Raw genomic sequence first — 144179 nt, forward strand, 5'->3', positions numbered from 1 at the left:
TTTTATGGTTGGTCTAAATATGTGAGAATTTTAAGATAATACTGTGCTTGCTGATTTTAAAATTAATACAACCCATGTCAAAATGACTTTCAGTAGCTTTATTTACAAAGAGGTGGAATGAGTGAAAGTGGAGAAATGTGAAAGAAGGTAGAATAAGAAGTCTAGCTTATCAATATAAATATTACTCTGGTCCCCGGCTCAACCCATGCAGGACTTGTTAACCTCTTAGCTGGATGACTTGGTGGTGAATTAATAAAGGGTTCAACCCACATGGCCTCCTTCAAGAAGGGGAAGCCTCTCTGGAACAAGTCTCTCCAGAAGCCAGGAAAAGCTCAGCTTTTCACTCATCAGGAGAAGATCCAAAGGAAGAAAATCCAGGAGCAGTCTTACCAGAAGTAGTCCAAGAGTCCTAGTCCCAGTCCAAGCTCCTTCAACCTGTAAATTCAGGATGAAGACCTCTTACACAGGAAGTTCATCATCTTTTATAGTCCTTTTTTACATCTCTTCCTGTCCCTTCCTCCACTTTATGGGGACCAATTGCAGTCTTTAAATTTGCTTAGCAGTGCCCAGGTGGTTGTCAGTCGCTTCAGGAGTTGTTACCCACTTTAGTAAGTGGCTTGTGGACCTTCCCTACTTAGTGTTAAGTAGGGGTATCTACGCTTTGGGTTGATTAAATTAAAACTAGGCATGGGGAGAGTCAATCCCATCTTCACAGCTGGGAGTATGCAGAAAGATATATCATTGGGTGACTGGGGTGAGCTGGATTTAGTGAACTCTTACCAGTTAATTCAAATAACTTATTCAATTTTTACTCCTGTTCTAATTATGTATCAGTATATACTGTGTTTCATCCCCTTAAAATATTCTTTTCTCCTAGGTTTAATGGTAGCTTCAAGTTTCAAGTCATTTCTTAGTAAACCTAATTCTCATATTTTTTTTAGTTAAGGTGGAAAGAATCTCAGAAACTAGATTCCATCACTGAGAAGTTTTCTTTTAAAATATGGTAAGAGAACTTCCTCCATCAATGAGCCTCCAGATAGTACTCTCTCCCCGAGAATCTCAGTCAATTCTTAAATCCCTGTTAGGTTGTCATTTACTGAAAAAAAAATGTAATGGCAGAGGGAATGTACCCTGATGTACTAAGTAAGATTTAAGGGATACAAACTTGCCAAAACAATATCTGCATCCAGGATCCAAGGAGCCAATTATCCTGGATTGCCCATAGATATCTATTCTGGCCTTTTGTCAAAAATCATCCTTGGAGAAGGGAGTCATGTCCATAGGAGAATGAAGAAAGAAAATATGTTTATGAGATTGTTACAGAGAAATATTGAATTCTTGTTATTGTCTTGGAATTTCATGCAATGAAGGATATGAGAAGTATTCCGTTCATAGTATATTTAAATTTCAGTAATAGTTACAATGCTCTCCTAACCTTTTTAACACAAATACACACATACACACACACACACGACTAAACATAGTCTCTTGTAACTTTAAAAACTGTAAGCTAAATTCAAACAAAGTTTACAAAACTCCATTGAAAAGTCTGTTTGTGTTTTTGCATTTAAATAATGAAGTGAGTTGCTTGTTTATAATGACAAACTTGGCGAAAAGAAGAGATATGAGAAGGTACATCCTCCCTCCTCTTCTTTTGGAAAAGTAAAGGACTATGGGTATGAAATCCTGTACATACTGGCCTATAAACCACTTATGAGATTATAGAACTAGAACTGAAAATGACCTCAAGAATCACCTAATCCAAATCCTGCATTTTATAGCTGAAGAATTAGAGGTTTAGAGTCCTGCAGGCCATAAATAACACATTTGAACCCAGGTCCTCGGATTTCAGAGTCATGGTGCTTTCTAGTATCCCATATTGTCTTTCAAGGGCTCTTTAACTAATTCTATATTTGCTATGGATATATGTGTCGATCCTATCTATCTATCTATCTATCTATCTATCTATCTATCTATCTATCTATCTGTCTATCTATGTATCTATCCACCCAATAACCTGCCCTCCTGTCTATCCATCAATCCATCCATCCATCCATCCATCCATCCATCCATCCATCCATCCATCCATCCATCCATCCATCCATCCATCTTCCCATCTCTCTCTCTCTTTCTCTCTCTGTCTCTGTCTCTCTTTCTCTGTCTGCCTGTCTGTCTGTCTGTCTGTCTTTCTCTCCTACTCTGCTACATACAGTATCTACATAAGTAGCCAGGTGGCTCAGTGGATAGAGTGCTGTGTCTAGAGTCAGGAAGACCTGAATTCAAATTCAACCTCAAATACTTATTAGCTGTGTGATCTTGGGCAAATCACTTATCTCTGTTTGCCTTCATCTACTGGAGAAGGAAATAGAAAATCCTTTTGGTATCTTTGCCAAGAAAACTCCACAGACAATATTGGCATGCTTTGCTCCATTGGATTATAAAGATTCAGACATGATCAAACTACTGAACAAAAATCTATACTATATTATAGCAGTGATGGCAAACCTTTTAGAGATGAAGTGCTGGACCCTGCTCCCACTCCACCCCGGAGACAGAGTGCCATGCCTACTCCCCCAGAGACCAAGTACCTTGCCATGTCCCCTCCTCCCCCCACCCCGGCACCATCCCTTACTTCAGACAGGGGAGGGAGGAAGTGCTCCCATTGGGCTGGTGGGCAAGGGGGGATGTAAAGTGAGAGATGTCCTCAGGCACCTGGAGAGGAGAAGGGAACAGCTCTGCCTTGAGTCACTCTGGCTTTCTAGTAACAAAATCTGGCTGGCAATTGCAGATGTGCCCACAGAAAGGACTCTGTGTGCTATTTTGGCATGTGTGCCATAGGTTCACCGTTATTGTATTATACTATACTATACTATACTACACTACACTACACTATACTATACTAAACTATACTGTGCTATACTGTCCTAAACTATATTCTATTACTCTGTACTATATTGTAGTATATTACATACTATACTAGTCTATATTATACCATATAACTTTTAAAAAATTCTATTTTCAAAGATGCAGCAAAGTATAGAGAATTTTTTTCTAGTTTCTGGCAACAAGTGGCAAAGAACAATAAAATAGAGAGGAAGCGGGGTGGAGTGAGTTAGAAACTTACTGACAGGGGAATCCCTCCCTGGGAATCATGGAGAAATCATGTTCCAGACGCAAGTTAGTTTTGTATCTTCTTTTTGGGAGTACTGAGTCTGTTATTCTCAAGGCAGAGAGTAACTGAAGCTGAGGACACAGTTTTTAGGAAATGGATATATAGTTTTTTCTTAGAAAAATGAAAAAAAAGGTTTTCCCCGTATGAGAAGATAGTTCTAAAGGAATTGCTCAAGTCTTTAAAAGGAAGGGTGCTCATCAACAAACTGATCTGGATACTGGGACATCAGTACCCATTGCTGTGTATTCTCATTTATCCTCTGCTATAATGTCCTCCTGCCCCTTTCTTATCATGCAGAACATACTCTTTCTCAGTTAGGCTCCCTATTATCTATATATTACATTACATGATCATATCATATCATATTATATTATATCACATTATGTTATATTATATATTTGTTTATTTATTTATTTATTTTTGCTTTAGTCCAATGATGCAGGCATTCTGTTTGATCAAAATGGAAATGGGATTTCTTACTTGGGGGAGCCCTAGTCACATTCTTGGAAAAGACTTTAACCTGTGATATAGTCCATCTATGTGGTAATTGGTCTGGAATGGACCACTGCTTTATTATCATGTGTGCCTTGACCTGTCTGGTCCTATTGACAACTGCTGATAAGTTTTGGAGCTTGAAGTATAATGGCTTGATGTTTTCTTCCCACCCATCCCCCCTTACAGTCTTCCAAGGGAGCCAGGGCGCCTTTCTGCAGGAAGGTCCGCACAGGATCTGATACCGGTCGGTGGGGCATCCTTCATTCAGAATTCATTATTTACAGATCATGCGTATCTAAGCATGGATAGAAGACATTCACTAGATTAAGGTAATGAGGTCTGTAACCCAGCTTTTACTGTTTGCTCCAAGAGAGGAAACAGATGTTCTCAGTTTGAGGATGAAATGCTCCTGTTGGTAGTAGTGGTAAGGGATGTGACAGTGAGAGGAAAAGGCTTTGCCAGGGTCATGTCACCCATCCCAGCCTCCAGTCAAAGAGAGTGTGGTAGGCAAAAGGAGTTTTGATTCTTTTCAGGGAAATCCATAGATTCTTATGATTCAATTAGATTTGGCTAAATTTAGCAGATATTTAGTCAATGCCTACCGTGTGCCAGATACCACGGGTTAAGTGCCAGAGATACAGGGACGAAGAATGACACACCTCCTTCCCTAAAGGGAGTTTACATTGGAAGGCATCTCAGGGATCATCTGATCAAACCTGTGCCGGAGCAGAAAAGGCTTCTATGCCTCTGAACTGAATTCAAGTATTTATTAAACAGGGCCAGTGAAGTGGTGCAATGGATAGAGCACCAGGCCTGGAATCGGGAAGACTCATCTTTCTGAGTTCAGATCTAGCTTCAGACAATTACTAGCTATGTGATTCTGGGCAAGTCACTTTACCCTGTTTGTCTTAGTTTTCTCATCTGTGAAATGAGTTGGAGTAGGACACGGCAAACCATTCCAGTATCTTTGTCAAGAAATCCTCACATGGGGTCACAAAAAGTCAGACAGGACTGAAAAATGATTGAACAACAACAATTTATTGTGAATAAAAAGAAAATGGTCCTTTCCCCCCAAAAGCTTATATCTTAAAAAAACAAAACAAAACAAAAAAGCTTACCTTCCATCTTAGAATCAATACTGTGTATTGGCTCCAAGGCAGAAGAGTGATAAGGGCTAGACAATGGAGATCAAGAGACTTGCCCAGGGTCACACAGCTGGGAAGTGTCTGAGGCCAGATTTGAACTTTGGACCTTCCATCTCCAGGCCTGGCTCTCAATTCACCGAGCCACCCACCTGCCCCCTATGCATTTTAGTCTTGGAGGACCACTTGTACAAAAGGTACAAAGGAAGCGAGAGCTGAAAGAGCTTTAGTAAGATAATCCATTACCCTCTATTTAAAGGCTTCCAGGGACTGGGAACCAATACCCTCCTGAGGGGGCCTGAGCCCCTTTTGGGGCAGCCCTCATTTCTAGGAAACTTCTTTATATCAGATGGGAAGGGCTTTAGACTTAGCATTAGATTGCCTCGGTTCAAACCTCAGGTCAGTCTATCACCTCCTGGAGATCCTCCTGTTTCATCCCACCCCAGTCAAATCTTTCATCTATTCAGTGTGGATACATATTGTTCTGTGCTTATGTGTATGGTAGTTTGGAATGGTTTTCCCTCTCCTTCATGTCTGCATGCACTTCGCCTCTACAACAAAGTTGTATGTTACTGGAGGGCAGAGATAGGACCTTAAAATGGTAATAATAATAGTGAATAGGATGGGTTAGCATTTTGGTCAAAGAAAGAAAACCATTGGAATTTCTGAAGGAAAGCTGGCAGAATCCATCCTTTTCAGTAAATATCCAGCAGAAAGAGAACTCTTTTGGATTGCAGCATTCACCTGCTAAAGAGAGGATGCCCCTCTCCCAAGGACACCCCACCACCTCATATCTCAATCACGGGCATGAAGAAAACCTGCTGCTTCTGTTTTCTTTGTCCCAGCATCATCATCATTACCAGCAATGCCAGCCAAAACATCCAACCATCCATCAAGGTAAGCAACAGTTAGCATATTTGCCAGCTGCTAAAGGTTCTTGAACTGATAGGGGTCCTCGTCACGATCTGGGAACAGAGGAGAAAGAGAGCAGTCTGTAGTTCAGGTAACGATCATCGTTGAGTAGAACGAAAGCTTCCCATCTCATTCTTCTCAGTGTAACACATCTGTTTTGTGTAACTAAAATATGTCATGATTGTTTCATAGCCACGAGGCATTACATGTCTAGTAACTGAATCTTGGAAAAGCTTTTTAAATACAAATCTTTATGTATATTTATATATTCATGTGTAGATGTCTTCATTTTGGACTATTTATGAAGTTATAGTTGGCAGATGAATGAAGGGCTGTGAGTGGGGAAAAGAAAAAAATGAAAGAGTAAAAGATACACAACATAATGTTTTATGGAAAATAGGCATTTGTGTCATATTCACCAATAAAACCATGTGACTGATTTTTTATCTTTCAGAAACAAAATGCTTTGAATAAGCTTTTTGGTGTTTGAAGTCTGGTGTTATTCTGAGAGTTCTCCCTGACTCTTTCAGACCTGAGAAATATCTAATTATTTTGTACCCTAAGGATAATTAGCTTAGATTGTAGACTAATGACGAAAAACATAATAATAATAGATAATAGAATGACAAATAAAATAGAATCATAATAGATAATAGAATGACAAATAAAAATAGAATAATAATAGATAATAGAATGACAAATAAAATAGAATAATGGATAATAGAATGACAAATAAAAATAGAGCAATAATAGATCATAGAATAACAAATAATAATAGAATAATAATAGAATAACAAATAAAATAGAATAATAATAGATAATAGAATGACAAATAAAATAGAATAATAATAGATAATAGAATGACAAATAAAATAGAATAATAATAGATAATAGAATGACAAATAAAATAGAATAATAATAGATAATAGAATGATAAATAAAATAGAGCAATAATAGATAATAGAATGACAAATAGAATAATAATGGATAATAGAATGACAAATAGAATAATAATAGATAATAGAATGACACATAAAAATAGAACAATAATAGATAATAGAATGAAAAATAAAACCCCCAGCCCCTAGCCTCATTTAGCCTCTGGGCTAAGGCTTTCCTTATTTCTCCACTAGCCTAAATGAAGGTGAATATACTAATGGCACCCTCAGCATTAGTTGGCATCCATCTGGAGGCAGTCTGAAACAAATATCAGAAGACCTGGGGGCTTTAAACATCACTGATGGGAAAGGAAGAACAAATTGGAATCTCTGATCTATGTTAAAGGAATACCAATGATCTGGGATTTCTGTCAGTTGAATTTTTGTGTCCTCTGCAGCTCGTGGGAATCTTCATCCTGTGGAGCTTTGATTGAAGTGGATATAAATCATATTTCACATGTCTAGTAAATCTAAAATCTTATCAAGGGCTAACATTTGTAAAAATGGAAATGCTGCTCAGATCAAGTAGAGAAGATAAAGGCAAGCAAGATCGATGGAAAAAGGAGTTGCAAGCTTATTTCCTTTTCATTCTCAAGGTTTTTTTTTCCTGTAGATGGTCTCTGTTATGCTCTGGGCCCCTACATGTGGTAGTCCCTGGCATATATGAAACGCTTAATAAATGTTGATTAAATTGAACTTGTCTTCATTTGATGGACCCCAGCTGCCACTGAATAAGCAAGCTTTCCTCTGTTCACTAGTAGTACTAGAAATGCTTCTAGTGACCACTGGAGGTCTCTGGAGATCCACAGATCAGTCTGAAGAAACCAGCTTCAGCATTGTCCCAAATTGGAACAATTTTAATGGGACGAATACCAGGAAGATCCCCTGCCACGATTCTTAAATTTCTAGATAGTTTTTTTTTTTAAGCCTTATGGCTTGCTTATGCAATTTGGTTAAGGTAATAATGCAGTCAGACTGATCAGAAAAAGAAATATAACTCTCAATAGGTTCTTGAAAAACCAACGTTAAATGGAGATCCTTGGCTAGACTTTATCCATGATGATTACTTAGAAGCAGCATTATATAGGACCAAAAGGAAGATATCCCACTTTTGGTCAAGGAACTGAAGAGTAGGAAGAAGGTAGGCTGGCTTGCCTCTGGTGAATTGTAAACCTCCTTACTGATCCTCAATTTCTCACTAAAGCAAAGGTTCATCTTCCTAATACCAGTATTAGATCAGTGCTGCTCTATGGCAGAAAACCTGGGTTGCCATAGTTGCTTATGTGGAAATGGAGATGACACAGAGGGAAATGAAGAGGCATGTAGGGATGCGATCAAACAACATGTCACCAGTAGAAAGAATGCTAAAAGATATTATCAAGGTGTGCAATAGGAATAAAGTTTGTATTTTTCACGTGGTGTGGGACTAAAGGTGAATCGATCAAGTGTTCTTCTACTGATAGCCTTATGATGCTAAGAGAAATTGAAGAAGGCCACCCATGCAGCGGGATAGATCTCTTGTGGCAAATTAGAAGGAGAGGGACAAGAATTATGTAGGATGGGCAGGCACAGATGGATTGCAATCTGAACAACTGGACAGAACTTCCAAATCAGTGGGATCACAGATCCACTTGAGCACAAAGAATATAATTTTCTTTTATTGGAGGGGTGGTGGGAATTTTATTTAATTAGTTAATTTAGAATATTTTTCCATGGTTACAAGATTCATGTTCTTTCCCTCCCCTCTCCCCAATTCCTTCCCATGGATCATGTGCGATTGGGTTTTTCATGTGTCATTGATCAAGACCTATTTCCATGTGGTTGGTATTTGCAGTAGGGTGTTCATTTAGAGTCTACATCCCCAACCATATCCCCTTCGACCCATGTATTCAATCAGTTGTTTTTCTTCTGTGTTTCTTCTCCCACAGTTCTTCTTCTGAATGTGCATAGTGTTCTTTCTCCTAAGTCCCTCAGAATTGTCCTGGATCATTGCCTTAATTCACTCTTGCTTTTTAAGGCTGCCAGGGATGTGGCTAATCCTTCAGTCAGTCAATGACTAATTGCTTTATAATTCTATTATCTTTGATTCAAGAATTTCTTTACTCCTCCTAAAAGAGTAAGAAACTGTAAGTACTTGTTCCATTTCATTCAAGACCTTAATACTTCATAGTTTCTGCCATTGGCCCTTTGACATTCTGTAATTCACAGGACAGTTATGTGGCATAGTAGATAAAGTGCTGACCCAGGAATGAGAAGGAACTGAGTTCAAATCTGGCCTCAGACTCTTGATAGTTGTTTGATCTAGGACAATTCACTTAACCCTGTTTGCCTCAGTTTCCCCATCTATAAAATGAGCTAGAGAAGGAAATAGCAAGCTACTCTAGTATCTTTGCCAAGAAAACCTCAAAAAAAGTCTTGAAGAGTTGTAAACAACTAGTTGATAAAATGATCACAACAACAATTTCATCAACACATATTTGAATATTACTTTACCCTAATATTTGCTAATATTGAGAAATCAACTGATTGGGGGTTCTCTAATCAACACCCTTACTCTATATTGTAAAGATTATAATTAATATCCAATAATTATTATATTGAAAAGTTATATTAATAATAACCAAAGTAAAAGAACTACTTAAATCCAGCCTGGTCACTAGAGAATAGAGAGGGGAGGAGTCACAGCAAATTTTTCATTCATTTATTTATTTTTTGACATTATTTGTTTTTATTTGGTCAATTTCAAACATTATTCCTTGGTTACAAACATCATATTCTATTCCTCCCTCCCCTCCCCCAACCCCTCCCATAGCTGATGCGCAGTTCCACTGGGGATTGCATGTGTCCTTGATCAGAACCTATTTCCATGTTGTTGATGATTGCACTAGGATGTTCATTTACAGTCTACATCCCCAATCATATCCTCCTCGACTCATGTAATCAAGGAGTTGTTTTTCTTCGGTGTTTTTACTCCCACAGTGTTTCCTCTGAATGTGGATAGTGGTTTTTGTCATAGATCCCTCCAGGATGTTCAGGCTCACTGCATTGCCACTAATGGAGAAGTCATTACATTCTATTGTACCACAGTGTGTCAGTCTCTGTGTACAATGTTCTCCTGGTTCTTCTCCTTTCGCTCTGCATCAGTTCCTGGAGGTTGTTCCAGTCTCCATGGAATTCCTCCACTTTATTATTCCTTTTAGCACAATAGTATTCCATCACCAACATATACCACAATTTGTTCAGCCATTCCCCAATTGAAGGGCATCCCCTCATTTTCTATTTCCATTCCACTTTTTTTTTTGCCACCACAAAGAGAGCAGCTATGAATATTCTTGTACATGTCTTTTTTCCTTATTAGCTCTTTGGGGTACAAACCCAGCAGTGCTATGCCTGGGTCAAAAGGGAGACAGTCTTTTATCGCTCTTTGGGCATAGTTTCAAATTGCCCTCCAGAATGGTTGGATCAATTCACAACTCTACCAGCAATGAGTTAATGTCCCAACTTTGCCACATCCCCTCCAGCATTCATTATTTTCCGTTGCTTTCATGTTAGCAAATCTGCTCGGTATGAAGTGATACCTCGGAGTTGTTTTGATTTGCATCTTTCTGATTATAAGAGATTAAGAACACTTTTTCATGTGCTTATTAATAGTTTTTATTTCTTTGACTGAAAATTGCCTATTCATGTCCCTTGCCCATTTATCAATTGGAGAGTGGCTTGATTTTTTGTACAATTAATTTAGCTCTTTGTAAATTTGAGTAATTAGACTTTTGTCAGAGGTTTTTGTTATGAAGATTGTTTCCCTATTTGTTATTTCCCTTCTAATTTTGGTTATATTGGTTTTGTTTCTACAAAACCTTTTTAATTTGATGTAATCAAAATTATTGATTTTATATTTTGTGACTCTTTCTAAGTCTTACTTGGTTTTAAAATCTTTCCCTTCCCAAAGGTCTGACATGTATGCTATTCTGTGTTCACCTAATTTACTTATAATTTCCTTCTTTATGTTCAAGTCATTCACCCATTCTGAGTTTAGCTTGGTGTAGGGTGTGAAATGTTGATTCAAGCCAAATATCTCCCATACTGTCTTCCAATTTACCCAGCAGTTTTTATCATATAGTGGATTTTGGTTCCAAAAGCTGAGATTTTGGGGCTTGTCATAGACTGTCTTGTTGAGGTCACTTACCCCAAGTCTATTCCACTAATCCTCCTTTCTGTCTCTTTACCAATACCAAATTGTTTTGATGACCACTGCTTTAGAGTATAGTTTGAGTTCTGGTACTGCAAGTCCTCCTTCCTTTGCATTTTTTTTTCATGATTTCCCTGGATATCCTCGATCCTTTGTTCTTCCAAATGAACTTTGTTATGCTTTTTTCTAATTCAGTAAGAAAGTTTTTTTTGGTAGTTCAATGGGTATGGCACTAAATAAGTAAATTAATTTGGGCAGGATTGTCATTTTTATTTTGTTAGCTCATCCTACCCATGAGCAGTTAATATTTTTCCAATTGCTCAGATCTAGTTTTAGTTGTGTGGAGAGAGTTTTGTAGTTGTGTCCATATAGTTGCTGTGTTTGTCTTGGCAGATAGATTCCTAAATGTTTTGTATTGTCTAGGGTGATTTTAAATGGAATTTCTAATTCATGCTGCTGAGATGTGTTGGAGATAAATAGAAATGCTGATGAGATATGTGGGTTTGTTTTGTATCCTGCAACTTTGCTAAAGTTGTTATTTCGACTAGCTTTTTAGTTGATTCTCTAGGATTCTTTAAGTAGACTATCTTGTCATCCTAAAAGAGTGACAGCTTGGTCTCTTAGTTGCCAATTTTAATACCTTCAATTTCTTTTTCTTCTCTAATTGCTACTGTTAGTGTTTCTAGTACAATGTTAAATAATAGAGGTGATAATGGACATCCTTGTTTCACTCCAAATCTTATTGAAAAGGCTTCTTGTTTATCCCTATTGCAGATGATGTTTGCTAATGGTTTTAGGTAAATACTGTTTATTATTTTTAGCAAAGACCCTCCTACTCATATACTTTCTAATGTTTTCAATAGGAATGAGTGTTGTATTTTGTCAAAGGCTTTTTCTGCGTCTATTGAGATATTTATGTGATTTTTGTTGGTTTGCTTGTTGATATGGTCAATGATGTGGATGGTTTTGCTGATATTGAACCATCCTTGCATTCCTGGTATAAATCCTACCTGATCATAATGAATAACCCTCGTGATCACTTCTTGGAGTCTTTTTGCTAATATCCTACTTAAGATTTTTACATCTATGTTCATTAAGGAGATTGGTCTGTAGTTTTCTTTCTCTGTTTTTGACCTGCCTGGTTTTGGAATCAGTACCATATTTGTGTCATAAAAGGAATTTGGTAGAACTCCTTCTTTGCTTATTATGTCAAATAGTTTGTATAGTATTGGGATTAGCTGTTCTTTGAATGTTTGATAGAATTCATTTGTGAATCCATCTGGAGCTGGGGATTTTTTTCTTAGGGAGTTCTTTGACGACCTGTTGGATTTCTTTTTCTGATATGGGATTATTTAAGAATTCTATTTCTTCTTCTGTTAATCTAGGCAATTTATATTTTTGTAAATATTCATTCACATCACCTAGATTGGCACATTTATTGCCATATAATTGGACAAAATAGTTTTTAATGATTTCCTTAATTTCCTCTTCATTAGAGGTGAGTTCTCCCTTTTCATCTATGATACTGTTATTTAGTTTTCTTCTTTCCTTTTTAAAATGAGATTGACCAGTACTTTGTCTATTTTGTTTGTTTTTCAAAATACCTGCTTCTAGTCTTATTTATTAGTTCAATAGTTCTATCACTTTTGGTTTTATTAATTTCTCCCTTAATTTTTAGGATCTCTAATTTGGTTTTCTTCTGGAATTTTTTAATTTGTTCGCTTTCAAGTTTTGATTTGCATGTCCAATTCATTGATCTCTGCCCTCCCTAATTTGTTAATATATGAACTCAAGTATATAAAATTTCCCCTGAGTACTGCTTTGGCTGTTTGAAAGAATATCTCATCATTGTCATTTTCTTCAATGAAATTATTAATTATTTCTATGATTTGTTCTCTAATTAACCAATTTCGGAGAATCCTATTATTTAATTTCCAATTAATTTTTGATTTGGCTCTCCATGTACCCTTACTGATCATTATTTTTATTGCCTTATGATATGGAAAGGTTGCATTTATTATTTCTGCTTTTCTGCATTTGTATGCCATGTTTTTTATGACCTAGTATATGGTCAATCTATGTGAATATACCATGTGCTGCTGAAAAGAAGGTGTATTCCTTTTTGTCCCTATTTATTTTTCTCCATATATCTATTAACTCTAATTTTTCTAAGATTTCATTCATATCTTTTACATCTTTCTTATTTATTTTTTGATTTGATTTATTTAAATTTGATAGTGGTAAGTTCAGGTCTCCCACTAGTATAGTTTTACTATCTATTTCTTCCTTCAATTCTATTAATTTCTCCATTAGAAATTGGGGTGCTATACCATTTGGTGCATACATATTGATTAGTGACATATCCTCATTGTCTATGCTCCCTTTTATCAGGATGTGTTTACCTTCCATATCCCTTTTAATCAGGCCTATTTTTACTTTGGCTTTGTCAGATATTAGGATTGCAACTCCTGCCTTCTTTTTGTCAGTTGAGGCCCAATAGGTCTTGCTCCAACCTTTAATTCTGACTTTGTGAGTATCTACCTGACTCAGGTGTGTTTCTTGTAGACAACATATGCTAGGATTTTGGATTCTAATCCACTTTCCTATTCGTCTACACTTTATGGGTGAGTTCATCCTATTTACGTTCAAAGTTATGATTGTCACTTGTGAATTCCCTAGCATTTTGATATCCTCTCCTAGTTCTGTCCTTTCCTCTTTTGCTATATCACTTTTAATCAATCCCCCTAATCCTCTCCCTTGATATGCTTCCCTTCCTGGTCCCTCCCTTTTTGTTCCCTTCTTGTTTTTTTTTAGGGTCTATTTAGTTCTCTCCCCCCTCTCCTTCCCTCCCTTTTTGTGCTCCCTCACCCCTCATGCTTCCCTTAGTTTCCCCTTCTCTGTTACCCTGTAGGATAAGATAGAATTCAAGATCCCAATGGATCTTGATGCTCTTCCCTCTCAGAGTTGATTTCACTGAGAGTAAGGTTTAAGTATTACGCATTAGCACTCTCTTCCTCTCCTTCTTATGAGAGTATTCTTCCCCCACCCCTTCCCATGTGTATATTCATGTGAAAAAGATTATTCTATTTATTTTATTTCTTCAAGTAGCTCTTGGTACCATCATTGATTCCCTCCTACCCTTTTTATTGTATTTTTTTTGCATATCATCTTATAGCCCTTAATGCCCCAATCTTTTCCTATGAGTGATTCTTTTAATTACCATAATATTGAATACAATTTTTGAGAGTTACAAATATAATTTCCCCATATATATATATATATATATAATTTGATCTAGTTGTAGCCCTGAAAGAAGAGAGTTTGAATAATTAAAAAAACATTTTTCTCCTTTTCCCTCTCTTTCATATTTGTCTTTTCATGTTTCTCTTGATTTTTTTGTTTGGATATCAAACTTTCCACTTAATTCTGATCTTTTCTTTACAAATACTTGGAAATTTTCTATTTTGTTGAATGCCCATACTTTCCCCTAGAAGGATATAGTCAGTTTTGATGGATAGGTGATTCTTGGTTGAAGACCCAGTTCTCTTGCCTTTCTGAATATCGTGTTCTAGGCCTTGAGGTCCTTTAGTGTGGAAGCTGCCAGGTCTTGTGTGATCCTGACTGGTGCTCCTTGGTATCTGAATTGTCTCTCTTTGGCTTTTGTAGAATTTTCTCCTTAACTTGAAGGCTCTGGAATTTGGCAATTACATTCCTGTGAGTTGTCTTTTGGGGATTTGGTGCAGAGGGTGTTCTATGAACTCTTTCAATGTCTATTTTGCCCCCTTATTCAAGAACATCAGGGAAGTTTTATTGAATGATTTCTTGTATTATGATGTCAAGATTTCTGTTCATTTCTGGCTTTTCAGGTAGAGCAATGATTCTCAAATTGTCTCTCCTTCCTCTGTTTTCCTGATCTGTCATCTTATCAGTGAGATATTTTATGTTTTCTTCTATTTTGTCAGTCTTTTGACTTTGCTTTATTAATTATTGCTGTTTTGCAAGATCATTGTCTTCCAGTTGCTTAATTCTGGTCCTTGAAGACTGGTTTTCCTTTTCAGTTTGGTCTACCCTGCTTTTTGTGGCTTCCAGCTGTTTCTCCAATTGGGAGTTCTTGTCCCTCAGACTGTTGTTCTCCCTTTGAATTATTTCCCACTTTTCTTGCCAGAAGGCTTCCATCTTTTTGATAAGTTTCAATTTGAATTCTTCCAGAGCTTGTGGACAATTTCCATTTTTTTGGGAAAGTTTTGACTTTGTTTGAATTTTCTCCTCTACTTTCTCTGTAGCCTAGGTTTTCCCTCCTTAAAAAATTTCCAGGGTCACTGCCTTCTTCTTGTTTTTCTTGGAGGGTGTTTGTTGGACCTGGGCACAATTATCCATCCTTATGGTGGTTTTTCCTTGCCTTGTTAGTCAGAAATCTGAGTGAAATGGGCAGGTTCTCTGTGGAGTTAAGGAGCAAGGTTTTTGCTTGAGGCAAGCTCTCAAATCTCCACAGTCTCTGCTGTTCTTGAGAGTACCCATGGTCTGTGCTCCCCAGTGTGCTGGGGGTTTTATGTGTAACTGCTTTCAGGGGTAGGTCCCTGGTGGTCCTAGTCAGCTCCCAAAGACCTAGAGGTGCCCCTTGCTCATTTGCTGGCTCTGACTCTGACTCTGTAGGTGGGGTGGGGAAGGGTAGATTGGCTCATGTTTGGGTGGGAGCTTTTTCACCCTCTTATAGTATGGAAATGCCCAAACTTCATGTACCTTCAATGCTGCGCCCTACTGTAGAGTTCCTCTGTTCTTTTGAAAATGGTTTTTATGGTCTTTTGAGGTAGTCTATTTCGGCGGGTGCTGGGGAGAGGAAGCGTCCTGTGTCTAGACTGCCGCCATTGTTACCCAGAAGTCTCAGTCATAGCAAATTCAAATACAATCACAGGACCACATAAATGTGAGGGTGAAGGAAAAGGGAATTTTGGGAAATACTAAGGGAGTTCTAGGGGATGAAGTCCAAAGTTTCAAAGTCTCCATTTATACTATACAATATATATATATATATATATATATATATATATATATATATATATTGTTTCCCCGGCTGAGTTGTAAGTTCCCTGAGGATAGACACTATTTTTGCTTTTGTTTTTATACATTGTTTTGTACTTCTAGTACCTGGCACATTGCCTGGTACTTAGTTGGGGTATAAAAAATGCTTGTTGTTTTGATTACATTAAATTAATTTTTGAATGTGCAGATAAAACTAACATGGTCAAAATTAAAAGCAAGCACAAAATAGAGGAAACTTTTAATAGACCACTTCTCATATAAAGGCCTCATATCTCAACCATATAGAGAATTTTTTCAAATTTATAAGTATTTGAGTCACTCCCCAATTGATAAATGGTTAAAGGATTAAAACAGGTAGTTTTTGGAAGAAGAAATAAAAAAATCATGAAAATGCTCTAACTCATTATTGATTAGAAAAATGCAAATTAAAACAACTTTGAGATGGTGTATTATACCTATCAGATTGGCTAAAATAAGAGGAGGGAAAAATGACAAATGCTGGACTGGATGCTGAAAAACTGGGACATGAATGTACTGTTGGTGGAACTATGAACTGATCCAATCATTTTGGAGAGCAATCTGGAATCATGTCCAAAGAGTTATAAAATGGTGTATTCCCCTTCATCCAGCAATGCCATTATTAGGGCTGTTTTCCAAGGCAATCAGGGAGAAAAGGAAAAAGAACTTGTGTTCTAAAATATTTCTAGCAGCTCTCTGAGTGGCAGCTAAGAACTGACAATTGAGGGGATGCCTATTAATTGGGGATGCCTGAATAAGTTTTGGCATATGATTGTGATGAACCACTACTGTGAAGTAAGAAATGATGAGTGGACTCAACCCCCATTGCCTTGCCCTTATCACTCTTCTGTCTTGGAACCAATCCACAATCTTAATTCTAAGGTGGAAGGCAAGGGTTAAAAAAAGGGAAATGATGAGTAGGCTGATTTTATAAAAACATCAAGAGACTTGAATGAAATATTGGAGAGCAAAATAAGAACCAAGAGAACATTGTGTACGGTAATAGCAATATTGCTCAAAGAATAATTATGAATGACTAAGCTATTCTGGGTAATTTGAATATTCAGATCAGCTACAAAGAAGCTATGAAGGAAGATGCTGTTCACCTTTGGAGAAAGAAGTGACATTTAAGACTAACATAAAAGTATGCATTGTATAGTTTCACATTCTGTGTCAAGTATTGGCCTTTTTTGTATAGCTTAGAACTCAAAATATAACAAAAAATAAATATTTAAAGGAAAAAAAAGTCTTGTTGATTGCACGAGTCATGGTCTTGTTTAGTCCTATGACATGTATAAAAGGAATGTGAGATAGTAAATACTGAGTACATTTCTCATGTTTTTGGTACACTAAGGGCAGCATGGTGGGAGCTGTCTGTCCTGGCATAGGCAATAAAGGGAGTGAATCGTCTGTAGAGAACTTAAAAACTAATAAAACCAACTAAAAGTTGGCCTGCTTTTTATTATCACAATGTGCTGGTAACTACAAACAATGTTAGTGATAAAAATACTCTTCAAAAAAATCTTTTGATGATCTAACTTCTAAGTAACTACTATGTCCCCACAGTTAGTCCCTGACACATAAGAATGCGACTACGTAAGTTCCATAAGTTGGTTTTGAAATGAAGTTTGTAATGGATTCATTTGAGCTTGCTTTGAGCTCATTTTCTGCCACCAGCCCTGGTGGAACTACCCATTCCTGCATTTGAACAATAGAATAGAAGTAAATAATGATAGCATTGAAAAAATGAAGAATCAAATTTGAGGAACTTCACTTCTGTCGGTTTATGGGACTACTTTGAGTTTTTATTTAAGATTTAAAATGACAAAATGATGAAAACTGGGAGGTATAATATTTTTATATGTGTACATTTTAGTTTTCATATGAAATATTTTAAAGAACTTGAAAAATATCTTCAAATTAAAATTTTATTCTTCTTTTGAAATTGTCATTTTTTAAAACTAATGAATGAATGAAAAAAGAAGGCATTGTACTAGTAGTATGATTTACTAATTGTCTAAATTATACCTTTTGAAGTCATTTTAGTTATATTAAAATTTACTTGTGAAATGGGGTTTTTAATGTATCTCTACCAAACTTAAGACTTTTCCAACCTGAAAATCTATTACTATTTCATATGAAAGAAACTTTTTGAAATTAAAATGAATAAAAGTGTTTTTGGATTAGCTCTGGGTGAAACCTGGCTATGCTGCTTATGGAGTATGAATATATGTCAAGAATGCTGTGCTGATGCATTGACAAATTGACAAAAGTTAAGGCTGAGAAATGGAAATGGTAATGTTACTATTCATTAAGGCAATATGCCAATATATAAATATATTTCCCCCTTTTAAAAATGTAACACTGACTTTCCCCCCTTTTTATATTATGGCATTTATTTTTAAATCTTTTCCTGACATGATTTTAAAGTACAAAGTTTAATAAAAGAAAAATTTCACCATATGCATTTCTTTCTTGACCATTATGATAATCTATTTCTTTTCTTGATTATTGCTGAAGATAATTGTTTCCATAGAGGCGTGGGGTTTTTAAAATGATTCATTCTGGTTGTTAAATATTCTAGGGATTAGAATTAGAATTAGACAGCATTGTGCGTGTGTGTGTGTGTGTGTGTGTGTGTGTGTGTGTGTGTGTGTAATCTGACAGTGGAGTAAGCTGGATTGAAAAGAGAAGAGGGTTGGTAGAAAAATCTTCTGAGAAACAATTGTTGAGGGTGGGTTGTGAGATTCTAAAATGGGATGATGGTAATGGGAATTGAAAAGAGGGATTAGGGGACAGCTAGGTAGCACAGTGAATAAAGGGTAAGTCCTGAAGTCAAGAAGACCTGTGTTCAAATCTGATATCATACACTTCCTAGCTGTATGATGTTGGGAAAAACACTTAACTTTCTTTGTCTAGCCCTTGCCTTTCTGTCTTAGAGTTGTTCCTAAGAGAAAAAGCAAGGGCTTATAAAAGAAGAAGAGGGATCAGATGTGAAAGATATTATGCCCATTTAATTAAATATTTATTAAACACCTGCCATATACAAGGCACCATGCCAATCCTGCCAAGGAGCCAGAGAGGAATAACAACTTAGTACTAGGTCTCAATGAACTTGCACTCTAGTAGACAGTATAAGACATACACAACAAATGGTGATTGGTTGGTTGGTTGTTGTCCTTCGTACTCAAAGAAGACCAAGATGACATTGCAATGCTGGGTTTAATGTATGGTGTGTCTGTGGCTGATCAGACCAATATAAACTCTGAAGACTCTACCACAGGTCGGGCATGAATAGCCCATCTGAAAAACAAATAAAGTAATGAATTCAGAGCAGAAATTAGAGTGGCATCATTTCTTGGTGGGGAAATCAGGGATGTCTTCATGGAGAAAATAATGCCTGATCTGGGCCTTGGAGGAAAAAAAAGGTTTAAAAAAGTTTATTATAAACTTAATAGCATACTTAGCAAAAAATAAAAAAGTTGAACAAATGAACAATAAATACAAGGCAATTTATATAACCAGTTCCCAGTTGTTGAATATAGACTTTGTTGCCAGAATTTAATGCTTGGAAGGAAAGTTGCAATGAATAATTTTGTGCACATAGGTCTTTTCCCATCCCTCTGTTATAATAAAATCCTTGAGCTATATTACTAGAATTGGTATTAATGGAGATAAAGAATACAATTATATTTTACAACTTGTCCAGAATAGGAAAAAAATATTTCAATTCACTTTTCTATCAGTAGTGTAATGCTTGTTTCTCTGTAGCTCCTCCATCACTGATTCTTAATGTTTTTAACTATCTCTGCCTGTTTTATAGACTCACAGTGGTAGCTTGAAGCTATTTTAATTTTCCTGTGCTATACCTGCTTCTGACTTTTTAAGATATTCTGCTTATCTGTGCTAACCTGATTATACTACTTATCTGGCCAATTGAGTTCCCTTTTCAGGTTAAAATTTCATACTGTTGTTGGTTCAACTCTTCAGTACCTGTTTTGGGGCTTACATGTCCTGGACTGATTTGCCATTTCCTTCTCTAGCTTATTTTACAGATGAGGCAACGGAGGTAAATATAGTTAAGTAATTTTCCCAGAGTCATTCAGCTAGTAAGTATCTGAGGCCAGATTTGAACTCAGGAAGATGAGTCTTCCTAACTCCTGCTGCCCAGGACTAAAAACAGCTTTTCCTTTGTACGATCACTCCTCCACTTGGCATCTGTAGGTGCCAGGTCTTATCTCTGCAGTATACAGGAAAGCTGCACCCTGTGTTTCCATTAAGTTCTTCTGTGGTCCAAACAGATGGTGTCCAGACTTTCTCTGCCTTCTGTCCCAATCAGCACAAGAGCACCACATCCTGAGAGCTGAAGTCCTCAGGGTCACTCTCTTTTTGGTAGCACGAATTGCACTTATTCAGAAAATGATTGACATTCTTGATACCATCATTGTTGACAGGAGAGCATCTCAACACTCCAATAGTCACAAAAAGGTATGTCATTATTTATAATGAACGACTGCTGAAAATTGTGAAAGAATAATGTTCTTTGTTAATATTTTGGATAGCTGGATCTAGGACATTTTTACTTTGATTTCTCTTTTTCAATGTATCATTATTATGTTTATTAATAAATCATCACACTAACAAATTATTAATGATGATAATAAATTGTTAGTAGTAATAAGAGTAAATCATTATATAGAGCTTTAAGGTTTGATTTATATGTTATCTCATTTGACTCACAACAAATTCATGAAGCAGGTGCTGTTATAAGTCTCATTTTGCAGATTGGGAAACCGAGACAGAAGTTAAATAACTTTCTAAGGTCAAACCAAGGCAAGATTTGAGTCTGAGACAAGATGTGAACTCAGATCTTCATGGCTACAAGACCATTTTATCAATTATGCTACTCAGTGTATATTTCCTGTTAATCACAAGCATTGTCAGTGCTATTTCCTGGTGCCTGCTAGTCTATGAATGTTAACATGATGACAAAAATACTCTCTGTGAAAGGAAAAACTCTTTTGCCTATTTTCACATATCCCACCATGAAGAGTAGGCTTCTTCTGTTGCACAGAGGAGCATCAGAAACTGTAGCTTCATGACTGTTTACTTTTAATCTGGTTGGACATTCATCAGTTTTCTTTCATGATGATATATGTGATGTTGACCTCTGGGTTATGGGCTTGAACCAAAACAGAGTGTATTAAAAAAGGATCTGTCTTTGTGCCACTTGGCTGTATTAGGTTTCTTACCAATGATCTTCAGAGCTGTTGAGTCTTCTTAAATAATTAGACAGGAGACTAATAGTCATGAGTACTTTCCATTTCTCTAGGGTCTCTTCTTGGGTGAAAGAAATATGTGAGTATCATTGCAACATATTCATTCTTCTTCCTGCTAATAGATCAGCAATACTATAAAAAATCCTCCCCCTCCCCCTCCATTTTTCATCATTCTAGAGGGAAATATGGAAAATATTTGACACGAGTCCTATTATTTCCAACAGAAATTCAGAAGAGTATTTGAGATTTAGAATTTGTCATCTCCCCAAACAGTGGAGTCAATAGATTCTCTCTCTATTTAGACAACTGTAAGTCTACAAATTCTGAAGAGGAGCTCATCTACATTGGTAGAGGAAGTTCCTTGTTGGGAACTCCTACATGGATGAAAACTCAGGTTCTAGTCTCAACCACAAACAAACAAAGATGAATTAGCATTAGTATATTTTATATCTGAGAGGCATCATGGTGCAATGGGTGGAGAGCTGGGCTTGGAGGCAAGAAGACCTGGATTCCAGCTCTCTCTCTGACAAATACAAGCTGTGTGACCATGGATAAGATCTTTAAACTCTCAGTGCATGAAGCAAACGCCAAAGTTTTAGAGAAAGTGCTGACCTGTATTGTGAGAGGAAGTTTCCTCATCCAGGAGTTCTAGCAGTAAGATCACAGGTATAGACCTTATCCCTATACTCTATATGCCATAATTGATAATAAGTCTCTATGTCATCCCTTATTGGGGAAAGTTTGATGATGTATGGGGTTCTATTGGGAATTAAGGGAGATGAACCTACTTAAAAAATTTAAATGTAATTAATTTAGAATATTTTTCCATAGTTACATGAATCCTGTTCTTTCCCTCCCCTCCTCCCTCCCCACCCCAAAAGCCGATGAGCAATTCTACTGGGTTTTACATGTGTTATTGATCAAGACCTATTTTCATATTATTAATATTTGCATTAGGATGATCCTTTAGAGTCTATACCCCCAATTATATCTCCATCAACCCATGTGATCAAGTAGTTGTTTTTCTTCTGTGTTTCTACTCCCACAGTTCTTCCTTTAGATATGGATAGTGTTCTTTCTCCCAAGTTCCTCTGGATTGTCCTGGATCACTGCATTGCTGCTAGTAGAGAAGTCCATTACATTTGATTGTGCCACAGTCTCTGCGTGCAATAGATGCATTATTGTTGCTTCTAATTTTTTCCAGAGATAAGAGCTGATAGAATCTTTTTTGTATTGTCTTTGGGTAGGTAGTCTGCATGTTGTTCAGCTTACACATAAACATAAATGCTGGCACTTTGAATGACACATACTTTTGCTGGCATGGAGGTGTGTTTTTTTCAAATGCTACCAATGCACACTTTAATGTGTCACAGGAGATAATTTACCAGGAATGGCCAGCCTTTTGGTGTTGTATCTCTCCTAACATAACTGTGTTGATTTGGCTTTGGATAAAGTCTAGCTTCAGGCTTATATTTGATTTTTTTTCCATCTGAGTAGGACCTTCCAGAGTTTAGGGGGCAGTTAGGTGGCATAATGGATAGAGTGCTGGGCCAGGGATCAAGAAGACCTGGTTTCAAATTTGACCTCAGGCACTTACTAGCTGTCTGGCTCAGTTCCCCCAACTCAGTGAGGATCCTAATACTATATATCTCCCAGGGTAAGGAGGATCAAATGAGGTACTATCTGTAAAGTATTTAGCACAGTGCCTGGCACACAATAGGCAATTAATAAATGCTTGTTTTCTTCCTCTCCCACTCTCTCTCTCTTTTGTTCTGCTGATTTAATCATGTAGATTCAGGACTTATTTACTTACAAAATGATGAGTTTTCAATGGAGACAATGTGGAACTGTGGCTAGAGAGCTTATAGAGAGGAAGACCTGAATTCAGATCCTGATTTAGATGCTAGCTCTGTGAAATTTGGGCAGTTCACGTGATATCTTAGGTCCTCAGTTTCTCTTTCTGTAAAAGAATACAACTTTATTGTATTTTTTATCCCTTTAAATATATGATCCTGGAGGTACCTAGTTGGAGATAGAGACACATACATACATACTTATAATTAACTAATCCATTTGCTATTTTAAATAAATGGAAACTTCTCCTGATGCCAGACCTATACATGAGAACAAGGATTTGGTTTTTAATTAAATAGATCCATCATGCTGTATTTTGTCAGCCCTGAAATACTTCCTGCCAACTCCTTTTTTGTTGAAAAAAAATTACCATTGAAAAATCACTCAGACCACAAAGTAAATTAAACCACAGAAGACATTAAATGATGCTTCCCCCATTCAACAGTGGGGGAAGAGGGTAAGGGTAAGTCAAACTGAAGTGTAGGGTATCATGTGAATTAAACCAGGAGTGACTGAGGAAATGTGGAGATGAGTGTCTAACTGACAAATGAGGAGGGAGAGCAGAAACCTGATTCCTAATATGTGCTTCATATTACTTTAGAAAACACTGAGGATTACATGTGTTGGGACACATACCCCTCTTATGGGAACAATAGCAAGGGGACTCCATGGATTCCCTCAGCAGGAAAATTGCATCAAGTGAGATGATCAGGAGTCTGTCCAAGTAAGTCCAGGATCTGCTGAGTTACCCCCTCTTCTCCTGAAGTCAACTGGGGAGAGTGGAATTTTGGGGTCTCTTCGTGTTAGAACTATTCGAGCAGTAATTAGGACCTTGGTGGGTTTATATTTCTACTTCTCTGCCATTCTGAATTTGGAGGATGAGCCCAGAATTGAGAGGATAAGAGATGGCTCCATAAAACTGACCACTAAAGGTAGTTCCAAACACTAAAGATAGTTTCAAAGCTTCACCGCCTCAATGTTGCCCAAATATAGCTGGAGAATTCATTGGTTTTTATTGCTTTCAGAGGACCAGAGCACCATTTCCCTCTCATTCTCTCCTAATCTCACTTTACATCAGTCATCTTTTACCCCTTCTTTATGTATTTCTGGGCTGCATATTTTGAATAACTTGGAGTCACAGTTGCCATGAGTTTTTCCTGATTAATGCCTGGGAACTATAATTACCTCTATGGCCCGTGGGCCTGATATCTACTCACCTGGCTATATCATAAAGTGATTTTTCCCTCCCCAGAGAAAGTGGATTCACAGACATGGAGGCTACTCAGGAGTAGCATCTCTGAAATGACTACTTTCAGATTTGTATGTTGTCATCTGGGAAACAAACTGATCACTTGAAAATGAAGAAAAGGCTATTCTGGAACTGTTCATTTCTAGTACAGAACCCATAATTCTGCTGTTATTTTGTTTCTTGTGTACAGTTAATTGAAACTATATACTCTCCTAATGCACTGTACACTAACTGGCTTGAGTCCTAGAAACCCTGTTGACTTTCTCTGATGATCCACCCTGGATGGAATAAGGTTAATTCATTAACTTGTGACTTTAACTGATTTGATAAGAGAATAAGAATAATTATAATGGTGCCCGGCTTTCTTTTTTTTTTAATCACAATAACTCAGTAGTCTTTAAAAATGTTATCTTTATTCAAATAGCTTGCTATTAAGTCATTTTTATCTCAAATATATCCCCCCCTTCAACTACAAAGAGAGCCATCCCTTGTAATAATAATTCAAGAAGAGAAAAGCAATTGGAGCAAATCAACCATCAAGAGTAAAAAATGAGGGGAGTAGAAAAATGAAGAATAAGAATTGAAACTCTGTCTATCTGCAAATCATTTTCTGCTTTCTTTGTTCTATGGTCTGTATCATCAGAGCTCACATATATAGAATTCTTTAAGACTTCCACTTTCCTCCCAATAGCCTAAAGAAAGCACAAATATACTTAAATGGAGACTCCGAAAGGTTTAGTAAATTGCCCATAGACATACAACTGATTAGTGGACAGAATCATAATATGAATCTAGATCTCCTCAGCTGAAGCACAAAGCATTGCCCAGCATATACCATGCTGCCTCTATTATTCTTAGAGTATTTGCATTACAGTCTAGTTCATCTTGATTCAGCTGTTCTACAAGGCATGCTGGGCATGGAGTCAGGAAGACCCATGTTGAGATCTAGCCTAGACACTAGCTGTATGATTATGGGCAAGTAATTTACTCTGTTTTCCTCAGTTTCCTCATCTGTAAAAGGAGGTTAAGAACATCTCCTTCCCAGAATTGTGCTGAAGATCAAATGAGATAATATTTCTAAAGAGTAGCTGGTACATAGCAGTTGCTATAAAAATGCAAGCTATGATGTTGATGATGATGATGACAGCTCAAAGAACTCTTAATATGATCTCAGGATGCAATAAGAAGTTTGGTGTCCAGGACTAGAGGTAATAGACCTGCCCTGGTTGGATTATATCTTACAAGAATAGTGAAGGGTCTCAAAGTTGAAAGATATTTGGTCTGGAAGAGGAGCCAGGGGAGGAATCTTGGGTAGCTGGTGGTGCAATGACCACTGGACTTGGAGTTAGGAAGACTCATTGTCCTCATCCTGAATTCAAATTTGGCCTCAAATACTTGCTAGCTATATGACTTTGGGCAAATCACTTAATCCTATTTTCCTCAGTTTCCTCATCTGTAGAAATGATCCAGAGTAGGAATTAATAAACCACTCCAGGATCTTGGCCAAGAAAACCCCAAATGGGGTCAAGAAGAGTTGAATACTATGGAAATAACTGAACAGGAAAAGGGAATGGCATGATAGTGACTTTGAAGTATTTAAAAGAAGGTCCTTTAGAAGAGGGATAACTAGTTCTGCTGGCCTCCAGAGGGCAGAAATAGAGGAGAAAGAAATTGTCTGAGAAGCAGATTTAAGCTTGATGTAAGGAAAATCTTCCTAACAATTAGAGCTATCTCAAAGAGGAATGAGCTCCCTGGGGCACCAACAGATTCACTCTCATTAGAGATCTTTAATCAAAGGATAGATGAACACTTGTTAGGGCTTTTGTAGAGGGTTTTTATTTAGCTAGATGTTAGATGAGGTGGCCTCTGGGGCTCTCTCCCAACTGAGAGGTTCTATGATGCTCTGATCAAAAACTCATGCCGAATACATACCCCCCAGCCCAATATGGACCCCAGCTTGGCTCTGGAGCCCTTTGGTACTTGTTGGGTTTGAGGTGCTGCTTGGGGTCAGCAGTTATCCATTCCTGTGTCTTCTCTTACACATGGACACAGGAAAAACATTTAATGAAAGAAAAAGGTAAATTGAGGGCAGGGGGTAGAACAGCCACCCTCTTCCCATCTCCCCTCCCCATGCCTGCTCCTGTGTTTTCTGACAGAGCCATTCTTAGCTCTCAGGGACACCTCTGTCTGCATTAGAGTAGGGACATCATCAGTCAAACCTCATGCAAGGCATTGGCACAGGAACAGGAAACCTGAGAGAGGACTGTGGCTCCCCTTAATATAGGGAACTTGGATGGTCTCCAGAGCTCAGGATGTTGTGGCGATGTGAATTATTGTCTTTTCCTGGCGAACCTCACCCATTCCCATCTTTGTTTTTGTTTTTGTTTATTTTTTTTTCCTTTCCTTTGGGTTGCTGATGTATGTAAGCATGGTGGTTAAGAGGAGGTAGAAGTCCTTGCTAGCTACGGGAAGAGAAGAGAATTTGTGTTTATGTTGAGCCTACTAAGCACTGTACAGCTGTTATCTCATTGCATCCTCAGAATAACCCTGTGAGGTAGGAGCTGCTGTTATCTCCATTTTGTGATGGAGGAAACTGAGGCAGACAGAAGTTAAATGACATGGCCAGGGACACACAGCTAGGAAGTGCCTGTGGTTGGATTTGAACCCAGATAGTCTTGATTCCAAAGCCAGCCTTCTTTCCACTTCACCACCTAGGTACCATCTCTATGGGAATCTTCGTGGAAGAGATGGTATTTGAGATGTTCTCAGTGGCCAATTGTCAACAAGCTTCATGAAGCACCGACCAGGTATTGAACTGCAGCAGTTAGGTGGCATGATGAATGACAATCGATGAACAAAAATACAAAAGGGCAGTTGGGGGGAAAGTGGATAGAACATTGGACCTACAGATACTTACTAACGGTGTGACCCTGGGCAAGTCACTTTACCCTATTTGCCTCAGTTTCCCTATCTACAAAATGAGTTGGAGAAAGAAATAGCAAAGCCCTCGAGGATCTCTGCCATGAAAATGAACACCAAACGGGGTCCCAGGCAGATACGACTGGAATGACTGAACAATCACTAAAGGTGATAAGGTACTACAGTCAGACAAAAATGAGCAAGTCCTTGTCCTCAAGAAGCTTATATTTTACTTGTAGAGAAAGAAAGGAGAGGGAAATACAGCATATAAGCCAATAGAGGGTATAGCACAAGATACATTTTAACCTTGTTTAGTTAGTTTGTGCGATGGTGAAAGGAATGGGAATAAATGTTCAGAGAAAAGATCACAGAAATGGAAGGCTTGGGGACTTATGACACTTCCCCTCCCCACCCCCCATCTGCTCTGACCATGACATTTTTATTTTTAGATTTTGGGTTCCACGGATTTTGGGGGGGAAAGGAAACATAAGGGGAAAAGGTTTGTTTCTGTATCAGGAATAGAAGCCCCGCCATCTTGCTGTGTATTTTGTGAAACTGGCTTCAGGTTTTTGAACAATCCGTGTGCAGTCACAGCAGCTGTTCAGAGCACATGTTCCCCCCTAAACATGTTCACTCAGAATTTACAACAACCACGTTGCATTTGAGACAGCCCTTTTTCCCTGCTAAAACAAAGAAAGCATGAGAGAAGTACGCATTCATTCTTCTCTGAATTACTACCTTTCCTGATTTCCAGGGTCTTTGGTGTGAATTTTTTTTTTCTAAACCCTACCTTTCATCTTAGAATAAATGCTATTTAATTTGAATGCAGAAGAGTCAGAAAGGCTTGGCAATGGGAGTTAAGTGACTTGCCCAGGCTCATACAGCTAGAAAGTGTCTGAGGTCATATTTGAACCCAGGACCTCCCATCTCCTGGTCTGGCTCTCTAGCCAGAGAGATGCTCCATTTTGGTGGCAATTTTGTATTAATTGTTGTTGTTGAGTCTTTGAGTCCCCTCCAGATCCTTAAGTGAGGCAATGCCCCTGGATGTCTTGCCTTGTTCCAGCCCTGCTCTTTCCTTGACTTCTTTAGTCCAAATCCTGTGCTCTATTCACGGTGCCATCTAGCTGCCCAATAATGACCATAACATTATTTAATCCATTTAATCTAAACACTGTAAGGTTGGTAAAGAGCTTTATAAATATTTTCTCCTTTTATTCTCATAAAAGCTTTGGGATGTGGGTGCTATTATTATCCTCCTTTCATAGATGAGGAAACTGAGGCAGAGAGTTAAGTGACTTGCCCAGGGTTACACAGCTAAGACGTATTTGAATCTGGATTTGAACTTGTCTTTCTGACTTCAGATTTAGTGTTCTAGTAAAATATATATACAGCATAAATGTAAAGTTTTTTTAAACATGGATATTTACATTCAAGGAAGTTTGTAAGGGAGGGCATTTGAGTTTGGGGGGATTAGGAAAGATTTCATGAAGACTTTGTGCAGGAAGAGATGGGTGCCAAAGGAAAGCAGAGAGTGTATCTTAGGCACATGAAATGGTCATCAAAAAGGCACAGAGGGAAGGAAAGGAGAGGGTTCACACAATCTGTGTTTAATAAAGCTAATTTAATTGAATTTGTAGTCTCCAAATGGGAATGAAAATTAGAGAGACAGACAGACAGAGATAGAGAGATACATAAAGACAGATGATCTCAGAGTGGGTTATTTCATTTATTTTTTATTTTTTTAAGCCATTTCCTTCTGTCTTAGAATCAATACTGTGTATTAGTTCCAAGGCAGAAGAGTGGTAAGGGCTAGGCAATGGGGGTCAAGTGACTTGCCCAGGGTCACACAGCTGGGAAGTGTCTGAAATCAGATCTGAACCAGGATCTCCCATCTCTGGATCTGACCCCAACCCGCTGAGCCACCCAGCCGCCCTGATTTATTTCATTCTTGTTCTTCATTGTACCTCCCTGTAGGTCCCATGAATTGTAGTGGGAGGAGCATTTGGGAAGCCTTAGAGAAATTCCTTTGCTGGGCTGGATTAGATAAATCTCTTTCCACTCTAAGTCTATGGGTTCATGAGTAAATGAAGTCTCCCTCCAAGCACGATCAAGGCATTAGCTGGTAAAGTCTGATGCTTCTAGGGAAAGAGCAAATTCCAAAGAATGAATGAATGAATGGCAGAATGGAGGCGGTGGGGCTGATTAATATTCAGCCAGCCCTTGAATGGCCCCAGGTAGGTAGGTACCTTCTTTATGAGTGTGATGAGAATGGAAAAGGATGCACTGATGTGGCCTCTGCTCAGAGGGAGTCGGGAAACTTTTCTCTAACAATTATTGCCTTGTTGTCCTAGACGAGCCTCTCCACCTTGAAAAGCAAACATTTGACTTATCTTAGCAGCAGGACTTCCGAACATCAATCATTCATTCCAAACCAAAACAAACCAAAAAACCTCAAACTTTTTTGAATGCTTCAGTAGCTCCATAGAATCTGATTCGGGGGGTTTTGTTCTGAAAGAGGCCCGGATGGGGAGGAAGCGCAGGAGTGGAAGCAAGGTACAAAAGCAGGCGTGATGGATGTCTATGGAAAGCTCTGTCAGTCTTGTCCTCTGTGTTGTTTGTCCAGAGATGCTTCTATGACAAAAGAAGTGTCAGCACCTGTGTGAAGCCTCATTCTTCGGGACTCTCCACTCTGCCAGAAGAGGAGGCCTTCGTGAAATGTTTGTCATGTTTAATTGGAAAAATCATTCTGCACAATGGAAGGGGCCTGACAAGTCCGTGTTAAAGGCCTGAATTAGGTTTGTTTGGCAAGGTTGATTTAGACACCGAAAGTGACTGGCCTTTGGTTTCTCCCAATTAAGCAGGCCACTGTCAGGAAAAGAAATAATTTGTCTTTTCAATCTCATATGATGTCATCAAGAACTGTCTTCTTTCCTTTTCTTGTTTCAGTCTTTTTCCTGGTTCTTTGTCCCCCCCCCCTTTTTTTTGTGAAGAGAGCTTTTTCCTCTCTTTTATTTTATTTTTCCTCAATTATATGTAAAAAGAAATTTAACATTCTTTAAAAAAAAAGTTGAGCTCTAAATTCTCTTCCTCCTTCCTTCCCCTTCCCTTCTTCAGAAGGTGAGCAATTTAGCATAGATTATATATACATAGTCATACAAAACACATTTATTTTTCTTTTTACAAAACACATTTCTATTTTAGCCACATTGCAAAAGAAAACCCATGATAAAAAACCCAGGAAAAAACGAAAGTTAAAAAAAGAATACTTTCATCTGCATTTCAGACTCTATTAGTTCTTTCTCTGCATCAGAAGCTCTTCAGAATTGTTTTGGATCACTGTGTCGCTGAGAAAAGCTCAATCATTCACACTCAATCATTGTGCAACATGGTTGTTACTGTATACAGTATTCTCATTCTGCTCGCTTCCCTTTGCACCCGTTCATTGAAGTCTTCCCAGGCTTTTCTGAAATCATCTTGCTCATCATTTAGAGTATTCCATCTCTATCATGCAACACAAGTTGTTCAGCCATTCCCCAGTTGAGGGGCATCTGCTCAATTTCCATTTTTTTTTTCTGGCACAAAAAGAGCTGCTATAAATGTTTGTACACAAATGCTTTTTTTCCTTTTCCTTTGATCTCTTAGGGATACAGACCTAGTTGTGCTATTGCTGGGTCAGAGGATATGCACAGTTTTATAGTCCTTTGGGAATAATTCCAAATTGTTCTCTAGAATAGTGGGACCAGTTCACAAATCCACCAACAGTGCATTTTATCCCATTTTTTTCACAACCCGTCTAACATTTGTCATTTTCCTTTTCTGTCACATTAGCCAATCAAATAGGTGTCTTTGCTCCCTTTTGCATCTTACCCTTTATTTATGAGTTTGTGAAATGGAGCCTTTGTCATTTTAATGACAGGGAATAGGATAGAAATTTCTTTTCCATGGGCCAAAAATAAAAGATGCACTTCCTAGATGTTTATGGCAATTTAATATGAGCGATAATATCTCTGAATAAAGCATCTCTCCCTCTAGCAAGAGGTTCTGAGAGTAGGATAGGAATGAATCCAACTCAAGTCCTGGTTTATGCCACTGATTAAGCAGCATGGCCAGTAGGAGTGTATTGCATAGATTGGCAGCTATGACCAATTTGGAGGAAACTGATGTCTTAATTCTAGTAGCAGCAGCATTGAATATAGAACCCTTTAATTCACGTGATTGCAAATTAGGCTCCTTGTTGATTTATCTTCTCAAATGCTTGCATTCAAGCCTCTCTCTGGCATCCATCTGGCTGAATCCTTGCATTTTACCAGGTGGCTCTATTAATTTTCAGATGACTAAGAACTGCTTTCTAGAATAATAGAAAATAAGAGTTGGAAGGATCTCAGTGTAGTTCATCTAGACCAACCACTGGCTTTTGAGCCCTTGGCTTCTATTTGTTTGTGGTGGTGGTGGTGGTGGTGGTGGTGTGTGTGTGTTTGTGTGTGTGTCTATGTGTATAATAAGCCTGTGCAAACACACATTCTATTCAGTCCTATACTTTTATTAGTGCTGTTTTAAAATATAAGTTCCTGTCCTTCTCTCTTACCCCCCTTCCCCTCCTCCCCCCTCTCAGAACCCCAGCTGTGCTGGGCTGTTATCTTAGGTAATTTTGGAGAAATGTGAAACCTAAACTCCTGATCTTGTTGTTTATATATAAGGGAATACGGATTTTTAGAGTTGCAAAGGACCTTAGTGTCCATTTAATGTAACTTACATTGGAAAAGAAAATCCCCTCCTCAACCTATTCAGTGAGAAGGCTGCCATCTTTGGCTTGACCATATCCACTAAGGATGAGTCTACCACCTTTTGGGACAGCCCATTTCATTTATGGACAGCTCTGCTTGTTAGGAAGTTTTTAGTGATGTGAAGTCTAAATTTGTCTCTGTGTAATTTCTACTCATTTGTTCTTGAAACAGGAAAGTTAAGTGGTGCAGTTGATAGAGTTCCTGGCTTGAAGTCAAGTAGACATCTTCCTAAGTTCGAAACTAGCCTCAAATACTAGCTCTGTGACCCTGGGCAAATCCCTGAACCCTATTTACCCCCGTTCCTCATCTGTAAAGATGAGCAGGAGAAGGAACTGGCAAGCCAAGAAAACCCAAAACGAGATCACAAAGAGTCAAACACATCAACTTTATGTGGTAACTTCCAAGATGGTAGGGAGTGTCCGACTTTAATTTGTGTGTGTTCCTCATGGGTGGGTGATGCTCTTCATATGTCTGTGTTTTTCTTCCCCTGTTCTGAATTCCTTTCAAAAGAAATAGCTTTCCATTTTGTGGAATAAACTCAGCTGAATGGGTTGATCTAACTAAAGATTCACAAAAGTTTAGTACAAGAAAAAAATAACTAGGACAACTCCCTAATTCCACCAAACGGGAAAACAAATAGCTTCTGCATCTTTATTCCTTTTGTTGCTACCTCCCCCTTGGTTTGCTTTTCAACTGGAGATACCACTCACTAGGAACAGAGCTTGGGGGCACTAATGTCATCATTCCTCCATTAAGTGTAATGGGAGGGAGGGAAATGAGTAACTTTGCAAAGGTATTCCTTGCGGAGGGCTTGGGGATCACTTATGGGATGGCTGTCTTGTATTTTCCACCTCCTCTTGGGGGAAAAAAGTGATCCTTGTGATTTAATGAACCAGAGAAGCCCAGGACTGTAAATTGGTGTTGTGTTACAGATTTTATGCCACTGAATTGTTATTGTTTCTTTGCCTTACATTAACATAATATGAATTCAGCAATTATTGTCTAATTTAAGAAGACCGTGGAATTACTTTCAGGGCAGCAGAAGACAAACTCATTTCTCTTGGCCCTGTAAGTGTTTTTTATCAGATTTCCTGATTAGATGCTACAGGGCTTTGCTACACTCAACCCTTTTTTATTGGGAGTGAAACCCATTCTGAGAGCTAGCCTCACCTTTCTTCCCCTCACCTTCTGACTGTTCAAACAACAGAGTCGGTAGAGGGCATCCTTAGCCCATCTTTTCAAATGGATAACAATGAGGAGACACCAGCCAAGAGTCAACTTGCTCATTGGTTTGGCTGAAGGGCCAGTTTCTAGCTTGCATATGGAAACACTTGGAATCTGGACGCTACCCTGCAAAATAAACAACCTCCCAACCCTAGGATATTAGAACCAGGACATTTACTACTGACTGGTCACATTCTTGAGTTCTTTGTGCTGTTATATTGGGACCAGAGCCTTTTTCTAAGCCACGGGTACTCGGTTGTCGAAGAGAAATGCGAAAAGCAGTTTGATAGCATGTTTTGTGGGAGTAAGTTTGCGCTGTCTTGTTGGGAAAAACAATCCAAAAATTAGGAAAGACCATTGTATTTTGCAAAACCTGGAGCTGAGAATTGAAGGCCAGATTTCAGAATGACGGGGAGAGAGATCCTTTGAGGGGCCCGGGGAAACCTCATTGCTACAAAATACCTCATCCACAAAAATGACCCAGTGTGTGAAATTTCATCATCAGAGATTTATGATTTGGGTTCTGTGATTGGAGAGGTGGTAAGATACAGTAAAAAAAAAAAATACATCAGCGTAGAAGACTTGAGTTTTACTAGCTGGGTGAGCTCTCCAGTCTCAGTTTCTCCAGCAGGAAGAATGGGAATATCACCTGCCTGTGTAATCTAGCTGCTGCTGTGAGGAAAGTGTTTTGCAAACCTTACTGAAGGAGTTTTTAAGCACAGATACTCCAGGGAAGAATACTCCTTTACACTAATTCACACTAAGCTTCTAGTGACTTCTTATTCTTCCCTCCTGACACAAGGCAGTTTGAAACACTGGGTGCCTGGAGGAGGAAGGGAACCAGGACCCCTGTCATACATACTCTTAGCCCAATTTCACTGAGAGTCAGACCTGTGTGTAACAGACAAAGGTTCCAAAACATTTGCACAGTAATTTGCTGGATCCGTCAGTTCAGAAATACTTTGGGGGCTGGCAGGGGCTGCTGTTGGGGGGATCATTTTAGGAATCTAATTACCGGATCAAAAATGCAATGGGGCTTTAGGGCTTGGGCCCACATTTGGGGAGCCCTGTGTTTGGGGGAAGATAGGTAATAGTTATAGTATTTTATTTATTAATTTTTTCTCAGTGAGCAAACATTCTTTTTTCTCCTCATCTGCAACCACAAAGAGGAAGAAAGAAAAAAGAAAAGGAAATAAGGAGGGAAGAAAGGAAGGAAAGATTAAAAGGGAAAAAGGAGGGAAATAAAGGAGCCCTGTATTACATAGAGTCAAGAAAAACATATTCCCACATGAATCACAGCCCCAAATGAATGTCTTATTTTAAATATTTATCCATTGTCTCTGTTATGAGGAGGGTGTGGTCTTCTCTATCTGTCGCCTGGAATCAATCTCTTAGTTCCTGATCAGTTCTTAAGTCTTTCAAAACTGCTGATTTTTATAGTAGTGTTATAGTGTAAATGACTTTCCTGCTTTTGCTCACGTCACCCCATATAGTCTTCTACTGTTTCTTTGAAATCATATTTTCCCTCATTTTTTACAGCATAATAATATTCCATTACATTTGTATGTCATAATTTATTCCACCATTGTTTTATAAGTACTACAGTACCAACCGAACATCAGAATTAGTTTGAAAAGAGGTAGAAAAAGGGCTTCATGGTTCTTCAAAAAAAAAGCTCATTTTCTTTCCTATTCTTTCTTTTCTCCTTCCCCCATTGTCTAATTTTATTTATTTATTTTTTAAAGTACTTTTGGAGCAATACTCTGGAGAAGTTCTCAGGGCAAACTGCAAAAGGTCTTTCAGCCTAGGGGAAGCATTGCTACCTTGCCTCTTATTTGCAAAGCTATTTCATTCTGATAGCTAGAAAAACCTGTCCCTTTGTGAAAGGTCATTTGTGAAAGCTCTTTCTCCTCCCCCTCTTCTCATTGTCCATGGCCCTGTCTTTGGGGATTCCAGATTGAGGAATAATATTCTGACCAATTTCTCTAGGTAGGAATGTTGCTGGTCTTTCCTGCCCTTTAAGCATCTCTTCTCTCCTATGTACAGATCTTGATTTCCAAGGTAATGAATGCCATTGTGGGTTAAGAGAATGGGCTACTTAGCAGGAGAGTATCAATTCTAAGATGTAAGTTAAGGGTTTAAAAAGAGAAAGAAAGAAAGAAAGAAAGAAAGAAAGAAAGAAAGAAAGAAAGAAAGAAAGAAAGAAAGAAAGAAAGAAAGAAAGAAAGAAAGAAAGAAAGAAAGAAAGAAAGAAGGAAGGAAGGAAAGAAAGAAAGAAAGAAAGAAAGAAAGAAAGAAAGAAAGAAAGAAAGAAAGAAAGAAAGAAAGAAAGGAAGGAAGGAAGGAAGGAAGGAAGGAAGGAAGGAAGAAAGAAAGAAAGGAAGAAAGAAAGAAGGAAAGAAAGAAAGGAAGAAAGAAAGGAAGGAAAGAAAGGAAGAAAGGAAGGAAAGAAGGAAAGAAAGGAAGAAGGAAAGGAAGAAGGAAAGAAAGGAAAGAAGACAGGAAGGAAGGAAAGAAGGAAAGAAAGGAAGGAAAGAAAGAAAGAAAGAAAGGAAGAAGGAAAGAAAGGAAGGAAGGAAGGAAGGAAGAAAAAGAGAATGGGCTAGTGTTTAATTGAAAGAAAAAGAAATGAAACTGAAATGAGGATGTAGACAATTAATGAGCTGGTTTAGTATCACTGAATAACCTAGAGAAGGTCTAGTTCTCTTATTAATCTTTTGATGTCTTAGATCTTCACAAGCTCTTTGGGTCAAACCTGCAGTTGGTGTAGATGGGCAAAGGAACTGAAGATTCAGGTTGCTCTTTATTAAGTTCCTTAAGAAGGGGAAGTTGAAAGCAAAGAAAGAGATGGCATAACTGAAATGTCTCTCTCTAAGGATTAATTTCTCACTGTTTTCAAATATACTAACTGCAGCCACAGCACCAGCCACTGTCCATACTCATTTGGAAAGGAAAAGCCAGGTGGATACTGTAGTTCATCGGTGGCCACATATGTGTGCGATTTATTGTCAGGGAGATTGTATTTGCCAGTTGTGTAGAAGAGATCGTTGACAGGTTGGAAAGCTGAGTCTCTGGGGGTGAAGAATAAGCAATAAAAGAAAGTGTATGTCTGTAAGGAGAAGGGAAGCTTGAAAATTGGGAGGAGGCACCAGAATATCAGTCTGCCTCTTTCTCAAAGTGGAGAGAATCAATTGAAAGGGTTTCTCAAGCCAGCTGAATTTACATTGAGATTTGTTCTGTTTTTGGTTGTCAGATCACTCTGATTTTATTGAACTCTACTCTTAAGATACCTTGTCTTTAGTGGAGTCAGAAGATATTCTCATAACTTTCCAACAGGGGACAATATAGTATGTTTGTCTCTGTGTGTGCTTGTGCCTAGTTGACATAGGGCCAATTTTTTTCAATCCTTTTGGATTTATTTTGCTCTAACTCATCTCATTCTCCTTCCTTTCTCCCTCAACAAACTTCCTACTCTCCCTTTTAAAATATCTACCAAAAAAGGAAAATTAAATGGAAATGGATAGTAATGACTTCATAATCTGCCCATATAATGTTAGAAAAAGAGTTACTAAATAAATAATTCAAATTATGTCTATTCTAGTGTTCTATTTTGTTTAGTTTGCTTCAGAGCCAAGTTCAAGTCTCACTTTATAAACATATTTACTCTGTGACACTGGGGAAATTACTTCACCCATCAATATATCAGACAATTTTCTAAGACTACCATTTGCAGAATAGGTGATAATCCAAATTAGTGGAGGAACTTTCTTACAGCAGGAGTGGCACATTTTGCCAAAATTACAGATGCTTTGTGTATATATTAGGGGACATAATTAAATGCTAGGTTGTGTGGAACAGCTCTAAATGCTGTAGAAATTTAGATAAGGGCTAGGCATGGTTACTTTCATAGGTCGGTATTTTGTGGAAAGAAGCATAAAAATAACTTTGATGGATAAAAAATTGATAAAATTAACATGTAGAAAGAAACAAAATTTTTCCTTCAAAATGTTAGGACAAACATATTTTTTAGAGAGAGTAGACAGAAGAATGAAAGGGCCTATTTGAGGCAGAAAAATGAGGCTACAGAGCATTGTGGTTCCCATTTATTTGCCTGTGATTTGCTTTTAGAGTTTGAAAGGTTAAATATTCACCATGTGGTAAATCAGGAGCAGGTAGGTGGCTCAATGGATAGAGAACCAGGTCTGGAGAAGGGAGGTCCTAGGTTTAAATCTGGCCTCAGACACTTCCTAGTGTGTGACCCAGAGCAAGTCATTTAACCTCAATTGTGTGTTAGGAAAAAAACAACCAACCAAGTGATAAATCACATATTATTTGGAGGCTGAATGAGAATTACTGATTTGACAAATTATAGAAAGTTGGATTTCATGAGTTTTACTTCAAAAGAGAAGGATGAATTACTAAACACCAGGAATAAATATCTCAGGAGGAAAAAGATAGAAAATAGTAGTTAAGACTGCCATGACAGGAAGAGGGAGAGGAACAAGCATTTACACAGCTCTCAGTGTGTGCCAAGAATTGTGATTTTGCAAATATGATCTCATTTGATCCTCACAACAGCCCTGTGAGACAGGCACTATGTTATCCTCTTTTTACACTTGAGGAAATTGAAGCAAACAGAAGTTAAATGTCTTATCCAGGGTCACACAGCTAGGAAGTGTCTTAGGTCATATTTGAACTTATGTCTTCCTGACTCTTGGTCTAACATTATCCAGTTTTCCCCCCTAGTTGCCCTATGGGACTTGGAGACTGTTGATTAGAAGTAATGCTTTGCTGATTGGCTGAAGGTAATAGTAGAAGCTTGTTGATTGGAGGAGAGTGGAACTTTTCTGCAGTTTCAGTTATTGCTCTTCCACACACCCTAGAGTTTGAGGTAGGTGAACCCTCTTTTAAGGGTTGAGACGGAATATATTTTTTAGTTTGTCGCCAGGGATTTAAATTCTAAATCCCAATGAAATACTCAAGTCAGAATGGAATTTTATGTTGGTATATTTACAATAAAAGGAAGAAAATTAAGAATGAGAGAACGAGAGAGGGAAAAGGGGAGGATAGCTGCCCTGGCTTGGTCTGAACCCACCAGGAGTTCAGAGGCCTCAGCCAAGGAAAGGGGAAGTAGTTAGCCTTAACACTCGCCACATGAACATCTCAGGGAAGCAGTCTGAGGTCTCACACTAGAGCTCCTCCTCCAAGCTCCCCTCATAGGAAGTGATGCGGAATATAAAGGCAGTTCTTTATGTCACTTTCTGTGTCTTACATATACCAATGGTGACTTAAACTTGGCTTTGGACTGTCCAGGGGTCAGTCAATTGTTTCTGATTTGTCAGTTGCTAGCACACACGGTTCATAGACTTTCCTCCCCTACACTAAATCTAAAATTCACACCTCTCAGAGATACTGAGTTCCCTGTTGCCTCTTCTGGTAGGAAAAGGAAAAGCAGAGGGGATGAGTTTTGCTGCCTCTTTACTGTAAAAACTCTTAGCTTCAGTCTTAGAATCATGAAGATATATGAGAGGATATCTTCTATTACCCCCTTTCCAGATGTGAGAGGTCCATGACTATGGAACAATGAATATATTTTCAGATTTTGTTTTGATATATTGATCAATTTTACTGATTTTTCTTTCTCTTTTAAAATTTATTTTCTTTAAAAATATTCTTGATTATAAGAGATGGATCTCAGAGAGAAGAATAGCTGGATCTGGAGTCAGAAAGACCTGAATTCAAATATGACCTCAAATACTAGCTCTGAGAACTTGGACAAATCACTTAACTTGCTTGTCTCAGTTCCTTTTCTGTAAAATAAGTTGGAGAAGGAAATGGCAAACTAGCTATGTAACCTTGGGCAAATCACTTAACTCTGTTTGCTTCAGTTTCCTTATCTGTAAAATGAGCTAGAGAAGGAACTGGCAAACTAGTTGGTGACTCTAGGTAAGTTATGTGAATTTTAGATTTTCTCTACTCTGATTAGTCTTTAAAATCCTAGCAACCAGGAATGTATACACCCTTACTTAAGGATTAAGTGTTGAGGAGGATGGCCTATGACAGATATGTGCTAGCAAGTGACAAATAAGAAACAACTGACAGACCCCCTGGGCTGTCCTAAGTCAATCTTAAGCTACCATTGGTACATGTGAGACACAGGAAGTGATATAAAGAACCGTCTATATATTTCACATCACTTCCTCTCTCTGGTCTCTCTCTTAGAGATGTTGGGCTCTTTCAGCATTGGGAGCTTGTGGCGGCATCCTTAGCATGCTTGGTGAGTGGTTTAGGTTGATTCCTTTTTTCCTTTACCTCCTAAAATGCTATCCTCCTATGAGGCCCCTCATCTCAGAGGAGGCCTTGTGTCTGGAAGCCAAGCTATATTGAGAAGGCCCCTTGGTCTAGGCCTCTGAACTCCTATCTGGCTTGCCAGAGCAGTACAAATTCCTTTCCTCTCTCTCTCTTCTTAATTTCTTCCCTCTATTGTAATTAAACCACCATAGAAATCCCAAACTGACTTGAGTATTTTATTGGGATTGAATTAATCCCTGGTGACCACTAGTATAATATATTCAGTCAATAACCCCTAACTTTATCCCTTATAGTCACTTAACTCTGTTTGCCTCAATTTTCTTTCTTTCTTTCTTTCTTTCTTTCTTTCTTTCTTTCTTTCTTTCTTTCTTTCTTTCTTTCTTTCTTTCTTTCTTTCTTTCTTTCTTTCTTTCTTTCTTTCTTTCTTTCTTTCTTTCTTTCTTTCTTTCTTTCTTTCTTTCTTTCTTTCTTTCTTTCTTTCTTTCTTTCTTTCTTTCTTTCTCCCTTACCTTCCATCTTGGAGTCAATACTATGTATTTGCTCCAAGGCAGAAGAGTGGTAAGGGCTAGGCAATGGGGGTCAAGTGACTTGCCCAGGGTCACACAGCTGGGAAGTGTGAGGGCAGATTTGAACCTAGGACCTCCCATCTCTAGGCCTGGATCTCAATCCACTGAGCTACCCAGCTTCCCCCTGCCTCAATTTTCTTATCTGTAAAATGAACTAGAGAAGGAAATGGCAAACCACTCCAGGATCTGTGCTAAATTTTTTTTTCAAAAAACCCTCTTCACAAAGAATCAAATATGACTGAAAATGACTAAACAGAGAACGAAGAAGGAATAGAAATATAAAGAAATGATTGAAAGCTTGAGGAAGACTTGTAAGTAGACTGTGGTGAAAGAACAGGAAGAGAACAGTCACCATAGTTGGAGCTGTATTTCAAATAGTGGAAAGCAATGGTGTGTTTTCACAGCAGACACAAATCCCTCCCCAAAGACAAGACAGCTCAAAAGTTTAATAAATTGTGCTCCAAATGGCATTGAACATACAGGAATTACTCATCATAATGCAGCCATAGTCATACAGGTGAGCATCAAATGTAACACGTCGAAATGTGCTGGCTAAGTGTTCTTGAAGGAAAATTTTTTCCCTAAGGCAGTGCTATTTGCTGATGAGATAAATCTAACCAGAATCCATTATATTTTCCTGCTAATAACATGCTGATGTTGTGCACGTGCTGCCTGCCTTCTCTTGGAGGTTACTGAATGAAGGAGTCTTTGGGTAGGTGACACCTCAATTTGTCCTCTCTACCTCTGAGGCAGTGTGTGCAAAAATAAATTCAGCCCGATCTTTTTCATGCCCCAAATGTGCCAGTGCTCCATGGAGTGACTCTATTCAAGAGCAGGCACTTTGAAATGGAGTTTTGGGCCCCCACAAACCCATATTTGCTCCAAGGGGTCAATGCTTTGGGTGGATTTGAGGCTTTAAGAATGAAAATCACAAAGAGACGTGGGTTTGAGGGTTTTGAGATCACAAAGCAGAAAGGGTAATACAAGGGTCTGGCAGTTTTTATCTCTGTTAGAGAGCCAAAGGGGCTGGCAAAGAAAAGAGATCTACAAGGACTTGAGGCTCATGGAAACAGGAGAGCTGTAACTTATGGTTTGGGGACAAAGAGGCCATTTTTAATTTGGGGGTCTTCATTTGGTTGGCTTAGTTGAAACTGGGAGTCAGGAATTTAACAAATACTGCAGAACTTCATTTAAGTAGCACCAGAATAAGTGTGGCCTCGCTCTGGTCTGAGGCCTTGGATCCAATCTTTAAAATTTTATTGTTCACATTATTCTACTTTGATTTGCCAAGCTTGAGTGAAAGCATTTTGCTGAGTCGAAAACTATGGAAATTTATTGTAATTGAAGGGGAGAAAGAATCACATGTATTCTCTTCCAAATCTTCTTCCAGTTTTTTTTTCCTCTTTTCAGTTCCAGATTTCATGGGAAAATTACCCAGCCTGGTTACGTAGGTCTTTGAATGATGCAACACTGCCCTGCCCATTTGTCTTTTTATTTCCTTGTTGCATTCAAATGACATTTTCCCACACGACTGATTTTTTTCTTTTTTCCAAATGAGCAGATATAACACTTTGATGGCTCTTTAGGGAACTCATTTTCTGAAGTATTCTCTTTGGACTGTCTTTTGTAGGGGGATGGATGATTCCCTGGACAGTTAGTACCTATGCCTGCCCCAGTCTGTGGTCATCCATCACCCTCATACTTCTTTAATTAGCAGCTGCAGGTGAATCACTAATTGGCTTCTTTGACTGGATCCATGAGTGAGGTTTACCGTTATAAATCTTAGTCATGCTTGATTAAAACACAGCAATGTTAGAATTCATCCCTCAGTCCTCAGTCACTTCATTAGGTATTTACAAAACATTAATGGTGGGTGGGATTTTGGTGGGCATACGTAGTTTTTTTCTTACTCAACAGTTTTAAATGTACGCCTTTTGTTTATGCATCACAACTTTTCCCAAAGAAATCTCTCTCCCCCTCCTCAGAAATCTCTCCTTTGTAACAAAAATGAAAAGAGAAATGGAAAGTGCAATTCTGAAAAATCACCGGGGAAATTGTCTAACCACACACATACATCTATTATCTCTATCTTTAGATGTGTGTATTTATCTATACATACATGTGTATGAATAAAAATATTACACATGCACAGTCTCTGACCTTTGTAATGAGTATGTTTTCTCAGAATCAAAGATTGATCATCATAATTACATGATGCTCAATTTCATTTCTTTTTTCCTTGTTTATATTACTAGTTCTGCTTATTCAACTCTTTATCAGTTCATAAAAATATTCCCAAGCTTCTCTGAAATCTTCATGTTTGTTGCTTCTAATAAATTATTATATATACACACAATAAAATATTCTAATAAATATATTCATGTACCATACTTTGTTTATCCATTTCCTGATTGATGGACATTGACTTTGTTTAGGTGGTGATGATTTTTTGAGGACAATAAAAGAAAAAGAAAAAAATGGAAAGATTAACTCACAACATACTCTCTGAGAGGACCAGAGGCAATAAGCACAACAGTGGTCAGTTCATCTAAAAACTAGCCTATGAGTGAGCTTCACAAAGTTTTCCCCTCTTCTGAATTTAAGGCAGGTAAATGGTGGCTGTAAGGAATTTTCTTATTTTGTTAAGTATGCTTTCTTGAAAATAGTTTAGAGGAAAAGGACCTGGAATGAAGTCAAGACCTGGGTTCTAGTTGTGACAGTAGTGTGATACTTGACAAGCAATTTGCTTTCTTTCTCTACTTTGTTTCTTCATCTTGTAAACTCCTGGAGGGCAAGGGACTTTTTTTCTTTTTATTTGTATCTCATTGCTTAGCACAGTAGAGATGACTCAGTGGATAGAGCTTGGAGCCAGGAAGCTGTGTGACCTTGGGCAAGTCATTTAACTTCTGTTTGCCTTAATACACTGGAGAAGGAAAGGGCAAATCATTAATGGGGGAGGGGTCACAAAGAGTTTGAACAAACCGAAATGAGTCACTGAGTGGCAAATAAAACTCATCAACACTTTGTTTCCAGAGTAGAAGCATTCTTGAGGATCACTCAACCAATCAGTCATCAAATGCCTACTCTGTGCTAACCACTGAATATATAAATAAAATGATTAAAAAACAATCCCTACTCTCTCTCTCTCCCTCCCTCCCTCCTCTCTCTCTCTCTCTCTCTCTCTCTCTCTCTCTCTCTCTCTCTCTCTCTCTCTGTCTGTTTGTCTGTCCCTCTGTCTCTCTGTCTGTCTCAATGAACATGCATAAATGTAGGTATGTATCTCATAATTAAGAAAGTACATAAAGTATTTTTTGAGGGGGGGGGACACTAGTTATTGAGTATGTCCAGAAAGTTTTCATGAAGATGAGTGTGCTTGACTTCATCTTAAAAGAAGAGAGGGGCTTTATGAAGCAGAGATAAGGAGTTATTCCAGGCAGGGGAGATGTCCATTGAAGAGTAATGGAAACAGGAGATGGAGCATAGTTTGTGGCTTGATTGGATGACAGATTTGGAGACGGAGAGCAGTGTTCAATGGGACTGGAAAGATAGGCTAGGGACAGATTATGAAGGGATTTAAATGGATGATAATAAATAAACATTTAATGGTTAATTCGCCAAATGCCTCCATAGAATTGTGTTTTTCATTTAATGTAAGAGAGGCTATGGTGAGCCTTTAATTTTAACTCAGGTTTGTAGACAGGCAAAGAAATACAATAGCAAAATCCTCAGGATAGAATTTTGCTGGCATTTATTTTTCTGAAAAGCAGAGAGCTGGGAATAGGGGTAGGTAAGGGAGTGAGATATCCTCAGGGAGGGAATCCATCATCATGAGAGGCTCTCAGCGATGGGCCTGGGGCAGGTGTTGCTCTTTTCCGGATCTTACCAAGCTTCACTGAGTCCATGGAGCTAGTTGGGTGTTGGTCTCAGTGGCAAAATAGAAAAAGTGCTATTGCCTTTGAGTTCTCAGGCATACATTGTTCCCTCCATAATTGGGTTATACTAAAGCTATAGCTTAAAACCTATTGGTTCTACTCCATTTAATGACCTGGTCTGGTCCCACTGGCCATATGGGATCAGCACCAGCAGATTTTGAGCTGTCTGGGGTTAAAGGGTCAGAGAATATTGGCAGGTGATGCGAGTTCCTCTCCTGCCAGGGTGGCATGATTCAGCCCTGAACTCCCTCTGGGGGGTGAAACCAATCACCCAGATCTGTCAGGACTCCCCACACCATCTCATCCATCTACTCAGCGAGGCATATCTGAGAGCAGGAAAACCAGGTCAGATCAACCTGAACATCAGCCCTCTCCTTTATCGGTTTAAGAAGAATATGGGTCAGGTCTTTTCCCAGGGTTGCCAAGCTCTGCCTTGTTCTGCATAGTTCTGCATAGCAGAACTCGGGAACAAGTCCATAGTCTCTTGCAGGCATAGAGATATTATAGGATCATAGATCTAAGGATGGAAGGGACCCAAGAGACCATTCAATCCAACTCTTTTCTTGTGTAGCTATAACTGAGATGGAGGAAGAGATGAAATGGTTTACCCAATGTCACATAGGAGATTTGAACTTGAGTTCTCAAACTCCATAGCCAGGGAGTGAGAGCACAAGTATGACAGAGAGGAAATGCTACTCATGGCCATCATTGGGAGCACTTAACATAAGCTGTTGATCTTCTTAAACTTGGAAATTCTAATCCTATAATTTGAGTGAGTGAGATGATATTCTTTCCCTAGTAGAATGTGAATAACTCAAGGGCAGGACTGTCTCATTTTTGTGTCCATGTCCTTAGCCCTTAGCTCAGTGACTGCCACACACACGAAATGCTTATAATTGTTTTCATTTATTCATTAATTTTTATCTTTGATAACAATAGTCCATGATGACATGTCTATGAAGATGAAGTCAGAAAAAACTAAACTCCAAAATGGTGCCTGCAATGATCCAAGAACAGTGTGGACTCAATGGTACCAATGATTCCCACCAGTTCTAGTTATGACCCTCAGCATTTTGGTCCCACAGGAGCAAAGGATAGAAACCTGTGGTCTACCGGATCATAAGCTCTTTGGAGGTAGCATTGTGTCATGTTTCACCTTTATAATTCTATCACCTAGGACTATGTATTGCACCTAGAAAACCCTTCATAAATGTTGTTTTGAAATGCTCTTTATCTAGTGTGAAATGGAAAGACTACTGGACAGGATCCTCCTACTGATTGTATGATAAATGAATAGCTTCACACAAAGTCAGGGTGATAGATGGAATGGAGATGGCTTATCATGTGAAGAGGTGCTGGGTGGGCCATGTGGTAAGGAAGACAGACAACAGATGGACTATTGTCTCACACAGAAACCTGATCCTAGAAGAGAGCAAAAGGCTAACTGGTAGAGCAAAGAATTTGTTGTTGTTGTTGTCCAGTGGTTCAGTCATGCCCGACTCTTTGTGACCCCTTGGACCATGGCATGCCAGTGATGTCTTTGGGGTTTTCTTGGCAAAGAAACTGGAGTAGTTGGCCATTTAATTCTTCAAAAGAGTTGATCAAATGAGTTAATTAGGTCAAGTTGCTTATATGGAGATGGAAATGCAAGTAGAAGATCAGCTGTGTGTCTTGGTATTTGGTGGATCTGTGTTTTTCTCTCATCCACAAAATTACAAATTAGAACAGAATAGAACAAAGGGCAGTGATGTAGCTCAGTGGATTGAAAATCAGACCTAGAGATTGGAGGCCCTGGGTTCAAATTTCACCTTAAACACTTCCTACCTGTGTAACCCTGGGCAAGTCACTTGATCCCTACTGCCTAGCCTCTACCATTCTTCTACCTTAGAACCAATACACAGTATTGATTCCAAGATGGAAGGTAAAGGTTGAAAAAAAAAAGACCAAAATAAAATAGAATATAACATATTGGAAAATAGAAATGACCTTACTCTGAAAAAGAAGGGAAATTATCTCAGACTTAATGTGATGTTTCCAAAGTAGAATAATGAACAAGAAAATGAGTGTCAAAAATTAGTGCTAAAGCTGTAAGTAGGAGAAAAGTGGACATAAAGAAAACACCACCAAGATAAATGTCAGAATGTTGTGATTGATTTGGTATCAAAGAACTCAGGTTAAAATTCTAGCTCTGAGATCTGCTACCTCTAAGATTAAGAACAAATCACCTAATTTCTCTGGGTCTTAGTTTTTTCATCTGTAAAATGAAAGGATTGGACAAGATGAACTCCAGGCTCCATTTTAGCTCTAAATTTATGATGTGATGGATGTCACTCCCTTGGACTGGCTCATTCCAGGATGCTGTACCTCTGCTGATGGGAAAGTTTGCTACTGTATGGAGCCAAGCAGTTTATTTGACTATTGTGTTAGCCCTTCCTCAGACAGAATGAATAGGGTCTATTGACCCTAGTGATTTCTGCTACTGACTAATTGTTGAGGGAACCCATGATGGTTCTTCTGGTCTTCATAAGCTCATAGATCATAACCTAGTCAGTTCTATCTCTGGATTATTTTTCATTCATCTAAGAATAGGGGAGAATAAACAGAAAAAGAACAGATGCATCAAGAATTCACTCACATATTATGCCCTCTACTATCTGTCAGATCAAAGTAACCTTCCTTACTTGGAAGATGCCAATGGAAAAGGGAGAGATGGTCCACTCAAGCCTTTTGTATGTACCTTCAGTTCTAGCTCCTTGGCCAATCCAAAGACTTTTTATTACCTTGGTTCTAGTCACTCATGACAGGAAATAAATCATCCAAATGTCCACCTGATTGATTAGAACCAGGCAGAGAAAATTGTACATGCTCTAAATAATCGGACAAAATGGAGCATGTTCTAAGGACTTCATTGGACATAAGGTTCCGTTGTAATAGCTGCCTGCAAGATGCAGACACAGGCCTCCTTCATGAGGCCTTTCCTTCCAGTTAGTGTTTCCACCTTCCAGAAATTACTTTGCATTTACTTTGTATATCCATCTATACACTGTAGGAGAGAAGAGGAAGAGAGAAATAGAGAAAGAAGAAGAGAGAGATGAGAGGAGAGGAAAGAGAAAGGGAGAGGGTGAAAGAGGCAGAAAAAGAGAGAGAGCACAAAATGGGCAACATGGCAGTTCCGGAAACATATGTTCCAGTTGGATATACTTGTCCATGTCAGTTCCTTGGCCACATGTGTTCCCTTATGTGTATGGTGATACATGATCATTTATGCATTCTTTTTGAGTCTCGGTCTCCCAATCTTTCCCAGGCTAAAAGTTCAGTGGACATTCACAGGCTCAGTCCCAATATTGATTATCATGGAAGCTTTAACCTGCTCTTTGAGTCTAACCTGGGTCAGTTTGTCCATTTTTAGGTAGCCTGGTGGTCCTCTGCTGCTGGGGAGCTTATTAAGTTGTTGCCAAGATTCCTGATTGGCTCTAGCCCCACTGCAGCTCAAAACTCCTGAACACAAGTGACCCATGAACCTCATCATCCTCAGAAATGTGCCCAGTTGATGTTGTGCATTTCCTTGTTTCCACTAAAAGTACATGTATCTGTGGGAGAAAAGACTCAAGGTTTTTGGGGAAGGCTGGAGGTAGAGTCTTCTGTTATTTTTATTATTGTGCTAAATCTAGTAAGTGACTTTTAAAAAACTAGATCTGTCTCCTTTTTGATAAATAAGAGCAAACCCATTGATGGAGAAGATGCTGAGTCCTAAAAAATGCTAGAACTGGGAAAGCCTTATGAAACACAGGGTGACCCATCAAAGTATTGGATAGTGAGGTCTGAGAAATTAAGTTATCAAGAATTTTTTTTTCCTACTAAGGTCAGAATGACTAAAAAAAAAATCAAGCTCACTGTTGGAATGGAGACTCACCAGAAGGAAATATATCTCTTTGTCAAAATACTGCTGAATAGCCATCAAATGCAGAAAAGCAACCATTCTACCCATTTTATACTATATTTGCAGAATGATTACCTGTTGTTTCCTTCTGAATGTATGCCAAATTATCCTTAGGTCAGCTTCAATTTTAGTTATTTTAATAGCTACTAGGGAAATGAGAGGTTTTTTTTAAAGACTACAAAAACTTAACAGCTTCAGAGTTTTGTTTTGTTCTGTTTTTTAAAATGCATTTTAGTCTCAAATAGGATCTCCAGATAGGCAGGCAATAAACCAGACATGATAATCATATCACGCGCATGACAGAAATTACACATATTCCCTTGTGAAACAAGACTACCCAAGACTCAGTGGAGACAGACAAATTTATCATTCAGAAACAGCTGGGTGGGTGATCCACTGGGTGGTAAACTATGTAAATATTAATGGAGATTCCAAACTCTACTGTCTGTAGGGTTTTTTATGTTGTGTTAGCAGCTGAGGGTCAAGGCAACACAAAGGAACTGTGAGAAAAAAATGGATGGTCTTGGAACTCCTCTAATGTTTGGAAAAGCTTTTTGTTTATTTTTTATCCTTTTGGTCTCTTCTGAGTTCAGGGGCAGATGCAAGTCTCCGCGTAGGGTTGGAGAACACTTTCCTTTGGAAAGTCACTGATGTTCTTGCCATGAGTTTGTGTGACCTCTTTCTTTAAAATGCTGGACTGTCTGCTTTGGAGAAGGGTAATTCTAAACAGATTTTCTTGCAAAGACTAAGTACCTTTCTTGTTGGAGCTACAAAGGAACACACTTGAATAGGGGACATAATGACAAGCAGAGTAAAACTCACAAACTACCGGGTCTCAAATTCTCAAGCACAGGTCATAATTTGTCTTCGTCTCCCCTTTCCCCTCCCTAGACCCCCCAATTCAGGAGGTCGAAGGTTAAAGTCCAGCAGCTGAGAAAACAATATTACTGGTCGAGGGTCATGTACTGAGTAGTTTTTGTTTTATGTAATTGTAGAAAAGAAATGGATGAAAACTTTTAAGATCTACGCTTGAATCTTGTAGAAGGCTCCAGTCTCTGTCCAGTGAGAGATGTGACTGTGGACTCAGGCCACATCTGGAACATTGCAGTCAGTTTGTGTACCACTATTTGGGAAGGACCTTGAGAAACTGGAACATATCCAGAATGCATCATGCCATAATGCCAGATACACAATAGCAGGGGCTGACATGTACTGGAAATCAGGGCAATCACTCAGCCTATGGGGAAGCAAAGGGCTGTGTCCAAAGTGGGATTATATACTGAAAGCTGGGCAGATTAGAAACAGAAGTTTCTTGGGAATGCAAAATCCAAGGGCTGAGAGGAGCAGAAAGCCAGGAGACAGGGGGAGGAGGGCTGAGGTTCAAATTAAGGATGGCGATCAGGAGGTACAGTACCAGGAGTGTCTAGTTGCCATTATATATCTCCTGAAAACCCTGCCCTTTTTCTCCTGTGATGAGAGTTTCTCCTTTCCACTTTGCCCTGAAGTGCAGCTCTCTGGGCTTGTTGGACTGTCATGATAGCACCCTTCTTTGCCCTACTGTTATGAGAAAAACGATGGGAAAAGACACATAAAAGAATTGGTTTCAGGAGAATGTTTGCCTTTGATACAAGAAGACTTAGAATGGGGTACAACAGCTTCATGTAAGCACACCAAGGACTGTCATGTGGAAGCTGGATTTGACTTATTCTGCTTGTCATTAAAGGGAGGAACTGGGAAAAAAAGATTCAGGGAGGTAGATTTTGACACTATCTAAGAACCATCGACACCTAGGACATGACCCAAAGTAGGACTGGCTACATTGGGAAATAGTGAATTCTGTCATTTCAAACCTGAGTCTGGATGACCATCCATTGGGAAGTTGTTCATCCTTTGTTTCAAAGGGTGATGTATTGACTTGCTCATCAATTGGACTGAAGTGAGACAGAGTTGCAGAAGGTCCTCAGTCTTATTTTCTCTTCTGTAGTCATCAAAGTCCAGGGGCAAGACAAAAGTGAGGACAATTGGTGATGACTGGGATGCAGTGAATGACTTCAGTGTGATCCATGTTGAAAAGTTTCACAGCACTTTCAAAGCCATTGGGAAAAATTATTCTCAGCCACCCATTCTGCTGGGAGAAGTCTTCACATGCTTGGGGTAGACACCCCCCTAAGTCGCCAGTGGGTTGGAGTACCTGTTGGGAAGTACTGTAAAGGAGGTTCTCAGGTAGGGTATGGATGAGTCAAGATGACCTGCTTCTGAGATGTTTTCTAGGTCTGAGTTTCTGAGTTGTTGTTCCAGGAAAAAATAAAATTCTAAATCAGATAGAGTGCTATATTATTATGCAGAAATAATAGGAGTGAAAGGAAAAAAATCCTAGATTGTTCAGGATTTAATAGGCTCTTAGTTATCTCTAAAATTGGAGGAATCTTAGATATCTTGTTCAGCGTTCCCATTTTTTGTTTGGGGAAACTGAAGCCCAGAGAAGAGAGTCTCATTACTCTAAGTATCAATTTTTTCATCTATAAAACAGAGTTGATTTTTTTTAAGCAAAGAAGCAAATTTGACTATGTTGTTAACAAAATAGAATTCAGAGAAAGTATACATAGGAGAATATATACTCCAAATAATACATAGTGAAGGGACTTGCCCATTGGGAGTTAGGTAACTTAGCTTGACTGAATGGTTCCTGTATATCTCCCAAGGGAAAGTTCCCCAAAGTCTCCAGTACAGCAAGCTTGGGTAGAGGCATAGCAGTGACTGCCCACTTCCCTCATGTTGGCTTCTTGAAGTTAGATGACTTCTAAGATTACAATATTATGGTAGTTTCACTGTTCATATTGTTTTTTGAGTGAGAATATTCCTTTATTCTAGGATTAGCTCTCAAGATGAATAAAGTGGTCATCTTCTTGTATGCTACCTAAAGACTCCTCTGTTCCTTTCAGGGTGGCACAATACTAGTAAGTGTCCAAAGAAAGGTGATCATGATTGGTTGAAGGAACCTGGGGATGTTTAACCTGGAGAACAGATGACCCAGGGACATGCCAACTGTCTTCTTACTGTTCATAATTTAATGTAGGTCTTTCCTTGTTTTTCCAAAATTAATCTGCTTGTCATTTCTTATGGTGTGGTAATATTGCATCACAAATATGCGCCACAACTTGTTCAACCATTCCCCAATTGATGGGCATCCCTTCAGTTTCCAGTTCTTTGTCACCACAAATGGAGCTGCTATAAATATTTTGGAATATATAGGTTCTTTTCCTTTCTCCCAACCAACGAGCAGAACCAAGAGAACATGTATAGCAACAGAAATATTATTTGAAGAATGACTTATGTATGTCCACCCCCAGATAAAGAACTGATAGAAATAAGACATAGTTTTATATAAATATATATCTTTTTGCCAAATGGTAGGGGAGGGAAGAGGAAATGAACTGGGTACTATAATGTAACAAAAAATCAAATAAATAAATTTAAAAAACGATATTGTGATCCCATTCTTCACAAAGTATGATCTTTTATGTAATCTGTGGACTGATGAGATCTCAGGACAATAAAAGGACAATTGGGTGGTTCCTGAGGTGACCTAGAATAGTGGGTCCAAATGGGAGCTGCACTGAAGAAATAATGTGTTTGGGAAGGGGCCTCTTTGAAATGTTTGTACATGTGCACACTGGGGAGCAGTATGTGTGTGTATTTATGTTTGCACACATGTGTGTATGCACTTGTGCAGTTTTTTTTGTCTGTTTCAGTCCTAGAAAAGCATGATCTGGTGGGGGTAAGAGGATGAGGAAGAAATGGAGAGCAATTTGTCATGGAGAGGGGGGTGGGAAGGTGTATTGGTGAACAGGGTAGGGGGTCTTTGGGGTCTTTTGACCTCTTGAAGTGGTCCATAGATCAAAAAGTGTGAGAGCCACTGACCTAGTTCAGCCCCAGGCCTTTGGGGGATGAAGCTATCGAAGACAGATGGCTGTGAACATTGTTTTGAAAGATAAGGGTCAAAGACTCCATGGTCATATTTGATAGCTATTCCTGTTTTCATCCAGTTTCGAATGAAAAAGTCAGAGTGCTCTTGCAGAAAACTATGATGATTTTTTTCTAGTTTGACCTTTTGTCAAGATGGAGAACAATTGATCTGATCTTCTTTTAAGTATATACACTATATATATATATACTTATATATACCTGAAGATAGTAATTGTATTATTCTAATTAATTATTAGTTATATTAAACAATCCCATACTTCAGTTTTCCAGCATAAATAAGCACAGAATGAAATGGAGAATTAAACAATTATCCTTGCAGTCCACCCAATAGTCCCATCAAGCTGATCCTTCCCAGTTTCCCTTTCCCATTTCCTATCAGTAAGCCACCAAAAGTCTTTTCACCTAAATAATAGGTCATCAGGCTGTCAATTATCCCCAAAGTGTCCCAATACATTATTTCAGCCAATACCAATAAGAATTTATTAAGTATCTACTATGTGCCAGGTACTGTGCTGGTTTCTCAAAGTATAAGACTCTCAAAATACTATCAGGTACAGAAATGAAAAAGTCCTGGCCTTCCAAAGAGCTTGCCTTCAATCAGAGGAGACCTGTTATTATATCCATTTATACAAAATAATATGCAAAATAAACTTAAAGTATTTTTTCCTAGTTGAGAGGAATTATAGTAGGCTACAGGATTAGGAAAGGCTTCAAGCAGAAGTTGACTCAAGGTGAGCTTTGAAGGAAATTAGGGATTGTAAGGAGGTAGAGTTAAGAAAGGATCAGAGGAATGGGGGACGGTGTCTGCTGCTAACAGAATGCTATATAAGAGAAAAAAGGAAGAAAACCCATTTTCTGGACCATACCATGCACAAAGGGGAATAAGACTGATGGGTAGCTCTTATGCTTTCTTCTGGGGAAAAGGGCAAGTCTGAATAGACAGGGCTCTACAAATATTGATCTGATTATATGGATTATTCCCTCTATTGGTGGGACCTGAGCCAAATGAAGGTCCTTTGGCTCTTCGATGGTATTTCCCTTTTTCTTAGTGATTTGGAACATTCTTTCATGTGGTTTGAATACTTTGAACTTCTTCTTTGAAAACTATCCATCTCCTTTGACTACTTATCTACTCAGAATGGCTATTAGTCTTATATGGCTTTATTAATTATTCATATGTTTTGGATACCAAACTCTTATTAGAGAAATTTGATTCAATGATTCCCTCCCCATCTGACCACCTCACTTCTTACCCTGGGTGCATTAATTTTGCCTGTACATTAGCTTTTTAGTTCTGTGTAATAAAAATTATCTGCTTTATCTTTTGTAATTGCTAATTTGGAACAAATCAAGAAAACAGTTAAGAAAGATTAAAACTTCTTGAGGATGGTGGGCCCATACCATATACTTTTCCATTATCCTCATACTATTCCTGGCAGTGTGCCAAGAATATGGTATCTGTGCAATCACCAGATGATTGCCAAGTCCATAGAGCTGGCCAGTGAAGAAGGAGAGCAATGATGGAGAGATAAAGATAACTTAGAAGTAAACAATTCAACCAGGGTTTTGGAATTCTCTCTGTCTGTCTGTCTGTCTGTGTCTCTCTGTTTCTCTCTGTCTCTCTGTCTGTCTCTGTCTGTCTCTCTGTTTCTCTCTGTCTCTGTCTGTCTGTCTGTCTGTCTGTCTGTCTCTGTCTCTCTCTGTCTCTGTCTCTGTCTGTCTCTCTGTTTTTCTCTGTCTCTGTCTGTCTATCTGTCTCTGTCTTTCTCTCTGTCTGTCTGTCTCTGTTTGTCTCTGTCTCTCTGTCTCTCTCTGTCTCTGTCTCTGTCTCTCTCTCTCAATGTTATTTAGTGTTAACTAACTTAAATGAGCTCACATTCCTGAAGTACCCACACCACTGGAGGTGGTACTGGGGAGGTCATCCAGACACATAGGTAGATGGTTGGGAAAAGTCAGCCTGAGACTAAACGGCAGTTGAGGATAATAACTACCCAGATTCTAAAGAGCTGTTATAAATTATATACACTACAACACTTATGTCTCAAGACTTCAAGTTCCTATTTGACTATTAAAGACAGTTCTTTCCTAAAGCGAGATCTTTAGAAGTCAAAGTAACATTACCTATAGATAACTTTCAAATTACTTTTTTTTTAAACCCTGACCTTCCATCTTGGAGTCAATACTGTGTATTGGCTCCAAGGCAGAAGAGTGGTAAGGGCTAGGCAATGGGGGTCAAGTGACTTGCCCAGGGTCACACAGCTAGGAAGTGGCTGAGGTCAAATTTGAACCTAGGACCTCCCATCTCTAGGCCTGGCTCTCCATCCACTGAGTTACCCAGCTGCCCCCTCAAATTACTTTTAAAGACACTATTCATAAATATTTTGCTTTGGTAACCAGTATTAAACTGCCAATACATGCATTATAATGGTTTATTGACTGACATCTAGCTACTGGTTATTATAAATTAAGACCAAAGGTCAAGCAAAGTAGAGTTTCTTGAATTGTAGAACCTCTGAATTTATGATCTTGCTACTGACTTCCCAGAGAAAGCAAGCATAGAATGAAGTGGAAAGTTAAGTCATGACCCATGTGTCTACCCAATGGCCAATTTTCTTACTCTGATGCCCGCCCCTTGCTAGAGTTAACTGTTTTGAAAGCTAGAGTATAACAGTACTTTGGACATTCTAGATGTTCACTTAAATAAAAATTGGAGGAGAGAAGACAGAGAGGGAGGGAGAGACAGACACCGACACTGATGCAGAGAGGGAAAGAGAGAAAAGGAAGATGGAAGGAGAGAAAGAAGGAAGAAAGGATGGATGGAAGGAAATAGAGGGAAAGAAAGAAGGAAGGGAGGAGGTAAGAAGAAATCCGTGAACACATTTATTAAGTATAGAAGTTCTTGAATCCAACCTGGTGCCCTTTAAAAGTGCCTCCACTAGAAGAAACCAAGGGCAGGTTTTGTCATTGTGAATTTTCGTAAACGTCCGTCCTAGTCACAAGTAGCAGATCATACCTAATTCTGGAAAAAGAGAAAGGACACTTTTATGTCTGTCTAGACAGGACTCTGTTAGTAGCTGTCTGATCATACGGGTTACTCACTTCAGCAACATTAATCGGTGGGCCCAGAGCCAAAGAAAGAGAACCCCTATCTGCCAATTAAATTTCCTGAGCTTACAGGGTGGCTCAGAAAGCCAACATGCTGAGCACGGTTTACATCTGACCAGGGAAACCGTTGTTTTCTGATCCCGGCGTTGGCTGGGAGCCACCTTAAACACAAGACAGATGTTGTGCTTCAGCAGGGTCAGGGTTATCAAAGGGATGTGATGAATAGCCATTTGCTCTGTTTTTTTGCCACTCATCCTTTGCTGAGGAATTAGAACAAATAAAATTATTCTTAAATGGATTCCAGAGAGTTGATCAGCAAAGTTGTTGGAAGTGGGGTGAGGTGGGTTGGAATATCATGAATATGAGTAAAAAAAAAAGCAACTTCCCAGTTTCTCAGACAGACATATAGGCAGGTAGGCAGACATTTAATGTGGATATTAATGCTGCTGCTAGCTGTGAGGGTGGAAGTTAATGAATGGCTCCCCATAAAGAGAGTAATGGCAATATAAACAAGGTGTTCTCTTCTCTGCAGTGGTTTCTTATCAACGAATGAAGAGCGAAAAAAGTTTGGGAATTAAAAACACTGACTTTGAAAAAGCATCAAAGTAATTTGTTGGCCTTTGAAGTGGCGAGCTGTTTTTTAAAAAATAAATAATAGGTTTCACCAATAGCCTTAATGTGCAGGCCAACAAGAAATTAAGTTAAGGCTGGGTAACAGGAAAACAGGATGTTTCTAAGCTGGTGGAAGGGGCACTTATAGTGGGTTAAGCACTGAACAAATGAAATTCTTGTTCTGGGATCTGTTTGAGGATGGGACTTGGTTTTCATTAGGTGGTATAGATACTAGGCACGTCTATTAGTTCATGGTCTCCATCCCTCCAAGGTAGACCAGACCTTAAAGAAATTTGCCTGTGGGGAAGGAGTGTTTTTGACAAAAAAGTTGAAGTAAAGATACCAATAATACAAGATTTTGTGGGTGATTGCGTCTAGGACTGTCTGATGTGTCAGTGGGCACTGGTCAGAGTGGGAAGAGCAAAGGAAAATGTCATGAGCTGGTAAATATTTTGGCAGATTTTGGGAAGATTATTTTTTTTTGGGAAGATTATTTTTAAAAAGCCTTTCCGTAATGGTGGAAATATCTAGGTAGGTAGATATAATTTATTCTGGGAATTGCATATTAAATTGCATTTCAGATACTGGGTTATATTTGGTGCCTGACTGGGAAATAGTGATGGTTTGACTATTTAAGGCAAAAACTTCTAAGGTTACCTTTTAAGCATGCAATTGCCCAGGAAAATAAATGCACTTTTCCTCCTCCCTACTTTAACTGCTTTTTCCATCTACACATTTCCAAAATTATCTTTTTCCTCAATCCATTAAATGGGGGTTCATTCCCTTGGTCACCTTATATATCAGTCTTGTTCACATCTGTACTCTCATTCTTGCCTAATCTGGGCTTATTCCTATTCCTGTTCCCCTTATCATTCTCTTGCTCCAATCTGGCACAATAGGAAGTGCTTCAAAATGCATTTTCATTCTTTCATTCATCAGGCAGGCATACCAGCTGCTTCAGGATGCATATGTGTATGATCTTCCCTCACATCCTCTTTCCTTCTCCATTTCTCCCCTATAACTTGAAATTTATCCTTTTTCTTTCCCAATAGTTTCCTAAAAGTTTATATCTTCTGCAAAGGGCTGCAACACTCACCTCCCTGTTGGAGGATTTTTTTGCTCCCACTCTCCCTTAATGCACCATAAAAATAAAAGCTCTTAACCTCAGACACTTCCCAGCTGGTGTATTTCAGCCCAGTTGGTGTTGTCTAATTTTGCCTTGCAAGCCTCTATGTTATTTTATTATTATCTCCTCCATTTATCAACCATGAAATTTGGGGCATCCTTTTGGATCATTCCTGCTTCTTTCCACCCCACACTATTAATCCTTTGCATTTTCCATTTTTCAAGTTCTTATAGCATGCCCGATGATGTATAGCATAGTAGAGGTCAGACACACTAATGTTTTCCCTGTGGATTGTACAGGATAGTGACGACCCCTCCAGCTACAAACAGATCAATGTAGAGGATGCCTATCCAGGGCTCTTTAGTAACTGGCCCAGTTTGGGAACTACTGGAGTCATTGACTATAGCTTATATTACCATAATTGGTGCTTCTTGCAAAATAATCCTCTCAACCTTTCTCATGATCTTTGTTAAGTGACTAAAATCCCATCTTTGATGGCAAAATATTGAGTCATGGGTTCATTCGGATGTTAGATATTAAGAGTACAGCTTCCCCAGGTCACCATCTCTTGTTATCTGTTGAACTGGTGGTGTCATAACTATAAAGTGGAAAAATTTATTCTAGGAGTGGTTAGAATATGCCATTTTCTTTCCCTGTGAACAATGACAAGGACACAAGCACAATGATTTTATATTCCTTGTTCTTTATTTTTTAATAAAGAAAAAAATGGAACATATTTCTGTGATTTGTGAATTGGAAATAAGGCTTTAAACTCAAAAGAAATCCTCCACAGGGCTACGTGAGAGTTGAGGGCAGTTGCAGGGAGTCATTGAAATAATCCTCACTGAAGTGCAATATCTGAATTGATTGCCAGGTGGTACTCTGCTTGAATGCAACCCGTGGCTGTGGTGTCCTTGCTGACCACCAAGTGGTGTTGATCATTCTAGGAATGCCTAAGCTACACCTTTCCACCACCAAGCCTACAATTAGCAGATGGGGCTAAAATAATTGAATTAATCTTCTCTGGCTGCGTCTGAAATTAAACTAGAGTTTGTTATGGAATATTACCACTCAAATAGAAAAGCTGCCATATTTGTTTAGCTCATGAGCACAATTCAACACATTCACTCACAGGATTCAGATTGAGTTTGGCATAATCCAATAATTTATTGTACATAGAATATGGTGAAAAGAGACTAGATCAAGTTCTCCTGCACCTCCTCTGAGTTGCCCTTAAAATCTTAAGCTGTATCTAGGAGTATTCCAAACCACATCACATCCTTGACTTGTGGAAAGGAATCCATGTTCCATATAAACTCAAGGACAAAGAAAAATAGGGAAGATAGTGAGGGAAATCAGGTTTCCCAGCTCTCCCCCAATGGGATTTCCAATAGCTAGCAGGCTCTAAGTCAAAGATTCTTATCGTGGAATTCTAGGATAGATGTCAGGAGAAGCTGGGAATTTGGATGGAAAAAGATAACTTATTTTCATTAACTTCTGACTGAAATTTAGGATTTTCTTAAAATAGGAATTAAAAAATTATCCTGTTAAGAGGTTCTATAAATTTGGATAGGAAAAAGTTACATATTAATTTTTCTTAGCCTATTAGTGGACATTCCTTCCATTAGAATGTATACAACAAACTATAGTAATATCTGCAGTACTTTTGTTATACAATAGAAATCTAGGCATTTTCATATATTGCATTTATTGCAGAGATCTCAAGATATCATTTTCACCATAATTACTTCAGAATCACTGTAGTTAGTAAACCCATGTCTAAGATCTCACATTGTCATAGTTCTCTCTACTCACACAAACTGGGGTTTTTGACACTTGTAAGAGTCAAAACAAAAAATTGAAATTGGATGTCCAACATGGCAAGTATGTTGTCTTTTCAAAGACCATCCCGTAGTTTAATGTTCTTATTAAATCTATTCTAATATTTTCTCCTCCATATGAATGTGAGCTCCTTGAGGGCAGGGATTATTTTTGCTTGGATTTTTATCCCCAGTGCTTGGCACATAGAAAGTTCATGGTAAATTACTTTTGACTGCTTGCCCAAGTATATATATATATATATATATATATATATATATATATATATATATATATATATATATATATATATATATATCAGTCTGATATATTAAAAAAACAATTAAGTTTAATTTGCTGATATTTTAAAATTATCTTGTTATGGGATGCAATAATAAATAATGTCACAAAATTGTGTTAACTATCTTGATAACTATTTAAATGGAATTGTTTTCTTTTGTAATATTATGCATTTTATTTAATGTATTTTTGTAACACTGCTTTGAGAAGGGATCCATGGGCTCCACTGTCAAAGAAGTCTATGTCACCAAAAGTATTAAGAACTTCTGATCTGGTCCAACCCCATTCACTTTACAGATAAGGAAACTGGTTTAGTGATCCCCCCCTCCCCCAGGTCACACAGGTAATAAGTGGCAAAGCTGGGAATTTGGCTCCAAATTCCCAAACTCCAAAACACCAGGTCCTTTGTCTCTAAATCCATTCTTCTTTCCATTATGTCACACTGCCCGTTCCCGATTCCTACTGGGGAAGGCGGGGCAGGTTTAGTCATCATCTGTTGGTAATATGGGCACCTCTAAAAGCTAGAATTGCTATTGACAAAAGAGGAATATTTAGGTAAATGGAATATGTCTTCTTACCAGATAAGACTTAAAAAAAAAGGGTAACTGGCATCCAAAATGAAAACCCTATAGAAAAATGTTTTAGAATCAGATGGTTCAATGAAGATAAAATTAAGGGGTATGGAGACCAAGTACTAAGATATCTTCAGCATTTTATAAACTATTAAATTCTAGAATAGTCTTGTAAAAATGTGGCAGACTCAGGTTTTAAAACAGCAGATGCTGGGATGAATCACTCAGCAATGGAACACAAGATCCCATCCAGCACAGGCAGTCAATGAACTCTGAGACCTTTCTGAACTTGTGGTCTGTTTTGACGCACAGATTTAAGCCCATTTTATATATGATGTCATCACCACTTATTTTCTGCTTCCTGAGGTCTGAGACAGAGAATAGAAATGTCATTGTTAATAAAGCCAAGAAGACCAGAGATATATAAAATACAGAGATGCCAATCTTAGGTGAACATTTTAGTCCTTGTAGGCACTAAAGGATGGAAGAGAAAATATTTTAGGAGGTTGATGATTCAGCCACAAGACTTCCCAAACAGTATCCTCTTGCAACTCTCACCATGACCCCAACCATCTTGAATGTTGGCCACTCCTTGCTGCTTTGGCTTTGGAGAAAACGGAGGTTGGTGGCTCACTCTTTAGAATGGGACCCAGCTCTTGACATCTGCTAATGTTTGAGATCACTGTTAGTGCTGTGCATTAGATTCCTAGGGCTGCAATACAGAATTCTTGGGGGGTCATTATAATTTTTACCCAGAGCTATTTAACTGATGCTAAAACACATGGTCCAATAGAGGACGATTTAGCCCATTTTCATGTTCCAACTGCTTTGTACATCTTGAAGGGCCACATAATTTGCTGTCATTATCATCATCTTCTTTTATTATGATATTCTTCATAAAAAATGAAAGATGATGTAAATGTTTTTTCCCACTCCAATTTTTATTTGCAGGTGATGATGATAAGGAGACAGCAGTGGCCTCTGAAGAAGGGAACATGTGTGATCCCAAGGAGTATTTGGATAACCAGTTGGAGGGTGGGAAAATGGGTCAGATCCCATCTCCATTTCTCAACTCCATTCAATAACAGGTTTGTCTCCAACACAACTACACAATCCTCTTCAACACTGCTCTAACTTGCCCCCTCCCACCTCTGGCTTCCAGTGTGGTTGCTCCAGATTTGAGAGTCTTGGGTTGGAAATAACTTAAACTGATCCTCACATTCACAACAATTTTAAAGGCGTAAACACTGTCACCTGAATTCCTTCACCTGGGCCCTAGATTACCTCCTGGCTATTGCAGACCTCTTCAGCAAACAGTCTTTCTGATCTGGGCAGTTACTTTTTTTAGTGTCAACAGGAAGAGATTTTGAAAGTCTGAGTTTGTTGTTCACAGCCTACCTATCTATGTTCTTTCACCAGTACTCAAAAATGTACTTTGTTAACATCTCCAAATTTAACTTTGGTCTTAATTAGAGGAATAAAGAATTTTCTTGCTGGCAGATTTGTGCTCTAGAGTCCTCTAGCTTACTCCACATTTCAAGTAATGAGAAAATGAAATATTCTTCATGAGAGCCTGGAACGAATCCTATTCCTGTTATGTTGTTTCCTTTTTGCTGGTCATCTAGCACCCACCTTGGGGATATGTTCTCCCATTTGGTAGAAATTTATTTTCCACCCTGCCCATCCCTCACACCTATTCCTATTGCTCTGAGAATATAACACCATTCCTGAAAAGAATGAGGCAAACAATTGCTTTCTAACTCTACTCACTGTCCTAAGACCTGTAGAAGGTGAGATTTTATTTGGAATTTAAAGCAATCCAGGGAGGTCAGTGATTCGAGCAGAGGATGGTGAGTATTCCAGGCAGGGGTCCAGCCAGAGACAGTGAGTTTCCAGAGCCAAAAGTTGGAGAGTCTTGTTTGTGGAACAGCCAGGAGGTCAGTGTCACTGGTATAAGAAGACTGGAAAGTTTAGGAGGGGTCTAGATTATGAAGGACTTTGAATGGCAAACATAGCATTTTCTGTTTATTCTTAGAGGCAACAGGAAGCCACTGGAATTTACTGAGTAGGAAGGTTCCATAATTGGACTTGTACTTTCAGAAAATCACCTAAAGTGGCTAAAGAGAGGATGGATCAGAGTAGGGAGAGACATGAGACAGGCAGACCCACCAGCAGGCTATTGTAATAGTCCAGAGATGAGGTGACAAGAGTCTGCTCTAGATGGTAGCAATGTCAGAGTAGAGAAGGGTGTAAATATAGACATGAGTAGGTAAAATAAAGATTGATTCTATAGGGAGAGTGTGGTAATTTATAGTGTGGTAATTTTGATAAAGGAATAAAGAGTTGTTGTCAAATCTTTATCAAGGAGAGGCTTTCTAGTCACTGTCCCTTATTAGATTTGAGCTGAGCTGGACAAACAAGTGGTCCTAAGGTCCTGAAGCCCAGACGCAGCTAGAAGAGACTTGAAATGACCACCTAATCAGCAGAGATGCTCTTTAGTGGCTATGAGACTAGTGGAACAAAGTCCAGAGTAGACCGTATAGTAACTATGACAAGTGGGATAACGGAAAAAAACCTGGTGTGATTCCCAGCAGATAGGAGCAAAATAATAACAGCCTTGTAATATCAGAGATAGAACTTGACCAGGGTATATGTGCCTCCTCTATATGCATTTTATGTTCATGTGCTATGGCCACATGGGTTCCTTTCTGTGCCTTTTCACATTGGTTCCCTACATGTATCTTTCGTGAATGTTCCCTGTCTACAGGTAATAATAAATAACATTTATATAGTCCTAGGTGCTTTGCAATTGTCATCTCATACAATCTTTACCACAACCCTGGAAGTAGAAGCTATCATAATCCTTAATTTATAGATGAGGAAATTGAAGTAAACAGAGGTTAAATGACTTATCTAAGGTGGCACATCTAGTAAGTGCTCAAGGCAGGATTTACACAGATTAGAGAACCAGTATTCTGTTCACTGCTTCTCTACAACACATGTTCCTTCTTCCACTGGTGGCATAGCAACCTGCCAAATCATGCAGTCCCTGTGCTTATGGAAAAGGATTTACTTTTGTTACTTATTTTGCTATGCTTATTGACAAAATTAAAAAGGTCTTTTATTTAAACCAATGTATCCTCTGCTTGGTTGGCAAAAATAGATGCTTCCTTAAGGGATTATGAATAATAGTTTTGAGTGGCTACTTACCCACAGAGTACTTCCAACCTAGAGCAGCTTTTCTGGAATTCCACATGTGTGAAGGGCAGTTCTCCTGGGTATACTCAATCAAAAATATAAAAAATTTATGACAGGGCAGCTCGTGAATGGAGTGCCAGGAGTGGAGTCTTGTAGACCTGGGTTCAGTTTTGCCCTCAGATACTTCCTAGCTATGACCCTAGATAAGTCACTTTACCCCAATTGCCTAGCCATTACCACTCATCTGTCTTAGAATTAATGAATTTTTTAAAAAATTTAAAAATTTCAAAAGAAGAAAGAAATTTTTTAGTAAAGAGAAAATGAGTGATGTGGTCTTATACCTGTAGCATGGGATTGTCATTGTGTGGCTCAAAGAGAGATAGATCTCTCTAGTCTCCTCTCCCCTGACCCTTCTCAAAAGGGAGACTTTCATTTCTACCAGGAGGGGAAGCAGGAAATTGGGGCCAGAAACTGCCACTCTGCTCTCCTTAGAGAGCTGGGATAGTCAGTTGGGATTATATCAATTTTCTCCCTTACATTTTATTGTAGGGAATAAGATATGTGAAATAAAATTCCTTCCTAGATGGATGGGAGATGATAACCACCTGCCTAGGGACCTCTTCAGGGCCAGTAAAGCACAAAACCTATTGGGCTCTAGAAACAAAGTTAATTTTTATAATGGGAGTAAAAGGGAAATGATAGGTAGGTTCCTAACCTCTAAGATCTAATCTCCACCCAATCTCTTTCACCTTACGGTGAATTATTTCTCCTTCTTCTTGAGAATTCACTCAAACTACTCTAAACTCCTTATCTCTAACTAAGACCCAGAAAACCCAGCTATCTGACTATCCTACTATACTAATTAGTATGGATTATAATAAAAGGATAAAGAAGAAGGCCTCACAGATGCATTTCAGCCTTTACCTAAAGCCTTGGGTTTATTCCTAGGTATACCCAGAGTCCCAGATGACCAAACCCAGGGGTTTACTGTCACCAAGTGGATTTCTGACAGATGGTCTCTGTACTTCAGGAAAAAGGCAGTATACTCCAAGGCAAACTCTCAAACCCAGGAATCACTATTCTTTCCACAAGATTAGGATTTCCAAGGGAAAATTGCCAGAGCAAATATCCTTCTTCCAGCTCAGTCAAAGTCAGATTCAGAGACAGTGACAGTTAAAAACAGTCAAACCCCAAGATCCTCTCCCTTTCAGAATTTTTCCCCTCAGGGCTTGTATCCAAATTCTCCTCTTTTCCTCTTAAAGCTAATCTATGAAATTTACTCTCTCCCTTATTTCCTACATATGGTTCAAGCTAACTTCTGATTACACTGCCCCATTATTGGGAGGAAAAGGGAACCCCTATTTCTGTATCCAAGATTTGATCCCTTTCCCACCTATGACTAGCACAATGAATACATATAGCCCTTAGCCAAGAAAATCCATCTATCCAAATTGAATAGTAAAGCAGAAATCAAGACGGTATACATTAGGAGAATATACACAATCTAGAGTGAAGGAGTTTTCTCACTGAGAGTGAGGTAATTCAACTCAATCAAGAGAAAAGGGTCCTGGATCTCACCCAATGGGAAACCCCATAAAGTCTCTAGAGTGGCAAGCTAGAAATAAGGACATGATAGAGATTGCTGAATCCTCTTGTGTCTTCCCAGAGTCTTTTCCTTCAGTAACCAGTTGGCCTCATCTATCTTCCTTCTTGAAACTAGAAGCCAGAAATATTCAAAGTGACTCAACATCTGGAGTCTGGAAGACTGAAGAAGGCTGAAGTTTCTGCACTCTTGCCAACTTCACTTTACCTCTCACACAGGGCAGAGCATTTATCTCCACTAATGAGGAAAGTCCGTTACCAATGGATTTTGGAACAAAGCATACATACAAAGTGCTGTAAATTACTGGAGTAGAGAAAAATATTAGCAGGATTGAGGAATGAGTAATTCTTATACTTTAACACAGTTGTCTAAATTTTGCAATTATAACTACTTTTTTTTATAATACCTATGACCAAAAAGGTCCTTGAGACTTGGATGATGCTGAGATTTTTTTAGTGTGGTCACTTCTCCCAGAAAATCAGACTATAACCTCTCCATGTTCCTTCATTCTTTATAATTCTTTTCCATATTTTCCCATGAGTGCTCCATAGATGATCTATCCAGTGAATTCAGACTTCTTTTTACTTTCTTAGTATCTTTTGGGGGACATTAAGGTCCTATTCAGGATATCTAATTGTTGTCTCTCATGCTTGCTATATAAACATTCTATTACTTTTTCTGTTTGAATCCTTCTTTGTTAGTGACATGTCACGTCTTATAGGTAATTTATTGGTAATATGCAACAACCTACATAACATCACCAGATATATTTCTATTTTCTTTTGAGTGAGCCATTTTAATTTTGTCAAGATCATGGCTTTCTTTGCTTCTCTTTCATAAGACATATAGAAGAACATCCATCAATGTTAGGGAAAGGGCTTTTGAAGTAGCAGCAAACTGATATTATTGAAAGTACTATTCCATTTCTGTAATCCCATCTTGTCAGTTATCTTTTTCCTGATAAATTCTGGATGAACTAAGTTCATTGTTTAGTTTCCTTACTCGTCAAAATTATATTTAGTGATTTATAGACAATTCCACAGGGTGTTTTTCTAGTTACCTGGTATAGTTTATTTTAGACATATGTTTTTCATCCACTTTGTTTTTCTAGTACAGCTTATTAAACTAATTTCCCCCCACTGCGATGGATTTGATTTTGAAGACAGTGGAATGATTCAGGGCCTGAAACAGTTAATAAAATATCATCTGTGAAGCTGAAGGACTTTATAATCAATAAGAAGTACTTATTTTCTTATTTTTCATGAAAAATGTCTCCCATGACTCAGACAACACCTGAATAATATATACCTCCCAAAGGATGGGATGAACTCAATAAATTGAATTCACTTCCATGGATTATGAGTATACAGGTTATTGTGGCACTACAGATACCTCTGGAAGACCAAGTTCCTTGTTAGAGCTGATAATGACCTCTTGGTGCAGTTAGCTATACCTGGTTTGCTTCACTGTTTTTATGTAGATTCTGTTTTTTTCAGAACTAGAAATTGAAATGAAGCTTGGTGATAGTGTGAAACTCTTAGGTGTTACAGATTATGTCACCCAGTTAAATTAGCACACACCCTTCAACTTGAAGTCTGGAAAAAAATCAAGTTCTGATTTTGTGTGAATTCTAATTAATCCTCATCGGCCCTGAAAACATTGCTCGCAGATCTAGATTCCTTAGCTGTCTGATACTCACTTGTATAAGTGGTACACTTAATGACCTCAGAGAAGATGGGGAAAAAAATATCACAGGCTAGGAAAACATAATATGGGCTCAAGAGTCTTTAAACCTATTTGAAAGTTTTTTTTCTTAAAATCTCCCTCATTCTCTGAACCTATGTTTTGGGGAAATAATTTGTCTTCATAAATTTTTGTTTTTTTAATCAGATCCATAATTTCATTGTTATAGGGAATTGTCATTCTAACAATGCAAATCAGCATTAGTTCTGCAACTTTTAGTCTCAGATGGTTTCTGAAGCACTGAGAAGTTAAGTTTGTAAGTAGTCATGTGACCAGTATGTGCCAAGATTTGCAGCTGAATCCAGATTTTCCTAATTCTGTGGGCAACTTTCTATGCAGTATTACATGCTGCCTTTCACACATGAAATTTTGATAATTTATCCTTTTTTTCTCTTTGTAAACCATTATCAAACCTCATCCTCTCTCACATGGACTATTTTAATAGCTTTATTATTAGTTTCCTTATCTCAAGGCTCACTCCTTTCCAATCTATCCTTTATTTATTTTCAGAGTAATTTTCCTCAAATACAGATCTGACCACATTGTTTCTTTATTTAATAAACTCTAATGGCTCAAATATACACTCCTCTTTTTGGCATTTAAAACAAATCACGATTTTGATATAAAATTGCCCTTCCAGTACTTTATAGTCTTGCCAAGCTAGTTTCTTTTTCTTCTTGTTTTCTTCCTCCCCACACAACACTCCACTTCATAACCTTCATCCTTTTGCACAGGTTGACCTCATCCCTGAAATTCATTTCTTCTTCATCTCTGCCTCTTTGAAACAATTGTTTCCTTCGAAATTCAGTTTAAGTAACATCTACAAGAAGCCTTTGCTGTTTCCCCTTTTGTTAATATCCTCCCCTCATAACAACTTAGTTCTTTTTAATATAGATACACACTTATATGGCATCTTCCCAGATAGAATGTAAGTTCCTTGAGGGCAGGGACTAATTCATTTTTGTCTTTGTATCCCCAACACCTAGCATAGTATCTGGCTCATAATAAATGTTGGCCTTTTAAAAAAAATTGGAGAATATCTTTCAATCATGGGGAGGTTGTTTTATCTGTTGCCTAAAATCTAATTGTTCTTGTGAAATATGAAGAGATTTTAAAAAATATTTTTATCAGGATAGATAATGGGAGTTATTATAGCTTTCAGTGGCTATAAAGTATGTAAAAGACAACCCTTTACTTATGCATCTCTGGGAAATGGTAAGTTATGGGGAGTCAACAGTTGAAGCCACATTCCTGCTTGCTGAGGTTGGATGACTCTCCACTAACTTTCATCAGTGAGGTATGTTCCTTTTCATCTTTCTGAATAATCTTAGACCAAAGCATGCTTCCTAGTCTGAGTCCGTCTATGGGTTTTATTCATTTTTAATCAGCTGTCTGGAATGGATCTAATACTTTTCTTGATTAGTAGCTATCCAAATGACTTTTCTTTCTTTGTAGGAGAATAAAAATAATAGCTAACATTTATAGAGCAGAGCAGCTAGGTGGTGCAGTGGTTAGATTGCTGGGTCTGGAGTCAGGAAGACTTGTTTTGAATCTGATCATAGGAACCTATTAGCTATTATTAGTCTAAACAAGTCATTTAACCCTATTTGCCTCAGTGTGCTCATCTATAAAAGAAACTGGAGAGGGAAGTGGCAAGCTACTCCAGTATCTCTGCCAAAAAACCCTAAAATGGGGTCACAAAGAACTGGATATGATTGAGACAGCTGATAACAACAACTACAACAAAAAAATTACAAAACACGATTTGCCAGGCACTTCACTTTATTATCTCATTTGATCTTTACAAAAATCTTGGGAAGAAAATGTTATTACTCTCATTTTACAAATGAGGGAACTGAGGCAGAGGTTAAGAGACTTACCCAGGGTCACATAACTAATAAGTGAGGCTGGGTTTGAATACAGATCTTTCTGGCTCCAGGATTAGTGTTCCATCTTCTGTGCCACTTGGCTGCCATGAAGTGGGCTTCCATATTAACTTCTTAAATTGAGTCTAGTTTTCCCAAGTTTTTATCAAAGGTAGTTGTGCTCTCATATTAACTGATTCAGTATCTGCAGATTCAGTTACATTTGATTAACTTTGGAAACAAAATAAAAAAGCTGAAATTTTGGGGGAATTCCAGAAAATAAAACAAATTTCAAAATGCCCAACCAAGTGAGTTCAGGCTATAATATGGTGGTCTGCCAGCCGAGTACATGATTTTTCTCTCTTTGTCCAAGAAGGCTGGAATAGTTCTCCCTAATCATATTCATTGTAGTGTTATCAAGATGCCTTTGTTTAAGAGAGTCCTGATTTACCATAATAATGATCCTAAAGAGCAAAAGTTAGGGATAGACTGGTTTCAAGGATTAGTTAAAAGAAGGGAATTTTGATACAAACCCTGGGAGAGGATTCTGGGAAGGAGAAAGGAATTGTGGGAGTTTGAACTGTTTTAACTGACCTTACTTTCTTCTTGGATTTCTATTGAGCTGGAAGTAGGTTTTGAGTCTCTGCCTGAATTTCCACCAAGCTGAAGGAGGATTTGCTCTGAGTGATTTTCCCTCAATAGTCAAAATTTTGTGGAGAAATTTTTGACATCTGGGTAGACAATTTATTTGGAGGAAACCATTTTCCCTGAGTCCAGAGATCATCTGCCAGAAATCTTCTTGGGCTAAGATAATCCAAAGTTATTTATCTGTGACTTTGGGTTACTTAGTGCAGCCAAACCCAGGCTTTTCCCTGTCTTTTGTTAATCACTAGTGGGAAGATCAAGATAGAGTCAGATAGCATGGGGAGTTTTTTAGATAGAGCAGGGAGCTACAGGCAGGGCCAAGAGAAGAAACAGAAGGCTCTCCTTAATCAGGAGACTTAGAAGTTGGGTGGAGCTTAGTTTTAAGAGTGTTAGGCTCTTATCTACCAATTTCCCTTATTCCCTTTATAAAATAAACTTTGTTTTTCCTAAGTCAGAGGGTTTGTGCTTAATTGGCCCTGGGAAGTTCCTAGGTGGGTTGTATCATCTCACATCCCTCTAGGACAGTTCCCCCATTACAATGGTAATATAGTTTTGCCTCCCATGTTGGCTGTCTCAGTAATCTGATGCTTCAGTTTCCCTTGGTTAACAGCAGGTAGTTGCTCTGTTTCAGTCTCCCATGGTAGGTCTTGGGAAATATCTCCACAGATGTGGGGAGTCTACTGTAAGGAGTTTTTTTCTAGGTAATTTATATGTTCCACTTTATCAACACTGGGTTACTGACTTCTATTGTTTCTGATTCTCTCTTGTCTGGATTATTCTATTGCTTTCTCCCCATTATCCTTTAACTAATACCAAATGGTTTTGATGACTGTTGCTTTATCATACAATTTGAGGTCTGAAAGTACTGTCCCACTTCTTTTTTATAATTTCCCTTGATAATGTAACTCTCTTCTTTTTCCAACATCATTTTGTTATTATTTTTCAAGTTCTATAAAACATCACCATTGCAATTTGAAATGATAATGGCACTTAATATTTTAATTGCCTGTTGGTTCATTGGGGAAAACTCTTTGTAAACCTAAAAAGTGCCACCTGAATAGGAGCTTTTATTACTCCACTGACAATCTAATCAGGCCAGATACAGGTGATAACTAAAGAAAGAATATGGCTTCTTGAACATGGTAAGTGCTAAAATTCCTAATGTAGTCTGCCATTTCATTCCATTTAGATCTAGTGTTATTAGGCAGGATGAGAGAACCAATCCATCATACACACACCTGACAACCTCCAGAGAGGCAGTTTAGTCAAATGAAAAATGGATTGGATGGCTTCTACAGCCCCTTTCAGATCTAAATCTTTAATCTTGTTTTCTCTGCAGAGTTTACAATTGTAACAATGCCTACTCTGGCCCCCATTGCCTGGAAGCCAGGTGTTAATACACAGTTCACCCATCCTCTAGGATTTTCTAGTACCCATAAAGGAGGTGGAGGGGCATCTAGTCTCTCTGCCATTGGCTGAGATCACTTCTAGTTATATTCTATTTAAGGGGTCCCTTCTATGTTCTATTTAACAATTTAGTGGTCAGATTGATTTTTTACAATGGTGTATTTAATTTCAAAGGTATATCAAGAATAAATATACAAACATCATCTCCCCACTCCAACATATGGGGACACAATCCCCTATACACCACTTCAGTCTCAGGAGAGGGGAGAGGGGGATCACACTGACTAAATTCTAAGACTCAAGTCAGCATGGGGTTAGAATCTTGGGCATCCCAACTTCTTAGGGCTTCCCAGATGGGCTCTCTAGCCTTGAATTCTGCCTCTAAGATCCCAGGACTGGAGTCTATTTTCGAGGACTCATATCTAGGACTATAGATATTAGTTGATCCAAGGATCCTTTCAAATGTAGTCCTTTCTAAATCTAAATTTCTTGATTCTATTATAACTATAAGAGGTAATTGATTATATAAAGAGATAGTGGCACATATAAGAGATTTGTGATTTCATTGATAATGTACACTTTTCATTTTTTGGCATATGGAAATGCTTGTCTTTCATTTAGTAAAATTTGAAATTAAAAAAAGAAAAATATTTTAAAAAGAGATAGTTGGCAGGAAACATATTAAAGGAAAATAGATAATTAGATTGTTCAACTTAAAGATAGAAGGATCAACCAAAGGAAGTCTGGATGTTTAGTTTGGAGAAGGGAAAACTTAGAGGGGCCATGATGTTTGTATTCAGGTATTTTAAGGATTATCACTTGGATCTCTGTTTGGCCCCAGGGAGTAGAACCAGGAACAAAAAGGAAAAGTTAGATCTAATGTCAAGAAAAAAAATCCTAACAATTAGAGCTATCTCAGGGTGGAACAGACCACCCTGGGAGGTGGTGGGTTCTTCCTCTTTGGAGATATTCAAGCAGAAGCTAGATATCCCCTTTTGAATATATCTGAATGGGAATTCTTTTTGGTTCTGAGTTAGAATTGATGGCCCCTCAGTTCTCTTCCAGCTCTCACATTCTTTGATTCTGAGATTCTTGAGTTGTGCTTCTGGGCTTCTGCTAAACCTTGGTTCTCCAATGAGTTTCCACTAAAAACCGGTTTGACCAAAGTATCTGGCTCAGTCACACTAGGAGTAGAGAACATTTTTAACAGCAGGAAGCATTCTGACTTTTTGAAAGCCCTCATTTGAATGATCCCAATGTTTTGTATTTGTTATTCAATATCTTCTATTAGTTTGTTATCATGTTTAAGCCCTGCTGAATACATTAGTTGCAAAGCTGATTTTACAGATACTCTCTGAGGTCCCTTCCAAGCTTTATTCTCCTATGACACATCTCTGACATGTTTAATTTAAATCACTATGGGTTTTAGGAAATGCGAGAAGTCTTGTCTCCTGTGTGCTTTGCTCTTATATCAGCAGCGATGTTGATGGGCTTCAACATCTGTTTTCAAACAGAGGGGAGAATTTCCCACAGATAGAATCACAGGAGAGAACATCCAGATGGTCTGACATTTGTTTCAGCTCTTATCCCTTGTTCTTTCATCCTGAAACTTTTAGCTTACAGATCAAGTCTACAGCTTAGCCTTGCATAAGCAGAAGATGGATGAAGGCAGAGATCCTTAATCTTTTTTATCTCATGGACACCTTTTGCTTGGTGAAGCTTATGGATACCTTCTCAGAAAATGGTTTTCAAATAAATTAGATAAAATGCATCAGGATAAAAGGAGGAAAGACAGTTAGGTAGCAGAGTGGATAGAACACCAGGTCTAGAGTTATAAGGACCTGGGTTCAAATGTGGCCACAAACACTCCCAGTTGTATGATCCTGGGCAAGTTACTTAATCCCAGTCACCTAGTTCTTACCACTCTTCTGCTTTAGATACTCAATCTTGATTCTAAAACAGAAGGAAAGGATGTTAAGAGGAAAATAAAAAGTTAGAGCATAGTGAAAACAAAGATGTACTTTTTTGCCACCCAAATTCATAATCCTTTAAGATTTAGCCATGTAATCCTTGGGGTTATAGTACGTACTAGAATTAAGAGTCCCTGGATTAAAATAAGGATGGCTCCATATCATCTTTCTTTGTACTACCTGGGATTCTAGACGAGTAGCCATTTGGAGCTGTCTATGTCATGTTCCTTTGGGGCTCAAATTCATTTATATCTGTGTTAACAATGTCCATTGTGTCCAAGGCATGAACTACTCAGGCATCGCATTGAGGTAAGCCACCTACTTGATTCTTCATAGATATCAGTTGATCCAAGGGTAACCCAAACTAGTTATTTATTCATCTATAAAATTTGAATATTGAACTGTATGAGTTTTATATCTAAGTTCTCTTCCAATTCTAACTCTTATGACATAGCACTATAATTAGAGGGATATGGCCAGGGCTTCACCAAAGAACTAAAATTCTGAGAAATAATCTTCCTCCCCAGGCTCTAGCTCGAAATCTACTCCCCTTTTACTTGCATTTTCATCTATTGATATTTTTATGTACTTTGTAACCATTTCTGGTCCCTGTGCTTTGTAGTCTTCTGACAATATATATCCCCACAAGGTGAAATGATAAGGAAGCATTTGTAGGCAACACATCCTTGGAGGAGATAAGGGACTCCATTAGACTGTAGTCTCCTTGAGGGCAAATAATGTTTTGGGATTTATGTTTCTTTTTGTATCCCCAGCTCTTAACACAATGCCTGACACATAGTATATACTTAATAAATTTACTTATTTATTAATTGATTGAAGGGGAAGACATCTCCTACATTATCATATATTTCAGCCCTCTCTTTCAGGGTTTTTGTTGAGGGAACTTGGGGGCCTAGGAAAGAATAAAGGGATAGTCATGAACTAATTGAAGGTTGGGGGAAGGAAAGGTGGGAGGCAACTCTTTCTGTGGGTAATCTACCTACATTTGGACTGACTCTCCTAGGTTTTCCCCCAGGTATCAGGATTCCCAGTTATACCTCTGTTAGGAGCTGATCTACACACAGTAGGTGCTTTAAAAATGTTTCTTATTTCGGTTTGAGAAAGAGCTTGTAACTTATACCTGCATTAAAACACCTTTAGTTTCTTGACTTGTTCTTTTCTCTTTTTGTCTTGTCTCAGAAAACTTACTTCTTGCCAAGGTTTACCTTAGCTCTTGTGCTCCAAATCCCATTACTTTGCCTCTTCTCAAGGGTTTGTTCCATCAATATCTTTCTCTCATACATCTTCCATTTTTTTATTCCCATGGCTTCTCCTAGCTATATCCAAACATGGCCAGATTTCCTTCATCTTTAAGAAGAAAAAAAACTTACCTCCTACTTATGATTAAGATGGTGACATTCCAGTTCTGTCCCATAGACCCCAGTAAAATAGGAAAAAGGACCCTAAGAAGATCAATGATAAACAGAATTTTAAAAGAGATAAGGAAGCTCCTCTATGACAGATCTATGGTATAGGGAATGGGAGGGAGATAGAGAAGAGCTGTGCTAGAGAAGCCAATGAGAACCCCAGCAGATTTGGAAGTCAGAAGAGGCACAGCACCTGCCAAGCTCTCTAGGCTTCAGAAAGAGAGGGGGCAGCCTTCTGCTCCCCAGTTCTGCCTCTCTCTGGGTGGCTATACGCATCTCATTCATCTGAGAGGTCCAGTGAGCATGAATTAACGCAGTCAGGATGGTTCTGAGGGCCCACCTCCTTCCTGATTCTGCTCTATTTTACCAGGTCCAAGACGTGTGACCTGGGCATTATAGTCATTCGTCTTCCCTGGCTCCCTAAGGATGACTAGATAACACATAAAATATTTTCTTATTTTTGCATAGCACCAATGAAATTAATAAATGACGTAGTTTAGAAATTGACCACACTATATCCAAGAAATGGAATCTGCAGCCTCTATTACTATGAGATATATGTTTAAAGGTCTATTTCTCTACAAATATCTCATCTAATAGTCTGTCACTGTATCAGTTAGTCAGGGAACATTTATGAAACTCTTCTTATCACCTGCCATTATTTTAAGCGATCCAGTCTATCTAGAAATGATAATATTAATGTTAACTAATATTACGAATATGACCAATGTATTATTAGAACATAATTATATTAATATTTTATATTATGTTGAATGTTATATCACATTATAAATTAGAACATGATATGATACAACACATTATATATTACATGCCATATAATTTTACAACATGTAATATATCACATAAGGCAGATAGGTGCTTCCGTGGATAGAAAACTGGGCTTAGAGTCAGGAAGACCTGGGTTCAAATCTGGTCTCAGATACTAACTACCTGTGCTACTGTAGACAAAACACTTAACCTTGTTTGCCTCAGTTTCCTCATCTATAAAATGGACTGGAAAAGGAAATGTCAAATTACTCCATTACCTTTGCCTAGAAAACCCCAATAGGGTCACAGACAGACATGACTGTAAGATATAAAAGCTAGCACTGAAAATTTAACATTCAGATCTCAAGCTGGCTCTTATATTCCTGATATTCCCTATACCAAAGCATAAAAATAGTGACCAATTTCATATCATATTCCATATGCTGTATGATAATGTGTATATATGTTGTATATTATATCACTTGATTTTATTACATTAATATTATACATTCATAATTATTTATTATAATTATATAAATTTATATTTATGTAATATATAATTCATATAGGATTCATTTATAATAATTATAATTTATGTAATAATTATAATACATTACAATTAATATTATATTAGTATGCACACCAGCAAATATTATACAAATGTAATATAGTATAATGTTGTTATGTTAATGAGGGTTATTTTAACTGTTTGATGAATCTATTACCAGGGCCACAAACTTAGGATTTTGCCTTCTTTTGGAAACTCTAGGCCTCAGTTTGCAATCTTCACTTAAATTTCTAAATTTATATATTACATATATATAATTTAATTTAAATTGCTTACATTTTTATTCACCCCATAATTATATCTAAAGCCATATTTACATGGAATTCCTCTATAAAGTCTTTCCTATTACCATTGTCACATGGCAAAGAAATGTGATATAAAACTGTAAATTTTGATACATAGACTAGAGATCTTTCCAGGGACAGGCAGTGCCATGCTAGGTGGTTCCTGGATCTGTCAGGGATGGGGGAATATGGAGATAGAATACAGGAAGCGGACACATCTAAGACTGATTTTGTCCAATCCGATTCATGATTTTTCCTAGATCTGGGCTTGACCTGAAGCTCAGAATCTCTGCCTCTCTCTGCATCTCTCTGTCTCTGTCTCTGTCTGTCTGTCTGTCTGTCTGTCTGTCTGTCTGTCTCCCTTTTCCTCTCCCCTCCCCCCTCCCCAGTATGGAACTCAAAATTCTATTGATTATAGCAAACTCTGGGTGAAGAAAATTCTTCTACTAATCATTTTTAGAGAGTTTCTTGGGGCTACTGAATCCTTAATTTTGCTCCCTTAATCCTGTCCAGAGTATATATGGCTAAAGTATTTGTCCCTCATGATATTCAGTTTAATTTGAAAATAGATGGTCAATATTTTTACTTTCCCATTGAGATTGCATGGTAGACAGGATTGTGGATGAGATGTAATTTGTCTTTAGTGTCCCAGCCAACAAAATATCTGCTTCTCTCCAAGGGATTTTGCCTTCTCTCTACCCGGCTTTGGCTTCAAGTGCTCTCATTTTCTTTCTCCCATCACCTTTGTTTAATTCTTCTTTAGGAAAGGTGCTGAAACTCAGCAGTTCTATAAATAAAGGAAAATGACTGAAAATGTTACTTGCTCCCTAGAATATTTGCATATACTGGGTGGTGTGGGGGAGTGGGTGCCTTAAGTTAAAAAAAGGAAAGTTCTAATGGTAGACTTTTTAGCATTAAAGAATGGGTGAAGAAGACATATATTTGAAGGCAGTCATGGACCTTCCTTTAATCACATGGTTTCTACACAAGGATGGCCCTGATGCAGTCTTGGCTTGGCTATCAAAACCAAATGGCTCTTCCACTCAAGAAATATAGATCAAAAACATGCCCTTTAAAAAGTAAAGCAAATGAATGAATCAAATCCACATCAGTGGTCTATGCATAAATAGCTAGGTCATGGGACTCTACATTTTGACCTGGAAAGGACCTTAGAGGTCACTAAGTGTAACCCCATCATTTTACAGATGAAGAAACTAAGGCAAAGGGAGGTGAAATGACTGGCTTATTATTACACAGATAGTTAAGTATGTGAAACCAGATTTGAATCTAGTTCTTCCTAACTTTGTCTAGTGCTCAATCCTGCTTTATAATACAGCTCTATGCTGCCTTATTTGGTTTACAGTGGGGTTAAGAGATTTTTTTTTTCTTCTCACCTTTAAAATGCTGGTTTAAATCTACCTGGTATTAATTACTTTGGTATTCTGTAGTAAACTCATGATATAAAGTAATGATATTCTCATAGAAGTAGATTCAAGTAAGAAACATAAAAATTATAAGCAATTGTGATGTTAGTCTCTTATTCTTAATAGTAATACAGTTCTTGCTCTGAATTGATCGTTAGTTTTTAATGCTTTGTTTTAGGGAGTATTGGAAATGTAGGAGCCAGCTTGAGGTCTGAATGTTAGTTTTTAGTGCTAGCATGTATTCCTTGGAAATTGGTAAATTCGACAAATCAGGATTTAATTTATTGTTTTACTGATTGTCTAGATTTAGGGAAGTCTTGGAAGCAATGTTATTGCAGACTAGTTAAAAATGTGTTGTTCATACATTCCCCCCCCCAACCCAGAGAGCTGATTGTTAAATATTAATTAGCAGACCAATGGGGAACACACCCATTGGTAGCAAAGTTAGAAGATACCTGTATTCACTTATTTAATAAAAAATCTCCTTTTCCTAATTATGTATAATAACAATATTTAACATATGTAAGACCTTATTTGTCTCCCTCCCTTCCTTCCCTGCCTCCTTCCTGAGATGGTAAGCAATTTGATCTGGGTTATATATATATATATATATATATATATATATATATATAACCATGCAAAACATATTTCCATATTGGTCATGATGTAATCAGTTCCTTTTTTCAACAAATGTTTTGGCACTTATTTGAATAACTCTGTCATTAGTGATGAAGGAGCTATAAGAACCCTATCAGTTAAGTAAAATGCAAAGTATAATTAAATATACTCATGAAGGGTAGAAGGGAAAAATCTCACCCCAGACAGCTAAAATGAATATGGAAGATCTTGTGGACACCTCGGTCCTGAGTTAGACTTCAAAGGATGGTTGAGATGTATTTTGCTTTCATGGAAGGAAAAGATAATGACAAGATCAGAAGTTTGGAAGCAATAATGAACATGGCTTGTGTAGGAGAGATTAAAGAACTTCCAGGGAGAGGGTCATATTATACCAGCTCTTTACAAATTTAATTTGGTCACAGGTTATTCTGAGATAGTAAATATATTCATAGAATCCATGAAATATGGATCTGGGGGAAAAGAATTTTGGAAAAATTTCACTGTAAAATTCTTTTCTTCTTCATCTTCTCAAATTGCTGCATGCAGTAAATATTTTCTATTCAATCATCTCACATGAAGTATTTTATGTTACTACCTCTGTCATTTTCTTATTTAATCCTCTTTGTATTTCATGGAACACCAGGACTCTTTCCAACACAGTTTTGGAAACATTGTTTTGTAAGTAGAGGGAAGATCAAATTGGCTAGGAAGGTGGGAAGACTTCATGGAGGGACTTCAGTTAGCTTCACTTCAGTTAAAGTATTTGAATGGCAACAGGGAACTAAGAGCTTTTTGAGCTGAGGAGTAATGTGATGACTTGACAATAAAAAGGAAAATTGACTTCTTTGGTGATCCATAGCATGAATTCGAAGTGAAGAGAGGCTAGAATTACCTCATAATGGGAATGTGAGCGCTTCCAAGAAAGAAGATAGGATTTGATGAGTGGCTGGCAGCAATGTGTGAGTTTTGAATCAAAACTCAACTTTGTTAATGACTAACTACATGACCTCCTGACAAGAAACTTCGACTCTTTAGCTTTGGGTTTTCTCAGCTGTAAAATGAGGGTCTATAGAGCTAGATGATTTCTCAGATTCTTCTGGCTTTAATCCCTATGGATTTAGTGGTCGTATAAGGGAAAAGAGATGAACATAATGCTAATGTTTTGCATTTAGTTGGCTGGGGAGGGGAATAATTATGCAATTGGTGGAAATAAAATACTTGGAAGAGAGGCTGGGTTTTCTCTGTTAATTCACTAATTTATTTATTCATAATAATGCAACCTTTATAGCTGATATTATATAAGATTTTGAAAAGTACAACGTACTTAGAAATATTGATTAACCAATCATCCATTCTGTGGATTAATAGAAAAATTTCAATTTCTTAGGGTATCAATTTAGCACCAGGGAAATTTGTTTTAAAGGGATAAATAATAGTACTTGATGATGATAAATGATAGTTCCACGTCTTCAGTATTTTTTTTAGTTTGACTGGTGGGGAAGACAGATATTTGATCAAAAACCTTCATGCGCTGGTAGTTGGTTTCAAGCGATTTTACAGTAAGTCACTTGTTCACTGCCAAGGTTAACAATTGCTGGGCGAGGAATATACTTGTAGTCCTTAGTTACCTTTCTTACTTTTTTGAGGGAAAAGATGATTATTCAGATTGTTTTTTATTCATTTATCACCTCTGAGTCTATTGCTGCTTGCTGTTCTGTAACTAGGTTTCGAACTGATATCAGTTATTGTTGTCAGTTTCACATACATTTTCCCAGTGGTAGTATTTTTTACTAAATTTCTTTTGTGGTAATATTTTTTTGGGGGGGAGTTATTGTTTATGAGATTCCAAATATGCTTTCTGAATGTCTAAGTCCAGCCTTACACGCATTTTAAAGATGGTTTGTCTATAGATAGGTTGTCTATTTTTTTTTCAAGGTTAAATGAAATTCATGTCTGAACCATTCTTCAGTGCCAAATGTGTTATTTATTTGGTCTTTTCCAGCCCACTAGGCCAGCAAGGTTCAAAGAAGAGACAAATGTCCTTGGAACTTTTACATACTTAACATCAGATGGAAATACGTAGACTGCTAGTCTATGTTTTCCCTTTGATTTCTGTTCTCAGCATGCTAACCTAACTCTCATCAGTACTAGAGCAAGTGGTGGGCAAGCAAGAAGCAGAATCAAAGAATTTCGGAGATAACTCAGACCTTTTATTCCCCCAACAACATCCCTGGCAAAAGATTATCTAACCTCTCTTAAAAGCATTTCAATTGTAGATTACCTGGAGATGGCAGTCCATTCCATTTTAGAGTAGCTATAACTTTTAAGTTCTTCTTACCAGTAAAAAGTTGAAATCTGCTTCCTTGAAATTTTGGACCATTGGTGCTCTTCATTTCTGCTACTTGGGACTAAGTGGAATTAGTATAAAAGGGTATTCTAATTTTTTAGAAGATTATACTTAAGTTCAACCTCTAAGTAATTAAAAAGCATTCTAAGGCACCCTACAAAGTGTGCTTTGCCATCTTCACCTCTTTTATTTATCTTAAGAGATTTATTAGTATTTGCAGCAACAAATACAGAAATTAAAACAAAAACAAAGCTCATTGCCCAGACTGAAAGATATATCTCTAGTCTTCCGGTAACTGAGATAGAAAGGAAGTAGCTTTTCTATTTTTCAAGAGAGCTTTGGAGTTTTCTTTACTCCTCTCTAAGATATGGGAGATATGGTGATTTCAAGTCAATTAAAGAAGAATTTATTAAGCACCAAACACGGCATGAAATGCTGGAAAAATAAAGAGAGATAAAAAAAACAATCCCTGTGCTCAAGGAGATCATAGTTGAATGAGGAAGCAACATGCAAACAACTATTTAAGGATATAATATATACAAATTAATATGTATGCAATTTATGTAAAATACATATGTATGCATCATATATTTATAAGTAAAATGAATGAGAGATAATCAACAGAGGGAAGGAGGTGCTAGCAATCAGGAAAACCAGGAAAAGTTTACAGAATGTGAGGCTTTAGCTGAGACTTGAAGGAAATATAGAGAAGAGAGAGAATTACTGGTATGGAAGGGAACTAGGAATCAAGTATGGAGATTCTGGTTTCTCTTATTATTCTGGAAAATTGCCTTAACAATCTAAGTTAGCATACAATAATCATTCTGAATCAATTTCCTTCTTCCTTCCTTCCTTCCTTCCTTCCTTCCTTCCTTCCTTCCTTCCTTCCTTCCTTCCTTCCTTCCTTCCTTCCTTCCTTCCTTCCTTCCTTCCTTCCTTCCTTCCTTCCTTCCTTCCTTCCTTCCTTCCTTCCTTCCTTCCTTCCTTCCTTTCTTCCTTCCTTCCTTTCTTCCTTCCTTCCTTCCTTCCTTCCTTCCTTCCTTCCTTCCTTCCTTCCTTCCTTCCTTCCTTCCTTCCTTCCTTCCTTCCTTCCTTCCTTCCTTCCTTCCTTCCTTCCTTCCTTCCTTCCTTCCTTCCTTCCTTCCTTTCTTCCTTCCTTCCTTCCTTCCTTCCTTCCTTCCTTCCTTCCTTCCTTCCTTCCTTCCTTCCTTCCTTCCTTCCTTCCTTCCTTCCTTCCTTCCTTTCTTCCTTCCTTCCTTCCTCCCTCCCTCCCTTCCTTCTTCCCTTCCTCCCTTCCTGTCTTAGAATCAATACTATTTATTGGTTCTAAGACAAAAGAGGGGTAAGGGATGGGCAATAGGGGTGAAGTGACTTGTCCAGGGTCACATGGCTAGGAAGTATCTGAAATCACATTTGAACCCAGGACTTCCCATATATGGGTCAGGTTCTTAATCCACTGAGCCACCTAGTTGCCCCATATCAGTTTCTTAAAGATGTCAAAGCAACCCACAGTGGGAATTTATGAAAATGAAATTCTCCACCCATGTAAACATAAAGCAGTATCATTTGGAATATATCCTTCACAGAGGTCTTCGAAGTGGCCTCCAGATAACAGATGAAGTCCATCAAGGAATAACCTCTGGTATTAAGAGCAGCTTCATGCTCATTCAGTGGATTAGGACCACCATGGAAGCCTAAGCTGAGCTACAGCTGAGTGTCTGCCCAATAAACTTTCCCATTTAACAAGTATCATTTTTTTTGAGAAAGATGGCACTGCCCCTTAACTGGTTTCCCATCAGATCTATGTCAATTTTGGAGTTTATAAGCACCTAGTATCATTAATACTTCTGCTGCTATCAGTAGGGACCACTATAAAGGCTGAAGAGTTTTCCTTCATTTCTATCAATATCATTCATGGATGAATAGGAAGAAAGAGAAATATATATCTGCTTTTCTCACTATCTCCTTTTCCATAAGGGAGAAGCTAGGGACCAAAAAGAGGGGGACTTGCATATTTTTATGACAACTACAAATGAAAGGATAAACTACCCTAGGTTTTTGAGCATCAGGATCATAAGGACTTTTTATGGTCTCTCCAGCATTATATTTGCTATTCTTTCCGTGAGAAAAAGATTCTTGGGTCTCCACTGTTGCCAGGGTCTGAAAGCTTAGCTTATGTTATGGTTTCAGTATTTTTGAAAAAAAAATATTTTCACCCAAGTTTTTGGGTGACAGAAGAAAGGCAATGGCAAGACACAAGCTGGTGAACTTCTGGATCAGAAAGTGAAAGGAAAGAAGACAAGTGCATGGCAGAAGTGAGGCCAGGTTGAACAGCAGTTGTTAGTTGTGACTTTTGGCAGGAATAACTGTGATTCATAGCATCTGCCTTCTCCTTGCATTGACTCTAGATGCAAGTTTCATTGCAACTTAATATGTCTTAATTAAATGCTTATTTGTTATCTATTTATTATTTGATAATTCTATACATAGAATTACTACATGGTAATTAATAATGTTTTTTATATAATCTTGTGAGTTTGGGGTTTGAGACTGAGAGAGGAGAAGCAAGCCTATTGAAAGAGAAATTTCTAGAAATTATTTCAAGAAGGGGTTGAGCTGATTAAAGGAAATGCCCCATTTCTCTGTCTTCCCAGCTTTCTCATTGTATGTACTACTTCATTCTAGATCTACTGGTGGCTTCCCTATTGCCTGCAAAAACAACTATTTCTCCTTCATTCTCAAAAAACTTTCCCTTGATCCATTCATCATGCTAGCTGTCTTTCCCACATTTCTCCTCCCTTCGGAGGCTAAATTCTTTGAGAAGGCCATCTACAACCCGTGCCTGTTCTTTTCCTTTCACTTTATTCTTAAACCTCTACAATCTGGCCTCTGCCATCATTAGGAAACTGAAACTGCTGCCTCCAGAATTACCAGTGATCTCTTAATCCTAAATTCTAATGTTTTTCTTTTCAATTGTTGTCCCTCTTGAAGTTTCTTGTAGTTTTTCACACTGTTGATCACTCTTTTCCCTGAGGATACTGGGATACAATTTCCCTCTGCTTCTTTTCTTACATATCTGACTATTTCTTTTGTGTCTCCTTTTATAGGATTTTCCTTTACTCACTTTTGCTAGTGTTATTTGTCAATTCAGGCACTGCCTAGGCTCTCTTTTTTTCTTCATTTACACAGTTTTGTCTTATCTCTATTGATAATTTTCAAACCTACCTATTCAGTACTAATCTTTCTCTTGAAATTAGTTGCAAATCTTTTAAAAATAATATTTTATTTTTCTCCAATTATATGTAATAAAATTTTTTAATATGTTTTCCAAAATTTTTTGAGATAAAAAGTTTACATGTGCTATAGAAATATAAGCCATTATTTTTTTCATTGAAGGGCAATATCTCAAATAAGGTATAAAGATCCTTTACAAATATTATCTAATTTGACTCCCACAAAACCCTATGAAATTAGCAAAGCAAGTAGAATTATCCCAATTTTACAGATGAATAAATAGAATTAGAGGAATTCAAAGACTTTTTCCTGGTTATGATCTTAGTTTGAAGGACAGACAGCCTCCCTTTTTCCAACTCCCAAATCAGTGCCATTTCCAAGGCTATTTCTTTCCCTTTTGAGAGCACAGACACTTTATTCCAGTAAGGCTGCCATTGCTCAAACCATTTCAGGAGCTCTTCATTTTGAATTGTTTTCAGAATCTTCAGTAAATTCTTTGTACTGTTAGTGGTACAGGTCTTCATAATATCATATTTTTAAAATAGCAAAAAGTGATTTGGAGCAATTTAGTGAATAAGAGAGTTGGAAGAAAAGGAGGAATGATCAAGTTGGGTAATATGATTCTTGGTAAAACAGTAGCAACAACCCAGTGAGATTGTAAAGGAATGGAACCAGATTTTCTTTCATAATTTGGAAACTGTTAATTTAAAGGCAGTCCTAAAAATAATTCCAAATATGTTCTGAGTAACAGTTCACTGGAACAACTATATAGTTTTCCCAGGTGATTATTTTGAAGCCCAGCACTTTGGATGTATAAATTCTATTGTGATAAAAAATGCACTTGAAATTATAAAGAGCAAAATGAGTAGAACCAAGAGAACATTACATACAGCAACAGAAATATTGTTTGAAGAATGATTTGTGTCACCTCCAGAGAAAGAGCTGATAAATAGAAACAAACAAGACATAGTTTTATATATACGTTTGTTTGTTTGTTTGTTTGTTTTTTTGGTCAAATGATGCCTTCTTTAGTGGGGAGAAGGGAGGAAAGGGGGGAGGTACTTGGGAACTTTAATGTAACAAACATATCTTTTTAAAAAATTAACTTCAGGGGCAGTTAAGTGGCTCAGTGGATTGAGAGCCAAGCCCAGAGATGGTAGCTTCTGGATTCAAATTTGTTTCAGATATTTCCTAGCTGTGTGATCCTCAGTTTAATCTCCATTGCCTCTCCCTTATTGCCCTTCTGCCTTGGAACAAATACACAATATTTATTCTAAGACCAAAGGTAAGGGTTTTAAAAAAAGTAGTTTCATTATTTTGAAGTCTTCTTGCCTTTTTTTTCTCCTCTCATATCTGCTTCACCCTCAATCACTTATAATAACTCTTTCAAAAGTTATCTATGAAAGTGAACAAATTTTGTGATAAGGAAAGGGGCAAAAGAGAATGATTCCAGCTCCCTTTATTTACTACCTAGCGTCCTCTGCATTTATATATTTCTTTATCATAGCTTCATGAATAAATCAGGGCTCTCATCTTTTCCTACAAAAAAGCAAACCAAAAGGTAATCAGCTGGGGTGGGCTCAGCAAGGGTACAAAGTATGCAGAAGAATAATAATGGGTCAAGGCATTTAGATGATCTTAACCAAGCCTAATGAAATATGTTGTTGCTGTTGGATGAGAACGTACATTAAAACTCACAGAGTGTCCCAGGAAACAGCATAGTCAGGGATAGCAACCAGATGCGCCATCCCATAATGATTTCAGGAACTTTGGAGTTGCTGAAGATACATCATTTGGGTAGAGGAAGATATAAACCAACTATTATGGTGCTTCATTTATAAACCATAATCTGGAAACAAAGCATTCCACATAAATGGATTTTCTGGAAAACTGAGCTTATTCCTTTAAGTACCAATGCTTCTAAAATGTCAACAATTTTTGATGGAAATCTAAAATGGAGCATATACTTCCTTTTCTTCCTAAACAAAGACTATTGAATTAAATGTAATCTTTTTTCTTGATGATTCAGTAATCATTAAGACTATAATTTGATGTATTATTCAGAATATTTAGGAGTGTGTCACATACTCCTAAAATGAGATCTCTTTGAAAAGATATGCTGTATACCTATATCTATCCACACATACACAAATGTGTACATATGTATGCATAACATTCTCTTTTAAAATAATAATAGCAATCATAGTCCATTGTCAGTCTTTGTATAAAGCATGCACATAAAGAAGGCAATGTATGTCTCTATTTGAACCAATTTTAGACTTTAATAGAATGATGCTCTCAGAGGGTATTGAGATGAGAAAAGCTGCTTGTGCCTATGTTAAGTACATCCAACCTACTGTGCTTTTAGCTTTTGTATTCTATTTTATAGTTCTCCAGTGCACTTCCCAAGTGACCCAGACCTTTTTGCTTTGATCACATGAATCTTTGATGATATACATACTTTGCCCTACTTTCCCTTCATAATACCTTGTCTGCATTGTCTTGCAGTTCATTCACATTCAATCCATCCTGTTCTTCTCCATTGCCCTCTGAGGGTTGTGTATTTCCAATTTTCCCAAGACGTTTGTGCTCTATGATTCACAGCCACATAACCACACTGGAAAAAAAATATTAGAAATAACAAGATGTAATGGGCCTTTGTTTCAAAGGAGAAGCTTGAGCTCATTAAAAGAATTTGGTTATTTCCTACATTCAGTCCTCCTATTACATTCTGGGTCTAACTCGTTGTTAATTTCCAGTTTGTGTACAAGATGTAAATATATTTATTTATATTTAGATCTACATTAATATCTGCATGTAGGACAAATCATCTATATCTATTTGTATCTACTTTTTAGCATCTAGTCATTATCTATCATGTATGTATGCATATGTATATATCTATTTTCTGTTTCCTTCCTTCCTTCCTCCCTTCCTCCCTTCCTTCCTTCCTCCCTCCCTCCCTCCCTCCCTCCCTCCCTTCCTCCCTTCCTTCCTTCCTTCCTTCCTCCCTTCCTTCCTTCCTTCCTTCCTTCCTTCCTTCCTTCCTTCCTTCCTTCCTTCCTTCCTTCCTTCCTTCCTTCCTTCCTTCCTTCCTTCCTCCCTTCCTCCCTTCCTTCCTCCCTTCCTCCCTTCCTCCCTTCCTCCCTTCCTCCCTTCCTCCCTTCCTCCCTTCCTCCTTTCCTCCCTTCCTCCCTCCCTCCCTTCCTCCCTTCCTCCTTCCCTCCCTTCCTTCCTTCCTTCCTTCCTTCCTTCCTTCCTTCCTTCCTTCCTTCCTTCCTTCCTTCCTTCCTTCCTTCCTTCCTTCCTTCCTTCCTTCCTTCCTTCCTTCCTTCCTTCCTTCTTTCCATTTAATTGTTGCTGTTAATTATTATTTCGAAACCATTTTCAAATACAAACCCTTTCATTTCTGGTTTCTCTTAGGTGTATTTTTTATTCTTGAATATTTTTCAGAGGAATTTAGGATTTTAGATTTGTAAGTGACTATTTCATTAGTGTTTTCATGAAGGATGGCTTATCAAATGAGTTAGCATATGTAAAGTGCTTTGTAAACCTTAGAAGAGCTCTATACATGCTGTGGTTTAGTCATTTCAGCAGTGTCTTACTCTTTGTGACCCTGTTTGAGGTTTCTTGGCAAAGAGAGTGAAGTGGTTTGCCATTTCCTTCATGAGCTCTTACAGATGAGGAACTGAGACAAATAGGGGACTTGTGCTGGTTCTCAAGCTAGTTTTGAAGACTGGTTTTAAACTCATGAAGGATGAGTCTACCTGATTTCAAGTTCAATGCTTTATCATCTCCTACACCACCCAGCTGCTCTATAGGTGCTAGAAGCTATTATTTATATCTACATTGTGGGTTTTCAGGTTATTAATTCAGCATTACTTTTTTATTTTTATCTTTGGCCTGATCCACTTATTTATGAAAAAAGAAGCTATCGGATAAAATTTAAATATAGCTTAAGAAAAAATATTTGTCCTTATGAAATAGTTTATCTGTATTAGCTACTGTGCAAAAAATTGTGATAGCACGAAGCTTAGGACCTGACATTTAACATTTATTCAAGTTAACATACAAGTCTTTGTTGGGTGGGTTTGAAAATCAAACATCAGAGAGAGGAAGAGAAGGTAACTTGATCTGCCCCAATATGACCTTCCCAAGGACCCTATTGATCTCTTTCATTGCCTTCTCCAGTTTTTTATGTTTTGGAATTTCAAAGAGGTCTTTGAATATTAGAGCTGTAAGGAACCTTTGGAATTATTTTAATTCCTTATTTTAGGAATTTAAGGAATATTTAATTTGATTTAATTCCTTATTTTAGGAAGTTGAGGAATATTTAATTTAATTCCTTATTTTAGGAATTTTAGGAGTATAGGAAGGAAATATGTATGGTCTGGAGAAGTTGGATGATTTACTATTAGTTCAAAGAGTGGGCAGAGGTGGGGGCAAAGTATCCAAGTCTCCTCTTGGTTAGGTCAATGTGCTTTCTACTCTTCACATATTGATTTGCCCTTCTTACTGATTAAAGCACAGGGGATTTCTTCTCCTCCTGCTACTTTCTTTCTGTCTTCTCCAGGCTCCTTCCTCATGCATTGGAATAAGAGGAATGTTTGAAACAACATTGTATTTGGGGCTTTCCAAGCTTTTTTCTTTTTAAAATGTCACCATCCACATGGCTAACAATGTGGTTCAGGGAACACATGGTTTATTCAGGGTTATATTGTTCTATAATGGAACATTTCCTGCTACCATGCTTGCTATAGTGAAGAGAATTTTTTCAGTAAAGCTCACAAAATAAAATGGATTGTTGTTAATGAGTTACACCCAGCTCAACTTGAAAATCTATTTTCCTGTGAACCCAGAAAAAATTCCCACAGACAAAAACTTCCTGAATGGCTATAATTGGATTAGTTTACGACCCAATTCTATCTTTGATACTTGATCCAACTTCCCACTCCAGGGGTGCTTAACTTAGAGGAGTCTGTGAACTTCTTTTTAATATTTTGATAACTATATTTCAATATAATTGGTTTCTTTTGTAATTCTATGTGTTTTATTTTATGTATTTGAAAACATCATCCTGAGAAGGGCTCTATGGGCTTCACCAGACTATCTATGGGGCTCAAGACACTCACAAAAAGGATAAGAATCCCTGTAGACATTCAAAGAGAGCCATGAAATGCTTTGCACCCAGTAAATATAGTTAATTTTAGAAATAGCTGAACACAGCTGATACAATGCTAATCCCAAAGTTTAGTGAGATCACAAGGAGAATTATAACCAGATGGGATATGTGTGTGTATGCCTGGGTAGGAGAGACAAATATCTGTCTTAATTCTTTGATAGTTATTGCATTCATTCATTCATTCATTCATTCATTCATTCATTCATTCATTCATTCAATACATTCATCCCCTCACTTACATTTATTGATTCATTTAACAAACCTTTAAAGAGGTCAACATTGTCTAATTATAAACTATAACTCTCTCTTTATGTATATTTGTCTATATATTGTATATATATAATACTCTAAAAATACACTGGTTTTGGAATCAGAAGATCTAGATCCAAATCCCACCTCTGATGCTTACTATCTATGTGATCTTGCATCACTTCAACTCTCTGAACGCTAATTTTACTCATCTGTGAGATGAAGGGGTAGAAATAGGTAGCTTCTGAAATCTTGTTCAGCTCTAGTTCTATGATCTATTTATTTTGGCTGCAGTTACGTGGTGCCACAGGGCACAAAGCATTGTCCCTGGAGTCAGGAAAATCTGAGTTCAAATCCATCCTCAGACACTGATTTTGTGATCCTGGACAAGTCATTTAACATCTATTTGCTTCAATTTCTCCATCTTTAAAATGGGGATAACAATAATAACTCTTTCCCAGGATCATTATGAGGATCAAATGAGATGATAATTGTAACATACCTGGTAAATACTAAGCATTATGTAAATATTAGATTATTATAACTACATTTGTTGCTTTTTGTTATTAACTATTATTTAACACACTTATCTATTTTATTTTCTGAATTAAATCATAAGCTAGTGGAAACCAAGATGACAGAGTAACAGTGAGCTCTCTGGCTCCCAGTTCTCCCAAACAGATCTAAAAAATGCACTAGATCAAATCTTGATATATGGAAAATCACAATGAATCATTTTCTCTGTTCAAGTCAGTATAGGAAGATCTTCAGACACTTGGGACTGAGTGAATGTTATGAAGGAGCAATCACAAGGGACCAAAAATGGATATTTTACATTCTGATGCGGGAGGACGATCAATGAGACCCCTTAGGACCCTGTCATCGTCAGGAGTCATGGAGGGATTCTAATTAGGTAGAGGGCAAGGGAGTGATTCAGTAATATCTTCCTAAAAGAATAATATAAAAGGAAGTAAAAAGGAATACATAAGAGAGAGAGAGAGAGAGAGAGAGAGAGAGAGAGAGAGAGAGAGAGAGAGAGAGAGAGAGAGAGAGAGAGAGAGAGAGAGAGAGAGAGAGAGAGGGTAGGGGAAATCCTCCATATAATTGGAAAATTCTTTACAAATAAAGGGGGAAGTGATTGGACAGTGATTGACACTTGAACTTTACTCTCATCTGAAATGGTTAAAAGAAAGAAGAATACACACACACACACACACACACACACAGATTGGATGTGCCAAGAACTGTGCCTAAAATATTTTACTTAAATAATATCTCATTTGAGTGTCACGAAAAAAAAAAAAAAGATACAAGATAGGTACAGTCATTATCTCTGTGTTACAATGGAGGAAAGGAAAACAAATAGAGATTAAGTGATTTGCCCATAGTAATAGAGTTAGGAAGTATCTGAGGTTGCATTTGAATTCAGGACTTCCTAACTCCAGGTCCAATAACCTATCCATTGCACTACTTAGCTGCCTCAAACAAAAGCAAAACAAATCCCAAGAAAGGACGTATAAAAAGATTTGTCACAATTCTTTTTGGGGGGGGGGTGGCAAAGAATTGGAAATTGAGGAGATATCCATCAGTTGGGGAATGACTGAAAAAGTTATAGTGTATAAATATGATGGATAATTATTATGCTGTAAGAAATAAATGTAGATGCTTTCAGGGAGAAGAATTGTATAAAAGGATATAAGGAGAAATGAGCAAGACCAAAGACAATGTTTATAATTATAACAATATTGTAAAGACAAGCAACTTTCAAAGATTTAAGAACTTTGATCAGAGTTAAGGACCGAACTATGATTTCAGAGAATTTACCATGCAATATGCTGTCCACATCCCGAGACTCCATGCAAAGTGGGACATATTTTTTTGGACATGGCCACTGTGGAAATTTGTTTTGCTTGACTCTCTCTTTCTATATAAGGGCAAAAATCCTAGCTATATAGATAGACCTAGCAGGGATTTTTTTCTTTTTTTTTTCTCAGTTGGGGATGGTGAGGTAGGAGGAAGAGAAGGTAGATTTATGTTGATTGAAAATTTTAATGAAAAATAATGATTGTTGGGGCAACTGGCTGGCTCAGTGGATTGAGAACCAGGACTAGAGATGGGAGGTCCTGGGTTCATGTCTGGCCTTAGACACTTTCTCTGTGATCCTGGGCAAATCACTTAACCTCCATTGCCTAGCCCTTACCACTCTTCTCCTTTGGAAACAATATACTGTATTAATTCCAAGACAGAAGGTGAGGATTTTAAAAAGAATGATTGTAAGCTACTCAAAGGCAGGATGTGGTCTTATTTTAAATTACTCCTCCCACATACTCAACATATGATGTAGCAGCATACCATTTGTACAATATACACACATGTTTATATATGTATGGGTACAATACACACATATGTATATATACTGTAGTTCCTGTATAATACAGTGGAACTGTAATAAATCCTTATTGAACACACATAGATTATTTGTTTGCTAACACAAGAAATCATACAGTCAGAGACTTTTTAAGTAAGAAGAGACCTAGAAAACATTGAGAACAACGTATGTCTGATTAGAGCCAGGGCTGGACTGAAGGCTGTTTCCTGAATCTTTCAGTCTAGTCCTATTTCCACTGCTCCATGGTGGTTCATTTGCTTTGGCTGTTTGTGCAAGAACCAGATGTCTCACTGAAGCATCATCCCTTTAAAATCTGGGATGCTTTCCTGAAACGTTTCTGCATCATGACCCTCATTGGCTGCCAGACTAATTACTCAATAGCACCAACCTATTTTCATAGGCAAACGATGCCCAAGGGTAAAATAACACCTTCCCTGAGGCAAACTTTCCACCACGTGTTCCTTAACTCCCCCATTTCACCCCCCTGAACCAGCTGAGATGGAAAAGTGACCTTTTGAGGAACAAATGTTCTTTCACCTCCAATGTTCCAAAGCTGTTAGTACTGGAACAGCCCATATGATTGATGGATCCACTGTTCCCTTCTCCATGGAGCAACACTGCTCTTGCCTCCTTCAGGGCCATTTTAGGTTGTTTTCTTCTGATAAGGTGAATGTAGAACCCATGTACAGGAATGTATTTTTAATGACCTGGTGCCTGCTGAAGAAATGTTATGTTCTGTCTGGTGGACTTCTGGCTTTCCTTTTGCAGCTGACACACCACTGCTAACTTTTCCAGCCTTCCATTACTGTTTGAATTTCCCAAAAGGCTATCTTGTTTAGGATCCAGCCAAACTATCTAAGCTACATGTGAATACCCTGCCTGAATTCTTCTGAGGGCACAACCTTCCTGTATTGTTCCTCTAGGGGAGTTGTAAAATTTTCCAGAAGAACAGAACAGAAGACAGTGGAAAGGCCACTAGATATTTTTTTTACCTACCAACCAGTCAATTGATGAGTAAATAAATAAAAAGTAATTTGTAACAAGCCATCTGGAGCAGCTAATATACAGCATGGCAAATAGATAGATGGATGGGTAGGGTAGTTAAGTAGGTAGCTAGGTAGGTAGGCAGAGAGATAGATAGGTAGAGAGATAGATAGGTAGATAGACAGACAGACAGACAGACAGATAGATAGATAGATAGATAGATAGATAGATAGGTAGATAGATATATAGACAGACAGACAGACAGATAGATAGATAGATAGACATATAGACAGACAGACAGACAGATAGATAGTAGATATATAGACAGACAGACAGATAGATAGATAGACATATAGACAGACAGACAGACAGATAGATAGATAGATAGACATATAGACAGACAGACAGATAGATAGACAGACAGACAGACAGACAGATAGATAGGCAGACAGGCAGGCAGACAGACAGACAGACAGACAGACAGACAGATAGATAGATAGATAGATAGATAGATAGATAGATAGATAGACAGACAGACAGGCAGACAGACAGACAGACAGACAGACAGACAGACAGATAGATAGATAGATAGATAGATAGATAGATAGATAAATAGACAGACAGATGATAGATAGATAGATAGGTAGGTAGGTAGGTAGGTAGATAGATATATAGACAGACAGACAGACAGATAGATAGATAGACATATAGACAGACAGACAGATAGATAGTAGATAGATATATAGACAGACAGATAGATAGATAGACATATAGACAGACAGACAGACAGACAGATAGATAGATAGACATATAGACAGACAGACAGACAGATAGATAGGCAGACAGACAGACACATAGACAGACAGACAGACAGACAGACAGACAGACAGACAGATAGATAGATAGATAGATAGATAGATAGATAGATAGATAGATAGATATGGACAAATAGACACATAGATATGGAGATCTCTCATACCACATTTCCAAAAGATTCTATTTCAATCTTCCATTTAATATTTATCCATTAAGTCAGTAATTAGTAAGCATATTTTATTTGGATATCTATCTCTATATATTATCTAGATATTTATATCCTTTGTGAGGAGAAGGAGGATAATTATGTCTAAGGGATTATTGCCTCAGTCTTCTATCTTTATGAAGGATCTTGAACTTAAACTATTTCATTCCTTTCATTCCACATCAAATATTTGAAGTCTAGAAGCATGATTCCTTTGGAGTTTAGGATAAAGCCACTTTCCCTGGTCACTCAAGGGGGAAATAGTTCTATTCTTGACCTGGAGGGTAACGGTTATTTTAATCTTGGCTGGCTTAGATTTCTTTTCCATCATATGCTTATTACACAAACTATAATCCCAGATAACAAGCAAACATATTTATCAAAACAAGCAAGTAAAATAATAATGGGGAAGCCCTGTAGATTAGTTTAGGAGACAGAACACATAAAATTGAGTGGCCTCTGCAACCGTAGAGGAAGATGAAATTTCAACTCCTCTAGTGAGAGAATGATCTCACCCAATGAGTCCACTTTCAATAGCCTCTGGGGGCTTAAGTCTTGGGAATCAAGTGATATGTTGGGATTCTAGCCTTTCCCCACATGCCTGTGACTTCTCTCCTATTTGTCATTCAAAGTCTCAGCTTTCTCTCCTCTTCCCCACTTCTATCACTTCTCTGCTTCTTTCAGAGGTCTTTCACCTAACTAGGAGTCACATCTCCTTACACATTCTCATCACAGGCTTGTCTTTTAAGGAATCACCAAACCACTTGGGGAGTCGTGTGGATAAGTTAAATATAGGTGGTTTGGAAGGGAGGGTATTAACTATTAAGGGAATCTGGGATGGTTTTCTTTAGAAGGTGGTTCTTGAATTACATTTTAAAGGAAGGGAGAGAGAATTAAAAAGGAAATGTATAGAGATTGGAAATGAAGAAAAGAGGGAGCCAGTTTGGCTGGATTGCTAACAATAACAGGTCACATTTGCATTGTATTTTAAAGTTTATGAAATCTATTCTCCTAATCACCTTCTTTTTTTTCTTTTACTAATGACCCTTTGAGTTTGTCACATAAGTAATATTACAAACATTTTATAAAATTAAAACTGTAAGACTCATGAAATGTCATGTTACTAGTAAATTTCCTGACTCCAAGGCCAACAATTTTTAAATTAAATTTATTTTTTTTCAGAATAATATAATATAATAATATAACCTGAGATGTTACCTGGGTGCTATCTCTCTTCTGTAGTAGATACTTTCTCTGGCTCTAACATGCAAAGAAATTTCTGCTTAACAGTCACGATGGGGATTGACAGCAAGCAGTGTAATTTGCTTCATTTCCATGTCATTAAAATTTTAAAATAAATAAGTGATTACATACAGTTCTCTATTTTCTCCAGGTTCCATTCCTGACTCTCTGGACTTTCTCTGTCATGCCTTAAGAGGCTTCACACCTTATAAAATCACTCTACCTGTGGACTTCTTCCTCTGAAAGTACAAACTGCCCCTGCAATCCTTTAATTGGCTGGTTCTTCTTGGGACTTCCATTTTAAAGAAGGTGAAGAGTTTTTCCTTTCTTCAGGACCTATTCCTGATTCTTTGCATTTTTTTCTGCTATGTACCCCTCTAGGGAAAGGAGTGCTACTTTTCTTTTTGGGGGGCTCTGCCTGTCATGGCCTGGGAGTCCCATGATGCTTCTTAGCTGATCATTTATGAGTTATCTTTCTCCATTAGAATATAAGCTTCTTGAGGTCAGGCTCCACTTGACATCTGTAGCTCTTCTTGGTAAGATGTCCCATTCTCATATTTCCTGATTTCTCTCCTCCCCTTCCAGATTTCTTTTGCCTATTGTTTTCCCTCATTAGTTGGTAAGCTCCTTGTGGGCAAGCACTGCCTTTCTTTTTCTTATTTGTATTCCAGGCACTCAGCGCAGTGCCTGGAACATAGTAGGTACTTAATAAATGTTTATTGATTTGAATTTTCAGCCCTTAACACAGTACCTGGCACAGAGTAAGCTTGATGGATGACTTGACTGAATTTACAATAACTCTGATTGTGAACACAGCACTCCTTTAGACAGGCCTTTTTTTGTTTGATTATTTTTTGACCCATGACTCACCAAGGAGGACCCCACTCCTACCTCCCTCCCCCCATGCAGATCTGGAACTACTCTGAAATTTATCATTTTAGAAAATTGCCCAAAGCATTGAGGGATTTCTTGGATTAGCCTAGGTCATAAAGCCAATACTTGTCAGAGATAGAATCTGAACCTGGAGTGTCCAGTCTGGCCTCGATGCCTCTCAGTTTTTATATTAAATAAGATATATTGGTTTAAGACTATTTTTGGTTTGAAAAGAGACTAAATATTTTTGTATAAATAAATATGAAATATATGCCAAACATTTTAAGTGAGGAAAACTATGACCAAGAAAGCTAAAATGAAAGTTAGTGATTAATTGGCTAAAAAAAGCCAGTGTTCTGAGTTTCAGGATTAGAACTTAGTTGCGGTTGTTATATTTCCACCTGAGAAGAAATGAACTAATATTTCAAGATATAACATTAGAGTTTAGCTGCTTGATAGCTATAAATTCAAGGGATAAAGGATGTAGAAGTGGGCTTCCTAATATCCAACCTCATATTATTTATTTATTTAAACAAAAACCTTACTTTCCATTTTAGAATCAATACACACATATATATGTTTGTGTATTGATATTCATTTTTTCTTATATATATACATATATATATATACATATATACATATACATATATATATATATATGTTCCAAGGAAGAAGAGCGGTATGTGTTAGGCAATGGGGGTAAGTGACTTGTCCAGGGTCACACAGCTAGGAAGTGTCTGAGGCCATATTTGAACCCAGAACCCCCCATCTCCAAGCCTGGATCTCTTTATCCACTGAGCCACCCAGGTGCCCCCAGTATCATTTTATTAATATTTGATCTCTCATCTCATTCACAAGGGAATCTACATGATAGCCTATGGTCAGATTTTTGAGGAAGAAAAATTTTTTTTCTTCATGTATAGAATAACAGTATCTCTGAAGGCAATTGTTTACCCTCAGGGATGGTAGGTTGGGGAATCTACTTCCATTTCTTTGGTTTGGATTTTTTAGCTATATACTAGAAATGGGCATTTTCATCAGTAGGTTTTAATGCACTTGCCTGTGATATTCCCTTTGGAGCTGTCTTGTCTATTAGAGCAAATCCTTATTAGTTCATGGATCATTGACCCTAATGGATCATAGCTCTTCCCTTGGGACAATTAGGGTGTATTAGGTCAAAGCTGGTGGTATGCTTATAGCATAGCTCATGTGTTACTAAAAGGTTCAGGAAAAATGCATTGATGACTTCTTCCCTACAGAGTGTTTCCATTTGTGGACCAAACTCAATTGATCTTTTCACAACATTAAATGCATTTGAACTAATGCTTTCTTAAAAGCCACCAATCACTCATTCAAAAAGCCCAAACAAAGGGGCAGCTGGGTGGATCAGTGGATTGAGAGCCAGACCTAGAGATGGGAGGTCCTGGGTTCAAATATGACCTCAGACACTTTATGCCTGTGTGACCCTGGGAAAACCACTTAACTCCCATTGCCTGACCCTTACCACTCTTCTGCCTTGGAACCAATACACAGTATTGATTCTAAGACAGAAGGTGAGGTTTAAAAAAAGAAATAAAAAGCCCAAACTTGTGTGAATAATGCAAAATGAACATAATGGACATATACTGGATCAAAAAACAGTATTTCCAATTTTTGTCATATCATCCAATTCTAAGTTTTGCAACTGCCTGAATTACTTTTGTTATCTTGATTTTATAAAGAAAAGGCACAATGGAGTCCAAAAGGGAAGCTCCACAATGGCTGTTTCTTGCTCCATGTTGCTCTGATTTGAAACTAGGACAGGAGGAAAGTACTGACTGGAGAAACAGTGTCTATACTGATTATTCTATCTACTTAAAGAGTGATGTTGATTAGATATGTGCACATCAAAACAACTCCAAGGATTCATCTCAAGCCCATCAAATTGGCTAAAATGATAAAAGGGCAAAATGACAAATGTTGGAGAGGATCTGGAAAAATAGGGATACAAATATACTGTTGGTGGAACTGTGAATAAATCCAACCATTTTTGGAGAGCAATCTGGAATTATGCTCAAAGAGTTATAAAGCTGTGTAGCCTTTTTGACCCAGTAATGCCACTATTAGGTTTATTTCCTTAGGTGAGCGGGTAATAAAGTGATTAGAACCTTTATGTTCTAACGTATTTGTAGCAGCTCTCTTTGTGTTGGCAAAGAACTAGAAATTGAAGGGATGCCCATTCATTGGGGGAAATGGCTAAACAAGTTGTGGCATAAGATTATGATGGAATACTCCTTTACTGTAAGAAATGACAAGCAAGTTAATTTTTTAAAAAAATGGAAAGATCTACCTGGAATTATGAAGAAGGAAACATTCAGAGCCAAGAGAACATTATATACAGTAACAAAAATATTTGAAGAATGACGTGTATATCCTCCTTCAGAGAAAGAACTAATAGATAGAAATAATCACATATCTTTTTTGTCAAATGATGTTTTCTCTAGTGGGGTTTACAGAGTATTTTAATGTAATAAACAAACAAATTTAAATAACAAAAAGTGTATCATAGACAGTTTTTCTTTTAGCTTTGTACATGGGATCCCAATATAATCAGTTCAAGTAAATATTGAGAATGTATGAGAAGGTGAAGGGTTCTGGCAAAAAGGAGTCTTTTTTTCTGTTTTTGGGACTGCATACATGTTGTTGGCCAAATTTAAAGGTCTTTTACATACATATTATAATCTGACAGTATGTATCAAAGAATAGGTCTACTATATAGTTGTGAAATGAGGGCAGTTTGTTTTTGGTGCCCCTTTTAGCATACTCATTGATATTTCCCCTTTTGGTACCCAACCTGGTCATTCCATCCTCAGGAGCCAACCCATCAGGGTCCATGATCCTCCTGATGCTTTTTCCTCATGATGAATTTTCACTAAGGTACCCCAGGCTTGTTCTCCTGGTTATACATGGGGTTCTTGAGATAATAGAGTTATAGATGAAGAGCTAGAAGGAAATCCAGAGGCTATTTAATCTAATTCTATCATTTTACAGATGAAGAAACTGAGGCCCAGGGAGGCTAAATGACCTGTTCTATGTCACACAGCAAAAGCAGTAAATGTCAAAGGCCAGATTTAAACTCAGGTCTTCTGACACCAGAATCAGTGATCTTTCCACTGACCCATTATGACACACTGCCCATGCTTGGAATATCCAAGTTATGTGTTGTGAGGTTCATCTTTTTAGGGACCAAGATTTCCTTGTCTTATAAGATGAACTATAAGAAGAATAGGTACCCAACTAGCCCTCCTTATTTAGGTCAAACTCTTGTATTTTTATTGTGTCTCTTCCATGAATAATCCTAATTATGAAAATTACAGACCATTAAAGGAGGAGGCACTTGCCAAAGCAACTCCAAATTCATAATAGGGTGATCCAGGTCTCTTTATGAGAACTCTCTCCGGTGACGGTGAAGAATAAAATCTTTACTCTGAAGTTAAATAATAGGTATAGGTGAATACTCAAATATTCACTTCTCAAAACATTTGGTGAATTTGGTTCTCTGATCATGACTCACTGATACCTTTCCATTCTGTGCCCCATGTTCTCTTACTCATGTCTTTCCATAAGTTGTCAAAAAGGATAGCTTTGATGATTTTTCTACATTCTTCTAAAATTTTATTTCCATAAAAGAAAGGATGGAAATAAGCCATTTATTAAGTGGAGAAGGAAAAGGCAAATTACCTCAGTATCTTTGTCAAGAAAACCCCAAATGGGGTCATGAAGAGTTGGACACAACTGAAATGACTGAACGTAGCTACTATGTGCCAGATATTGTGCTAAATGGCTTTACAAATATTTCATTTGATCCTTATAAATAACTTTTGACCTTTAGAGTAATAATAATTGCTAAAACCAACATTTCTATAGCACCTATTATGCTAAGCACTTTACAAATATTATTTCATTTGATTCTAACAATAACCTAGGAAGGCAGATGTTATGATTATCCCCATTTTACACTTGAGGGAACTGAAGCAGGTAGAGAATAAATTTGACCAAAGTCACACCACCAGGAAGTGTCTGGGGTCAATTTTGAACTCAGAGCTTCCTGACTCTAGGATCAGGGCTCTTTTCTCTGTACCACTTACCACCTCTAAATAACTACATCAGATTGGATCCATTTTGGGAACTGCATTTGCCAATGTTGGCAAAGTATCTACATTGGTTCTCTCAGTGGCTTTTTTTACGCATCAGGAATTTCATGCCTTTTTATAGCTATCGTTTGGAGTCATTAATAGACTTTAATTTCCCATATGTGTAGTTATTTAAAAAGAAATAAAGGCAACTTTAGGTTATTGTTTGAGAGGGGTGGTGTTTTGGGGATGTTGGTAAAGAGAGCCTGAAAAAGAAATTGGGTTATTTTTATGATCCTGAGATATCTAGGAGGTATCAGTGAGCATACCATAGCCACAGAGATAAGAACCATTTTTTCTATGAACTACAAACTCCTTTAAAATAATGAGAGGTTTTTTTTTTTTAATAACTTGCCTGTAGTCACATAGCCAGTACATAGCAGAAGTTGGCATTAAACTTAGGTCTTTCCCATCTCAGTAATAAAATAGTATATGCAAAGTGCTTTGTAAATCTTAAACTTTTATATAAATATTAGTGACTATTAGTTATTATAAGTGAGGGGCAACCTGGAGGCAGTAAATAGAGAGCAAGTATTTTTAAAAAAATTAATATAAAAACATTTTTCAACAGTAGTTAAATTTTTTTTGAGTTCCAAATTTTCTTCCTCCCTCAATGAGAAGTCAAACAATGTAAGTTATATATGTACATTTATGTATAACATATTTTCGTATTGATTATGTTGGAAAAAAACCAAATACTTCCCCCAAACAAAAACAAATAAAGAAAATAAAAAATAGCATGCTTTGATCTGCATTCAGACTCCATTAGTTCTTTCTCTGTTGATGGATAGCATTTTTCAACATAAATTCTTTGAAATTGTCTTGGATCTTTGTATTGCTAAGAATTACTAAGTTATTCATAGTTATCATCATACACTATTACTCTTACCATATGCACTGTTCTCCTAGTTCTGCTCACTTCACTTTGCATCTGTTTATTTAGGTCTTTCCAGTTTTTTTTCTGAAATTATTCTGCCCATCATTTCTTCTAGCACAATAGTGTTCTATCCCAATCATATACCACAACTTGTTCAGCCATTCCCTAGTTGATGGTTGTCCCCTTAATTTCCAATTCTTTGTCACTACAAAAAAGAGCTTCTATAAATATTTTGTACACACAGATCCTTTTTAAAAATTTCTTTTTATCTCTTATCTAGAGTAGAATTTCTGGGTCCTGGGGACACACAATTTTGTAGCCCTTTGGGCTCAGTTCCAAATAAAAGCAGGTCTTCAGACCTGGGTTCATGCTTTCCCTCTGATACCTATTGACTTTATATGATCCGATACAAGTCACTTAATGTGATAGTGCTCTAGTTCTAAGAATATTCCTTGCAGGAAAGGTTTTGATTTGCATTTGTATAGGGAGTTTCTTCACCAAGAGCCCCTTAAACTATTAATGTCAAAGGTCTGGAAGAAAGGAAAATATTTTGTTACAAACAGGTGAGAATATCACAATGAAGGATCCCACCTAAGGAAAAAGAACAATTTGAGACTTATAACAATTTAACATTTTAAAAAATGACAGCTGCTCTTCACATGAATTTTCTGGGGTAGGAGCTCTGACTTTTGAATCCCAAACATGAATTTCAAGTACTTTCTTGCTTTAGGAGCCCTGGAGCATGAAAATGTTTTGGTGTTAATTTAGGCAATGGAAAATGGGAATAGATGGGTTCTCTTTAGAGAATTAAGATACTGCCATTGGACTGAATAATTGAAGGTCCTTCCTTATTTCTTTAAAGGCAAAAGTTGAAGCATTCACTCTATTAGTTTGAAAGTACAGTGGTCTATTATGGGACTGCTTCGAGTAGCAAGTAGCTACTTCTTTTTATCTTGGTAGAGATAGACAAAGAGGTGCGAACCCCTTGGGACTTGTTCAGTATCACCCTATCAGCTCTGTGTATGCATTGCTTTTGAATTACTCTTTGGTTGTTTCAAGCACACAGGTCCTCTGTCCTTGGCTACATTGCAGGCTATTCTGTCAGGCTCAGAGCAATTTCCTTCTTATTGACAAATGTCCAATAGAGGCAAGGTACACAGCCTACTTCCAAGTACTGGTTGAGAGAATGAATCATTATATTCCCATGTTAGACACCAAGTTTCCCAGCTGAGGCTATTTTCCCCCTCCTGGTTATTTATAATGATTTAAAACAATTTACAAAGTAATTTCTAATCTATGTTTTTTCCAATGGGGTTTAGACGAAGTAATGATTCCATTCTTATGCAACAACAACAAAAATACATATTTTCTTCTAGGTTAAAAATAAGAACAAAAAGAATATCCAGGCTCATAGAATCAGAGTTACTTGTACAACTTTCAAGTAACCTTTGAGATCATCTGGCCTCCACCCCCAAACTCTGTCATTTTTCTTCTCTTGATACCTTGACAGCTTCCCAAATACTGTAGCTGGGGATTATGGCCAAAGGCAACAGAGAAAACTGGCATATCAGAAAATAACACTGAACAAACTTACAAGGTTCCTGTACTGCTATTTGTTTTCTAGTCAATCAATAATACCACAGCAGTTTAAGAATGTAAGGAGAAGCTTCCCCCCCCCCCACCCCATGAGATCAAATTAACCATAGCACCTTCTTGTTACTTGTCCTACTTAATTTACACTAGGTACTTTGAGGAATTTTTCTACATTGTTATGGTGGAATTTTCCTTGTTCCTATCTGAGGATAGAATTTTTGTTTTTGTTTTTTGCTTTCATAATTCTTCCTTTCCTATACTTGAGCAATTTTCTCTTTCTTTTTGGTCACTTGTTCCCTTCCACTCTTCATTTTCCTGACACTACTCTATTCCAGTTCTCTGACCTTCTCTGATTGCTATCTTTGCTGAACCATCATTCTGTGTCCCCCTCTTTTGGACCTTCATTTTTCTCCCTGTGCATGCTTTCTCTTGGTAATCTCATTAGCCCCCTAACTTTATTTATCATTTCTATTCAAATGATTCCCAGAACAATGCATCCAGTCCCAATCTCTCCTCTGAGTTTTCAGTTCTGTATTAACATTATTTGTTATTTGTTTATTGATTTGTTATTTTTCTCAGAATCCCTGTTGCTGTGTGCGTAGTAGGCACTTGGATTTTTAAAAATTGAATTGACTTGTTTCAGGTTGAATCATCAAATAATGCTTCTCATCCTAATGGTAACAAAGAACCCAAAATTCCAAGCTGGAGGTGAACTCTCATGATGCTGCCTTGGCAGCCTACTTGCCTTCTCTCTCTCTTTTTTTTAATGTATATGAAGTGTGTTCCACAGTTGAAGACTCTCCCCTTATATGCATGCAAATTGATATTAGCTCTACTGTGCAACTCAGAGGTGATTGCCTTTAGACAGAGCCTGTTTATTTTAAGTAGTTCCTCATCTGTGTTTCTTTTGGAAAATGAGGTCCTAACACTAAGGGGGTTGTGTCTGTGCAGGTAAAAGGAAAAATCTAGGAAACTAGTCTAAAGCAATACTCATTTTTATCATCTACTGTTTGCTGCGTTCTAGGGATACACAGATAAAAAGAGTTTAGAGGCTATTTGGAGGACATGAACAAATGAAAGCTATATACAGCATAAATATAGAGTGATTGGGGAATCCAGAAAAGGCATCTGGAGGAGATAGGAGACAATCAGATTAGGAAGAGTTCCTACTGATGAAACGGCTCCAGAGAAGTCAAGATCAGCTATTGTTTGAAAGAGAACCTTTGAGTTGCTTCTTATAATTATGCTTAGCTAAGAGAAGGCCCATCTTTTTTTTTTAATACTAGCATTTTGACTATTGTTTAGTGGTTGAGGCATGTGGAATCCTCCTTTTCAGGCTCGAAAAAACTGAAGAATTTCACATGAAGAGGGAGAATGCTAAGTAAAAGAAGGGGAGAATTTCAAAGAATAGGGAGAGAAGATTCTGTCAAGTAACTGTATGATATGTATATGTATAAATATGTATAATATGTATAATGTATGAATTGTATAAATAGCTAGTAAATGTCAGAGCTGGGTCTTAAACCAAGGTCTTTCTAAGCCCAGCGTGGTTCTCTTTTCAGTATGGCACAAGGATCCTCAAGATGTCCCAGGGTTGGAGAGAGATTGATTAATGTAATCAAAAGCACCTTATCTTTTAGTGTCAGACACCTACCTAGGAGAACCCAACTGAGCTTTATCAGTGACAGTTGTATCTGTAGGGACAAGGACAAATTCTTTATTCTCTCTGAGGCCTGAATTTCCTCCTTTTTAAAGTAAATGAACTGGTACAGATGAGGAAATGAGGCAAACAAGATCAAGGGACTTGCAAACTGGGAAGTGTCCGTGGCTAGCCTTGAACTCATGAAGATGCATCTTTCCTGACTCCAGGACTGACACACTGAGCCCCCCAGCTGCCCCATGTAGTTAACTGCTTTTGATGCTTTCTACTTTGCTTCTTAAAATGTCCAATATAGCCTCTACTGACTGAATGCTTAAGAATTCTTTACATGAATTCTTACTAATCCCTAAAATAAGTCCCTATTTCTTCATGACTGTTTTAAAAATACATTGTAATCATTAATGTTAGAATTGTAACAGTAATACACTTAAATTTAAACAGTCTTCCATCTAAAGAAGAGGCAGAATGATGATTGTTAGTAGAGTGTGTGTATATACATCAAAAATAAAATAAAGAGGTTTACCAAGATGCTGTTTTTGGTTTCCTTCATCTTTAACCTTCTATGATTTTCCTCCACTGCCACATTACTCAACTATCTCTTTCTCTGGCCATTTTCTCTCTCACTGCCTTCTGGTTAACTGCCTCCTTGGGATCCTCTGCTCTTCCTCTTAAGCCCCCCCTCAAAATAGCCTGCCACCCACTCCTGTGTAGCCTCACTCCAGCAGGGAAGATAGCTGGGGAATAATTCAGCCAAACAAATAGACTAACAATCTGGGGGAAAGAGGGATTTCCTTCCCAAGGCAAACTCCCAGATGTTTCCATCCCTTATTCTGCAAGATGCTGATTTGGAGAAATAACCATCTGTGCCTAAGGCAAAGCAGGTGTGCAATGGAGGGGGTGGTGGTGGTGGTGGTGGTAGAGAGAACTAACCATAGGGTTAGAAAGAAAAGTGAGAAGTGATGCTTGGCCATCCACTGCAGTTGGCTGCCCCAAGGTGAGCTGCTTTTCCTCATTCAGTTTGCACCTACTCCTTCCTCCTGGCCACTGCTGCTGTCACCTGGGATTCGGAACCACTGCTTGTCTTCTCTTTTCGATTATTAGGATTCTGCTGGTTGCCAAGAAAAGACTCATCTCCTCCTTACTCAAAACATCCCTCTGGAGAATGACTTGGAAAATAAGGAGAATTGAGCCTAATCATAGAGATTATTTTCAGAACCAGAGTTCTTATTCTCTCATGCACAGGCAGTATATGATTAAAGAGAGCCTGTCACTTGAACAATACTTCCTTGCATTCTGTCAATTTTTCAGGAAGCCTGTATGAGTGGCATTCAGGTGTCACAATGGTTAGAGTATTAGATCTGAGTTCAAAACAAACTTCAGATTCTGTACTAGCAACCTCATCCTAGGCAAGGCACTCAACCTTTGTCTAAGTTTCCTAGTCTCAGTAAAATGAGGATAATAAGGAATACTGAACTCCGATCATTATTGTCTGGGTAAAATGAGAGAAAATTTATAAAGTGCTTTGTAACCCTAAAGTGCTATTATTATTATTATTATTACTGTCATTATTTGTTCTTCTTCTTCTTCTATGGGCTAGATATTGTGCTAGGAGATAAAAATGAATTAATCCTTTACCTATTATACATATCTATACAAGGAGATAAAAATGTATACAAAGCTAATATAAGGTGCTTTTAGGAGTGGGGCTAGCACCTAGGGGGGAATCAGGAAAGGTCTTATGAAGCTGGTGATGCTTAATAATAGCTAACATTTCTATAGCAATTACTATGGGCCAAGTACTATGTTTATCACTTCAGGACTATTCTTATTTTATCCTCATAACAACTGTGAGAAGTATGATTATAATATGTATTATTATCACCCCTATTTTACAGCTGAGGAAATTGAGGAAGAGTGATTTGCCTGGAGTCACAGAGCTAGAAAGTAACTTGTGAGGACTGAATTTAGCTTTTCCTGATGTCAGGTCCAGAGCTTTATCTACTATGCCACCTATCTGCCTTTGGTCCTAGGGCTAGGGCTAGGGAGTAGAAGAAATAGAAGTGAGAAAAGAGTATACTAACCTATGGGCAGCCTATACGACGGCATAGACCCCAGAGATGAGGCATGCCCAGTATAAGTCTAACATGAGTGTTGGGGTAGAATATTCCCTACGGGTGACACATAATCTTGGGATTTTATTAGAGGCAGACATGCCTAGAAGCGCAAGGGATTGTTCCCTTGATGCTTTTGAAGGTCTATGTATAGTGTGCCAAAGAGAACTAGCCACTGAGCCTAGAGGAGCCATTCATTCTTGGCGATTAAAAGGGGAAATGTTTTCTGTCCTCTCTTTCTCCTTAGAATCTGTCTCTTGGGAAGCAGACAGCCTCTCTCTTAGACTTCCAGAGAAGATGAGAAGGGGAATCTCTCTCCTTCTCTCTCTTTCCTCCTCCCACCCCTGGCATCACTGGTCACTGTACACATATGGGAGAAAAAAATGTGCTTGCCTAGATGATCCTGACATTGCATCCCAAGTCCCTGGCTGTCTCTTTTTTATGTTTCTTAAGGTGGCACAATGGATAAAGAAGCAGCTTAGGGTCAGGAGGACACATCTTCTGGAGTTAAAAACCATCCTCAGATACTTACTAGCTGTGTGACTCTAGGCAAGTCTCTTAACCCTGTTTGCCTTAGTTTCCTCATATGTAAAATGAGCTGGAGGAGAAAATGGCAAACTACTTTAGCGACTGTCAAGAAAACCCCAAATAGGGTCACAAAGAAGTGGACACAATGGAAATGGCTCAACAAGGAAACCCAGAGCATGGGTGATTGAATGCTAATTCTGTGATGGGCATTTCTAGCCTTATCATCAACTTCATGGGTTTGATATATTGAGTGCCCCATGATATTTGGATGATACTTACCTAGTAGAAGGGCTTCTTCACAATAAATTCTTGGAGGAAAATTAGGCCACCACGAAGAAAATTCTAGATAAAAAGACTAAGAAAAAACTGGTTTGCTGTAAGGTTAGAAAGAAAGCCAAGACATGATGCCCATAGATCTGGGTTTGTGAGTTACACAGGTCAGAGGTGAAAGTGAATTATCTATCTAGTAGTCCTAAAAGCCTCCTGGGAGGCTTTCCCTCTGGGACAGCATAATTGGAATAATGAGTCACTGAGTCACATTTTAAGTATTTGCCAATGCTGAATTTGGAGTCTTTCTTTGCTTTCAGCATTTATTCTTGTAGTAGGGAAAATAAGCCACTATTATATATTTGATTTATTTTCTTCATTGAGCACCTTTATAGAAGGGATGTTCATCTTTTTTTGGAGAGACCCTAGACATGATGCAAACCTTACATTTGATTAAGAGATTTCCCTCAAAGTTCTGTTCTGGGGTGGAGGAAAGAGTGTAATAAGCCATAAAATGTGGGAAAGATTTAACACTAACTGTGTGACTCTGGACAAGTCACTTTCACCCTATTTGCCTCAGTTTCCTCATAATAAAATGAACTGGAGAGAGAAATGGCAAGCCACTCTAGTATCCTTGCCAAGAAAATCTCAAATGGGGCCACAGAGTCAGATACGATTGAAAACAACTGAAAAATTTGACTACAGAGTCAATCTTTCCACTGTACTATATTGCCTAAATCCACATAGGACTTAAGTAATAGAATTGGCACTTGAACCAAAATTTTATTACCTTGTTTCATAAACCATAGACTTATGTCTAATGTCCATTCTACAGCTCTGCATTGATTTCCCTACCCTGTTCTTGTTCTTAGTTTCCCTTGTTAAAGTCCCAGATTTGAGGCTACTTTTCTTCTTTCCCTTCTCACCCACAGCACACAGCTAGTAAGTTCCTGAGGCCAGATTTGAACACAAGAAGATGAATCTTCCTCATTCTAGGCCTGCATCAGTTTTCTCAACTGGAAGGAGGGGGATAACAATAGCATCTGCCCTCCCAGGTTGTTGTGGGAATCAAATAAGATACTATTTGTAAAATAGTATGTGCTTCATAAATGCTTGACTAGGATGATAATATAATTCCTAATATAAATGCATTTCAAAGTCTAATAATATATAAAATATTTTAAAATACATTATTATAAGTGATATTCTCCCAACAAGTAAAATATACTCAACATTGAATAAAATCTACTCAAGGAAACTTACAATTAAAATTTCATTTTCATAGAAAATTAAATGTATTATAACATTTAACAAAACAAGAGTCAGCAGGCTATCTATCATGTTTTTTGAGTCCAGAGACTTGAGCTTGAATCCTAATTTTTCCTCCTCCTTTGTGTGTATCCTTGGGCATGTCAACCTCTTTTAGCTTCAGTTTATTTTTCCATATAAATGAGTCATTGATTATAAAGTTTCTAAATGTTCTTCTGGTTCTAAATCTATGATCCAAGATTACTGATGTTATTGTAGTATTGCATCAATATTAGTATAATTATAATAGGGAATAACTAAAAACAACTATTTTAAATTGCTGACTAAATGCTCTATTACTACTTAATTAAAAATTAGATATAATTTCTTAACATTTGGAATTCTTGAATTTGGATTCTACAGGATTTTACTACTGCTTGATTTTCCTCTGGGCAGGTTAGCAGGGCACACAGAAAGAGAAGATTTTATTGAACGTCTTTGCCCATTGGTGCATATATTTCTGATGTCCTGGACACACAGGCATCTCCTATGACTCACCTTTCTTCTGATAAAATAAGAACTTGAAGGGGAGCCCCTACATAATTTAACAAGTTGAGCTCTCCTAACTGGCCTCCAACTGCTTAAGATACTATCATGGCTTCTTCTAGGGAGTATGTCCGTTTGTTGCTGTCCAGTCACATCTGACTCTTTGTGATACCATTTGGGATTTTTTTTTGGCAAAGATACAGTGGTAGTTTGCTATTTCCTTCTCCAACTCATTTTATAGGTAAGGAAACAGAGGCAAATAGGGTAAAGTGACTTGCCTGGGGTCAAACAGCTAGCAAGTATTTGAGGCTTGATTTGAACTCATGAAGATGAGACTTCTGGACTTTGGGGCTATTCTATCTACCTAAGTGTCAACTAAAAGGTCCACAGCCCTTTGGAATTTGCCTGACATCTTCACAGCTTCCAGATAAAGGAGAGGAATGCCAAGCTGTCTTGGCAAGTCCCAGGTTGGTGGTGATCCTCTATGTTTCCAAGAGAGAAGGATCTTTGGGATAACTTTATATAGTACTCAAGAAGCAAATGGTACAATGGACAGATGGCCAACCTCAGAGCCAAGAAGACGTAGGTTCAAGTCTTGCTTTGGACATGGGCTGTGTAATATTTATTGGGAGAGATGAGGAGGATATGAAGAACAGGCTAAACATGGACCCTCCTGAGGGACAAGCCTTTCCCCCGACTTTGGTCACCCAGTAGGGGTTGGATAACGACCATTTGTAATTGGAGGACTGAACTGAGGTTCACCTCCCTCTATGCCCCAGAAAAGATAGTTCACTTATCTGACTGCAATATTCAAAATAAGATAAATTTTAATAACCAGTTCAGATTGGAGAGGTATTAGGGAATAGGGAAGAGGGATGCCCCTAAATAAGGTTGGCATCTTTCTTAGCTTTGGAGCTGAGGCCAGGTCTCATAGGCTGGTGGAAGGTTTCTCCCACTCTTGCCTACACTATATCTGTGATAGCTTTGTCAATTCCAAAATCTTAGCAGTAGACAGCAAGCAACAAGAACAGTTTTGACCTTCAGAACTCATTGGGCTGAAGCAAGTAGAGGCACCACAATCCAGAGACACCAGCCAAGCTCCTCCTCCTTCCCACACCTGCAGGAAGGGTTAGTCACATGACCCACTGCCACTCCCAATTGCCCCTTCCCCCACCAACCATCAGTCTTGACAATTTCCTCTCAAATATTCCCACTGTTGCTTGTTCCAACACAGTGGCAGAAAGTCCAGAACGTGTTCTTGTTTCCTTTCCACAGTTGGCATGTTTGAATGAATCCTAGTGCTATGATGAGAGGATGTGGGTTGAAGCCCATTTCCAACAATTTCTACCTGTGTGACCTTTGTCAAACCATTTAATCTCCATGAGTCAGACTATAAATTGAGAGCAATCGCTTATCTGCATTAGCAGTTGGAGTTTTCTCACTGGGAGTTCCCTTTGTCAACAAGGCTTGTCCAGAAAAGTCTGGTTCTTATCTCTAAGTCTGTGAGATTGCTTAAAAAAAAAAATACCTCTCAAGAAATGAAGCACAAACCAGGCCCTTCTTTCCTTCTTCATCTTCTCACTGCCTCACAGGAGAGGTTCACCCTGCTGCTGGTGCCTCTGAGCACTCAGAGCAAGCCAAAGCTTGGTGCCTGCTCTCCTTTTCACCTGGCCCTGATACTGTGTGCCTGGAACGTGAGCTCTATTTTAGCTTGAGCTTGCTGGGGTTGGGAAGGAACAACTCTGCTCTCTTCAGCAAGCCTATTCCATCTTTCCATCTGCTCAGCACCACAAAGTCCCCACAGAGCAGAGTTGCAAAGCAGCCAGCTGGGCAAAAAGTCAAACCATTCCTCAGTCTGCATGTTAAAATCTGAGAAACCACAGCAGCGTCAGGAAAGATGTTCTCATAGCAGCACCTCCAAGTAACCGCTTACTGAACTGGTGGGCCATATGAACAGATTTATGGGACAGGCCAGAATAAGAGAAGTTAAGATCGACTGGCAGACACTGAGGGCTCCCGAGGAAAGATGAATATCCAATACGCTTCAGTGGTTTCAAGGAGAAAAGAAATCAAATAGCATTCTTTCATGTTAATATCTTAGAAAAAATTAAAATACAGGAAAACCAAAGTAGCTCAAGATCGAAATGACCTGCCTGTTTAATAGATTGCTTTAATTAAAAATGCCATTTCACCTTTGAGTTCACCCAGAAACAATGGTGTTTATAAGAACATGAGCAATTATCTGTGATATAAGTTCATTCTGTTATGATTGATTTTGTGGCCAAGAGTGCCATTAATTTAAATCATACATAATATTTTTAAAATATTCTGAAACAGGGATGGGGATAGCAAGACCAAGAATGAAAAAATTCAAAGATTTGCTGAAAATCTACAGTGGAGACTTTTCTAGGGACAGATTTCTTTTTTTTATTGGATTTTTTTTGATTATTTAAAAGTGGACCTGTGGGATGGACTCATTTAGGTTTTCTCTTGCGTAGAGAGAAGCAAATCCCTTCCCCTGCATTTTCTTCCAATTTCCTTTCACCTCATTTAGCTGGTTGGGTACTGTTTCATATTTGCCTTTGTGAACCCTTTGCTTAACATAGGACTCGGAACATAGTTGGCACTTAATAAATACTAGCTGAATTGAATTAATAGCCTTTTCTTATTCTGACTGTGGAGCTAGTTTCTGTCCCTACCTAGAACCTATGTTACCTTCTGGTGGTGACTTAAACATCACAAGGGAACTGTTTTATGATTATTACTGACAGTATTTAGAAAACTACCTTGGTATGCAATATTACCAGAGAAAGATTTAATGATATGGAAGAAAAGGGCCCCTTGTAGCTAAACTTTTATCCCCTCCCTCAGAATTCAAAGTCTGGTTGACCACAAGGCCACTGAAGATTTGGTGGGGTGACTCTTTAGCCAGCAAAGGTTAGTTAAGTTGTGGGACACCCACTCACATATGTTTTTAAGTCCTTAATTGTATCTGAATTTGTTTCTCAAATGGCTAAAAAATAATTGCTTAACCAGAATAATTTGAAGTCTGGAAAATTTCAAACCTCACTTGTGTGTGTTGATAGAATTCTCATGAGAGCAGACATTCAGCATTCTCAGTGGTGATCCTTTAGCCCACCATCCTTTTGGTTAAAATTGTCTTGTTCACCTGTTTTAAAATTTACAATGGCTTCCACTGGTTTAGGCTGACTGTTGTTTGAGAACCTTTTTTAAGTTCTTGGAAATGAAAAACAAAGCCAAAACCAAAGAAGGAAGGATTTCTAGAATCACAGGCTTGAATGGAAACTTAGAGATCATCTAGTTCATCCTTGTCATTTGCTCAAAATTGAACTGATGATAAATGCAGTCTAGGGACTAGAAGTTAGGTCTCCTGATCCTTAATCCAGTGATAGTTCCATCTACTAGTTGACTTTTCCCAATACTTTATATATATTAATTCACATCAATCTTCACAACAACCTTATCAGGCAATTGCAATTATTATCCCCATCTTAAAGATGGGGAGACTGAGAGAGAGAGAGAGAGAGAGAGAGAGAGAGAGAGAGAGAGAGAGAGAGAGGGAGGGAGGGAGGGAGGGAGGGAGAGAGAGAGAGAGAGAGAGAGAGAGAGAGAGAGAAGAGAGAGAGAGAGAATAAGTGACTTGTCCAAGGGCTACATTTGGTAAAGTTTCTGTGACTTGACTAATTTGAACCCAGGAATTGAGTTGAGGAATAACATTTGAACCAAAGACTTTCTGATGTGCTCTTTCTAACCACTGTGTCTTACTTACTACCTAGCTCTCAAGAAGATATTAGGAAAGGCATTCCAGGTATGAAAGAAGGCAAGAATTAGTATAATAGATTAAAAAGGTGAAGGACCGAGTGATACTATTTGACAGCTCTTTTTAACAGGGTGAGTGTAGCTTGATGAAGGCTCTTAAAAACAGAAGGATAGGATCATGCTCTTTACGTCTCCTTCTTCAAGTCATGTTAACTTTCTGTGCCTCAGTTTTCTCATTAATGGGAGTTGAGCAAGATGAAGTGTAAAGATTCACCTAGTTCTTTGTTCTGTGATACTGGGCTAATGAATCTATGTAGATGTTGGTCAGTGCCCATGAAGTGGCAAGTATATATCAATGTGTGTCCTTTTTGCTTGTGGGTAGAGATCAGGATTCCCTGTTTCACAGAATCAGCGAGCACAAGGCTAGTGACTGCTGAGTTTTCTGTGAACAGTTTCTAGCCATATGGATACTGATCGAATAATCAAGTCCAGCTGAAATATATCAGGCTGTGGAGTCAGAAGATGTGGGTTCAAATCCAATGTCTGATATCTGTGTGACCTTAATTAGGTCACTTGATTTTCTTGCATCTCAGATTTAATTGAAAAATTCAGGAGTTGGATTAGATGGTCCATAAGGTCTCCTTCCAGCTCTAGAATTATGATTCTAATTTTAGAACTAAAATCAATATAAGATTTCTTGTCCTTCTAAATCTAAGTGTGCTGTGAATTATGAAATGCATTTTAGCTCAATATTTAAGTTGTTGTTTTTTTTATAGTGAAAAACTCCCTATTTTAGCAGTTAGCTGTTTAGAAAATGGACAAATTCCACATCCCATTAGGAATGGTTAAATAGGCAATAAGTTTTGGCTGATGTGTTCTTGAAAGATTCTTCTGCAGTTGCAATCTTCAGTCCTGCTGTTTTACAAGAACATTGGGAAATTGCAGTGTGTATATGTGTGTGTATATGTGTGTGCCCATGCACTGGTCCACACATGTACCCTCATTGTAGAGGGGCTCAGCTACCCCATGCACAGAAACTGCATGTCCACTGATTAAACAGGCAGAGATGTAAAGTCTCAGGAACCACTTATTTCGAAAGCTAATCACTGAAGTTGGAAAGAAAATTACTCTTAGAATTAAGGCTATATACTATTAAACACTGCCAAGTTTTTATTTCATATGTCTTCCCAAGAGTCATTCTATCATTGATTCCTGTAGTGGAGGGGTATACATTATAGATGGAATATTCTGGATGGTTCATCTATCCAGAAACCTTTTTAGTAGATCCTCAGAATTATTTGCCTTTGGGTACCACTGATGTTATTCAGCAGTGGAAAATTCCTTGATGAAAACATACGTCTTAGGGGAAATGTGAGACTAGTATATAAACAATGGATCCCCTCCTTCTGCCCTAATGTGACTTCTTTCTCTAAAGCAAGAAGTGGATTCTTAAATTATTTTGTGTCATGGATCCCATTTAGCTGTCCTGATAAAGTCTATGAATCCCTTCTTAGAATAATGGATTTTAAATATATAACAAATTCAAGGAGACTTCAAAGGAAATCAGTTACATTGAAGTAGTTAACATACATATATATACACACATATTTCTATTTATACATGTTCAAATTCATAGAATTTTGATTAAGAACCCCTCCTCTAAAGAGTTCACACTAATTCAATACTGCCCATATTCTGTTAGCCTCTATAGGAAAGAGATGTGTATCAAAAAGAAGTGTGATAATAGCAAAAGGAGCATATAGTGGGAAAAGTGTGAAAAGAGACCCATGTGAAACAGTTAGTTATGAAAAAATTAGAGGGGCCAGCAAGAATCCCCAGAGTGGAAAGGAGGAAGCCTGATGTCTAGTCCTGATTCTGCCATTGACTAGCTATATGACCCTCTGAAAGGTATCTGCCCTCTCTGGCATTGGCCTGGATAGCTAATCTTTCCATGAATCTAGAGAATAAGATAATGGAATAAATCCTGTCTTGCTTTAGAAAATGATCCAAGCCCTTCACCATCTTGGTTACCTTCCCCACTAGTATCAGCAATGCCCTTTGTGAACTGTGAGGCTCAGAACTGAACTTGACATTCCAACACATGGTCTAATTAAGATGGAATACAATAGCACCATCACCTCTTTACTTTTAGATGTCTTGACTCTTCACCATTCATTCCCCTTCTCTGGAGTTGGGGAGGAAGGGTCTTACACTCAATCAAGTTTCACAAATTTGTTTTCAGGATAAGATTATCCAGTGCCCTCTTTTGAAGGGTAGGATATAGGTTTAGGACAATTTTACAAAGCAGCCTGGGAAGGTCATTGAGCCACTAGGTCGTGGGGTATCCATGGAGTCCAGTACATAGAGATCCAGGCTTAGCATCAGGAAGACGGGGGTTCCAAAGGGTCTCAGACACTTCTTTGCTGAGTGACCCTTGGCAAGTCACTTAAATCATTTGCCTAGTCCGTGCCCTTCTGTCTTAAAGTTATTATTGAGACACAAAGTAAGGGTAAAAAAAAAAGACACTAGACTCTTCGGCGCTGGATTTAAAGTCAATGAGGCTTGAGCCCACCTAGTACTTTATAGTTGGGTCACTGGACAGGTCAGTAACTTCTCTGCTCCCCAGTTTTCTTCTTTGTAAAATGAGTGTCATGATATTGGTACAAGGGCTTTTGAGAGGGGCTGGAAGTCACTGAGTAAATCACTCCAAGATACATGTCAAGTACTTCATCAACCTTTTTAAGTACAAATGTAAGCATTTGACATAATAATCAGGATTTAGTTCCCTCTCCAGGAAAGTAAAATGGGGGTTACTGGATTTACCCCAGGTCCAATACTCCTCTGGTGTTCCCTGAACCTACCTGGGTCACAATCTCTACTTTTATGTATTTCTCTGGTGGCTGGAATAAAGCATCCTCACGTCTCCATGGTCAAAGAAGATGATGGATTTATTGAACAGCTGTGAATCCTTTCAGGGGTGACCTAGGGGGAGCTCCGAGGGTTGGGCTGCCTTTTTGAAGGTACCTATGTTAATTTGGGGTCTCACTTGACAAGACTCTTGGTTTATGAGGCTGCAAGCTGAAGAAATAGCCAGAAAGGGACTTCTTTTTTGTCTAAGGTCATCTCATAGACAATATGTTTGGACTAAATGTCTCATTTGGTTTTGAATTAAGCTGGGAGGCCACAACATTGCTCAGAGTGTGCTAATTTGCTTAATTCTTTTCCTGTCAACTAGAAAGACCTAGGAGGGTTTGGAGAACATGATTTTGTGTTATATGAGCCTGATATTGCTCAATGGTATCAAATGCCAGAAGTGTATTAAAACATAGAAGACTGTTGGATTCCCGCCTAGGGAGGGAAGGGAGAGCTGTGCCAGGCCAACAGAAATCTTGAGACAGATTTCCAAATTACTTGATGTTAATAGGAAAATAAATACCCTGGGTGAACAGTCCATAGAAAGAATGACAATGTGTTTGTTCCTGGCATTTGGACAAGATGCCCTAAGCCCTATTAAATGTGGATGGAGCTAAAACTGAAGATGTCATGGCGTGTGTCTGCAGAGGAGACAATTCTTTTTCTCATGCTACTTATTATGCCTAGAACATCTTTACTCCAGTGCTCCATGCTGAAATTCTATCCATTTCTCCAGATCCCAAACCAAAGCCATTCCCTAACCTCCCCAGCCCCCCTATCAGTCCTCCTTGAAATAATAACAGCTAGATTTATGTAAGTTTGCAAGGCATTTTGCAAATATTATTTAATTTGATCCCTGCAACAACTCTGGGAGATTGATGCTATTATTACCCTCATTTTACTGATGAGGATCTACTTGAGGGTAGAGGTCATGTTTTATTTATTTTGCATCTTCATCAGCACCTAGTATCTTGAGCATAGTAGGTGCTTATTAAGTATTTATTGAGTGAATTTTGGTGTTTAAATTTTTTTTTTATATCTCACACTGTACCTAGGAAGCATCAGTGTAGACAGTTGCCTAGTACAGGTTTTCCAAGAGAACATGGGAAAGCCAAAGATAATCAATGAGGACATCCCCAATAATCTGATGCCCCATTTCTCATTTTGTGCATGCTTTGATTCTCTGATGGATATGTGGTCTCTTTGAGGTCCCTTCCAAAAATGCAGAGACCAGCCCATGTTCTCTCTTCTTATATGTCCACATTCTCCCATGTTCTCCATTTATCAAGTACCCAGACATGGTGTGGATTCCATGAGAGTACTTTGCTTATCCATGAGTTAACCCTTCCAATGACCAGCCCATCTTCTTTTCCATACATTTTGGGTTTTCTTTAAAGTGAGAATGTCAATTGGAAGAGCTTTCAGTTCCTCTTGGATGAATGGAATGAATGAAAACATTTGTTAAGGGTTTTCTATGTACCAAGCATTGCGCTAAGTGCTGGAGAGACATATTCAAAAGCAAACCCCTCCCCCCAACGAGCTTATAGTTCATTAGTGGGAGAAAATAAATGACAAAAAAAATCCATGTAGTGAAGCTATGGCAAAGAAAGGGAAGTTACAGGGGTAGGGAATGAACCAAAAGAATCCTTAATCGACATGTCTCTTCCAGAGTCTATAATAGTATTGATTATAGTATGTCCACTCTTGGGTCATTTGGCACTTAGAGTACCAAGAGTTAAGTTCATGTTCATTCTTAGCTGTGATTCTTAGTATCCTTTGTTCTTTGTTTCCATCATTCTAACATGAACTGAGGGTCATCTCATATTTTGATTCGTTTCATTCATTTCCATGGCCAAAGAATCCATCTTGAGTGGCTGGCCTATTGGTGATGATGCTCTCTGTCCTCACACAGTCTTGTCTATGGCCAGAAGGCATGGACTGTCACTGGGACCTTTCAAAAATCCTGTCCACTATAGTAGAACCTGCCAGAACTTCTGCTCAACTGGCATAAGCTTTGAAAACTCAGAGACACTTCCACACCACTATGAGGTATCAGAATAGGGTTTTGTGTCACTCTCTGGTGGGCAACCCAACATAAGCCCTTCAGGGAACCCAGACCAGCCCAAGATGACTTCTGGGGCAATGTGAATTTCCATTGGTCCACACCTTAATCCAAATATTCTAAAGAGCTCAAATAACTCCAATTTCACTATATCACTCAGTGAGGGGATAGACCAAGGATGCTTAGGCACATTTGGGGGAAAATTTTTTTTCTCCATGGTATCCACTTCAATGCCATGTTATGACTTAGCATGTGTTTCAATGTTTTGAGTAAATATCTTCAAGCTATGTTAGTGCCATGAAAAAAAAGATCTTGCCTGATTTTTTGCCCCAAGACCTGTTTAAAGGACTTGACATGATTTAACACATACAGAAGGCATGTCTTTGGGCAAGTCACTTAACTAACTCTCCATGATCCAGGCACAAAAACAGAGAGACTGGTGAGAAGGACCATCTATTCATCTGAGCTAAAATGAAGGAGAATAGACTGGGAGATGATGCCAAACAGGTTCAAGATTTAAAGTAAAGGAGAAAGAGGAATCGAAAACAAATGATATCTTTTATTCAGGATAATAAGAATTTGGCACCTGGGCAGAGTAACTGATATGACATCTCTCCATATGGGGAACCTGAGAAACTTGCTTCCAGGAGAATTCTGCTGATGTTTAACAGAAATACCTCAGAGAGACTGTGACTAGCTCTGGTTGGCCAGCAATATGTTGGTTGGCATTCATAAAGGGCTGTCAACTTCAGCCAGTTCTTTTTGGTTTCATTTGTTGGCTTCTTGACCTCATGACAATTGGTGGGAGACCATGCCAACCTTGGGAGTTTCAAAAAGTCAGGCAAGTCAGACATAAGAATGTGGAAGTCAGAGTACAACAACCACACAACATGGATGCCAAAAGTAAGTCATGAAGAGTTCTGCTGAGAAGATGGGGAGAGGTACAAGGAAGGCTTGAGGAAAGAAGAAAAGGTTTCTAACAGTCATGGTGGGTAGTGTAGTAGAGTCTCAATTGGAGAGGAGTAAAAAAGATTGCTTTGCTGTCATGTTTCTCCTCATCCTTTAATTCCTTTATAATTATTATTATTTTTAAGAAGTTTGTACTTTCTTTCTATCCATATGTATATGTACATGTATACAAATGTAATGGTATATTTTTAAGTACATATGTCTATATACACATAGATCTATCTATATATCTCTCCATGTTGGTAAAATGTATGCTTCCTTAGGATAGGGACCATTTCATTTTTGACTGCATTTCCAGTATCCAGCACAGTGTCTGGCACACAGTAGGGGCTTAATAGAAGTTTGTTGATTGATTAATTCACTTAATTATGGATTCAGTTTTCATCTTCTTCTTTAGGAAAGAACATCAGGCAGATCTTCAGACTAGTTTGGCTCAATTCTTTTATTAAAGCCAAATTAACTTGTTTAAGTATTTGAAATCTCTATTTCCCCAAATGCTTTGTAAATACTAATTTTCACACATTCTGGGCATCCAATGATACCTTTCAGGTGAGACAATGAGGTGTTTAAGATTAGAGAGTTTTCACTGACTCACCAGTCACTGGAAATGCTGGGATTCAAATCAACATTGCTAAATTCCTTTGCTAAATCCCCAAATCTCTCTTTGCTCCTAATAGTTTCAATGCTATGTAGCTGTACTCTGACTTCCAGATTTCTTCTAAATTCCTCTGCTCATTTTACAGAAGAAGAAATTGAGGCAAACAGGGGTAAGTGACTTGCCAAGGATCACATTCCAAATAAGTATCTGGGGCCAGGTTTTATTTCAGGAAGATGAGTCCCCCTGAATCCAGGTCTAAAATTCTACCCACTGTGCACCATTATTGCCCTTCCTTCATCTAATTGCTCCACCTTCAATCCTGTCAAATCCCTTCAGTACAGAGCTTGGGACAGGAATTCTCTGAGCTCCTTGCTTTCATTTAAAGAGGCTGTTTGACACTCATGACCTGTAATACAGAACTGAGGCTGACATGAGGCACAAAATACCAGATATCCAAAATTTCCAATTGGTTGAAGTGCTATTAGACTTTCTTTGTCTTCTTTTGTTTGGGTAGATAGACAATCAAAAGTAAAGTGATTAAAGAGGTATGATTTAGCTAAACTAGAACAAATAATCCAGAAAAATCTTATTTTTAGATTTTTTAGCTGATATAACTATGGGACATTATCAAGCAAAGAAGTTAAAAAAATTTTTTTAAATTTGTTTTAATCAGTCAATATCCACCTTTTTAACCTTCCCATTCCAGCGATTCCCTTCCTATTGAAAATACAATAAAAACAAACCTATTACCGATATACCGATGCCAATCAGAACAAATTTCCACAATGGCCATATTAAAAAAAAAAAAGTCCTATTCTACATTATGAGTCCTCTGCCTCTCTATCTGGAGGTGGGTAGCATGTTTCATCATTAATCCTCCAGAATCTTGGCTGGTCATAACACTGATAAGATTTTAGCATAATAGTGTTCCATCACATTTATTACACCATAAGTTGTTTAATAATTCCACAGTTTATGGGCATTATCTAAGATTCTGTGCTCTGCCATCTCAAAAAAAACCCAACCCTAAATATTTTTTGTATATTCTTAGACTTTGTTTTACTTAGGACTAATCTCTCTCTTGTTCAGTCTTGTCCCAGCCTCCATGACCCCACTTGGGGATTTCTTAGCAAAAGATAATAGAGTGGTTTGCCATTTCCTTCTTCATCTCATTTTATGGAAAAAGAAACTGAGACAAAAAAGCATTAAGTGACTTTACTTGCCCAGGATCACACAGCTAGTAAGTGTCTGGGGTCGGGTTTGAACTCAGATTCCTTAATCTACTCTCACTCTAATCCCTCCTTCCCCTTCCACCTTCAATCCTATTTCCCTGTTCAGTGAAATGTATTTCTTTATCCAAATGTGTATGTGTGTGTGTCTTTCTAGTATCCACCATTCTCCTTCTACCCCATCTCCTTGTTTGTATAGATGTATACTTATATACCCTGATTATGTGAGATAACTTTTCCTAACCTTCTGGGAAAGGAAAATTTTGATGATATTGTGATGGAAAATGAATAGAGGCCAGATTACCTCTATTTTCTGTCCCTACACATCCAATTTACCATGCCATTACTCAACATCATCTGTATAATTTGTACTTCCCAGTTTTAACTATCTACCTTGATTGAAGTAACTGATTTGGTAAATATCAGATCACCACATCATTTTGTGCTGCATAGATCAAGAACAGAAACAATTATTTGTGTGTTTTAAATATCAATGCATTCCTTCCCGTTGGCCTCATTTTGGATATTTTAGGCAATTTTAAAAATCAGCATCATCTAGAAAACTGCTTGACTCCCAATTTCCTTTGTATATGAAAGTGGAGCCTTAGGGTCTCTCAAAGGGTAAGCATAGTGACTGAGAAGCAGTAGATCTTGATGGATCATTACTGATGTTAAGGAGAAAAATTATTTTGACTCTTTTTAGGAGAAGAATTACAGAGTGAAGATTTTGCTTGTTTTGCTTCAGAGCCAACGGCTAACTCAGGTATTCTCTTGTGCCCCATGATGCCGCAGCTTTTGGAACTGGAAGGATTCAAATTTGTTTCAGCACAGTCAGTGATCTTAGACACTGCCCAGCTGATTGAAATAGTTCTGGCTCTCAGCTTTCAGTGTACCTGGCAAGAGCACTAGTTTAGAATAATGTTTGGGGAATTTCCATGTCAAATAAAGTGTTCTCTCTTGATTAATTTGCTCTTGACTTTTGGGTCCTATTACAGTTGAAGATTTCTCAGATGACATCTTGACCCCAATGGGACAAGGAAATTTCCTGTATACCAAAGAATCCATCCAGATTGATCCAGGAAACATGAATCATTTCTCAAACTTCAATACTGTCCACTAGATAATTTAATAGCAAGCAGGCTATCAAAAGGGACTGAAGATGGATCGACTGCTCCTCGATCTTTCCTAACTTACACAGGAAAGAAGAACCATTTTGGGAAGGTTTGGGGCCATGGTTGAAGAGAGAAAGCAGAATTTTCTCTTTTCATAGAATAAGACAATATCAGAGCCTTTGAGGAACCTATGCCTTCATTTTTTCCCAAAAGGGAAGAGATTTTGTTCTAGAATGAAGACTGGCTAGGAAACAGGGAAGGGTCTTAGCAGAAGGAAGAGGCAGAGTCCATTATCATTTGGATTTGGTCCCTAAAAGCCAGCTGTGAAACTGCATGTGTTTATCCCATCCTCCCTCCTCCCTCAGGTCCATTTGCATGTCCCCTCTACTCTTACAGCAGATGAATCCATAGTATTATAGGAAAACAAATTGAAAGCTAAAAATGATCTTAGAGATTAGCTAGCTCCCAGTGCCCTGATTTTATAGTAAAAATAACCTCCAAGACCTAGCTTTCTAATATCTGAGAGATGCCGTGCTTGAAAATATCTCTGTATCCTGTCTACTATGGCACTTCCTTCTTCTATCTCAATTGAAATTCCTATGATTTAATCAGGAAAGGCAGCATGGAGTTAGAAAAATTGAGTTCAACTCTACTTCTTTGACCTTGGGCAAGTCAATTTAAATCTGAGTCTCAGGTTCTACACCTAAAAATGGGATTATGGGAAGGACTCTATGCTATTCATAGAGATATTGCTGAAAATTAAGTGATATATTTTGTTTCACTTTTGAAGAGTTATGAGGCACTGTACAAATGTATACTATCATTGATATTCTTTGGGTTAAATAATATAGGATCATAGAATTACAGACCTAGGGCTGGAGAGGACCTCAAAGATCACTGAGCCCAACACTCTTTATTTAATGGATGAGAAAATGGAAGCAACATGGAAGTCATAAGTCTAGAGCTGGAAGGGACTTCATAGGCTGCTTTATCCAAAACCTCATTTTACAGTGTAGGATACCAAGGCACAAGGAAGCTTGTGACTTGGGTAAGTTTACATAGGTATAAGAATTGAGACAAGTGAAATTCTTAGTTGTCCATACTGAAATATGTCCTTGTTCCCTGGAAGCAAGAGAGGGCTAGGGTTGGGAATGGGGGCTACCTCTATGTCACTAGTACAACAATGAAGGTTAATTTACCTGCTTAGCTACAAGAAAGCAGGGTCCTTCTGGAAGGGCACTCAGGTCAGATAAGTTTGGTGCTGAGGAAAGGTCTCAAAGAGAGCAGTAACTAATCATGAGTTCCTGGGGCAAATGGGGAGGGAGATGAAGGAGCACATAGAACTGGATGGGACATTTTGTTTCTAAGAAAGAGTCTAACTCTAACTCTCGGAGCTTGGGGTTATTGGTGAGCCATGTAGTTAGGAGGCTTGCTTTATCAATTAATTAATTAATTAGTTTATTTATTTATCCATTTATTCATCCATTTATTTATTTATTCATTCATTCATTCATTTGTTTGTTTATTTGTTCATTCATTCATTCATTCATTCATTCATTCATTCATTCATTCATTTATTTGTTTTTGGCAAAGCTCCCCTAGCCCTATGTTGCTATAGCTCCACTTGATCTCAAAAGGGACTCAAAAGAGCCCTGTCTGAGGCAGCCTAGTAGTTTACTGAAGAAACCCAGCACTTAAGGCAAATTTTTACCTGCATTGTAATTTTATCTAAGATTGGCCCTGAAGACTGGAGCTGGTGCTTCCTGGAAAGAAATCCAGGGCCTAATTCTATAAACTTGTGACATGGATAAGGAAGAGAGTTCTCAAGGGGGTCTTTGCTCATTTTGGGATTTTGCCTGTGCTGTAATTTTCTTCAACTGAATTCTTTAGAGTTGAGACATGAGGAAAGATGAAGTGAGAAGATCCAAGAATGATCTTAGGGAGCAGTGGTTTGGAACCTTATTTTGACAAGCAGTCTATTGGGAGCATTGTTACATTTAAACAGCTCAAACCCACTTGATTTTTACCTGTCGCCTACAAACTGTCTTTTATTGAATGGACCCTCTACCTTGCTAATAGACCACTAGAACATTACATTCTCTTCCCCCTCCAGGCTGTACTTTTTGATTGAGGTTGTTTATTTGGGCTAGGTGATTTGGCACTCTTTTGGTCCTTTGGATTGTCCTGGGAAAATATAACATGCCATAGATGTTCCATATGGAAAATGCATAAAGATGCATGATTTCTAAGTGGAAACTTGAGAACACAGAAGGAACTGAAAGCCAAACCCCTCCAAAACCCTCAAACAAACCCCAAAGCCTATCAAACCTGACTCCTGAAAGTTGAAGAACCAAATAAAATAAAATCCAACCTAATATCATCACCTTCATCTGAGAAATCCATTTATGGCCTCTGTCTCTGAAGACTTGATACATTCAAACTTTTTTTTCTCTTTCAGACTTTGGTGACCATAGTTATTTTGCAGCTGCCATCTTTTAGGGGACATTTCTGGCAGGATCACTTATGGGTTTCTCCCCTTTGAAACTGTAAATCACTGTAAAGTGCTTTCCAATTGTCTAATGTTTCGCATAGCTGATTGGCAAAGCTTCTTCCTTCCCCTCCCAGGATTATATGGATTCCTAAAAGATCATTCCTATTGGGTCTCATTCCTAAACTCTCCAGGTCGTAAGTTCCAGTTAGCTCCTGAACCCTTATGTTGTCAAAACATATTCATTTCCATTCTCTTTTCTCCACCCTGCCTTGTCACACAACCTGCCCCTCTACTACCTTGTATTTCCTGTGCTTAATAACAGAACCTGAATGACCCACAATATCCTCTAGGTTTCTTTTTGGTGATAAAACACAAGGATTACTTCCTACAGCGTAATTAGAGTAGGGCTGGTAAACAAAGTCCTTACTCAAGCAATGGACTCATACATTCTTAACCATTTATTCCAGCACTTACAATGGCCATTGCTTAAAATTCAGTGTCCTGGCTCTTCTTGCCTTCAAGATGGTTTAATAGCTCTGGAAAAGGTAAGACATAATGGTTGTACAATTTAGGATAGGATGAATATTCGGACCACTAGAATTGTTTAACATCCTCTTGACAAAGGCTTCAGGGATGGATGATCAAAGGCGGAGAGGTGAGGGCGAGTCAACACAAAATGTCCTGAGTATATGGCAGTATTCAGTTTCCCTTTGGGAAGTATTTAGCTATACTGAAGGGCCCAAAGTGAAGAAAGGAAGAGTTTTGAATTTGGTAAATGTTTAAAAATAAAAGTTCTATATCTTCAAATAGCATTTTATTGTTAGGAAGAATGTTCAGTCAACTGGAGTTATTATGAATGAAGCAGGTGTAGAAGGTACAAATTTCCATTTTGTTTAGAAAGGGATTAAAGCACATTGAGTAACCCTGGGTATTTGGGAGGGGAGTATATCTTTTTTTCTCTGTCTGTCTGTCTGTCTGTCTGTCTCTGCTGTCTGTCTGTCTCTCCTCTCTGTCTCTGGGTGTCCTCTCTCCCTTAACCAAGGCTATCTGAACCTATTGAATTTATAAGATACCTTCTAGGGCTAGACTGTCCATTTTAGAATTACTGTTGAATCACTTATGCTCAGAGGAAGGAAAGGCTGTCACCTTTCCTTTAGCCCTCAGGGTTTGGGGAAGCACAAGTGAGAAAGAGCCTCAGCTTTGTCCTAGTCTCCCCACATTTGTAGCCATCACAGAGGAAAAGACCAAGCCATCACCCAGGGTTTGCTTCACTATCTCAAAATGACAAGTCCTTCAGAGGTGACTATTTCCCTAGAAGTAGCCAGAGTAATTTAGTGTAGTGTAATACCTGTACCCATATATAAAATGACTTACTGAAGGTCACAGTTATTAAAGGAGCCAAGTTTTGAACAAGCTTCCTCACTCCTACAGCAGGAATCTTTACATTTTGTGAGGTTGAGGAATAATGAAGTTGAATGGGAGAAATGAAGACAACTTGCTCCTTGATGTATTCTGGGAAGTCCATAAGAAAGACCATGTAGTATAAGTGAATGGAGATACAATATTGGATTTAGGAAGACATAGGTTCAAGAACCACCTCTGACATTAATAATTGTATGGAAGTAATTTATTTTTGAAAGTCATTTATTGAGAATACCTAGGTGGCTCACTAGATTGAGAACCAGACCTAGAAATGAGAGGTCCTGGGTTCATATTTGACCTCAGACACTTCCTGGCTATGTGACTCTGGGCAAGTCACTTAACTCCCATTGCTTAGCCCTTTCCATTCTTCTTGCCTTGGAACCAATATACAGTATTGATTCCAAGGCAGTAGGTAATGGTTTGAAATAGAATTTTAAAAAAAGAATGGTAGTGGCCTTGACCAAAATTGGAAGTTTGAAAGAATAGAAGATCTGGTGGAAAAGGTAATGAGTTCTATTTTGTACATATTTAGTTTGAGATGGCTATAAGGTATTATTTTGAAATGTCTAATTATAGTCATTTCATAATGTGGACCTAGAGTTTAGGAGAGATTAGCAAAGGATATTTAGATCTGGCAGTCATATATATGGAGAAAACAATTAAACAGAGGGCTTTTTGGGGGGCTTTCTGGTTTCCCTGATCACAACTTTCTACTCAGGGATTTGATAGGCAGCACAACATAAGAAATGCTCCCTTGAGGAAACCAGTGGATTCTGGGATTAAGCAGGCTCTTAGCTTTCTGCTGCTCTCCTATTCTTGGTCAGATCTTTGTTTCTGAAGGTCCTCCATGAAATCTCATGCTAGTGGTTTCTTTGTATTACAACATTGTGATGGCTACCTATGCCCAGTAGACCCTAACTGCATGGGCTTTGGACTGTGGACTTTCTAGGACCTTCTAAGCCCTTAGATCACATGCCCTATTCTCTAATGTTTCCTGCCATTCAACTGGACCATAGTTCATAAACTCTGTCAGGAGCAGACTTCCCTGTGAGGTGGTCTCAAGGAATATAGCTCAGTCTTTGCTCTGAAAATCTTCACTGTCTTCTTCTTTGTGGCTTCAAATGAATTTATATTGGTGTTTCTAGCCATGGTTAATGCTCAGCATGAATATTTTAGCAATTGGTGTTCTATGAGGATAGCCAAAAACATTTCCCTAAATACCTGTCCTGTCCTTCTCCAGTAAATGGCTATTCCCCTCTTAAGGCGATCCCCATCCAATGCTTCCTACTCCTGCTCTTCAAACATGGTTAATGACTTAGGCTGCCTGAGGCTCTTTAGTTGCAAAATAAAAAGCTACACTATAAACTCCAACAGTCTTTTCACTTTCCCATAAAGCAGGAAATGATGGGGGCCAGAACAGAGGAGATGGACATGTGAGTAGAGGAAGATGTGGAGGCAGTAATGTCAAGATTTTTCACTGGATAAGATGCTTGGTGAGGGAGAGTGAGGAATTGAGGTCAACTATGTAGTTTCAAATCTGGGAAGCTTTTGGCAGAAATTGGGAAATTTGGAAGAGGGCCGAATTTTGGGGGAAGGAAATGATTTCTGTTTTGGACATATGAGACAAAAGATGAGAGGTAATTCTAGTTAAGACTTTCTCGTAGCTGACAAAATTTTTAAATCTTTATCTAACTATCCTTACATATCTCTCTCTCTCCCTATCTCTATCATCTTTATTTATATAGGCATATACATAAGTATATGATTACATCATCTATTCCTATTAATGAAATAGGTTGCTAATAATATTTATGTTTGCCGAAGCCAGGAATTGAGACTAAGAGAGGAAATGAGGTTGTTGGCTTTGTGTGTGTGTGTGTGTGTGTGTGTGTGTGTGTGTGTGTGTGTGTGTATTTCTTCAAGTTTTAAACTGAAAGCAAGGGTTCTGCTAATCAGTTAACTAGTTAATTGAGTCTATATTTGTGGACATTTATGAGGCAATATAAGAGTATTCTCTTAGACTGCCTTTAAATCAGATTTGATAGAATTAGTTAGGTAACTAATCAAATAACTACCCGAGGGGGTAGGAATTTGCTATTGAAAACACCAATATGCTTGTGGGATTTGCTTTCTTTTGCAATTATAAACTCTAGGAGAGAATGTTTGCTTTTTCTGGAAGGTCCCCATCATGTCTATTCCAGAAATCAGTCCTCTCTTATTAGTGAGAATCAGATCTCATAATAAATTTATGGAGCTTCTTACTCCAAAAGGTGAAAGAGTTTTATATTTCCAATAAGTCTAGAAAAATTCATAATAATAGCACTAACGTGGTTATTAGGGGAAACTGGAATGTTGTGGGGGACACATCCCTAACATTCAAGGATGACCCGAGGTAAGTCAACCATAACCTCCCATGGTTACCAGCATCATTTCCAGGCATAGATTATAGGCAGATATGATCATGAACCTGATCAGTTTGGCAATGGTTACATTTTTCTCTTTATAGTAATAAAAATAGTTCTTCCTGAGAACTGTTTGGAACTCAATGCTTGCTTTAGTTTCAGTACAGACCAAAGAAAGAGGCTTAATAGATAATTATGGCTTAGAAAACATATGGCACCCTGATGCTTTACTTACACTGGAAAGAAAAAAAACCTCAACAAATTTGCGATGGCCAAATAGAATTTGAACTAATGAACTAATCATCTGGGCTGTTCTGATGATTAGTGATGAAATCATTTGCGCAATAATAGATGGCATGGATCTCTCCATATTATGAAGAAGGGAGCCTGGGGATAGATAGTCCACAGTTCTAATATTCCTAAATGTATTAAAATGAGGAAAGAAAGAAAGAAAGGAAGGAAGGAAGGAAGGAAGGAAGGAAGGAAGGAAGGAAGGAAGGAAGGAAGGAAGGAAGGAAGGAAGGAAGGAAGGAAGGAAGGAAGGAAGGAAGGAAGGAAAGAAGGAAGGAAGGAAGGAAGGAAGGAAGAAGGAAAGAAAAAAGGAAGGAAAGGGAAAATGAAGATAGGAAAAGGTAAAGGAGAGAGGAAAAGGGAGAAAAGAAGAGTAGGGGAGGGGCTACTGATTACCAAACAGCTCATTTGGTTTCATTTTAGTGAGGATGACAGCTCTGGAGTGACCTTTTTTAAAGTTGCAATGCTGCTTTCCTGTACTGCTTATGTGCACATTGTCCATCTGTGTTATATTAGGAAGAAAGAACATTCTTGGCAGTATATATTTGGTGGAGACTTTTAATTTTGTTCTTCTATAGAAAATAGACATTTAAACAAAAGGTTTCTTTTAAAGAAGAGATCATTCTTCCTTATATTGACCATTCCAACAGAAATCTTTGTTGGTTGTTAAAAAAATTATCTTCAAAGTGATTTTGTATTCTCATTCTTACAAAATAAATGGGCTGGTGTTATACCTGGTGTATAAGTTTTTTTGAGAAACTTATTTGTATATATCAGTGGTTATATATTTAGATCTGAGCTAAATCTTTGAGTTGGGTAATTTTGGATGAATAAAACTTAGAGTCACAGAACCTTTGAGACAATAGGAAGTATTAACTAGCTGTGTGTCCTTGGACAATTCCTTATTTCCCTGGACCTCAGGTTCTTTATTTGTAAAATCAATTAGATTAGGAATGGTGGTGTAGTGGAGAGCCAGCTGCAAGTTAGGAAGACCTGGATTTAAATCCTAGTTCTGGCACATATCAGGGTGACCATGAATGAGACACTTCTCAGTGCTTTGGAAAGACTTTAAATTATGAATGAGTAGCCAGTATAGAGGTAGGTGGTGCAAATGGATAGAGCATGGTTTCTGGGATAAAGAAAGCTGAATTCAAATCTGGTTTTAGACACTTACTAGCTATGTGATCCTGAGCAGGTAACTTAACTTCTGTCTGGTTCAATTTCTTCAATTGTAAAATAGCTCTTACCCCTGACATTATTATGGAGAAGATCAAGTGAGATATTTACAAAATACTTAGCACAGTGCCTAGCACATTGTAAATACCTTAATAAATAGTTATTTTCTCCTTCCCTTTCTTCCTCTCTCCAAATATTGTGCTGGGTGAAATCTGAAATGACTGAAGAAACAAAGGATCAAGCTTCTATGCATATCTGGTTATTAAGCAATGCATGGCAATTGTATAATAAATTGGGACCATGACTTGGTACTGGTACTCAAATGCATGGAGAGAGATTTTTATGAATTAAAAGCAAACAATAGTAAATAAACTAGGTTACAAAATTAGATGATCTGATTTCTAAGTGGAGGAAAAATTAGGGACTTTCTTATTTGACAGGAAAATGAGTGAGTTTGGAGAATTAGGATAGCAGAGAGCAAACAGGTAGATTTTCCTAGATGTCATTCAGTTCCCATTATTTGCAAACAGGCAGAACTTACAGGAAAATGAAACTTAATTCTCAAAATGATGTCAGTTTTACAAGATGGAGTTAGTTTAGTTCACACAATTCTTACAGTTCTCTCAATTCTCTTCCTTTGATCTATGGGGGAGTGATTCATGGATCGCTTATCTACAAGCCAAATTTATAAACTTTTAATATGCTTATGGTCACTATGAACATTACATACCAAGTATCCTCTCACATAGCTTAGCACAAAAGCTAAAGCAAAGCCTAAAAATAAAAAATAATGATGATATCTGCTATAGAGGCAAACCTTGTGAAAAAGACTCCATAGATAGACCAAGTCAAGTTATAGACCAAACTTCTTAGAGGATTCATAATGGACTAACTTTGAGAGAAGGATTTATATGTTACCAAGGTAATCAAGAAAGAAAGAAATATAAACATCATGTCAAAAAGACCAAAGAAACATAGTGATGATCATCAATATTAAATAACATCGTCTCCTTGAATCCTAGTAACCCATTCCCAATATCCATTTAATCAGTACATTTTGTCCTAAGTCTCATATGTTCCTTTTAATCTTCTGGTCCCTGAAAGTATCTTCTCTTAGACATTATGGGCCTTATTCTCAGGACAGCTCTGAAAAGCATTGTTTCTCTAGTTCCAAATCACTTTCAGAAATTCCTAGATAATTTTGCTCACATCTACCAGTAACAAGACTTAATACAATTTAGTATAATCTCTTAAACTTGGTTTTCCAATAATTAGTTCATGTGGCGAAAAGTAGCTCAAGCATTATGGTTCTGATTCTATTAACAACAGAATTAGAAGAGCAAATTCAAATTTGGAACTAATAATTCATTTAAAACCAGTGAATTTCAGTTTTTGAATAGTTTTCTGCTTCTTTCTTTACCTAAACCATATACTTTTATAGACAATGCTATCAACTGGATAAAGGAAAAATCTTTAAAAAAATTCATAAAGTCCTAACTTGGAAAACAAATACTTCTGTATCTTAAAACAGATTCTTCAAAACATGATAATGATTTAATTTTCTTTGCAATTATCAATGCATTTTTATGCATAAAATATTTAATCTAATTTTGAGACATTAACATACAGAAAGCCTAAATTTGCCATTAGAAAAATTTGGAAGCCAGTTATATGCATGAATATATACATACATTTGGATAAAACAATTTAATCCTGTTGCTTTCTCAAAACTTAATTTAAAAACTTTTACATTATAACTGTCATATTATTTTATCTAATTGTAATTTCCTCCTTAGGTGGTTATCATTCCTATGTTATAGTGTGAATTCAAATATCATAATATTCATTTATGTAATAAACAGATTTGGCATAACAATGATTAAAAAACACTTCTACCATTCATAGCTGTTTATAGAAATTTACTATAAAAGGAAAAAAGAGAGATATAGCTATGATAATGTCAAGACTATTCCCTCAAGGGCACAGAGTTACTTGACATATATCATAAAAGAGAAAAACCTCTTAACTCTGTTTGAATCCAGGTGTGAGTCATATTTAGTAGCTAATCACGAATCAAAGCTTCTTATTGTTCACAGGGTATCAAAAAGCAGGCTCAGGTTTAACCAGGTAAGAAATTTCCTGATCAAAACTGATAGCACCATGGGGAAACTTCAAGGGAATCCTAGTGCCAATTTTTCCCAGGGACCAATGTCTACCATTTGCAGTTCTCAGAAAGCATCATATGCCATTTTCTCCTTGTGAGCTGGATTACTGACTTCGTGTCAGTTTAAACAGTCATACCTATAATAAAAACTCAAAACAATATCAGATCACAGTAACAAGAGTTTTAGTTTAATGCTTGAATATTATTAATTTTCTTATGTTTCCCTAATGGTTACATTTCCTTTGTCCTCTACTTATAAATAAAAAAAAAATAACCACATTCTGAAGTTCTTCAAATTACACCTACAGTGAATTCATGAAAGTTGACTCAAAACTCACCTCACAACTATAGACCTCAGATTCAAAGACTATCTTTTTTTGAAGGAAAGCCAATTTTACCAAAACTTCTTTCCACAACATATTAAATATTAATTATAGAAATTTTTGTTCTAATAAAGACTAAATATACCTATTTTCACTATTTATTATAAAATCCTTAAATCCAAAGTACATTATTAAGCTATATTAAAAACTTAACTTCATTACAGACTCTTCAGATATTATTCCATATCTCTACATAAATGAAAGTCAAATTATTTCAGATGACAACTCACTCGTTATTACAGTAAATTCATAAATTCCCCTCCTTTGACAAGGAATGGTAGAGGTCCTACTTTCTGACTTCTAGGTTCTCAAAATTAAGTTCATCAGAATTTTACAACATGTGGTTGGTCAGCAGTGTTAAGATGATATAATCCATCCTGATACCAAGTTTCAAGGGACCACCTAGATAATGATATCTTAAAGGGTTTGTGCAATTTTTCTTTCATGTAGCTAATTTTTATTTTCTATTTTAAAATAAAATATACTTCATTAAATATTTAATGTTTCCAAATATCTATTTTCATCACATTCTTTTAATAGCTCAATTTACAGTTCAGCATAATCTAGTGCAAAAAAGAAACCACCTCTCTTACCAGAATTTTTAAATAAAAATGATGATAGTTTAACAAATTACACAAAAACTTTAGAAATATAATACTAAAACACCAGTCAAATGACATCAATTTAATCAAATTCATTTCCAAATCATCTTACAAAGTAAATCATTCATTTTATTATATTATTTTATACTAATCACAGCTTGGTATGATATACTAATTAGCATGTACATAGTGCTTACTGGTTAGGGGTTAAATACTTCACAATTAGTATATCATTTTGATACTCACCCTAAAAGATAGATGCTAATTTTATCTTCTTAGCAAATTAGGAAATAGAGGCAAAAAGAAGCAAAGTTACTTGCTTAAAGTCATGTAGCTAATACATTTCTGAGACTGGAGTATAACTCAGATTTCCCTGATCCATGCAATTTTTTCAGCAGTTTTTTTTTTTTGCATCTGTTGTCACAGTTAACAGGAGAACACATCTCACCACAAAATAACTTAGTTGTAGGAAAAACCTCAACCAAATTAAATCAACATTTATAACCACAAAATCAAAATCTCAATTTTTCAGCACTATTTCCACCTATGCTTCAAAATTTAGAGCCTAGAATTAACAATTAGTTAATTTTCAAAGATTACCCAAAGAGTGAAATTAATTCCTTTCATATTTATAATCTAACCACACCCTCTCCTTCCATGAGGATTTTCAGTTTTAATCTTGTAGTAAAGATTCTACGTGGCAACCTTGAATTCCTATCCCCTTGCTTTGGAGTTCATGAGCTTTTTATTTTTAAATCCTTACGTTCTGTTTTAGAAATTGATAGTGGGAGGACTTCTGGGGGTGGAGCCAAGATGGAGGAGTAATCCAGAACAACTCTGTGCTACAATGACCTGACCAAGATTAAAATATTGCCACAAAATGAAAACAGGAGTGAAAGAACCAACAAGGAGGCAGAATGAAATAACTTTCAATAAAAGAAAAACCCAAAAGGTAGGCAAAGAACATCTGGGCCACTGGGATGAGAGGAGAGCAGATCCAGCAAGAAGATGTAGCAAGGAGGGAAGAACAGGCCAAGAATAAGCCACACAGTGATACAAGAAAAAACAGGCCTATTGAAAAAGGAGAACCAAAAACTGGCAGAGGAAAATGAGATCTTAAAAATCATAATTGACTAACTAGAAACTAATGATTTAATGAGAAACTAAGAAATAATAAATCAGAATCAAAGGAATGAAAAAACCCTCAGGAAAACATGAAATATCATATTGAAAAAAACAACTGACCTAGAAAATAGATCTAGGAGAGACAATTTGAGAATTATTGGACTACCTGAAAGCCATGATCAAGAAAAAACTTTGGACATCACACTCTAAGAAATTATCAAGGAAAATTGCCCAGAGATCCTCAAACAAGAAAATAAAATTGCAATTGAAAGAATTCACAGATCACTTCTGGAAAGAAATCCTCAAGTGAAAACTTCCAGGAATATATAATAACTAAATTCAAGAACACCAAATCAAGGAAAAAGTACTTCAAGCAGTCAGAAAGAAACCAATCAAATACCATGGAGCTACAATCAGGATCACACAGGACCTAGCAGCTTCTACATTAAAGAATCAAAAGGCATGGAATATGATATTCAGGAAGGCAAAATTTGGGATTTACAACATAGAGTCACCTATCCAGTAAAACTGAGTGTATTCTTTCAGGGGAAAAAATGGACATTCGATAAGATAGAAGATTTCCAAGCATTCCTGAGGAATAAGTCAGACCTAAAAAAAAATTTGAAGTCTAAACACAAGACACAAGAGAAGCCCCCAAAAGGTAAATAAGAAAGAGAAAATTTAAGTGGTTCATTAAGGTAAAAAGTTTTTATGTCTACATGGAAAGAGGATTTCTGTAATTCTCAAAAATTACTCAGTAATAGAGAAGATAGTAGGAATTTACCCAGAAAGAGGGTAAGGAAGTAAGTTGATTATAATGATATGATGTATATGATGATAAAAGATATGATTTGTATGTAAATGTGATATGAAATTATATGTATGTATGATATGCATGCATATGGATGATATGTAAAGAATCAAGGGCTGAGAGAGAGAATTGTGCTAAGAGGAAAGGGAAGGGAAAGATAGAATGGGGTAAATTATATAACATAAAGAGGTGTGAAATATTACTTTAGAGAAGGGAGGATAAGAGTGGTGACAGGCATTACTTAAACTTTGCTTTCATTGTAACTGGCTCAGAAAGGAAAAAAAACAATTATACTCAGTGGGGTATAGAATTCTATCACCCTACAGAGAAGCAGAAGGGGAAATAAGACAAGAGAAGGGGGAGGAAATTGAAAGGGGAGGGGAGTGTGGGGAATGACAAAAAGCAAAATACTGGTTAGGAGGAATAGGGTGAAAGGGAATAGAGCTGGATTGAAAGGGGATAGTATGATGGAGGGTAATACACAGTTAGTAATCATAACTCTGAATGTGAATGGGATGAACTTACCCATAAAATGGAAATGGATAGCAGAGTGGATTAAAAAACCAGAATCCTACTATATGTTGTTGACAAGAAACACATTTAAGGCAGAGTGACACACACAGATTCAAGGTAAAAGGCTGGAGCAAAATTTATTATGTATAATTTAAAGTAAAAAAAGCAAGAGTAGCAATCATGATACTAGACAAAGCTAAAGTAGAAATTGATTTAATTAAAAGAGATAAGGAAGGAAATTACATTTTACTAAAATTTTACTATAAACAATGAAGTGATATCATTACTAAACATTTATGCACCAAATGGTATAACATCTAGATTTCTAAAGGAAAAATTAAAGGAACTCAAGGAGAAAATAGATAATAAGACCATACTAGTGGAGAATCTCAACCTTCCCCTTTCAGAACTAGATACATTGATCTGAAAAATAAATAAGGAAGAAGTAAGGAAAGTGAAGGAAATGTTAGAAAAATTAGTTAATAGATATATGGAGAAAACTGAACAGGGATAAAAAGGAATCTACTTTCTTCCCAGAAGTACATGGTACATATATAAAGACTGACCATGTAACTAGGGCATAGAAATATTGCAAACAAATGCAGAAAAGCAGAAATAATAAATGCAACTTTCCAGACCATATTCTAATTAAAATCACAATCAATAAATGCTTATGGAAAGGGAAATTTAAAATTAATTAGAAACTAAATAATCTAACTATTCAAAACTGGTAGGTAAATGGACAAGTCAAAGAAACAATTACTGATTTCATTGAAGAAAATGATAATGAGCAAACAACATATCAAAATCTATGGGATGTATATATCAACCAGTCAGAGAGGGAAGAGGTGAATGAATTGGGCATGCAACTTAAAAAACTATAAAGAGAGCAAATTAAAAATCCCCAGATAAAAACTAAATTGTAAATCCTAAAAATCAAAGGAGAAATGAATAAAATTGAAAGTAAAAGAACGATTGAACTAAGAAATAAGACTAGGAGCTGGTACTTTGAAAAAACAATTAAAATAGACTGGTTAATCTAATAATAAAAAGAAAGAAGAGAATCAAACTTAACAGTATCAAAGATGAAAAGGGAGACCTTACCTCTAATGAAGAGGAAATTAAGGTAATTATTAAGAGCTATTTTGCCCAATTATATGGCAATAAATATGACAATCTAGGTGAAATGGGTGAATCTTTACAAAAATATAAATTGCCTAGATTAACAAAAGAGGAAATAGAATACTTAAATAATTCCATCTCAGAAAAAGAAATTGAATAAGCCATTAAGGAACTTCCTAAGAAAAAATCCCCAGGGCCAGATGGATTCACAAGTGAATTGTATCAAACATTTAAAGAACAACTAATTCCAATACTACATAAATTCTTTGATGAACTAAGAAAAGAAGGAGTCTTGCAAAATTCTTTTTATGACACAAATATGGTATTGATTCCAAAGCCAGGTAGAACAAAAACAGAGAAAGAAAGCTACAGATCAATCTCCTTAATGAATATAGATTCAAAAATTCTAAAGTAACATAGGACTTTAATATTCAGCAACTCCAAGTATCATTTTTTAAAGTTTATTAATAATCATGAAGTAGAAGGAATAAAAAGGAAATAGAAGTAAAAAAATTTAATTATTAAACAAAATTAATACCACATGACTAAGTTCTCCTTGTCTGTTTAAAAAGCCTGCTCCACTAAAACCTCAACAGGAAGAGAAGAGAGTGAGAGGTGAGGTTACACCAAATTTATATCCTCCCTACATCAGCATGTAATGTGAGGAGAGTGGGGTGCTGGGAATTGTAGTTTTTAGGGCAACAGATTCCAATTACACAATAAAATACTAGCAAAAAGACTACAGCAAGTTATCACAAGGATTATTCACTATTACCAGGGGGGATTTATATCAGAAATGCAAGGATGATTTAATATTAGGAAAACCATCCACATAATTGACCATATCAATAATCAAACCAACAGAAATAACATGATTATCTCAATAGATGCAGAAAAAGCCTTTGATAAAATACAACACCCATTCCTATTAAAAACCCTAGAAAGTATAGGAATAGAAGGACCTTTCCTCAAAATAATAAACAGTATCTATCTAAAACCATCAGCAAACATCATCTGCAATGGGGACAAGTTAGAAGCCTTCCCAATAAGATCAGGAGTGAAGCAAGGATGCCCATTATCACCTCTATTATTTAATATTGTACTAGAAACACTAGCAATAGCAATTAGAGAAGCAAAAGAAATTGAAGGCATTAAAGTAGGCAACAAGAAACTAAATTGTGACTCTTTGCAGATGATATGATGGTGTACTTAGAGAATCCTAGAAAATCAACTAAAAGGCTAGTGGAAATAACTAAAAACTATAACAAAATTGCAGGGTACAAGATAAAATCAGTTGAAAAAGATCTTGTAACTGAAGTCTCCAAGAAATTATAGATCTGTTCCTAGTCCCTACCTAATTGGGATGTTGGATTACAAAATCTATACATTTTCTTGCCATTTTGATATTTTGTGATTTTATGATTCTTTTTAACTCAGTAGTACTACATCTCAGGGACCTCTATGTACAAAAAATGGGCTTCACCTCTACATTGCTAAGATAATTCAGTGTAAAGTAAAAAATTCAACCAGCCAGGCTGCCCATTGTTTTGTTTCATTTTTTTTAAATAAATTGACTGATTGTTTTAGCACTATGGAGATATAGATGCAGTGTACTCAGGGAGGAAGAATTCAGAATCATAAAAGAATGCAGAAAAAAGAAACTTAAGAATACATGATGTGTCTGAGCTATCATATTTCCAAAGAGAGTCGCTATGAGGAAACAAGATACAGCCTGAGTTATAAGAGATAATGTTGTAAGCAAGCCCCTATGAAAAGTTAGATGACCACTAAAGCAGGATGTTGAGATTGCATGAGTCTTTAAGGCTACTGGTCAAAATTTCCAAACACTTAACCTCTTTTTATCTCATACTTGCCTGTAACATTGACTACCCAAGTTTTATTCTCTACTATGACTAGGGAAATACAGTGATTATTTTCCACAGAAGACTGAAAGAGAAGGCATTTGGTGAAAAAACAAGCAGTTCTTGTCAGAGATGTCTGGGAAGAAGTTCCAACTGGACATTAGGTTATTAACTTTTTCCTGTCTTGTACCCTTCCATTGGTCTGTGGAATCATATAAACTCCTTACTACAACAATGATTTTAAATGCATAATATAAAACATGATTATGTGTTTAGGTACATAAAGGATAAAACAAATATGGTTACAAGGGAAAATTATGTTTTTATTCAGTGATCAAAACTTTTTAAAAAATCTGTATACTCCAGGTATATGAACTTATTGGCTATAGATTCAAGTCTTCTTTCAACTCTAAGACTCTATGATTCTATGTACATAGCCAATTAAAAAATAATAAAAAGGACAACAAACTTTCCTAAAAAGGAAAATGTTCTTGTGTCTATATGGTTGAAAAGTAGTATCGCGACTCTTGCTTAGATGGATTTATGCAGCTTGGTTTTGATTTCTTGGCATCTTGAAAATGCAAAAAGTGAGTTTTATTGTGTATTATGCAGAGGCTGTATAATGTAGTTGATATAGCCCTGGATTTGGAGCCAAAGGACCAAGGGTTCAAATCCAAACTGGGCAATTCATTAACTATGTGATGTTGGGCAAATTGCTTGCCCTGTATGGTCTTTGGTCTTTTATTCTATGAATGGAAAGAAGTTGAGTAATTAGACAGTTTTAAAACAATAGGTCAAATTTTAAAGGCCTATATAAAGTCCTACATTTGAGCTAAAACAAAACTACTACAGCACAATTATAGGATTGGGGAAACATGGCTAGACAACAGTTTAGGGGAGAAAAAATTTTGTGGGTAGCAAACTCAATGCAAATCCACAATGTGACAAAGTAGTCCAAAAAACTAAAGCACATTTAGGCATCAATAGAAGCAGGCATATATTTGGGATAGAGGGAGAATATAATTCCAATGCCTTCTTGCCTGACTCTAGGGTACTGCATCCAATTCTAGTAGCCATTTTGTGGGGAGGCACCAATAAAGTGGAGTGTGTTCAGAGGTGGGCAATGCCAGAGACAAAGACACTCCAAACCATTTGGTTTGAGGAAGGAACAGAGGTTGTTTAACCTGAAGCAGCAAGGTGGGGTGGTGATGATTGTCTTCAGTTATTTGAAGGTCTATTCTGTGGGAAAAGGATTACCCATGTCTTTCTTGGCCACAGAGGATAGAATTTTAGAGGCTGTTTAGGTTCTTCACTTTTCAGAGGAAGGAACTGAGGTTCTAAGACAGGAAGGGACTTTTAAGTGGAAGAGCTAAGAATTGAATCCATAATATTTCACTCCCAATCCAGTGTTCTTTCTGCAAATACTAAGCTGTCTGGTGAAATACTAGTTAAAAGTTTTTGGTATTTTATTCAGGTCATAAAAGCAACTAATGATCTCAAAAGTTAAGATTTCCAAGCTCTTTTCTTTGCCTTCCTTAGCCCCCTCTCCCAACACATTTTTCCCATAATTCCAATATTTTTAAAAACAGAGTTAACTTGGTTCTCATATTTAGTATATTTTTATCTTATTTTAATGCTTTGTAAATTACATAGAGCAAACTGACAAACTGATCCCCAGAGGTCTGGTGGCCAGAATTCATTGTTCTTACTATGGTTTCCCAGCCTGAATTTTTGGTTATGAAAATTCTTTCCACTTACACAAATCTTCATTCTTAAAGGAAAGCATTATAACATGGTGGCAAGACTGGGCTGAGTCAGGAGCCCTGGTATTAGTTCCAGATCTTCCATTTAGCTAATTGGGTGAGACTGGGCAGATCCCTTCCCTTCTCTGGGGCTCAGTTTCCTTATCCATACAATGAGGAGACTGGACTTGACCTCTGAGGTCCCATCCAGCTCTAATGTATCATCCTGTAAACTAGGGATATTGGGAAGAAGTTGTACTTTGAGTTTTGGTTCACTCTAAGAAAAGAACCTATTAGTAATTACAGATAACCAGAAGAGAATAGGTTGCTTAAGGGTGTAATGAGTTCATCACTAGAGCTAGGAAAGGCTGAGCAATAACAACAGCAACAGCCATATTTATATAGTGTTCAAAGTTCTGTAAAGCCCTTTGCATAAATTATTCCATTTGATGCTCATAAAAATTCTCATAGTACTAGTCTTTGTTATGGTTCAGTTGTTTCAATTGTTTTTGACTCTTTGTGATCTCATTTAGCGTTTTCTTGGCAAAGATACTGGAGTGGTTTGCCATTTCCTTCTCTAGTTCTTTTTATAGATGAGGAAACAGAGGCAAATGGGGTTAAGTGACTTGCTCAGGTCATATAGTAAGTATCTGAGACTGAACTGAGGTCTTCCTGACTCCAGATCTGGCGCTTTATCCACTGTGCCACCTAACTTCCCTCGATATTGATTAAACATCCCTTAGGAGTAAAGCACTAGGGACTTGGGCATAGACCTTCCTTTCAAGGATAGCCTAATGGTGGATAATATATGAGCACCAATAACTATTATACAAAGAAGAGTAAGTATTGCTTAGTGTAAAATGCTATGAGAAATTTGACAGAACCATCATATTTATCTGGGGTGGGAAGGGAGATGGGGAGTAGAGAAAGTTTTCTGGCAAAGACAACTCATGAAACCAGCTTCAAAGGAAGCAAGAGACTTCAATAGATAGTGTAGAGTGAAGAGAAAGGAAGAGAATCAATTCTACAACAGAAGTCATCATGAGAGAAGATAGGATGAGAAAGTTAGAGCAAGATTCACTTTGTTATATTATTATTGTTTAGAAGTGCTGGCGGCTACATTTGTAATAACCCTAACTGTAGCAACCAGGAAATCCTCATTCCTCTATGGAGGCTACCAGAAATGGTGCCAGCTATGGCTGTGTATTTTTCTTGTTAGAAAGTAGCCCTATCCTTCCAACAAATTTCATAAAGATTGCCAGGTGGTAATTACTTTCAGACTGAGTTAAGTTGGATTTGAATCAAAGAGCTCTGGGGTAAAATCTCCATCCATCTGCTTTGTAAAAATATCAGGGTTGACACTATCAGGAAAGTCCATCTGTGATACATCTTGACCAACAAATTGTGAGAATAGTAAGTCAATTTGATTGTTCAAAATCTTCTTACTCATAATTAATATTTTGTTATTGTATGCCCTTTTTCTTAAAGATGATCATATTTGTAATATTTATTGGGAAAGATGGGTAGATATGAAGAACAGGGGATATGGAAGGTTTGTAGCAGGGAATGGAGGAGTTGAAGGGAGAGGGGGAATATGACTGCAGGTGAGACAAAGGAGAGAGATGCCCCCTGCTAAGAGGCTATTTTTGAACAAAATGGGGTGTTTGAGAAATGGGCCACTTATGATAGCCTGCGGGGATGTCTTCTCTATGGATTGATGCTGAAGATGCCCCAGAGCAGGTAAACACAGACCCTCCTGAGGGACAAGCCTTTCCCCTGACTTTGGTCACCCAGCAGAGGTCCAATAAGGGCCATTTGTAGTTGGATGACTGAATTGAGGTTCAGCTTCCCCTATGACCCAGAAAAGATAGTCCACTTATCTGAGTGCAATATTCAAATAAGATAAATTTTAATGACCAGTTCAGATTGGAGAGGTATCAGGGAAAAGGGAAGAGGGATGTCCCTAAATAAGGTTGGAGTCTTTCTCAGCTTTGGAGCTGAGGCCAGGCCTCACAGGCTGATGGAAGGTTTCTCTAATTCCTGTCTATGCTATATCTGTGCTAGTTTTCTTAATTTCAAAATCTTAGCAGTAGACAACAAGCAACAAGAAAAGTTCTGACCTTCAGAGCTGATTGGGCCTGTCTATTTGGGCTGAAGAAAATAGAGGCACTTCAATCCAGAGACTGGGAAGCCAAAGCTCCTCCCACTTCCAATGCCAGGAAGGAAGTACTAGTAACAAGACCAACTGCCCACTCACAGTTTCCCTTTCCCCCACCAACTGTCAGTCTTGTCAATTTCTTCTCTTTCTAATATTCCCACTGTTGCTTGTTCCAACACAGTGGCAGAAAGTCCAGAACTTGTTTTTGTTTCCTTTACACATATTATTTTTGAAAACCTAATGCTGACACAAGAATTAGTGATTTCTCAGAGCTGGAAAGAATTGTTGTCTTGGTACCAAGACCTGGAGAAATGTATATTCAATACCTGTATTTATTGCTCTATACCTGCTGGGTGGACTAAGTTTTGAGATGAATATTTTGTTTATAGGATCAGAGATCTAGGGCTTGAAAGAATCTGAGGGGCAATCTATATTAACATTTTTATCCTACAATAATCAGCATGCTTTATTAAATAACTCATGTGTGAAGCACTCTTCTAAACACTAGGAACAAAAAGACAAAAGTAAAGATCACACAAGATCAGGATATTCAGTGTTTGGGAGACTGTGGAAAAGATAGGCACAGTGATACACTGTTGGTGGAGTTTTGAATTAGGTCAACCATTCTGGAAAGGGATGAGGAATTATATTATCAAATGACTAAAATGACTTCCCTTTGACCCAGAGATTTCAAGGAAAGGCATATCCCAAGGAGATAAAAGATAGAAAGAAAACTCCATGAATACCAAAATAACTGTAATAGAACTTTATTCTAGTAATAAAGAATTAAAAATAAAGCAAAGATGTATTTATTAGGTAAAAAGCCAAACAAATTGTGTTATAGGAATTTTATGAAGTATTTCTATATTATAAGATATGACATACAGGATAAATGTGGGGAGGTATGGGAAATCAAATGAATTGATATGAAGTAAAAAGTCAATAGAACCATATCTCTGAAAGAGATGATTCCATACCTCTACTCATCACTGACTTACTGTGAAGTAATGAATTTCATCTGTAGACAAGTCTACTTGTTAGAAAGTTCTATTCTTATATTAAACCCAAAGTTACTTCCTTATAATGTTCACCCATGGTTCTTAGTTCTGCTCTCTGGAGCACTATTGAACAAATCTTCTCCTCCCATAATATCTCTTCTTACTCTTGTCCTCTCCTGACCAAATATGTTTTTAATCATGCGATATATTTTCTTGATTAACTTGGTGATCTCTTTTTCAATGTTCTGTAAAAGAGGACTCTCTTCCCTTACTAATGGAGAGGAGTGAACAGGTTTAACCCACTGGATGGATGTGTTTCTCCATTGAGAAGTTGAAAGGGAGATGTGAGGGAAAGGGATGTGAAGGAAAGCTGAAAGGTTTGAGGAAAGATGGCTGTGTCTCTCCTTCCTCAAGACTGACTGACCTTAGAGGTTGGATTACTCAGAGAGAGAGAGAAAGAGAGAGAGACAGGAGGAATTTGTCTACCTCTCTTCCCAAGGATATGCCACAAACTATATTCTTGAGTCTTGAAAGTGGGCTCAACTGCAGGGAAAGATGTTGTATCTCAGACAGTCCTTTCAAAGGCAAGGGTCTTTGTTACTGAACCCTTCCTTATAAAATTCAGTGACAAGCTGAATCTTTGCTTGTCACAGATGAAACAGGACTTACTTTTGGTCTTGTTCACTGTTCACTCAACCTCTATCTTCTCATGAAAACCCTAACCAAACTCAAACTGACATAAACTGAGATTTATTTGAAGAGATGGGAAACAAAGGGGTTGGAGGGACATAGCAGTAGGATGGAGGGATAGGAATGCCCTAATAACTATATTTTACAGTAGTTGGGTTTCAAAGGTCCTTGGCCAGAGGCTTTGTGCCTCAAGACTTTTTCCCAACACACCATTTCTTATTTCTTACACTACACTAACTTAAAGTAATATCTTTATAAATCTATCCAATCAAAAACCAAAAAAAAAAAAAAGGTGGGGGGGGGGAGATCCAAAAGAGAGGACTCTGACCAAAGAGTCCAACTGAACTCCCTCTCACTCTGGAATAGTTACAGTCAAGTCAAGGGGGATTGTGAAGGATTTCTGGCTGAAAACAGGTCCTCAGCAAGTAGGAAGTTAGTATTTTTCTCCCTCCTGTGGTTTCAGATATCTGCTGATCCTCAGGAAAAAGCTCCTTTCAGTCTCCTTCCAAAGCTGGAAGTGAAGCAGTTGGTCAAAATCCTCTCAGCTCTCAGTTCTTTACCCCAGAATTCTCAGCTGACACTTTACTGCCCCCAGGCTAGTTTGTCCATCAGACTGCAGGATCCTGTTAGGGTCTCTTCTCAATCCTTACAGTACTCTAGGATATTAACCATGCACTTTTAAAGTATGGTATCTAAGAAGCACAATGCTTAGTCATAAATGGACCCCCAAAATGAGTATCATCAAATGTAAAGAAGATTTGGAATATTAAGACCTTTGATTTGAATGCTCTATTTTGTTAATGTTGCCTCAGATTGTGAAAACTTTTTAAGCCTGTAGTTTGTATTACAAAATGGAATCCTTTATTTACATAATCTCATTTGTTAGCTGTTCATTTTCTTGTTGTTCTGATCTCTCCAGAAAGCTTGCAAGATCTCTAAAATTAAGAAATGATTTTATCTTATATTTGCTCTTCCTTCCCCACAGTATTTAGTCTGACATTGATCATAGAATAGAGGCTCAGTAAATGCTGTTGATTAATAGATACTTTTGAAGTTAGAGAAGATTCGGAGTTTCTTTTAAGCTATGAATGGACCAAATCAAGACTGTCTTTCTTTTCTAACCTTCTGTGCTATATTCAATCATTCAGATGCTTCAACTGGATGAACCAAGGGTTGAGTTAGTCTAAAGGTCATATATTTGGGAGATATGGCAACTCCAGGAGGAGTAGTTGGGAATAAAAGGCAAAGTGGAGTGGTTGAAAATGGAACATGATAGGATAAACCTCTAGAATTAGATCCAGTTAACACTGAAAATGAATTGATGGTTACTGAAATAGATCAAAATTCCCTTTTTATCAATTCAGAGCTATGATTTCATTGGCACAAGTAACTCCTATTAAGGAAACTCTCATTACTCATGTAGATCAGCACCCCTGGGACTTGATATTTTAGATAGTCGCCCAAGATTCCAAAAAGTTAAGTTACTTACTTAGGGTCACAAAGCCAGTGTGTATCTGGGCAACACTTGAACTAGGTCTTTCTGACTCTCTTGCCAGCTATCTATCCACAAAGCTATGCAGCCCCTCATCAATTGTTCTTAAAGATACTAAGTTCACTTTTTCTCACCTAAGGATTCATCAGTTCATGAAAATCCTATATTTCACTTCTGTTCGAGGACAGATAGAGCTGTTTTAAGTTATCCTTCCTCCCACAGAATACTCAGAAAAGAAAAGAATATGAGGCCAGTAGGTGGTATGGTGCATAGAGTGTGGGGATCCTCTCCATTGTTTTTTGTGCCAGCTTGCCACATCTCTTTTAAGCTAACTGGACCCTTGGTTCATCTAACTGACTCATCTTGGGAGCCATATATAGCAAGGGAGGTTAGAAAATAAATAAAAACCATCTTGATTCAGTTTTAGTTAAATACTTATAGCTTCAGTGCTGTTGCCTATGTCTGTAAGCGTAGAGAGGAAACGAATGACTAGATCTGACTTCAGATGTTCCCATTTTTCCAATGGGGTGAACAAATGAATCAG

The sequence above is a fragment of the Monodelphis domestica genome, chromosome 3, assembly GCF_027887165.1.
Source record: "Monodelphis domestica isolate mMonDom1 chromosome 3, mMonDom1.pri, whole genome shotgun sequence".
Taxonomy (NCBI): Eukaryota; Metazoa; Chordata; class Mammalia; order Didelphimorphia; family Didelphidae; genus Monodelphis; species Monodelphis domestica.